The sequence below is a fragment of the Salvia hispanica genome, chromosome 2 (assembly GCF_029641045.1).
Source record: "Salvia hispanica isolate PSC_SH4W2 chromosome 2, Shi_PSC_v1, whole genome shotgun sequence".
In the NCBI taxonomy this organism is placed as follows: domain Eukaryota; kingdom Viridiplantae; phylum Streptophyta; class Magnoliopsida; order Lamiales; family Lamiaceae; genus Salvia; species Salvia hispanica.
The window spans coordinates 33169115-33297219 of record NC_142693.1 but is presented as its reverse complement, the minus strand read 5'-3'; the positions used below and the strand labels follow the sequence as shown (position 1 = coordinate 33297219).

Genomic DNA, 128105 nt, shown 5'->3' with positions numbered 1-128105 from the left:
TTGATGCTTAATCACATTGAGTAGAGGAGGGATTAGACTTTGAGCAAGCCTATGGTAAACTTTGCATGATGCATGATTTGAGTGATTTACACTTTACCTTTATACACTTTGAGAGTGAGAGAAAGAACACTTCCCATCTTTGGAAGTTTGCCACATGTGAGTGTTTGAATTCAAGGTGTTCCACGAGTTAGTAATGAAAGTGCACTATTAAGCCTTGCTTGATTTGATTGTGTTAATCCATGCTTAATCTATTCTTTCATCTTTTGAGGCAATAATGACGTCTAGTCCTTGTGCATTCCGTGCGTCTATTCTTGTGTCTTTAGTGTTTTATTCGAGGACAAACAAAAATGTAAGTTTGGGGGAGTTGATACGCCCGGATTTTGCACTGTTTTAAGGCCATTATTTGGTCCGTTTTTGTTATCAAAATCACTCTACATGTCCATTATTTGCATATTCTATACATTTTGGTATTTTGACGTGTTTTGTGAGAAATGTGCATATTTGAGCTGAAAAGGGGAGTAAAAACGCATAGTCTGGAAATCTGGAGTCAGACGGCGACCAGCGACCGCCGCGAAGTTGTACGGCGACCGCCGGCGCCCGGCGATCAGAGCTATGTGGCGGCCCGCCTCGGAAATTTACGCTAGGAGAAGAGTCTCGCCCGGCGACCGCCGGAGGACATGTGGCGGTCCGCCACCGAAGGGTCAGAGTCTCTGGACTCCAACGCGGCGACCGCCGGCCAAGGTGCGGCGGCCCGCCGGAGAAAGGCGGCGAATCCGACCAGCCCTAGATTTGCTCCAAGATTTACCAAACTTTGAAGATCTTTTCCTTCTATGATGAGGAATAATCTTCCCCTATAAATAGGACCTCAAGCTTCATCAAAAAGAGTTTTCACACAACAAGAACACATTCATAGAGAAAGAGAGTGACTACTTGCAACATTCATAGAGATCAAAAGCTAGAGTACTTCAATTGTGCAAGGAGTTGGAGAAGGATTTCAAGAACATCAAGAACGACAAGGATTCAACCTACGGGTTTTATTTGCTTTAGTTTTATGTTCAAATTGTTTTCCCTTCAATCTATGTTTTTAGTTTATTCAGTCATGTGTAACTAAACTCATAGGATTCTAGGGATGTGTTAGTAGCAACTTTGGTTATATAATTCCATTTTCTATTTAATATCCGTTTTGTTTTTACTTTGTTTCTTCCCTAAGTTAATCATGATGCTTCATAATTGAGTGACACAATTATGTATGATTCAATACAACTTGCTTCATAACTGTGACAAAGTTCTAGCGAGTTAGATCCACTTAGTAGACACTACAGTTAGCTTCCTTTAAAACGACACTGTTAATTGAGAGTGAGGACTTTTCAAGGGTCTTAGGAGCTTTTTGGAGTTACGTGTTAGGATTGACAACCCTAATGTTAGTAATCAACGTTTGTATCGCATGAGCATAAGCTAGGTGACTCGTCCTTTCAAAGTATTAACTGTGCTAGGGTATTGTAGTTTGGAATTTGTATAACCATAAAAGTGAAAGGTATAACCATAAAAGTGAAAGCACATCCCTGGAATTCCCCTTATCTCTATACTTTTCTCTCCGTGATTTGCTTGCATTTAGTTGTTTACTGTTTTTAATATTTACTGTTTTCAAAAGTCTCCAAAAATTCTTGTTTCTCCAGATAGTAATTGAGTTCTAGTAGAAGATAGACACTTTGTGTACATCTTCCCCGTGTTCGATACCCGGTACTAACCTTTTGCTATACTATACCTACTCTGTATACTTGCAGGTATTTATAGTGCAAATAAAAAGTGCATCATATTTACGTATATAAATATCTCATATTAAGAACAATTCTCAAGCCTAAAAAAATTGAAAAATTCCTGAACCGCACAAAGAAAACTAAAGAGCACATAAATCAGTCTGAAGTTTTAATAAATAAAAAGAATGGTTCTTTATATGAGCCTAAAAACAAAAATTGCCAATTTACACCACATGTATAAAGTAAAAAAAAAAATGGTTGGGATGAAGAGATTTGAACTAACGAAAAAGAATAGATTAATTAATGAAAAAAACAAATGGTTGGGATGAAGAGATTTGAACGAAAAAAAAGAAGAGATTAATAACTGAAAAATAAATGATTCTTAACACAAAAAGACATAACTACCTAAAAAAAATAATGCACAAAGTAGTATCTCACTTATATGTTAGTACTATCTTTCTAAATTTCTAATATAATAAAACAGATTGACTTGGAAAACTTTGTTTATCCAAATCACATATCATGCGATGTGACATTCAATGCATTGTAAAATTTAAACTCCTTTTTAAATATGTTTTTCCATGACAAAATTTTCAAGTTTCTATTATTTTCCTATAAATATTTTCAAGTGAAATGCGATAAATATTTTGGGACCGACGAAAATGGAAAAATGTGACAAATTTTCTGGGACGGAGGGATTACTAATTTTAGGCTCGTATGAGGAGCTATTCTTTTTGTTTATTAGCTATTTAAATTCATTACAATTAATGTGCTCTTCAGTTTTCTACGTTGGGTTTTTACTCATGTTGATGAATCTTTTGTATTTTGTTGGCAGTTTTGCATTGGATGGAAGATTATGTACATTCAATGGGATATTTTTACTATTGGACTATATCTTTATCGAGAATTGTTCTTGCTATCAGATATTTATATACGTGACTACAATCAAAATTAACAAATAAACTTAAAAACAATAAAAAGACTATTTCACCATTTAACGAGACTCCTATTAATGGACTTTGTGTGTGCATTGTTTGTGCAGTGTGCGTATAGTGTATGAAAGTGCCTAATTATATTAATTTTTTAATTATTAGAAACTTTTATCATCTACTTTTGATATGAAATTCAAATTGTGGAATTGGAATTGTAATTCAATTCCAAATCCAAATACTTCGTGGTACCAAACATTGGATTTTGAATTCATGACACCGATTCCGATTCCGCTTGCTCAATTTCATGATACGAAATAGAGCCTTACTTCCGTTCAGATACGACGCAAGTTTTAATTCAACTCCAAAAACTTGACTAAATCGCAAGGTTAACTATGAACTAATAATCAATAACAAAGAGAAAATTAAATTGCATTCATATTTTTATATCAAAAAGGCCAAAACCTTCCACATTTAATCAAAGGGTACAAGCTCAGACACAATGACAATTAGTTAATAATAATTGTTGAGAGCCATTTCCAAAAAAATGTGTTAGTTTTGCAGCTTCACTCGAAGATCAGTAGGGATTAGGAGGTCTGATGGAAAGATCCAAATTAATTTGGGAACTAGGTCTGATAGATAGATCCAAATTGATTTGGGGACGTGGTTTGATGGATACATCCAAATTGATTTGTGGAAGAGGTCTGATGGGAAGATCTGAATTGATTTGCGGACGAGGTCTGGTGGAAATATCCAAATTGATATTAGGACGACGATTCACAGCCGTAAAAGCATTAAAACCGGCGTCGTTTCTGACCATCAAGGGCGCGTCCCTATGTGTAGAGAAAATTCTAGGGTTTTGGTTTATCGATAGTGATGGATTGAGGTTTATGTGGGTTTGAGGGTCGATGCCACGGCCGATGAGCATCCGTTTGATATGAGTGTTCCAGAAGTTCTTGATGTCGTTGTCCGTTCTCCCGGGCAATTGGGAAGCTATAAGAGCCCATCTGCATAATTAATTAAGATAGTTAATGAATTGCTTAGTAATGATTAGCTCTATTAAAGTTCATATTAATTCCATGACAAACAAAAGGTATATATATATATCGATGCTAACTCACCATAAGAATGACTTAATTTTTTGAATTTGTAATACATTATAATAACCAAAACTTACTACTTCAATGAAATTCACTAATTATAAATGGTTTAGAAACCCTAAGAACTTTAAAAAATAAAACTTAAAAACAATAAAAAGACTATTTTTCCATTTAAATGATTCATCAGCTCGTTGTGCAAGCCCGGTACAAATTTCAAATAATTTTGACAGAATTGGTGTTTTCTGCATTGTTCGTTGAAACTGCATCATGTACTAATTAATTGTGCGCGCGCGAGAGAGAGATAGAGATAGAGAGAAGAACATATATACTTGTTTCCGAGCAAACGATGGAGGTCGATGATGGCTGCAGTTTCTTCCCTGCTGAAATTTCCTCTCTTGAGATCAGGCCTGAGGTAGTTGTTCCATCGAAGCCGACAGCTTTTGCCGCATCTCAACAGACCTGCCGCAGAAATCAAAATAAATACATACACACCAAGATTATAATGAGATGAGATGATAGAGATATATATACCTGCAGCTCTAGGAATATGTTGCCAGTTGCTTACACCATGCTCAGTGATATGCTTGATGAGAATCTCGTCTTCTTCTTTCGTCCATGCCCCTTTGTTAAGATGCTCCATCTCTAATTCTATATCTATTTTTTGTGTGTTACTGTGTTTATGTGTGTGTAAACAGAGTGAGTGAGTGTGTGAGGAGGGTGAAGAGGGGAGGGGGGGATTATAAATGAAGAAAAAGGGAGTGTGGGATGAGAAGAGATAGTGCTGTTTGACTTAGTTGGTGTGTGTGAGTCAAATACTACTTGAGTGGTTGGGAATGTGTTTCAGTTATGCTTTTATTTTTTGAGTTAGTAGGTCTGTCTTTATGCGTTAACTTTTTCCATTATTTAATCTTTTGTATTTCCTTTGTTCAAATCTCTTAATCCCTACATTTTGTTTTTCTATTCTTTTTGTTTATTAAATATTTGATTCAAAGTGCTTTTTAGTTTCTATGTGTTATTAGTGGTTTCGACCATGTTGAGGATTTTTTCAGTTTTACTGTTGGACTATATAGGTATGTATCGAGAATATATTGTTCTTACTATCGGACATTCATATGCGGGATTCGATCGAACGTTGCATACAAACAACAACACTTAACAATGAAACATTTTGTCCGTTGTGCTTTAACGATTCAACCCACAATCTTAATTATGGATGGAGATGTAATTATTGTTTGTATTTTTCAATGCGACAAGAATTACTAACAATTTATCCGTATTACTTATGAATCGAGATCTTATTATTGTTTGTATTATTCAACGCGACAAAAATTACTTAGTATAATTTAGCAATATATATCCTTTTTTCAACGCGACAAGAACTACTAACAATTTAGCCATAAATATCCATTTTCTTTTTTTACATTAATGAATATTGGCCATTTCTTTTATATTTCCAACTTTATGCTTCATAAATATTCTTATCAATTAATATTGTAAAGATAAAAAAGTAAAAAATAAAAAATACAAAAAATAGGATATTGTATAAGTAATACTCCATCCACTCACAAAAAATAGTCTCATTTGTGGACGACATATGTTTTAATATAAAATTGGTAAAGGAAAAGAGTACAAGAATAAGTAGGTGAAGTAAAAAAAATAAAGAGAAAAAATGGATATAGTATGAGAGATAAATTTTACATTTTCAAAAATGAGAGTAATTTTTTTGGACACCCCAAATAACATAATATCATAATATGACTATTTTTCATGATGAATGGAGTAAATAAAGTCACGAGACATATTTAATTAGCAAATAAGTAGTTGGATGGACCTCAAAACTCAAGACAAATACTAGGTGGTAATATCAACTCATCCCTCGTCTCGTTCCAATTTTCATTTTGTAAATTTTGTTAATAATTTTATATTATCTTGTACTTATCTGTCCAGCTTTTTTATTACTGCTACTTTTTTTTTTCTACTTTTTATCTTTACAATATTAATAGATAAGAATGTATATGAAACATATAAGGTTGGAAATATGCAAGAACTTGACAATATTCTATCGATGTAAACAAAGAAAATGAATATTTATGGATAAATTGTTAGTGATTCTTGTCGAGTCGAAAAATACAAACAATAATAAGATATTGATTCATAATTAACATAGATAAATTATAAGTAATTCTTGCCGCGTCGATAAATATACCATATTGGTGGTATTTACGTATATAAATATCTGATAGTAAGAACAATTCTCAAGCCTAACAAAATTGAAAAATTCTTGAACCGCACAAAGAAAACTAAAGAGCACATTGAAATCAGTCTGAAGTTTTAATAAATAAAAAGAATGGCTCTTTATATGAGCCTAAAAACAAAAATTGCCAATTTACACCACATATATAAAGTAAAAAAAAAATGGTTGGGATGAAGAGATTTGAACTAACGAAAAAGAATAGATTAATTAATGAATAAAACAAATGGTTGGGATGGAGAGATTTGAACGAAAGAAAAAGAAGAGATTAATAACTGGAAAATAAATGATTCTTAACAGAAAAAGACATAACTACCTAAAAAAAATAATGCACAAAGTAGTATCTCACTTATATGTTAGTACTATCTTTCTAAATTTCTAATATAATAAAACAGATTGACTTGGAAAACTTTGTTTATCCAAATCACATATCATGCGATGTGACATTCAATGCATCGTAAAATTTAAACTCCTTTTTTAATATGTTTTTCCATGACAAAATTTTCAAGTTTCTATTATTTTCCTATAAATATTTTCAAGTGAAATGCGATAAATATTTTGGGACCGACGGAAATGGAAAAATGTGACAAATTTTCTGGGACGGAGGGATTACTAAGAACGAAATAGTCACAATATGGTTGCCAAGTAAGGAGGTGTGCCATTCTCTGAGGAGAAATGTCAGAACAATAAGCAACTTAAGGGTTAAGTTACATCATGAGAGTTAAAGAAACCAGGATATTGATCTTATAAATGATGGGTCGTAGGAGACAACAACCAACAAAGATAATTGGGAACATATGAGTTCTTCTGAATTTAGGATTTGAATGTGAGTCACCACTTTCGTTGAAGAAAAATGATAGCGACTTATTACTTGTAAAAACATGAGTCAATCAAAAGTCTTAAATAGACGGCAATACACCCTTGTTAAGGATGTTCAAAATGAGATTATTTTGAAGGGCATGGTCGTAAGCAACTTTAGAATCGAAGGTTTATGACCGGAGCTTAAGAAGTCAACATTTTACATTTTCTGAATAATGAGCTCAACTACTATAGCCAACAAACTAAAAGAGAGTCACAACTTTCATAGGAAAGGAAAAAATGAGGCATTACTTGCATAAATGCGAGTCAATCTGGAGTCTAAAGTAGACGAGGGCATTTTCATTAAGGAGGTTCATAGAAAGATATCGATGGGAATCCAAGTAAGTACTGTTGACTATAATCATCTGTTCCAGTTATGTGACACTTTCTTGTTTGTTCTTTCGGAGCTCGAACATGATCAGAGCGTTCTAGGAAACCATACATTCCAAGCTAGGATTCTTGGTGTTATAACTAATAACTGCCGTTGAAGGTCATATTTTCATAATGTTCTCGATACGTCAGAACGGTCTTTCTCGTAAGACATTGCACTCTCCATTGTGCTTCACAGCGTGCTATAAGTATTGTTTCGAGATCTCGTAGCCTCTTTGACTTGCTACGCAAGACTGGATCACTTAATTAGATCGTAGGTACGATATCTTTTCGTGTAAGGACACATCTCCTTTACTGGATCGAGTGTACGCTCATTTTGGTTATGATTGAGATCATAATGACAAATGGAACTTCATGTTGTTCTCATCATTTAAAACGTTCAACAGACGCCCATGTGCCGTAGGTAGTTTCTCGTATCTCGTGTGATCGTTACCATCTAAGAATAGATGGGTTATTTATAAATTGTTAGGTTCATTATTGTACATTTGGAATTGTTCCAATTACAACATCATGGATTGTGGTCTCGTCAAGACATATGGTAGAGGAAAAGGTGTGGGTTCCACTTTTAGACCCATTCACCTATATTTCCTCATTTTAAAAAATTAGGATTTTGCCCTAACTTGCATATACTTGTTCGTTTTATCGCTTAGGAAAGCGGAAAGGAAGTCATCAACTTGTATCACTGTTCAAGAGCGTTCAGCCTAATGTACTTCTTAGGCATACTATGTTCGCATGCATTAGTCATTTCGTAACTTTCTAAAAATTCTTAATCTATCATCATACTTCACATAATCGAGCATGCGTAATTAATAATACTTTAGCATTTGTCTCAAGACATCCTTATGCTTAACATTTTAAACTTGAAATTCCATAGTTCATAGGAAAATTGAAATTTACATGCTTTTCCTTGAAAACCTTGAATGTTTTCACAACATCTTCAGAAAGAAATCATTTTTCCTCTTATCAAGTTCTTTCATGGATAACTGAAAATTTTCTGGTAAGAACTTCTTTCTTACCTCATTGCTGCAGTTGAACGTGACGAGTCGAGGTGTTGGGTCCCTTTAAGCTTTCCATTTTAGTACTATTCTAGTCTAGTACCATCATTCTAGACTAAGGCTTGAAAAGAAGGTTCTTGGGTCCAGAGCGAAAGAACGTTGCTCTGATACCACTCTGTCACGACCACATCTCCCTAGTACTAGTGAGCGTAGCTATTTCGTGACTAAAATAATCTCATCAATCATGAAATAAACATAAGAGCAATAATTCAACTCGAGGTGATAGTTTCAAAGGCGAATGGGTACATAGTCAAAAGAGAACCAGAGTATCAAGATTAAAAGCATAAGTTTATTGAACATAGTTCTACTGCAGCGGAAGAGGCCAAGACAAGGTAGTATGTATGGAGACACACTACCCTGGGCTACCTATCTACTTATTTAGGGATCGTTCCCAACACCTTCGCCTTCTCGTCCACGTTCAACCTGCACATTTGAAAATAACATGCAGGGCTGAGTATTTGATATACTCAGTGGGCATATTGCCAAAAACAGTTCTATTTTATTTGTCAAGCCACAGTTGAGTGATCACGGGGTTTTATTTAAAAGACCCGAGTCACTAAATACTTTTCCTTTAGTAAAGATTTTGATTGCGCAATCACATAACATGGGTATACCATATCTGAACTTTGTGTGAACCGGGAATGTGGCCACATTCCACGACGGTCACTGGACCGGCCAACTCCTTTGTTAGCTCACGATCCCCTTATGTGTACACTAGTCCGAGTAGGGTTTGTGGCCCTACTGGGACCCGAATTCGATTTAACTTAAATTGGCATAGCCAAGCAGATAGGTAATCATAAAACAAAACATGGCATGACAATATACTTGAGCAAAGATTTTCCATTTTCATACTGAAATCACGTTTGAAAGAAATGCCCACCTCAAAGCAAAATCTCTATCCGTAAGTTCTTTAACTTGGCCTTAGACGACGCGTGACGACGTCCCTTTAGGAAATAAAATGATACTTAATTAGATTTTGATAAATCAATTAAGCTTAAACATGGATGCATCCTAAGTGCGTGATTATTTTATTCCTTTTCCTTAATTCATAAAAAGAGTCCCTGAGTACTAAAATAGACTCGAGGTCTTTTCATCATTTCGCACCATAAATTACTCGAGCGCTAATACTAACGTCCGGGAATTAAATTTATCATCGTGGAAATAAATTAGCGGATCATTACTTAACCTCAATTATTTGATTTAGCAACGTAGGTGGGCTCATGATTTAATTAGGCTAGAGCAAACTCCCACTTTATTTTAATTATTAGCCCAACTCCTTAGATTATCTAAAGAATTGGTCCATTAATTAACAAAACCTTAGCCCATGCATTTAATTTATAGAGGCCCAAAAGAAGAAAAGGAGAGGCCCAAATGAAAGAGGCCCAATTTCTTCCTCCCTCAAAACTATCGGCCTCTCTCTCTCAAAACACAAAATCCCCAAATTGAAACACAAAAACCCTAACTCTTCTCCCTCCTTCCTCTCGGCGATATCGCCGCTTCACCTGGTCGCCGGAGCGCCATTCGCCGCGCCGGTCGTCGGGTCGCCGCGGTCTCGCCGTCAACGCCGCCAGCTATTGACCTGCGACGAGCCCTTGCCGCTGTCGTCGCGCGAGAATCTGGGGAAACAGCGCCTCTGTCCGACGTTGCCATCCGCCATCGCAGCTCGCCGCTGCTGCCTCCCGTCCTTTCACGGCGACTCAGCGCCGTCGCTGACATCTCCGGCGGAGGCAGGCGCTGCTCGGTCCGCATCGCAGACCAGCGCCGCCGCCGCCGCTGCTCGCCGGCCTTAAAGCTAAGTTCCTTTTTACTCCCTTACCTTACATAGTTTATTGTTGAGACTTGGGTAGCAGCTATATGAAATTAAAATCCTTGTATTTGTTCTTGGCGGTGAAGTTCATATTGTTGCTACTGAATTTGGCCTATGAGGCAGACTATGGTTTTTCTCAAACTAGTTTGTTATGATGTGAAGGTTCTGAAGCTCTAAGTTCTCGAGTCTAAACATGAGGTTCGAAAAAAAAACAGAGAGTGCCTGTGTCTCAGTGATTTCTTTTAGGATTTAGCATGCCATTTGAGATTTCTAAGCTGAGGTGCTTCTATACATGCTTGTGTTTGTTTTTCCTACTTTTTTTTTTTTGTTGTGGATTTTCAAAGTGACACCTTTGTGCTTAAGCATGGTTGTGTGGTGATTTTCTACATGGATGAAAAAGGGAGTCATAAGGAGAGTTGTGTGTTACTTCTTGTGATAGTGAAGGAATGGGGCTGTCCTTGTTGCTGCTTACTATTTCGTTCCACCCTCTAACTCTCTATACTGCTGGAAAATATTATGGTGTGTAGGAGAGTGTTCATAGGTGGTGTGGAGGGGAATTTATAGGCCAGAGTGTGTACTCGTGAAGCCTTAATTGAAGCTGTTGTATTTCTTGTTATTTTCCTGCAGCAAATATCCCTTTTCTTTGATCTTTTGCAGCAACTTTAACTGAAATTTGGTGGTATACTAAGGATATAAGGACTATGCATTTATGTTATTTGTTGGCTTCTTTTTTTTTTTTTTTGCAGGAGCTTGTTGGGAGATCAGGAGCTGCAGCTGCCCTTGCCCCTTTTTGGCAAGGTATTTTGGTCTATAAAAGAAAGGTTGCTGCTCCCTTTTCTTTACTTAGGAGACAACTAGCCTCAGTTCTTGCAAGGTTTTTACTTGATCTTGTTTTTCATGTTACAGTTACTCAAAAGAGATGCTGGCTCGTACTTGACTTATTTCAACCAAAAGGGCCGAGCAAAAAGGGCTTGGGCCTGAGGAGAAAGTCCAAAAGTGGAAGCTACACTATAAAGAAATATAGTTTCTCTTCTAAGCTCTAGGCCCATACTTGTATATCTTGTACTAGCATTCAAAAATTCCTTTTTCTTAAACTCATAAACTCACATGTACTTAATTATGTAGGCTAAAGTGTAGTTCGGAAAGTAGTTGAACTTTCTTAGTTAGGAAATGAACTCTTCAAATTCTTCCTCGTTAGTTATGTATCATAAAAAAAATATGGAATTGCTTTGGTTCGTTCCGACTCTCACTACTTTTTACTTCGCAACTAATCGACACTTAAGTAAACACAAAGCAACGAGTTCTTATTTATTTCAACGTAACAAGAGAGGACGTTACATTTCTAGTTCCACATTACTATATCGAAAACAAAATACTGGTGCGGGTATTACATTACTGCTACTTTTTTTTTTCTACTTTTTATCTTTACAATATTAATAGATAAGAATGTATATGAAACATATAAGGTTGGAAATATGCAAGAACTTGACAATATTCTATTGATGTAAACAAAGAAAATGAATATTTATGGATAAATTGTTAGTGATTCTTGTCGCGTCGAAAAATACAAACAATAATAAGATATTGATTCATAATTAACATAGATAAATTATAAGTAATTCTTGCCGCGTCGATAAATATACCATATTGATGGTATTTACGTATATAAAAATCTGATAGCAAGAACAATTCTCAAGCCTAAAAAAATTGAAAAATTCCTGAACCGCACAAAGAAAACTAAAGAGCACATTGAAATCAGTCTGAAGTTTTAATAAATAAAAAGAATGGCTCTTTATATGAGCCTAAAAACAAAAATTGCCAATTTACACCACATGTATAAAGTAAAAAAAAAAATGGTTGGGCTGAAGAGATTTGAACTAACGAAAAAGAATAGATTAATTAATGAAAAAAACAAATGGTTGGGATGAAGAGATTTGAACGAAAGAAAAAGAAGAGATTAATAACTGAAAAATAAATGATTCTTAACACAAAAAGACATAACTACCTAAAAATAATAATGCACAAAGTAGTATCTCACTTATATGTTAGTACTATCTTTCTAAATTTCTAATATAATAAAACAGATTGACTTGGAAAACTTTGTTTATCCAAATCACATATCATGCGATGTGACATTCAATGCATTGTAAAATTTAAACTCCTTTTTTAATATGTTTTTCCATGACAAAATTTTCAAGTTTCTATTATTTTCCTATAAATATTTTCAAGTGAAATGCGATAAATATTTTGGGACCGACGGAAATGGAAAAATGTGACAAATTTTTTGGGACGGAGGGATTACTAATTTTAGGCTCGTATGAGGAGCTATTCTTTTTGTTTATTAGCTATTTAAATTCATTACAATTAATGTGCTCTTCAGTTTTCTACGTGGGGTTTTTACTCATGTTGATGAATCTTTCAGTATTTTGTTGGCAGTTTTGCATTGGATGGAAGATTATGTACATTCAATGGGATATTTTTACTATTGGACTATATCTTTATCGAGAATTGTTCTTGCTATCAGATATTTATATACGTGACTACAATCAAAATTAACAAATAAACTTAAAAACAATAAAAAGACTATTTCACCATTTAACGAGACTCCTATTAATGGACTTTTTGTGTGCATTGTTTGTGCAGTGTGCGTATAGTGTATGAAAGTGCCTAATTATATTAATTTTTTAATTATTAGAAACTTTTATCATCTGCTTTTGATATGAAATTCAAATTGTGGAATTGGAATTGTAATTCAATTCCAAATCCAAATACTTCGTGGTACCAAACATTGGATTTGGAATTCATGACACCGATTCCGATTCCGCTTGCTCAAATTCATGATACGAAATAGAGCCTTACTTCCGTTCAGATACGACGCAAGTTTTAATTCAACTCCAAAAACTTGACTAAATCGCAAGGTTAACTATGAACTAATAATCAATAACAAAGAGAAAATTAAACTGCATTCATATTTTTATATCAAAAAGGCCAAAAGCTTCCACATTTAATCAAAGGGTACAAGCTCAGACACAATGACAATTAGTTAATAATAATTGTTGAGAGCCATTTCCAAAAAAATGTGTTAGTTTTGCAGCTTCACTCGAAGATCAGTAGGGATTAGGAGGTCTGATGGAAAGATCCAAATTAATTTGGGAACTAGGTCTGATAGATAGATCCAAATTGATTTGGGGACGTGGTTTGATGGATACATCCAAATTGATTTGTGGAAGAGGTCTGATGGGAAGATCTGAATTGATTTGCGGACGAGGTCTGGTGGAAATATCCAAATTGATATTAGGACGACGATTCACAGCCGTAAAAGCATTAAAACCGGCGTCGTTTCTAACCATCAAGGGCGCGTCCCTATGTGTAGAGAAAATTCTAGGGTTTTGGTTTATCGATAGTGATGGATTGAGGTTTATGTGGGTTTGAGGGTCGATGCCACGGCCGATGAGCATCCGTTTGATATAAGTATTCCAGAAGTTCTTGATGTCGTTGTCCGTTCTCCCGGGCAATTGGGAAGCTATAAGAGCGCATCTGCATAATTAATTAAGATAGTTAATGAATTGCTTAGTAATGATTAGCTCTATTAAAGTTCATATTAATTCCATGACAAACAAAAGGTATATATATATATATATATATATATATATATATATAGGGTTCTGTTAGGTTGAGATTTTTGGGCCTAATTGAGAATTGAGATGCAATCTCAGCCACCCATTCACAATCTTAGCGCGATGTCAACAACCTCTAGTTTATGTCAATAGGGGGGTGTTATTGTCATTTCAGCTCTAAAATGTTTCAGCTGTATTCAAAACACGCCGGCAAAACTCTCGAACATTTCTCTGAGTTCTCTCCCAAATTTCTTCTACAATTCTGCATCTTCTCTTCCCTTCGTCGCAATTCATCTCCTAATCTTAGACTTCGTTCAGTTTTCTACATCAATTAATTTCCAAAAATTAGGATCGAAGAAGTAGTTGAAGTTGAAGCACCGATTGTAGCCAGAAAAAGGCATTCCAAATCGGCGGTCGTTGAAGTGAATTCTTCAGGTTAAGAAATTGATTCAAATTTTAAGTATATTGCTTCGATTTTAGTGTATTAAAACAGATCTGGATTTGTTTTCTTCTGAATTCGATTTCTGCTGATTTTTTATTGTTGATTAGCGATGGTAGAATCGAAAGAGAGGAAAATCAACAAGGCTGCTGGAAAAAACGAAAGAGAACATGCATCTGTGCTTCCAGTTAAGGATTTGTTTAAATTTTTAAGATTATTGACATTTCATACAATAGCTATTGACATAGTTATGATAATAGACTTGTGTTTTCTATAAACAGCATATACTTGTCATTGAGATGATATTGTATACTGTTGACATAGTGTATGCTTGTTTGGATTGCTGTTGACATTATAAACTTTAACAATTAATATAAAAGTAATAAGATAATTATGTTTGCTTTAAACATGATATACTTGTTATTGACATAGTGTATACTTATTAGAATCGCTGTTGACATAGTCAAATTGACATAATAGTAACCAGATAATTATGTTTGCTATATATGAGATATACTTGTTATTGACATTGATTTATTATGTACTTTATCTATTGACATAATTTTAAGAATATACATGCACTTGCTGTCGATAGGGTATACTTGTTATTGACATAGATTTATTATGTACTTTATCTATTGACATAATCGTAAAAACATGCATGCACTTGTTGTCAACATGGTATACTTCTTATTGACATGATATCGTGTATAATTGATATTGATTTATTCTGCTTGATTTTAAAATTTTTAAAATTATTGACATTTTATATACTAGCTATTGACATAGCTATAATAATATATTGTTGACAGTAGTAGTGTATGTTTGTTTGAATATGTGTTGACATAATTATATTGACATAGTGTATGCTTGTTTGAATGGCTGTAGAAAACATACAAATGTTTCTAGGTCATGTTGTTGCTCATGGACCTTTTAGGGAGGAACGGCTCCCCTGTTTTGGTGTTGGTCTTGGATGGCTCTTGTAAGTTTATCTAGCAGTCATTGTCTACTTAATTATTTCAAAATTGCTTTTCTTAAGAGATAATGTATGCGGTGCAGCTGATAGTTTCATGATAGTTGAATGATTTACCATCTTGTTCAGTGAAATAGGAACTTCTCTGATTTTGCTGCTTTTTTGCTAGGTTTATTACCAGTTTCTTTCTGGGTGCAATCCCTTGGTATATAGGAGCTTTTCTACTGCTATGTGTCTGTATGGATGACAGGGAGAAGCCTGGACTCATTGCATGTGGCATAGTTGTAAGTCTTTTCAATCTCTACTAGAATCTCAAGTGTCAATTCATGGATGTTCCCAACAATTAGGGTCTTAGGGATGATGTGTAATCATATTTTGGTGTTTTATGCCTGTTTTTATCCAGTGGATTTTGTAATTTTATTGTCCCTGAATAAATATCTGAGGTTTCTCTTGTCAATCAATACCCCATCCCACCAGTCATCATATGTGTTTTGCTTCTTGATGCAACTGCTTGAGTTGATCTGCACTTGAAAGCCAAACGACTTCACTTGAATCTATGGCCGACAAGTTTCTTCATTTGTCCAAGACGTTCCTTCAAGACAAGTCTTATACTTTTGATCACTGGAAAACAATATCTGAATCAATAGTTATTGCTGAAAAAGAAAAGGAAGTTCTTGAAGATTTGACTGAATTTCCAACTTTTAAATTTGGACATTTCTTTGATGAAGTAAGTACATCATTTTGTTTACATATGTTTCTCTGAGTTGACATTAGATTACTCCTACAGTTTATATACTAACATTGTAGAACTAATTTACAAGCAGTATGCAGAAGAAAGAAACAGAGAAAATATCCCTACATCGCCAGGTAATGATCCTAAAGGGGTGAGCCAATGAATCAGCCTCTCCTATCTCACCACCAACCGCAAGCCCAATGGATGACGCACAAGTTGAAGCGAACAAAGAAATGCAACAGGAGAAAAGAAAATAGAAAGTAGAGAATATTGTTAAAATAAAATAACTAAAACTAAGATTAAATAGTATATTGTTTTTATAAAATGACTGAATTGTTGTTGACATGGCTTGAAAGTGTAGTTGACATTTGGTTATAATTGTTGTTGACATGATTTGTACGTGTTGTTGACATGACTTATAATTGTTGTTGACATGGTTTCTATGTGTAGTTGACATGGCTTATAATTGTTGTTGACATGATTCTATGTGTAGTTGACATGGCTTATAATCGTTGTTAACATGACTTATAATTGTTGTTAACATGGTTCTATGTGTAGTTGACATAGTATGTAACATAGTTGACGTGGCTTGTACGTGTAGTTGACACGATATGTTCCGTAGTTGACATGACTTGTATGTGTCGTTGACACGATATGCACATTATATTAGTTGTTGACATGACTAGTATATATAGTTGACATGATTTTTAATTGTAACTAACCTTAAAAACATGAATTATGATTGAGCATAATTAAATTATATGTTTAAGTAAGCTTAAATTATATGACTACATCTCCATGTGTAAGTAATCTTAAATTATATAGTTGGATGGGTTTTAAAACTATTATTGTGGATTCTGAAGTTTGAACTTAGTAGTTATATCAAATGTTAATCAGTTCAACAAATTGTATTGAAATGTCAACAACCTATAACCAAATGTCAACAGTTTGTATAAAGTGTCAACAACTCAGAAAACAAATATTATAATTAATAAAGAAAATTATAAGATCGATGTCATTAGAGAGCAGAATCAAATATCAACAACTAATAAGATAATGTCAATAACTTTGAGTATATGTTAACAACTAAGAAACAACTCTGATTGTTGTTGACATGGCTTGTATGTGTAGATGACATGACTTATAATTGTTGTTGACATGGTTTCTATGTATAGTTGACATGGCTTGTACGTGTAGTTGACATAGTATGTAACATAGTTGACATGGTTTGTACGTGTAGTAGACACGATATGTACCGTAGTTGACATGACTTGTATGTACCATTGACACGATATGCACCATAGTTGACATAATTATATTAGTTGTTGACATGGCTAGTATATATAGTTGACATAATTTTTAATTGTAATTAACCTTAAAAACATGAATTGTAATTGTAATTGAAATGTCAAGCCTGGACGCCCTCATCAGCGAGTAACACGGAGGCAAGTCTGACTCCAACTTGTATTGAAATGTCAACAACTTATAACCAAATGTCAACAGCTTGTATAAAGAGTGTACAACTCAGAAAACAAATCTTAAAATTAAAAAAAAACAAAATCATACAATAGATGTCAATAGAGAGCAAAATCAAATATCAACAACGGGTCTTGTTAGGTTGAGATTTTTTAGCTTAATTGAGAATTGAGATGCATTTTCAGCCACTCATTCACAATTTTCGCGCAATGTCAACTACTCAAACATTATGTCAACTAGGGGGCATAACTGTCATTTTCGCGATGTCAACTACGGAGACATTATGTCAACTACGATGTCAACAACAAATGTTATTTATGGGAACCACGATGTCAAAAGCAAATGTTATTTATGTCAACTATTATGTCAACAACAACATTTTACAAATAATTAATGTCAACAACGAATATTTTCATGTCAACGACCTATATTATTTATGTCAACAACAATGTTTTACATATAATTCATGTCAACAACAATGTTTTACATATAATTTATCTCAACAACATTTTTCATAAAATTTATGCCAACGTCCTATAAAATTCATGTCAACAACAAACGTTATTATGTCAACGAGCTATATAATTCATGTAAAAAATAAACATTTTCATCAATTTAGTCAGTTGCAACTTCAAAACTGCTGCATCTACTGATATAGTGTCTTACAAGATCCCAGACTTTCCATCGTTTGTGGAAGCAACAAAATCTATTCTAACAAAATCTATTCTAACAAAATTAGAAGAATATCTCAGTCGATTTTCAGTCAGATGCTAGTGAGTACTATTATTCCAAAATTTCACAAACACAGATACAAGAAGTCATTCCAAAAGTTCCATCCAATAATTCGGTAACTAAAAGTGAACAAAGATTCTAATGAATCAAACACCACATTAATCTGCATTTGTTAGAGCAAGACAACATTTTCAAAATTGCAGTATACATAAGTAAAACAAACAATTGCAACGCATTTCCACATCAATCTGAAAAATCCAAAGCATCACACAAACAATTCGATTCATCTCCAACAAACTATTCATGTTTCAACATCATTGAAGCAAGCCACGTTATCATAATAAATTAATACAAGAGTAAAATTGAAGCTTACGCAGTGGTCTCTTGTCCGCCCCCTTGAGTCCCGGTGCTGACAAAGAATCCGACAGGCTTGTGTAGTTGACATTATACGTGTGTAGTTGACATGAATTGTATATGTAGTTAGACATACATTATATATGTAGTTGACATGGATTGTACATATAGTTGACATTATATATATGTAGTTGACATAGATTATATATGCAGTTGACATTAAAAAAGGAAGATAGCTAAATCTTGAATCTATCTCTTAGCAACTAATTTGCATTTGGAGAATATCACCAAACACCTGGAGTGCATTATAATTAACCTTAAATTTGAAGAAATGCTCATAAACCACATTGCTCTAATCAAAACAAAGCATCACATTCAACTTCAAAAAGGAACAAATTCAACCACAAAACCTGTACCAAGTTAGCGATTTCCAACCATATTATATTACAGATCCAAATTAATAGAGTAAAGATAAATGTTGCTAATATTCCCACATAGAACATCCAAATACTCTCATCTGATAAACAAACCGAAACAAATAAAAGCAGGCATAATCAATCAATAATCAACACTGATTTAAATGTTAAATATCGAGATAAAAGTTCTGAGAATAAAAAGGAATTTCGGTGTATATAATTTATCAAAATAAAAATGCAGCAGCCGTTGCTGCGGTCAACCAAGACCATGAGATGTTATCTATCATCACTCTTGAATATCCTAATTTCCCCCAATTTTAATCGCCCTCTCCAAATTCTCAGCTCCAATTTTCTTTCTCACACATCTGTAAGCCAGGTAAGCATGTGCGGCTGTGTGGAAACAGATTTCTTCTCCTCAATTTTCGATCTCTGACTTCTTCTCACCAAATCTCCATCATTCTCGTTTCGACTGCGCTTCGATTAGGATACCGAGCCTTTGCGGATCGGCTGCATCAAGTAATTGGAGGGGATTCATTTCGAATCAACGTCGGAATTCAATTCGTTACCTCTCGAGGCCGATTTCGGTGAGACAGATCACTGAGACAGATCTGAAATTGAGAACAGTTGTTGCTCATGAAATTGAGATATAGTTAGATGGATTCAGTTGCTTCTAATCTCAATTAACAAATCCAGAGAGATCGAGATCGAGAAATCGGCTGTATTGAATAATTGGAGGAGCCTAGACAGCGGCGAGGGGAGGACGGCGCGGTGGGTGGAGTTCTGGAGCGAGGCAGCGGCGGAGGAGCTCGAATTCGTCGTCGCTGGAGAGGTGCATCAGATCGGATGCGCCAGAATTTGGTGGGAGAAGAATTGAAGAACGGAAGCGGCGAAGATGTTTGTTTTCATTTGTTTTCATTGAATTTACTATTATACCCTTTCATAATAAATTAATCTAAAAATATTTATTGTGTGGCAAAATCTGGACCACTCATTTAATAAAAATGAGTGGCTGTTATTGCATCTCATTTCTCAATTAGCCTAAATAATCACAATTGATCACAATCCTCTATATATATATATATATATATATATATATATATATATATATATATATATATATATATATATATATATATATATATATATATATATATATATATATATCGATGCTAACTCACCATAAGAATGACTTAATTTTTTGAATTTGTAATACATTATAATAACCAAAACTTACTACTCCAATGAAATTCACTAATTATAAATGGTTTAGAAACCCTAAGAACTTTAAAAAATAAAACTTAAAAACAATAAAAAGACTATTTTTCCATTTAAATGATTCATCAGCTCGTTGTGCAAGCCCGGTGCAAATTTCAAATAATTTTGACAGAATTGGTGTTTTCTGCATTGTTCGTTGAAACTGCATCATGTACTAATTAATTGTGTGCGCGCGCGAGAGAGAGATAGAGATAGAGAGAAGAACATATATACTTGTTTCCGAGCAAACGATGGAGGTCGATGATGGCTGCAGTTTCTTCCCTGCTGAAATTTCCTCTCTTGAGATCAGGCCTGAGGTAGTTGTTCCATCGAAGCCGACAGCTTTTGCCGCATCTCAACAGACCTGCCGCAGAAATCAAAATAAATACATACACACCAAGATTATAATGAGATGAGATGAAAGAGATATATATACCTGCAGCTCTAGGAATATGTTGCCAGTTGCTTACACCATGCCCAGTGATATGCTTGATGAGAATCTCGTCTTCTTCTTTCATCCATGCCCCTTTGTTAAGATGCTCCATCTCTAATTCTATATCTATTTTTTGTGTGTTACTGTGTTTATGTGTGTGTAAACAGAGTGAGTGAGTGTGTGAGGAGGGTGAAGAGGGGAGGGGGGGATTATAAATGAAGAAAAAGGGAGTGTGGGATGAGAGGAGATAGTGCTGTTTGACTTAGTTGGTGTGTGTGAGTCAAATACTACTTGAGTGGTTGGGAATGTGTTTCAGTTATGCTTTTATTTTTTGAGTTGGTAGGTCTGTCTTTATGTGTTAACTTTTTCCATTATTTAATCTTTTGTATTTCCTTTGTTCAAATCTCTTAATCCCTACATTTTGTTTTTCTATTCTTTTTGTTTATTAAATATTTGATTCAAAGTGCTTTTTAGTTTCTATGTGTTATTAGTGGTTTCGACCATGTTGAGGATTTTTTCAGTTTTACTGTTGGACTATATAGGTATGTATCGAGAATATATTGTTCTTACTATCGGACATTCATATGCGGGATTCGATCGAACGTTGCATACAAACAACAACACTTAACAATGAAACATTTTGTCCGTTGTACTTTAACGATTCAACCCACAATCTTAATTATGGATGGAGATGTAATTATTGTTTGTATTTTTCAATGCGACAAGAATTACTAAAAATTTATCCGTATTACTTATGAATCGAGATCTTATTATTGTTTGTATTATTCAACGCAACAAAAATTACTTAGTACTCCCTCTGTCCCGCTTTAGCAGTCCCATTGACTTTTCTGCACTCGTTTTGTAAAAATGATAATAAATAGTTAAAGTGGAAAAATAATAGAGTAAAAAAGAGAATAATATAGAGAAACGTCTTATCTACCTTATTCTCTTTTTTATTTTATTATTTCTCCACTTTAACTATTTATTATCATTTTTACAAAACGAGTGCAGAAAAGTCAATGGGACTGCTAAAGCGGGACGGAGGGAGTATAATTTAGCAATATATATCCTTTTTTCAACGCGACAAGATCAACTACTAACAATTTAGTCATAAATATCCATATTACTTTTTTACATTAATGAATATTGGCCATTTCTTTTATATTTCCAACTTTATGCTTCATAAATATTCTTATCAATTAATATTGTAAAGATAAAAAAGTAAAAAATAAAAAATACAAAAAATAGGATATTGTATAAGTAATACTCCATCCACTCACAAAAAATAGTGTCATTTGTGGACGACATATGTTTTAATATAAAATTGGTAAAGTAAAAGAGTACGAGAATAAGTAGGTGAAGTAAAAAAAAATAAAGAGAAAAAATGGATATAGTATGAGAGATAAATTTTACATTTTAAAAAATGAGAGTATTTTTTTTGGACTATCCCCAAATAACATAATATCATAATATGACTATTTTTTATGATGAATGGAGGAAATAAAGTCACGAGACATATTTAATTAGCAAATAAGTAGTTGGATGGACCTCAAAACTCAAGCCAAATACTAGCTGGTAATATCAACTCATCCCTCGTCTCATTCCAATTTTCAATTTGTAAATTTTGTTAATAATTTTATATTATCTTGTACTTATCTGTCCAGCTTTTTTATTACTACTACTTTTTTTTTTTTCTACTTTTTATCTTTACAATATTAATAGATAAGAATGTATATGAAACATATAAGGTTGGAAATATGCAAGAACTTGACAATATTCTATTGATGTAAACAAAGAAAATGAATATTTATGGATAAATTGTTAGTGATTCTTGTCGCGTCGAAAAATACAAACAATAATAAGATATTGATTCATAATTAACATAGATAAATTATAAGTAATTCTTGCCGCGTCGATAAATATACCATATTGGTGGTATTTACGTATATAAATATCTGATAGTAAGAACAATTCTCAAGCCTAAAAAATTGAAAAATTCCTGAACCGCACAAAAAAAACTAAAGAGCACACTGAAATGAGTCTAAAGTTTTAATGCATAAAAAGAATGGCTCTTTATATGAGCCTAAAAACAAAAATTGCCAATTTACACCACATAAAGAGCAAAAAAAAAAATGGTAGGGATGAAGAGATTTGAACGAAAGAAAAAGAAGAGATTAATTAATGAAAAATAATTGATTCTTAACAAAATAAAACATAACTACCTAACAAAAAATAATGAACCAAGTAGTATGATTCTCCCTTATTTTTCCAAATTTCAAATAGTATAAAACAGATTGACTTGGAAAACTTTGTTTTTCCAAATCACATATGATGGGATGTGATATTCTATCATAAATTATCAATTGGGTGGCCTATTTAAACAATACTTAAAAAGAACAATAGGAAAAAAATATGTCAAGAGGAAAATGTTGAAATTCAACAAAATAAAAACTGGAAAGAACCAAAATAGTAAATTATTTTTCTAAAATTTACAAAAAAGTATGTCATATAGACAAATTAACATATCCAAAAAAATTACAAACTTAGGAAATGACACAGAAAAGACTATTTTACCATTTAAATACGTGAATGCAATAAAAAATTATCAAATTGTCATTGTGTCTAATACAATCAAAATTAACAAATAAACTTAAAAACAATAAAAGACTATTTCACCATTTAAATGAGACTCCTATTAATGAACTTAGTGTGTGCAGTGTTTGTGCAGTGTGCGTATGTGTGAAAGTGCCTAATTATATTAATTTTTTAATTATTTGAAATTTTAATCATCTACTTTTGATATAAAATTCAAATAGTTGTAGAATTGGAATTGTAATTCAATCCCAAATCTAAATACTTTGAGGTACCAAACATTGAATTTGGAATTTAAAACACCGATTCCGATTCCACTTGCTCAATTCCATGATACGGAACAGAGCCTTATTTCAGTTTAGAAACAACACAAGTTATAAATGGAATCACAGTTCACAGCTGATAGCAAACTACGTAAAACTCTACTTAATTAACTCCAACTACGAAAACATGACTAAATCGCAAGGTTAACTATGAACTCATCATGATTGATGAATAACAAAGAGAAAACTGCATTCATATTTTTTTTTTCATAAAGGCCAAAAACTTCCACATTTAATCAAAGGGTAGAGACTCAGACACAATGACAATTAGTTAATGATGATTGTTGAGAGCCATTTCCAAAAAAATGTGTTAATTCTGCAGCTTCACTCGATGATTAGTAGGGATTAGGAGGTCTGATGGAAAGATCCAAATTAATTTGGGAATATAGATCCAAATTGATTTGTGGACGAGGTTGGATGGATAGATCCAAATTGGTTTGTGGAAGAGGTCTGGTGGAAAGATCCAAATTGATATTGGGACGACGATTCGCAGCTGTAAAAACATTAAAACCGGCGTCGTTTCTGACCATCAAGGGCGCGACCCTATGCGTAGAGAAAAATTTAGGGCTTTGGATTATCGATAGCGACGGATTGAGGTTTATGTGGGTTTGAGGGTCAATGCCACGGCCGAGGAGCATCCGTTTCACATGACTGTTCCAATAGTTTTTGATATCGTTGTCTGTTCTCCCGGGCAATTGGGCAGCGATAAGAGCCCATCTGCATGGTTAATTAAGATAGTTAATGAATTGCTTAGTAATGATTATCTCTATTAAAGTTCACATTAATTCTATGACAAACAAAGGGAGATAGATATATATCGATGCAAACTCACCACAAAAATGACTTAATTTAAACAAAAAAGACATTGAAATCCTGATTTTTTGAATTTGAAATGTATATTATAATAACCAAAACTTACTACTCCAATGAAATTCACTCATTATAAATGGTTTAGAAACCCTAATAAGAGTTTTAAAAAATAAAACTTAAAAACAATTAAAAGACTATTTATCCAGTTAAATGAATCATCAGCTCGTTGGGCAAGCACGGTGCGAATTTCAAATAATTTTGACACAAGTGTGCGCGAGAGAGAGAGATCGAGAGAAGAACAATAAATATACTTGTTTCCGAGCAAACGATGGAGGTCGATGATGGCTGCAGTTTCTTCCCCGGTGAAATTTCCTCTCTTGAGATCAGGCCTAAGGTAGTTGTTCCATCGAAGCCGGCAGCTTTTGCCGCATCTCAACAGACCTGCCGCATAAAATTAAATCAAAATAAATATATACAGACCATGATTATAATGAGATGAGATGAAAGAGATATACCAGCAGCTCCAGGAATAGATTGCCAGTTGATTACACCATGCTCATTGATATGCTTGGTGAGAATCTCGTCTTCTTCTTTGGTCCATGCCCCTTTCTTAAGACGGTCCATGTCTAATTCTATATCTATGTGTGTGTGTTTATGTGTGTGTTTCAGCTTCTAACATATACAGGCAATGCAGAGTGAGTGAATGTGTGAAGAGAGTGAAGAGGGAAGAGGGTTTATAAATGAGGGAAAAGGGAGTGTGGGATAAAAAGAGACAGAAGGGATAGTGATGGTTGACTTAGTTGGGGTTTGTGTGTGGTTGGGAGTGCGTTTTGAATTATGCTTTATTCATTACTTGGGTTGGTAGGTCTGTTTTTATGTCTTATCTTTCATTTATTTTCCAGTATTTAATCTTTTATTTTTCTTTCTTTATAATCTCTTGATCCCTACATTTTGTTTTTCTATGCTTTATGTGGTGTATTATTCTTTTTCTTTTTATTATTAAATATTTGATTCAATACATGATGCTTTTTAGTAATTTTTTCTGTGTGATGTGGGTGGTTTTGACCGATGTTAAGGATTTAAAACTGTTGAACATCTATATAGGTATGTATCGAGAATATATTGTTCTTGCTATTGGATATTTATATACGTGGATACAAACAATATAGTACATTTATATGCGGGATTTGATCGAACGTTGCAAACAAACAGTAAGACTTAACACGAAAGCATTTTGTCCGATGTGCTTTACCTATATATTCAACGCACAATCTTAATTATGAATGGAGATCTTATTATATAATGTTTGTATTTTTCGATGCGACAAGAATTACTAATAATTTATCCATATTAATTATGAATTGAGATCTTATTATTGTTTGTATTATTTGATGCGACAAGAATTAATAAGAATTTAGCAATAAATATCCATTTTTCAACGCGACAAGAACTACTAACAATTTAACCATAAATATCCATTTTCTTCTTTTACATCAATAAATGAGATCGTGTCCATATTCCATGAAATCGAACGGCTGCAAAACGCATGATTAATTGTGGCATATTAAGTACTAGTTGGTTGGATGGACCTCAAAACTCAATCGTAAGACTAGCTATAGCTGGTAATATCAACTCATCCCTCATCTCATTCCAATTTTCGTTTTGCAAAATTTGTTATTAATTTTATATAGTCTTGTACTTATTTGTACAGTTTTTTTTGTTCTCTTTACAATATTAATTCATAAGAATATTTCTGAAACATATAAAGTTGGAAATATGCAAGAACTGGCCAATATTCTATTGAAGTAAAAAAAGAAAATGAATATTTATGGATAAATTGTTAGCTATTCTAGTTGCGTTGAAAAATACAAACAATAATAAGATCTTGATTCATAATTAATATAGTCAAGTTATAAGTAATTCTCGTCGCGTCGAAAAATACAAATAATGATAAGATCTTCATTCATAATTAATATGGATAAATAGTTACTAATTCTGGTTGCATAAAAAAACGAACAATATATAATAAGATCTCGATTCATAATCAAGATTGTGCGTTGAATAGTTAAAACACAACGGACAAAAAATGTTTTAATGAACAAAAAGAAACAATAACTACCAATTTACACCACATAAAGTGCCAAAAATGTTTTTAATGAATAAAAAGAAACAATAACTACCAATTTACACTATATAAAGCGCAAAAATATAAAATGGTGGGGATGAAAGAGATTTGAGTGCAAGACAAAGAAGATATTAATTAATAGAAAATAAATGGTTCTTACCACATAAAAACATAACTACCTAACAAAAAATAATGCACCAAGTAGTATGATTCTCGCTTAATTTTCCAAATTTCTAATATAACAAAACAGATTGACTTGGAAAACTTTGTGTTTCCAAATCACATAGCATGGGATGTGATATTCTATCACAAATTATCAATTAGCTGGCCTATTTAAACAATAAATAAGAACAATAGGCAAAAAATATGTCAAGAGGATAATGTTGAAATTTACAAATAAAAACTGGAAAGAACCAAAATTGTAACTTATTTTTCTCAAATTTACAAAAAAAACTATGTCATATAGACAAATTAACATATCTAAAAAAATTACAATCTTGATAAAATTAAAAACTCCCTCCGATTCCTAAACTATTTTTTTTTGGTCTGTTTTCTAAAAATGGAAACTTTCTATTTTTAAGGAATAGACCCCATAATCCACCAATACACTGATGCCATTCCAAAGTTCTAAATTTGTCGCATTTCACTTTTTGCCATTTTTAGTAGTGGACCTCACGTTCCATTAACTTAATCCCACACACATTTTATTATAAAATTAATATTTAAAAGTAGGATCACATTTCAGTCACTTTTTCAACTCACTTTCTATTACATTTCTTAAAACTCATGCCCGGTCAAAATATGACAAAATTTAAGGGATGAAGAGAGTATTTGATGTTTACCCCCCCTTTGTGACTTATTATAATATGATGATATATTGATTAGTTTATTTTTTGTTTTCTCGTAAGTTTACAACAATTCAAATTTTACTAAATTAATTACTCTTACTCGATTAGTAAATTAAAAATTAAATAAGTTACGTTACTACAAAAACGGTGAAAATTGTAAGAAAATTAGGCAATTTTTTTTCCTTTTCTAACTTTAATAAAACAAATCCAAAAAATAGATTTTGCTAGAATAAAATCTCTTAGAGTTCGTTCGGTACACATAATTTAAATTGAATTGGAATTAGAATTTTACGGATTTGTAATTCAATTCCAAATCCTTCATTTGTTGAAATGATATACAAAATTGAATTTAAAGGAATTGATATGAATTGTGTGCAATGTTTGTGTAGTGTGTGTGCAATGTGTGCGCATTGTGTGAACTAGGGGTGTGCATTCGGGTTTCGGTTCGGTTTTTCGCCCAAACCGAACCGAACCAGAAAAACCGAATTTAGCCTAAAATTGAAAACGAACCGAAAAATCGAAAAACCAAAAACCGAAAAACCGAAATCCGAACTTAAAAAACCGATCCAAACCGAAAAAACCGAAATTTCAAAACAAAACCGAAAAACCGAAAAAAAATAGTATATTTTAATATATCTAATTTATTTTATTTTATATATACTAATAGAATATAAATATATATAATATAAAATTAATACAATATATATAATATTTATTATATAAAAATATATTAGAAGAATATATATTATATATATGATATAATATACTAAATTAATAGGATAAAAATATATAATAATATATTTAAAATATAATTCGGTTTTTTTTTCGCCCAAACCGAACTGAACCGAAAAACCGAAATTTTTGTATTTTTATTACCGAACCGAACCGAAAAACCGAAAAAACCGAACCGAATTTCAAAATTTCGGTTTGGTTCGGTTCGGATATTCGGTTTTCGGTTATTTTGCTCACCCCTAGTGTGAACAGACTTCCACATTTAAACCCTGGCTTCTTTGTAGTAGTTTGTATTTTTCGATGTGACAAGAATTACTAACATATTATCCATATTAATTATGAATCGAGATCTTATTATTGTTTGTATTATTCAACGCGACAAGAATTACTAACAATTTAGCTATATTAGTAATGAATCAAGACCTTATTATTGTTTGTATTTTTCAACACGACAAGAATGACTTGAAAATATATATCTATATTAATTATGAATCAAGATCTTATTACTCTTAGTATTTTTCAACGCGACAAGAATGACTTACAATTCCATGATACGGAACAGAGCCTTATTTCAGTTTAGAAACAACACAAGTTATAATTGGAATCACAGCTGATAGCAAACTACGTAAAACTCTACATAAATGCAACTCCAAAAGCTTGACTAAATCGCAAGGTTATCTATATATGAACTCATCATGAATAACAAAGAGAAAACTGCATTCATATTTTTATTTCAAAAAGGCCAAAAACTTCCACATTTAATCAAAGGGTACAGACTCAGACACAATGACAATAAGTTAATGATAATTGCTGAAGAGCCATTTCCAAAAAAATGTGTTAATTTTGAGGCTTCACTCGATGATCAGTAAGGATTTGAAGGTCTGATGGAAAGATCCAAATTAATTTGGGAACTAGGTCTGATAGATAGATCCAAATTGATTTGGGAACGAGGTTGGATGGATACATCCAAATTGGTTTGCGGACGAGGTCTGGTGGAAAGATCCAAATGGATATTGCGACGACGATTCGCAGCCGTAAAAACATTAAAACCGGCGTTGTATCTGACCATCAAGGGCACGTCCCTATGCGTATAGAAAATTCTAGGGTTTTGGTTTATCGATAGTGACAGATTGAGGTTTATGTGGGTTTGAGGGTCGATGCCACGACCGATGAGCATCCGTCTAACATGAGTGTTCCAGTAGTTCTTGATATCGTTGTCCGTTTTCCCGGGCAATTGGGCAGCAATAAGAGCCCATCTGCATAATTAATTAAGATAGTTAATGAATTGCTTAGTAATGATTAGCTCTATTAAAGTTCACATTAATTAATTCCATGTCTAACAAAGGGAGATATATATATCGATGCAAACTCACCACAAAAATGACTTAATTTAAAGAAAAAAGACATTGAAATCCTAATTTTTTGAATTTAAAATAGTATATTATAATAACCAAAACTTACTACTCCAATGAAATTCATTATAAATGGTTTAGAAACCCTAAAAATTTTAAAAACTAAAACTTAAAAACAATAAAAAGACTATTTTTCCATTTAAATGAATCATCAGCTCGTTGTGCAAGCCCAGTGCGAATTTCAAATAATTTTGACACAAGTGTGCGTGAGAGAGAGATCGAGAGAAGAACGATAAATATACTTGTTGCCGAGCAAACGATGGAGGTCGATGATGGCTGCAGTTTCTTCCCTGGTGAAACTTCCTCTCTTGATATCAGGCTTGAGGTAGTTGATCCATCTAAGCCGGAAGCTTTTGCCGCATCTCAACAAACCTGCGGCATAAAATTAAATCAAAATAAATAAATATACACAACAAGGATTAAAATGAGATGAGATGAAAGAGATATACCAGCAGCTCTAGGAAGATGCTCAGTGATATGCTTCGTGAGAATCTCGTCTTCTTCTTTGGTCCATGCCCCTTTGTTAAGATGCTCCATGTCTACTTGTATATCTATTTTGTGTGTGCGTTTTTGTGTTTATGTGTGTGTTTTAGTTTCTAACATACACAGGCAACGCAGAGTGAGTGAAGAGGGAAGAGGATTTATAAATGAGGGAAAAGGGAGTGTGGGATGAAAAGAGACAGAGGGGATAATGATGTTTGGCATACTTGTGTGTGTGTGGTAGGGAGTGTGTTTGAATTATGCTTTATTATTTGGGTTGGTAGGTCTGTTTTTATTTTTATGTGTTAATTTTCATTTATTTTCTATTATTTAATCTTTTATTTTTCTTTCATTCTAATCTCTTAATCCCTACATTTTGTTTTTTTGCTTTATGTGGTGTATTATTCTTTTTGTTTGTTATATTTGATTCATTACAAGGTGCTCTTTAGTTTTATGTGTGTTACGTGTGGTTTTGAATTTTGACCCATGTTGAAGATTTTTTTTCAATTTTACTGTTGAACTATATATGTATGTATCGAGAATATATTGTTCTTACTATCGGATATACATGAATACAGCCAATACAATACATTTATATGCGGGATTTGATCGAACGTTGAAAACAAACAGTAACACTTAACAAGGAAACATTTTGTCCGCTGTGCTTTTACTATTCAATGCACAATCTTAACTATGAATCGAGATCTTATTATTATTTGTATTTTTCGATGCAACGAGAATTACTAACATATTATCTATATTAATTATGAATTTAGATCTTATTATTGTTTGTATTATTCAACGTGACAAGAATTGCTAACAATTTAGCAACATTAATGATGAATCAAGACCTTATTATTGTTTGTATTTTTCAACGCGACAAGAATGACTTGAAAATATATATCTGTATTAATTATGAATCCGGATCTTATTACTCTTTGTATTTTTTAACGCGACAAGAATCACTGTCAATTTATCCATAAATATCCATTTTATTTTTTTACATCAATAGAATATTGGCAAGTTCTTCTATATTTCCAACTTTATGTTTCATAAATATTCTTATCAATTAATATTGTAAAGATAAAAAATAAACATTATATAATAAGATCTCAATTCATAATCAAGATTGTGTGTTGAATAGTTAAAACACAACGGACAAAATGTATCTTTATTAAGTGTTTCTAATTGTTTGCAACGTTCGATCCAATTACATAGATAAATATACCATATTGGTGGTATTCACCTATATAAATATATGATAGCAAGAACAATTCTTAAGCCTTAAAAAATTGAAAAATTCCTAAACCGTACATAGAAAACTAAAAAGCACATTGAAATAGTCTAAAGTTTTAATGAATAAAAAGAATGGCTCTTCATATGAGCCTAAAAACAATAAATGCCAATTTACACCACATAAAGCGAAAAAAACAAATGGTTGGAATGAAGAGATTTGAACGAAAGAAAAAGAAGAGATTAATTTATGTAAAAACAAATGGTTGGGATGAAGAGATTTGAACAAAAGAAAACGAAGAGATTAATTAATAAAAAATAAATGATTTTTAACACGATAAAACATAACTACTTAAACAAAAATAATGCACAAAGTAGTATCTCACTTATATGTTAATGTTAGTACTATCTTTCTAAATTTCTAATATAATCAAACAGATTGACTTGGAAAACTTTGTTTTGGAAAACTTTGTTTATCCAATCACATATCATGCGATGTGACATTCAATGCATTGTTAAATTTGAACTCCTTTTTTTAATATGTTTTGCCATGACAAAATTTTCAAATTTCTAGTATTACCCGATCGAAAACTTTGTATTGAGATATTTTAACATGTGAATTAAAAATAAATTGTTCGTCAATCCACTAATTACTAATTGATTTTAGAATGTCATTAGTGTTTTTGGTAGTCTCCGTTCACCTATCGGGCGTGTACACTTTAATAAATGAGACTGTATCTTTGCTTACCTTGGAATCTAAGAGCTGCAAAATGCATAATTATTTGAGGCTTATTGAATTAGATAATAATTAGTTGAATGGACTTCAAAGCCCAAGCCCAAGCCCAATACTAGCTAGTAATATCAAGTCAACCCTCATCTCATTCCAATTTTCGTTTTATAAATTTTATTACTCCAATTAATCTAATTCGTAAATTTTAGTTAGCTCTCAAGTCTAAAATCAATACCGAATGGACAACTTTATGTTGCTGCGATATTCACATGTGAACTGGTCATGTGAAATAAAAGTAGATCGCCAATCCTCTTATCTATAAATAGTTTTAGAATGATAGTGTTTGGTTGCGTCTGATTCACACATCTTGGATTCAGTTTATTAGTAATAGAAATTCAAAACATAAGTAAAAAAAGAAGTTTAAATTTAACATTGCATTCAATATCACATGATATGTAATTTGGACACACAAAGTTTTCCAATTCAATATTTCAACTCTAGACCTGATCATCAGCTACAAAATACATCATTGCGTATGCATGCAGCTTCAATTTTTTTTCTAACTAGGCATGATTATATGAAATAACAGGAAGTTAATTAGAACTTAAGACTAAAAAATTGAATTAAATTAAGGATGGCTAGCTAGTGTTGTTCTCCTATAAAAAAGGATTGATTCTCATTCTATATATGGTTTGTAGAAAAAAGAAAAAGAAATAAATCAGCTGCTAGTTGATTAGAAGGAAATATACGAATTGAATTGCATGAAAACATGCCCATTTTTTTTTACATAATTCCACCATAAATTATTAAAATTATAATATGCCTACTATATACCAAAAGATACATATTTTAATGAAAAATTGGTTAAGTTGTAGAGAGATAGGGAGAAAAAAACAGTTTGAAGTATTTTTTAGAAGAAAATGAGTTTCCTGGTATCAGAGAGTAACTTAACAAAAATAACAAGACTTTTCATTTTTGGACTATGATTATAATTGAATCGTTCTCATCATTTTTGCGCAAGATGATTGTGTGTTCGTAATTGTTTGTTGCAGCCTTGATTCTGCTAAAGGATAAAGGGTCATTTTCATATATTAGCGTCATAAGTCACTTCATATAGAAGATGTACTCCTTCCGTCCTAACTAAGTTGAGTCATATTTCTTTTTTGGATGTGCCAACTAAGTTGGATCATTTTCCTTTTTGACTAAAAACAAAACATTCAACCACTCTTACTAATACTTTATTATATCACCTACTATACTCTCACTTTATCTTTCATACTTTATTCATCTCTCCTTTTTAACATAATTTCTTAATCTCCGTGTCCAAAAGTTATATCTCAACTTAGTTGGGACCGAGGGAGTATAATTTTTTGGAAAAAAAAAAGAGAAAATATTCAAACTTTCATAACAGCAAACACTAGGTTCGCAAGTTTATTATTGCAACATCACATAATAGAATTTAGAAATACAAAACTACAGTTGTTATAATAAGTAAAGAATGCTAAATTTATTGGATTTAAAAAACACACCCATATATTGTTTGTCTATCTTGGTTATTGTTAGACCAGAATTGGGCCTGGAGGTAATCGATGATGTTCATCTCAACCCGGAATGCCTTGGCCAACACATCCGGGTTGTTTTGGGGTCCGACCCGAACACCGCATTGGCAATGGTAATGGTACCCGGATTTTGGCTGCCGAAGCCAGCAAATGCGACCGCATTGGTCTTTCCAACATTGAACTGGAAGTGGATGAGACCTTGTGGGAAGACGAACACATCTCCCGGGTGCAAATACTTGGTGAAGAGCTTGTTCTTCTGGGCGGGATCAGCCGGGTTGGATGTGACGAAGCCCACGTAGAGAGTGCCTTCCACCAAGAGGAAGGCTTCAGTGGCACGAGGGTGGGTGTGGGGTGGATTGATCCCATAAGGGGCGAAGTCGAGACGAGCCATGGAAACGCCGAGAGCGTTGAGGCCTTCGAGCTGGTTGACATTGACCGGAGTCACGAATGATCCGAGCTGATTCGATGTGTTTCCGGCCTTGTTTAGACCCTGGAAAAGGAAATCATCCGCGACCACCATGTTCGGGTTCTTGCAAAACTTCCCATTCACAATAAATAAATAATAATAATAATAATAATAATAATAATAATAATAATAATAATAATAATAATAATAATAATAATAATAATAATAATAATAATAATAATAATATAAGTGAAACAAGGTTTGGTAAGAAGCAAGTACTAGTAATTTTTATTGCAGAATATATATGTGGAGTTTGTAAATTGTAATATCCCATTATATATGTCATTCGATATAAAAAAAAATAAGGATCACAACAAGTTCTATTTTCATATTAGTCCGTCATCCAAAAATTCAGCCACACAAATATATCTGAAATTAATTACATAGCATGACTCCTTATTATAAAAAGGCTGAGAAAACTGAGGCATTTTATATCCTTTTCTAAAACTAATAAAACAATCCAAAAAATAGATTTTGCTAGAATAAAATTCCTTAGGGTCCGTTCGGTATACAGAATTGGATTTTACGGAACCAAATTTGAAGGAATTGCAATTCAATTCCATACTTTTGTTCGTTAAATGATATACCAAATTAAATTTGAAAGAATTGATACGAAGTGTGTGTGCAATACATGTATAGTGTGTGTTTTTGTGCAGTGTGTGTGCAATGCGCAATGTGTTTTTGTGTGTAGTGTGTATAGTTTTCTGTGTGATTGTTAACACTTAATTACCTCCACCATCTTCAATCATTTGAAATCACATAAAAAAAACAAAAAGAAAGTTAAGTAACAAGTTAACTAATTCAAAATCAAAGGATACAAACTCTATATATAGATGAGTGTGGGTTTGTGGGTCGATGCCGTGGCTGACGAATTTCATTTGATATGAGTGTTCCAACGGTTCTTGATCTCATTTGATATGAGTATTCCATCTGCACAGTTATTAAGATATTTAATGAATTGCTTATTAATGATTATCACTATTAAAATGCACATTAATTCATGATAAACAAAGTGCATGTATATTGATGCAAAACAATTTTAATTTTTTAAATTTGAAATATATTATAATAATCAAAACATATTTGAAAAACAATGTAGTTCATTATTTATAAATGATTTGAAACATAGAAATTATAATTTTTTAAAATTTGAAATATATTATACTAACAACCAAAACTTACTACCAAAGAAATTCACTAATTAATTATAAATAGTTTAGAAACCTATGAATTCAAAAAATTAAAAAATTACCAAAATTACCAAAATAAAAAATGAACTTAAAAACAATAAAAAAGACTATTTTTCGATTTAAATGAATCAACAGCTCGTTGTGCAAGCCCGGTGCAAATTTCAAATAATTTTGACAAAATTGGTGTTTTTTGCATTGTTCGTTGAAACTGCATCATGCACTAATTAAGTTTGTGTGCGCGAGAGAGAGATCGAGAGAAGAATAATAAATATACTTGTTGCCGAGCAAATGATGGAGGTCGATGATGGCTGCAGTTTCTTACCTGCTGAAATTTCCTCTCCTAGATCAGGCTTGAGGACTGAGGTAGTTGTTCCATCGAAGCCAGCAGCTTTTGCCTCATCTCGACAGACCTGCCGTAAAAAATTAAATCAAAATAAATAAATATGCAGACCAAGATTATAATGAGATGAGATGAAAGAGATATATATCTCAGCAGCTCTAGGTAGATATTGCCAGTTGCTTACACCATGCTCAGTGATATGCTTGATGAGAATCTCATCTTCTTCTTTGGTCCATGACCCTTTGTTAAGATGCTACATCTCTGATTCTATATCTATTTTGTGTGTGTTTCTGTGTTTATGTGTGTGTGTTTAGCTTCTAGGATACACACACAGCTTGAGTGAATGTGTGAGGAGAGTGAAGAGGGATTATAAATGAGAAAAAGGGTGTGTGGGATGAGAAGAGACAATGAGAGCATGAATAACACTACTGGGCCGGGCCGCAACTCGCGAGTCCCGGCCCGTGTTTAGCGTTGGACGACGATGCGGCTCGGCCCAGGCCGGTCCCGAGGACGCAGTTGCGTCCCGGGGCCTCTCCCTCCGTCACGTCCAGGCCGGTGATGTGCGTGCCCGGGCCGCATCGGTTGCGGCCCGTCCCGGCGTTATTTGCGTTCGGGCCGGGCCGCAAGTCCCCTCCGAATTTTATTTTTTTTTTTTAAATTCGAAAATTAATATATAAATATCACTCTTCCATCCATTTTCAAATCACTTCAACTTCATCCCCTCTCACTCACCATAAAATTCGAAAAATGAATCCTCGGCGTGAAGGCCAACGAGCAATCGAAGCTCAAATGGCTCGAATGTTAGAGACGGCGATGCCCGCAATCCAAGAAGAAATCAACAACGAGGTGGAACACTATCAAGCTGCTATCCAAGCGTGGAACGAGCAACACGACCGGTTACCGCATACTCGGATGTATATCCACCGAGACCGTGAACAAGCTGGTTTGCGGCTTTTCATGGATTATTTCTCTGCAGATCCTCGATGGAGTGATCAGATGTTCCGTCGCCGGTTCCGGATGCGGAGGAATGTGTTCTTGCGCATTGTCAACGGAGAAATTTGGAACCGCAATTGACTTATGTGTTAAATTTTTTTTTTTTCGAATTTTTAAATTTCAATGTTGTAATTTTCTATTTTCCGACTGAACAATGAATTTTCTCGGTTTTAATTGTTCAACGTATTCTATTTTACGATTAAAATATGTTGTGAATAGTGCAGATGAATAGTTGTGGCCTGAGTTGTGGCCCGAGTTGTGGCCTGCGGTGTTAGATGAGTTGTGGCCTGGAACCCCTAATTTGAGGGAATGATGACGTGGAGGGACTTGCGGCCCAAATCCGGGCCAGGGTTATTCATGCTCTGATGGAATAGTGGGGTTTAACTTAGTTGGTGAGTGTGTGATTGAGGAGAGTGGAGAGGGAAGGGGGATTATAAATGAGTAAAAGGGGAGTGTGGTGTTGGGTTAGGGCTCCCAACTTGTGGAAAAAAGACCTAAATATTATTGGCCCATTTATTTACTTAAATAGGTCAATGGAGAACTTATAAATACCTACCAAGTGTGTAGGTGTAACACCCCGACTTTTTGACATCTTCTAAGCTCTTCTAAAAGGGACGCCGAATGGCTAGACAAATTTTTATATTTTACAAATAATCGTTAAGACGATCAAAAGGAGCATTGGACATTTAAGATCGATCAAGAGAATTTTTGAATTTCATCTAGTACAAAAGAATTGAAGTCCAAATAAGCGATCAAGTCCATAATAATAAAGTACATGTGTTGGGCTATGTCTAATTTCTCTTGAGCCCAAATTCTTTTATTCTCGGCCTAATAACTAGAAGATCAGCCACTTCGAAGCCCAAACCATGGCCCGTGTCCGACCAGCCCGTCGAGCCCAGGGCAGCGAGCCCATGTCTCGGACAGCAACGTGGCAGCCAAGCCATACCCTCACCTACAAGATAAAAACAAGCTTTAATGGCTAAGGAACAAGAGAAATTAAAGAACTACTATTAGTTGGAAAGAACCAACCCTTCTTTAACAATAGGAGACCAAAGACTCACCAAAGAGAGCAAGTCAAAACCAGCAACTGCATCCTCCAACTCCCCTGCCAATATGGATCAGCGGTTAGGGGACAACTTGTTTGACTCCCTAAAGGACTGCCAGCCATGCCACATCCCCAAGGTCTCCAACCGATTGTCACCTCTTTAGCTAACAACACTTCTATGCATGCAAGATAAATCCAAATTCAGTTAAGGAAAGCACGTGAGGAGTTATTGAAGATGAGTACACCTTCACAAAGGCTGTCCTGATCAAAATCTTGACCAAATCCCAACAGAATGCACATCAATATATATATATATATATAGGGGTGCGTTAAAATGACAACACTCTTAAAATGACACTGTGACACCACGCTAGACTGCAATATTATATATGCTAGACTGTAATAGTATAAACGCTAGACTGCAATCTATAGATTGCAGTCTAGCGTATTGGATATTGCAGTCGGGAAAAATTGCAGTCTAGTGTATTGGATATTGCAGTCCGTGGAAATTTACCCTTGAGCAATTTTTATGATTGCCATATGGCAGCTTATTATTCGTCCACATGTACAAGTGATTGGCTAGGAATGGTGGTATGGCGTTACTTTAAGAGGAGTTGTCATTTTAACACAATCCTATATATATATATATATATATATATATATATATATATAGGGGTGCATTAAGGTCCTTACACCCCTTTAGTGTTATACACAAAACAAATCATAGCCATAGGATAGATGGATTGGATGGATGTGATTTAAATCACCCGAGCTACATTATTCGACCATTTTCGTACATTATCGGGGCAAAATTGGTATCACACAAAATCTGTAGCAGTTTCAAAACTGCATATTCCGAAAATTCAGCGGCACAATATCATTCCATATTTTGAGACAATCTACCTCCCTTCTCTCACCTTCTACTCATTTCTCCCTTCACCCTCAAATCCCTTCTCCAGAAAAACCCTAGCCACCGCACAAATCAACAACACGCACCCTTTTTTACGCTGTTTGACAACCGAAATTCTACATTATTTCATTTGCGAACTACTTCTCCATAGTAGACGGACGATTTTCGTTTCAGGAGCACATTTCTGGTAAATTTTCGCACTAAATTTTCTGCTTTTTAACAATTGGGGGGTTGTGTTAATCAGCGAATATCTGTTTTGCGTCATTATTGTGTCGTATTTTGTATGTTTCGGTTCAGTGGGCATATGTTTAGCTTTTAGTTCATCATTGATTTGATTATCTTAGTTCATCATTCCATTACTCTATGTTGTTGGTTTCGGTTTACTGGGTATTTTGGTTCATTGATTTTCCCTTGTAAATGTGGTCATTTGTAGTGAGCAAATGCGTATTCTTGTTTAATTGGACATCAATTACATACTGTACATTATTTGTCTACACATGCTACATTATGCTAACTAGTTTGTTACATTATTCTGTATATGTTAACTGAACATTATTGGCTGCAAATGCTACATTATGCTAACTAATTTGTTACATTATTATGCATATGTTAACTGTACATTATGCTAACTATCTTGTTACATTATGCTAACTAGTGAGCAATTGCGTATTCTTGTTTAATTGGGCCTCAATTTTACATTATTTGTCTGCAACTGTTACATTATGCTAACTAGTTTGTTACATTATTATGTATATGTACATGCATACTAAATGCCAAGAATTTAATGTTTGACAGGGGTGGAAACTATACTCATTACCAAGGGTAGGGAATTTGAATAATTCTCCTAGGATTTAGCAATCCATGGGGCTAGGGTATAGTACCACTACATGCATTGATTTTTTTTTTTTTTGGATTACATACAATACATAATGTACGAAAAATGATATTTAATGTACTGTGTGATACTGAGTGATGTACCTATGTTAGGATTACTTATGCATTGATACATTATTCAGTCTTATGTGTACATCAAGTCTTTTAATTTGAAGCATCATATTACATCGATTATTTCAATCAGTACAATCCTAATTCTGCATTGATACGTTGTTTTATTAGACATTCATTTTATATCTAAATTAATAAATGTACGCTTGTCTTATTAGAATCAAAGTGGACAGCGGCCGACTTAGATTCGATGATGACTTTGATGAAGACATTCTCATTTCATTTATACACCAATTTAGGGAGGAAATGGCTGCGGATAGGGAGGCTGAGCGTGATGTCATGCCAAAGCGCTTACATTGTTTATAAGATTTATGTTTTAATGTACAACTTGACTTTTGTACATTAATGATAGCATTGTATGTATTATTTACTGTATGCATAGTACATTAATTGTATAAAATTGAATACATTATTTATTAAGTATTTTGGTAATGTACATACAAGGAAATATATTGTAACACATCATGACATAGTAATATACCATTGTAATAGAATAATTGGGAGAGGTGTATACAAGTCACAACTTATGTAGTCATTCACTTATAAATAATGTATGAAAATTCATAAATAATGTAGGCATTCACTGCCTGGACGAATGATGTACATATAATACATTACTAATGTAGTCGTTCACTAGTGAATAATGTACGAAAACTCTACATTATAAGACTATATTCGTATATTAGTTCCTGTATAAAATCCAAAACACACATTAGAAAGCGAAATTTTATGCATGTGTTTGTAATATGTCCTAGCCCCATGGATTGCTAAACCCTAGGAGAATGATTCTAACTCTCTGCCATTGGTGATGGTTTTGTTTGTGAGTCGGTACTACAACCTAGCCCCATAGATTGCTAAACCCAAAATGTGTGAATTCAATTCCCGCTCAACATTAAATCCTTACACAGGTACATCATTTAGTATGATATGTGTACATTAAAGGCTTTCGTACATTATTTTATTTAAATCATTTATTATTAACAATGTACAGAAGTGAGAATTCGATGAAATATGTAAAAAAATGCCATAATGAAAAATCAATATAGTTGTAATCGATAATGTATAATATGATGAGATAAACATTCTTATTTATTTGATATTGAACACGATATAGGTAAATATACATTATTCAGAAATTAGATTAACTATGTTAATGTATCTAAAATTTGTCAAAGTATATCTTTAAAATACGAGCAATAAAATTAGGTAGATATATCATGGTATGGAAGTTAAGTTAATTATAGGGAAGTAATTAGTTGTCAAGGATTTAAATATATAAAGCGTGAATTAAGGAGTAGTGGATTGATATGCATGTATTTAGGAAATGAAATTAACCGATCAACATGCCAATTACCTTTTTTACCCTTTTCGAATTTTTAAATACTTTTTTATAATTCCACATGGCAAAATATTGTGTGTTAAATCTAAAAATCCAACGGATTGGAAGCGTTTTATGTTGTGCAAATATTTAGTGTTGGGATGTGAATACATCCCTATATATATATATATATATATATATATATATATCAAAGGGGTGTGATCAATTGCTAACTAATTAGCAATCACAAACTAAGACTAAATCTTAGCTGTTAGATTAGAAGATCTAGTGGTTGAAATAATGCCACATGGATTATATTTTTAATTAAGAAAATTAATAAATAAAATTAGTGGGTATTAATGTCAATGCCCCTTTGTTAAGATGCTCCATGTCTAATTCTATATCTATTTTGTGTGTGTATTTGTGTTTATGTGTGTGTGTTTAGCTTCTAGGATACACAGGAAACACAGAGCGAGTGAATGTGTGAGGAGAGTGAAGAGGGGAAGGGGGATTATAAATGAGAAAAAGGGAGTGTGGGATGAGAAGAGACAATGATGGAATAGCGATGTTTGACTTAGTTGGTGTGTGTGTGAGTGATGAGAGTGAAGAGGGAAGGGGGATTATAAATGAGTAAAAGGGGAGCGTGGGATGGAAGAGACAAAGATGGAATAGTGATGTTTGACTTAGTGTATGTGTGCGTGCGCGTATTCAAATCGTCTAACCCCAATCATTTTGTTTTTTTGCACTTTATGTGGTTTAAAGTGGTAGTTACTGTTTTTAGGCTCATATAAGGTGCTATTTTTTTTGTCAGTTAAAATTTTAGATTCATTACAATGTGCTCTTCAATTTTCTATTGTGCGGTTTTGAATCATATTTTAGGAATTTGCAATTTTTGTTGACAGTTTTGCCGTGGACGGAGGAGTATTCAATGAGAGATTTATTTTTATTTATAAATGTTCCTGTTACCAGATATTTTATTTGTATACATGAATACCAGTGAAGAGGGAAAAGGGAATTATAAATGAGTAAAATGGGAGAGACAAAGATGGAATAGTGATGTTTGACTTAGTGTGTGTGCGCGCGCGGAGAGAGACAAAGATGGAATAGTGATGTTTGACTTACTGTGTGCGCGCGCGCGGAGTGAGACAAATATGGAATAGTGATGTTTGGCTTAGTGTGTGTGTGCGCGCGCCGCGCGCGCGTATTCAAGTCGTCTAATCCCAATCATTTTGTTTTTGTGCACTTTATGCGGTGTAAAGTGGTAGTTACTGTTTTTAGGCTTGTATAAGGTGCTATTTTTTTTGTTAGTTAAAATTTTAGATTCATTACAATATGATCTTCAATTTTCTGTGTGCGGTTTTGACTCATATTTTAGGAATTTTCAATTGTTTATTGGCAGTTTTGCAGTGGACGGAGGAGTATTCAATTAGAGATTTTTACTATTGAACTATTTTTTATTTATAATTGTTCCTGCTACCAGATATTTTATTTATATACATGAATATCAGTGAAGAGGGAAGGGGGATTATAAATGAGTAAAAGGGGAGAGACAAAGATGGAATAGTGATGTTTGACTTAGTGTGTGTGAGCGAGCGCGGAGAGACAAAGATAGAATAGTGATGTTTGGCTTAATGTGTGTGTGTGCGCACGTATTCAAATCGCGTAATCCCAACCATTTTTTTGTGCACTTTATGTGGTGTAATAGTTCGTATAAGGTGCTATTTTTTTGTTAGTTAAAACTTTAGATTTATTATAATGTGCTCTTCAATTTTCTGTGTACGGTTCTGACTCATATTTAGAAATTTTTAATTTTTTATTGGCAGTTTTGCAGTGGGCGGCGGAGTATTCAATCAGAGAGATTTTTACTATTGAACTATTTTTATTTATAATTGTTCCTGCTACCAGATATTTTATTTATATACATGAATACCAATCAAGATCTTATTATTGTTTGTGTTTTTTGACCGACAAGAATTACTAACAATTTTTTCATAAATATTCATTTTCCTCATGAGCATCTACTTATTTTCTACTCCCTCCGTCCCACTCAAGTTGTACACAATCTTTGTACAATCTTGAGTAGCATGAGATTTGAAGAGAAAATTATTAGTTGAATATTTTAATAAGGAGAGAGAAAAGATGAATTTATTTCCTGATATAGAAAGTTGACATTTTATATGGAACAAACTAAAAGGAATAAATGGACATCTTGAGTGAAATGGATGGAATATTTTAATATGCCTCAAATAATTATGCATTTTGCAGCTGTTAAATTTCAAGCTAGCTACACATAGTGTCGTTTATTAAAGTGTACCCGCTATCCGGCTGGTTAACGCAGACGACCCAAAGCACTAATGAGGTATCATTCTAAAATCAATTGCAATAAGAGGATTGACGATCGATCTGTTTTTAATTCACATGGATGAATATCTGAACAGAAAGTTTTTGATCTAGTATTGGTTTAAGACTTGACAGCTAATTCATTAATCAAATTTCATTAGTCTCAAAATGGGCTGCAAAGGTGTTAGCATTAGTTTAGTTGATAATTGAGAATCATTGAAGAAGCTAACTACAACAAAAAGAAGAACATTTTTTAATATTAATTAAGATGTTAATTTGTGAGTAATTATATTAACAACACTTCAAAAAGTGTCCATATTGTTGATATCTCAATAAATTAGTTGTATCCACATAAAATTAAATGTGATGAGTATTGTTACTACAGTACTCGTTAAAATCATCAACTGTAAACTAGTTTGATATTTTCCATTTAGGCCAAGTCAGTATAGATTTATTTTTGTATCACTCCCAAAAGGCTTCTAACTAATTTGGGTTCTCCTCTGAAAAACTATTTTCGTGGACAATGATTATAAATGAAACACTAGGTTCACAAGTTTATTATTGGAACATCACATAATAGAATTTGGAAATACAAAACTACAGTTGCTATAACAAGTAAAGAATGCTAATTTATTGGATTAAAAACACACACCCATATATGTATAGTTTGTCTATCTTAGTTATAGTTGGACCAGAACTGGGCCTGGAGGTAATCGATGATGTTCTTCTCAACCTGGAAAGCCTTAGCCAACACATCCGGGTTGATTTTGGGGTCCGACCCGAACACCGCGTTGGCAATGGTGATGGTACCCGGATTCTGGCTCCCGAAGCTGGCAAATGCAACGGCATTGGTCTTTCCGACATTGAACTGGAAGTGGATGAGACCTTGTGGGAAGACGAACACATCTCCCGGGTGCAAGTACTTGGTGAAGAGCTTGTTCTTTTGGGCGGGATCGGCCGGGTTGGAAGTGACGAACCCGACATAGAGAGTGCCTTCCACCAAGAGGAAGGCTTCAGTGGCACGCGGGTGGGTGTGGGGCGGATTGATCCCATAAGGGGCGAAGTCGAGACGAGCCATGGAAACGCCGAGAGTGTTGAGGCCTTCGAGTTGGTTGACATTGACCGGAGTCACGAATGACCCGAGCTGATTGGATGTGTTTCCGGCCTTGTTTAGGCCCTGGAAAAGGAAATCATCCGCGACCACCATGTTCGGGTTCTTGCAAAACTTCCCATTCACAAAAACTACATTCAAACAAACAAACAAACCATTAGTATATATACAAGTATTTCCTCATTTATAAGTGACATTATATATAAAATACAAGTAATGTATAGTAGAATAATTAAGGTTTTAATGAAGTGATTTACCAGCATTTTTGGCATCAGGAACAGCAACGCAGAAATCTTGAAGTTGAGATGGATCTGATGCATATGCAATCGAAGCCAAACAAAAAGCAAGAAATATTGAGCACAATCCAAAACTCAACTTCATTTTAATTAGCTAATTACAGTATATATATGATGTTACTTCTATTTCTCTTCTTTTATCTGTGATATCAACTTAACATGAGAATTACTCCTTTTTATAGGAGTGAAAAACACTAATTAGCTATATTCATTTGTCATACTACTTAGAAAAAATACAATTGAACTTTTCTTGATGGAAATTGAAATTGTCAAGACACGTTTTAACATTTAACTTGTTAGTATTATCTTCCTCATATTACGTCATACCTAATCCCATCAGCGGCGGCCAATTTATTTCATCTACTATTTTTTATATTTGATCGATCTTATGTAGACTCATTCAATCTTCAATCGACTAATTATTCAAATGTTCCAATGGTATGGTACTATTATAGATCCTTTTGAGAGAAATGGCTTAGAAAGGGAAAGTTGGGATTTGGATTAGGTATTGACTCACCATCTCATTCTCAATTATCCAAGATACATACATGGACAATATATTTCAATTCATTAAATCAGATTTGAAATTAATTTCGTTCGCGCGCTACATATAATGTAGAAAAGTTTATATTTCTACTTTCTACGAAATATAATAAATGTAAGTGTAGTGATAAAATGCAAACTTACATATTGTACAAACTCAAAACTCCTCAACACAGCTTCAACACAGTTTCAATACAATATCAACACAGTGTAAAATTTCAAGATTTTAATGTCAACACAGTATCAACACAATATCAACACATTATCAATCATTGACTACTGTTGAAATTCTGTTGACATTTTCCTGTTGATGCATTTTTGTGATCTGTAATTATTTTTTAATGGTTCAGATTATAGTTTTGAGTTTGTACAATATTTAGAGTTTTCATTTGATCACATACCATGAATGTAATGCAAATATAAAAGGCAGTGGATGTTTAAATTGATATAAGAACACATTTTGTTCACATCTGACTGTTTCAATTAAGCAAGAATGAATCTCTAGCAAGTAAATGTTACCAAGTCTAATTAGAGTGTCGTAATTTGGTTACTAAGTCTAATTTGGTAACTAAACCAAAGTTGCTGAGTTGTCATTTTCACTCTATGCATAGAAAATGTTATGACGATGTCAAAATTTGTTCTTTTTATGTCTTACAGATTATAATTAATTTGCTCAAGATAATCCGAAAGGGATCAATTAACTATTGGCCAATCAAGTTAAGTTTGTTGAATTATTGACTTTCTTAATTCCAATCCATACTGCCATATATTCACTGTTCATTTTTCTGTTATTTTATCTTGTTTATGCTCCTAAGCGAGCATGGAAATTTCAATTTAACTGATTCAACTCTAACTTAACAACTCTTCATTTTAATTACACTTTGATACCCATTAAACATCTCATATTTGAGTAGTGCAAGTTTTAATAAATTGTATGTATGACTTTTTTTACAAATGGATGGAAAAAGGTAGTATGATGTAAGTCCGACTTTTATATATAGAAAGTTACCATAAAAATAATAAAAGCTAAAAGCGAATTAAGATATTTATTAGAAACTTTTCAAATAAGAAAATAATGAGATATTTAATAGAGACTGGGGATGGAGTATATTTAATTTTTCTACTAAATCTTTGCCTGGCATGAAAGGCTAAAATAACTGTAATCCTATTTCTTCATTTGATCGAATGTGGATTTTCATATTCTACTTTCTTGGCTAAGGTGAAAATGAAAGACCAACAGCGTTGACTTTCATATTCAAAGCAAAGGAAACCTAATTCAAAGCAGGTGAGTCAATTAACTTTATGTACCCCCCCAAAAAAAAGAAGATTATTTGGGAAATTTTTCGATTAATATGATGTAGGTGAAAATTATAGAAACACAACATGCAATTAGAAGAGAAGAAAATTCAAAAGAAGTCGTTAAAAGGCTACAAAAGAGTTTCTAAAACTAACTTATCTTATAGGACACAAAATTAAAGAGGCAATTATTTGAGTAAAAATAATCAAAGTTTAGGATGCAAAGAAAAATGTCTTTAATTTGTGGGCACAATTGTCAACTAATTAAACCTTAATCTTTTACTTTTATGAAAGGCTTTAGTTTGCTTTACTTAATTTTAGTTGGGATACCAAGATTGATACATTTTAAAACGTAGATGGTGTATTTAGAAACACAAAGTAGCATTCTTAATTGACTAAAAAAATGTCAATATGTTAAAAATATAAAATGTATTAGGTATATATGATGAAATTAATAAGAGGCTGCTAATAAGAAAGTTAATCAAATGTTAAATCGTGTTTTTTCTCCTATAAATAGAAGTGCTTCTGATGCTAAGTTTCCCAACACAAATAAAACAGAAGATAAATATACAAGTGTGAGTGAGAAGCTAAGTAAAATGAAGATAGGTTTTGCTTTCTGCGCCATTGTTCTTGTTTCGATTGCATATGCATCAGACCCAGGCCAGCTTCAGGATTTCTGCGTTGCTGTTCCCGATTCCGCCTCTGCAGGTAACTAATTCAAGACTAAAGTCTAAAATTGGTTCTGTACATTTGTTTAAAAAAATTTAATCCTATATGTTGATTGAGTTAGTTTTTTGTCATAAACAATATATTTTGGTTAAAAGTCCAAATTGTTTAAATGCAGTTTTTGTGAACGGCAAGTTTTGTAAGAACCCGAACATGGTGGTCGCGGATGATTTCCTTTTCCAGGGCCTAAACAAGGCCGGAAACACCTCCAATAACGTCGGATCAATCGTGACTCCGGTCAACGTCAACCAGCTTGAAGGCCTCAACACTCTCGGCGTTTCCATGGCTCGCCTCGATTTCGCCCCTTATGGGATCAACCCACCCCACACCCACCCGCGTGCCACTGAAGCCTTCCTCTTGGTGGAAGGCACTCTCTATGTCGGGTTCATCACTTCCAACCCGGCCGATCCCGCCCAAAAGAACAAGCTCTTCACCAAGTATTTGTACCCCGGAGATGTGTTCGTCTTCCCACAAGGTCTCATCCACTTCCAATTCAATGTCGGAAAGACCAACGCCGTTGCTTTTGCCAGCTTCGGGAGCCAGAATCCGGGTACCATCACCATTGCCAACGCGGTGTTCGGGTCGGATCCTAAGATTAACCCGGATGTGTTGGCCAAGGCTTTCCAGGTTGAGAAGAACATTATTGATCACCTTCAGGCTCAGTTTTGGTACAACAATAACTAAACCTTCTGCCTAAGATACACACATAATATATGTTACCTCCTTTTAATCCACTAAATTTAAAAAGAACACTTGTTACATTTGCTTGACTTGGAAATCTTTGTGTTTCCGAGTGTTATATCTCATGTAATATGGTGCAAGTGTCTGCCTTAAGTAATACTACTACCTTCTTTCATGTATAAGAGTCTTATTTTGCTATTTCCGTCCGTCTATGAATAAGTGTCCTATTTCACTTTTATCATAAATGGTAAGTAGGCTATGTTCCACCAATTTATTTCACTGATATTTTATTATAAAACTTATATATATAAGTGAGACTCATATTTCATTAATTTATTCAACTCATTTTTCTTTATATTTCTTAAATTCACGTCATAACCAAGTAGGACTTTTATTTAGGAACGGAGAGAGTAATAACTAAAACTTTGAATTTTTTTTTTTTTGAAACAATAGCATCCATATTCTCAAGATACCCAAAGGAATTAATAGAAGAAATGAAAACGAGTGAATGGTTTTTTTTCATGACAAGGATTGATAATTGTTTTCTATGTACACTTAGGAATGAACTTAATAATAATAATAATATAAGTGAAACAAGGTTTGGTAGCTAGGAAGCAAGTACTAGTAATATTTATTGCAGAATATATATTTGGAGTTTGTAAATTGTAATATCCCATTATATATGTCAATCGATATAAAAAAAAATAAGGATCACAACAAGTTCTATTTTCATATTAGTCCGTCACCCAAAATTTCAGCCACACAAATATATCTGAAATTAATTACATATACGCATGACTCATTATAAAAGGCTGAGAAAACTGAGGCATTTTATTTCATTTTCCAACACTAATAAAACAATCCAACAAACAGATTTTGATAGAATGAAATTCCTTAGGGTCCGTTCAGTACACGGAATTGGATTTTACGGAATTAAATTTGAAGGAATTGCAATTCAATTCCATACTTTTGTTCGTTAAATTATATACCAAATTAAATTTGAAGGAATTGATACTAAGTGTGTTTGCAATATATGTGTAGTGTATGATTTTGTGCAGTGTGTGAGCAATGTGCAATGTGCTTTTGTGTGCAGTGTGTATAGTTTTCTGTGTGGTTGTTAACACTTAATTACCTCCACCATCTTCAATCATTTGAAATCACATAAAAAACACAAAAAGAAAGTTAAGTAACAAACTAATTCAAAATCAAAGGGTACAAACTCTATATATAGAGATGCGTGTGGGTTTGTGGGTCGATGCCGCGGCTGACGAATTTCATTTGATATGAGTGTTCCAACGGTTCTTGATCTCATTATCTATTCTTCCCGGCAATGGGGTATCAATAAGAGACCATCTGCACAGTTATTAAGATATTTAATGAATTGCTTATTAAAGATTATCACTATTAAAATGCGCATTAATTCCTGATAAACAAAGTGCATGTATATTGATGCAAAACAATTTTAATTTTTTAAATTTGAAATATATTATAATAATCAAAACATATTTGAAAAACAATGTAGTTCATTATTTATAAATGATTTGAAACATAGAAATTATAATTTTTTAAAATTTGAAATATATTATACTAACAACCAAAACTTACTACCAAAGAAATTCACTAATTAATTATAAATAGTTTAGAAACCTATGAATTCAAAAAATTAAAAAATTACCAAAATTAAAAATGAACTTAAAAACAATAAAAAAGACTATTTTTCGATTTAAATGAATCATCAGCTCGTTGTGCAAGCCCGGTGCAAATTTCAAATAATTTTGACAGAATTGATGTTTTCTGCATTGTTCGTTAAAATTGCATCATGTACTAATTAAGTTTGTGTGCGCGAGAGAGAGAGATAGAGAGAATAAGAACAATAAATATACTTGTTGCAGAGCAAACGATGGAGGTCGATGATGGCTGCAGTTTCTACCCTGCTGAAATTTCCTCTCCTGAGATCAGGCCGCATCTCAACCGACCTGCCACATAAATCAAAATAAATACGTACACACAAAGATTATGATGAGATGAGATGAAAGAGATATACCAGCAACTCTAGGAAGATACTGCCAGTTGCTTACACCATGCTCAGTGATATGCTTGGTCAGAATCTCGTCTTCTTCTTTCGTCCATGCCCCTTTGTTAAGATGCTCCGTGTCTAATTCTATATCTATTTTGTGTGTGTTTTTGTGTTTATGTGTGTGTGTTTAGCTTCTAGGATACACAGGAGGAAACACAGAGCTGAGTGAATGTGTGAGGAGAGTGAAGAGGGGAAGGGGGATTATAAATGAGAAAAAGGGAGGGTGGGATGAGAAGAGACAATGATGGAACAGCGATGTTTGACTTAGTTGGTGTGTGTGTGAGTGATGAGAGTGAAGAGGGAAGGGGGATTATAAATGAGTAAAAGGGGAGCGTGGGATGGAAGAGACAAAGATGGAATAGTGAGTTTGACTTAGTGTATGTACGCGCGCCTGCAGAAGGGACAAAGATGGAATAGTGATGTTTGGCTTAGTGTATGTGTGCGTGCGCGTATTCAAATCGCCTAACCCCAATCATTTTGTTTTTGTGCACTTTATGCGGTGTAAAGTGGTAGTTACTGTTTTCAGGCTCGTATAAGGTGCTATTTTTTTGTCAGTTAAAATTTTAGATTCATTACAATGTGCTCTTCAATTTTCTATTGTGCGGTTTTGAATCATATTTTAGGAATTTTCAATTTTGTTGGCAGTTTTGCCGTGGACGGAGGAGTATTCAATCAGGGATTTATTTTTATTTATAAATGTTCCTGCTACCAGATATTTTATTTGTATACATGAATACAGTGAAGAGGGAAAAGGGGATTATAAATGAGTAAAATGGGAGAGACAAAGATGGAATAGAGATGTTTGACTTAGTGTGTGTGCGTGCGCGGAGAGAGACAAAGATGGAATATGATGTTTGACTTAGTGTGTGTGCGCGCGCGGAGAGACAAAGATGGAATAGTGATGTTTTGCTTAGTGTGTGTGTGCGCACGCCGTGCGCGTATTCAAATCGTCTAATCCCAATCATTTTGTTTTTGTGCACTTTATGCGGTGTAAAGTGGTAGTTACTGCTTTTAGGCTTGTATAAGGTGCGACTTTTTGTTAGTTAAAATTTTAGATTCATTACAATATGATCTTCAATTTTCTGTGTGCGGTTTTGACTCATATTTTAGGAATTTTCCGTTGTTTATTGGCAGTTTTGAAGTGGATGGAGGAGTATTCAATGAGAGATTTTTACTATTGAACTATTTTTATTTATAATTGTTCTTGCTACCAGATATTTTATTTATATACATGAATGCCAGTGAAGAGGGAAGGGAGATTATAAATGAGTAAAAGGGGAGTGTGGGATGGAAGAGACAAAGATGGAATAGTGATGTTTGACTTAGTAATGAGTAATGAGGTATCATTCTAAAATCAATTGCAATAAGATGATTAACGATCGATTTGTTTTTAATTCGCATGAATATCTGAACACAAAGTTTTTGATCTAGTATTGGTTAAAGACTTGACAGCTAATTCATTAATCAAATTTCATTAGTCTCAAAATGGGCTGCAAAGGTGTTAGCGTTAGTTTAGTTGATAATTGGGGATCATTGAAGAAGCTTAACTACAACAAAAAGAAAAACATTTTTTAATATTATTAAAGATGTTAATTTTTGAGTAATTATATTAACAACACTTCGTAAAGTCTTTATCGTTGATGTCTCAATAAAATTAGCTGTATCCACATAAAATTAAATGGGATGAGTATTGCAAATGGCTAGTTTTCCATTACAGCACAGCTTTAACTAAAAAGTAACATAGGCTTGTTTTATATACCAAACTAGTTTTAAACGCTAAATACCAAACACATCATTATAAAACAACATGGAGTTTATTACAACTTTATTTGTAGTTCATTATAGGGTCGTCGACTGCAAATTAATTTGATATTGTAATACCTCGCTCAAATTAACGTCCTTAAACGTGTGTAAAGTAAATAAATATATTAAAGCAAGTAGTATTTTGAACTCCTATGTTTCATTGTATTAAAATCCTTAATGGGTTTTAATTGATAGTTGAGTGCTAATGTGAAACTAATTTTGATCAATGATTTTGATGTGCAAGAAGATACTGAAGCAATAAAATAATTGTCCATGTATATTTAGATGGATATTAAATGTCCATTTATAGAATATACTCATTTCTCTTCAAATGAGAAATGTACTAATTGTATCTAATTTAGGATGTTACAAAAACGAGCTAAAGCTTCTTCGCAAAGCTAGTATCCTACCTTCAGGAAACCCCAACTTCCTAAAAATGATGTCATGAGTTAAATCTTTTCAAGTTTTTATAAGCATGTCATGTTAGCATGAATTCATATAGAACATAGAATCACAACTAAGCATGTTTCATAAACAACTTTCAACTCTTTTCAAATTCATGTATGAACCCACTTTATTTTTATGCTGAGCCTAAGTTACATATGACTCAACTTATTTTTAACACAAGTATACCCGCAAGTGTACGGGACTAATGTAGCGAATAGTATGCAAAGAGTATCATATCCATAGAGACAATCAGCCTAATTACCACGAACCAACCTCAACTACTATCTAGATTAATCAGAAAGTTTTGGTTTTTCTAAATCTATTTAAAAGCAAAATAACAGCAATTAAAAACAACTAGAGAACTAAAAACAAATAAGAGAAAATGGATGTAGATCAAGGATGAGAAGGATAGAATCCTACGGGATCAATAACAACTATTCTATGCTCAATTAACTTCCAAAGTATGCCAACGAAGGGTCTCAAGGTTTATTAAGCTATCACTAAGGTAAAACTATATATTCTCTCGAAGCATACAATTTGTAGATTGCTACCGAGAACCGAAGTGTCCTTCCTAAAACTAAGGTAACAACTCATAAAAGCTCCTAAGATACTTAGCTTCATTCAAAGGCTCAAATATGTCGATTATATTGGCAAAGACGTCAATTTCTTTTCTTTCGAATTAAACTACTCATCTCCCGAGTATTATAGTAAAATCCACATGCATTTATAAGGTGATCAATCAAATAAATGAATAAGCACAAGAGAAGTCAAAATTACCACATGATCCAAGACATAGAAAAAGGAACTCCACATGTTCACAAAAGTCAACGAAATATTCAAAGAAATATTCAAAAACATTGTTTGAACAAAAATAAAGCTAAAGGTAGGAACTCCTAGAATTGGATTGGGCGGATTGGAGGCCTCTTCAATCTTGCGATGAATACTTGTCCTCTGCTCGCTCTTAATGTGAATCCTCTATATTGAAGACTCATGAATTTGCCCCGGACTTATTCTTGTAAATAAACCCAACAAATAAACAAGATAAACCAAGAAATGGAACAAGAAAAAATAGATAAAAGGATAGATGATGGATTAGTGTTATGATTTAGGTGAAGAACAAGAAAGAAATCTCAAAGGCACTTTCACATACAAACACCTAATGGCTCCACAAACTAGCAACACAAGAACTAGCAAGCATACCTTTACAATCAACCTTAGCCCGGCAAAAGATAGAATGCAACCCGAAGGAATTTGATAAGTCTTCAAAAGATGAAGAAGGTGAGCTCTCAAATATGGAGAAATAGTCTCTTACAAATATTCAAAAGCTGCTTGAAATGAACCCTAGCAAGAGTATTTATACTAGGAGAAAGAAGCAAAACAAAACAAGTCTTGGTCAAAAAGTCACATTTGGGACAAAACACCCGACCGGGTGATTCTCACGGCTCATTTCACCTACCCGGGTGAAGTTTCTAGACAAAAACTGATTTCTCGGCAAAAAAACCCGACCGGGTGTTTTTGGGTTGGCAAAACACCCGCCCGCGTGTTTCTTTCTACATTACGCGGTTTTCTTAAAACGATCATAACTCTCTCATCCGAACTCCGTTTGGGGCGTGTGAGGTACCCACGTGAAGGTATTTCGACGATGAAGACGATGGTGGTCTTGGATCAGAGTTTGGACACCGTCTAAGTAGGCAGATTGACGTTTGAAACGGACCCCAGCTCCGGTGTGGTTCATTGGATGCCTTCGTTCCTTCTATTGGTTTGGCGCTTCCCGGATTTACATCAGCTCTTCTCTTCTTCCTAGGTGAAAAAGTGGTATTTTTGGGGTAGGAAGCGTGTAAATTGTGTTTGTAGGCGTTTCCTAGGCATATATATATACCTAGGGTTGACTTTGGGCGCGAAATAAACTGTCGGACAAAGCTGGCGGGTCACCAGGTTGGATGTGCGTCGAAGTTGGCGAGTCGCCAGCTACCTACGGCGTTTTTCTCGGGTTTTGCTGGCGGGTCGCCGTTCGTTTGCTTGCGAACCCGGCGGGTCACCAGCTATGTCACTGCTCCGCGCAGTCTTGGTAAAACGGCCATAACTTCTTCTACCGAACTTCGATTGAGACGTTTAAGATATCCACGTGAAGATCTTTCGAATACGAAGAGAATGGTATGCATTATGTGCGAATCAGACTTCAAAATCTCCAGAAAAACTGTCTCGAACCAAAGCTGCTGCACATCCACATATTTTGTATAATTTTCTACACATTCCTCACAAGATGGTCAAAATACCAATATCATAGAGAAATAGCTCTAACCATGTCTCAAAGTACACAATATATGATCAAAACTAAGTAAAACTACCCTCTAAAACCATGTAAAATACAAGTGAATCAGCGTACTACATATGCAAAGTTTTAGAATCACATAAAAAGTAGGAAAAACTCCTAAATGTTTTCTCTTGAAAGATAAGCACCTTCATAAATTTATAACAGAAAATCTAACCGTTCAAATGTAATTTCCTTCGGCCAAAGTGAATATCGGAGAGTTGTTTACCTTCCTTTAAAAGTTTAAGATAATCGGACAATGTTTGAACCTCCGATCGTGTAGAAAACCAATGCCGCTACTGTAGAAACTGACAGTCACTTCCGAAATTAATTCTGGAAGATCTAACCATTAACATTGGATCTCCTTCGGTAAGAATGATCCTTTATGAGTCTTCTACCTTTGGTTAAAATTTCATGACGATCTGATATTATTTGAACCTCCGATCGTGAAGAAATCCGGGGATATATCTTGTTTGGCGAAAAAGAGAAAAAAAAGAAAAGAAAGAGATGAGAGAGAACTAGGAAGAGATCTTAGAGAGAAGTCACGAATAGAGTCTGAGGATAGGAGCCTAGTTGACTCATTTATGTACTTGAACTAACAATTTGACTCTTTTGTCTTTGGGCCTTTTCAAGTATATAATTGTTTGGGCCAATTATAGTAATTAAAGTAACAAAGCCCAAATCTTTTAATGTGCTTGTGGGCTAGTATAATTTAATTGGGCCAAGATAATAACTATAGCTACAATTAAGTTAGCTAATGAATTGATTGAATTACTTGAGCTAAAGTTCCCTTGAATTAATATTAGAAAGATCTTGCAAATTTTATTCAAGTTAAAATACTTGAATTTATCGAGTTAATTAATCTCTTGATTAATTAATGTCAATAATTAAATCTCCGGGTTTAATTAATGTGAATGAATTATGAAGGAGAGAAGGAAAATAGGATGCATATCCTAAGACCATATATATCATCCGCTTATTGTTATTTCCTTGAAGCTAAATAGTTTATTATCTTTTATTGGATAAGGTCCATCGCAAGGAATTTAACTCCAAACGAGTTAATATTGTTTAACTTTTTTAGCTTACATACAAATGTGGATAAAAATATGAAGTATATTTGAGATAATATTTATTTATGCAAATGATGTTGTCTTGCCATAAATGATTTATTTTATGTATGATGCCTATCTGTTTGGGTATAACCGAATGTGCTAGAAATCCTTTATTTCTCTAAAGACTCTGATAACTAGCCAGTATATTGTATGGTCCCCGACTCGAGTAATTGTGATCGAGCCATTCTATTCATGTATTCAACGTTTATACTCCACAGACAGAAAATTCAACCATTAAATCCTCTTTTCGTACTCAACCCACATTCTTAATATCCACCACAGTTATGGTATATCGAACCTTGTTATAATTAGCAAAGTTGAGTCGTGACAGATATTTTCCATTTAGGCCAAGTTAGTATAGATTTATTTTTGGATCACTCCCAAAAGGCCTCTAACTAATTTGGGGTAGCATCAGAAAGACTATTTTCGTGGACAATGATTATAAACACTAGGTTCACAAGTTTATTATTGCAACTTCACATAGTAATAGAATTTGGAAATACAAAGCTACAGTTGTTATAATAAGTAAAGAATGCTAAATTTATTGGATTAAAAACACACACCCATATATGTATTGTTTGTCTATCTTAGTTATAGTTGGACCAGAACTGGGCCTGGAGGTAATCGATGATGTTCTTCTCAACCTGGAAAGCCTTAGCCAACACATCCGGGTTGATTTTGGGGTCCGACCCGAACACCGCATTGGCAATGGTGATGGTACCCGGATTCTGGCTCCCGAATCCAGCAAATGCAACGGCATTGGTCTTTCCGACATTGAACTGGAAGTGGATGAGACCTTGTGGGAAGACGAACACATCTCCGGGGTGCAAGTACTTGGTGAAGAGCTTGTTCTTCTGGGTGGGATCGGCCGGGTTGGATGTGACGAAGCCCACATAGAGAGTGCCTTCCACCAAGAGGAAGGCCTCGGTGGCACGTGGGTGGGTGTGGGGTGGGTTGATCCCGTAGGGGGCGAAGTCGAGGCGAGCCATGGAAACGCTGAGAGTGTTGAGGCCTTCAAGCTGGTTGACATTGACCGGAGTCACGAATGATCCGAGCTGACTGGATGTGTTTCCGGCCTTGTTTAGGCCCTGGAAAAGGAAATCATCCACGACCACCATGTTCGGGTTCTTGCAAAACTTCCCATTCACAAAAACTACAATCAAACAAACAAGCCATTAGTATACAAGTATTTCCTCATTTATAACTTAAGTGTGACATTGTAGATAATAATGTATAGTAGTATAAGGTTTTAATGAAGTGATTTACCAGCATTTTTGGCATCAGGAACAGCAACACAGAAATCCTGAAGTTGGGATGGATCTGATGCATATGCAATCGAAGCCAACCAGAAAACAAGAAATATGGAGCACAATCCAAAACTCATCTTCATTTTAATTCGCTGATAAAGTATATATATGATGTTAATTACTTGTATTTCTCTTCTTTTATCTATGATGGAAACTTAGCATGAGAACTCTCCTTTTATAGGAGTGAAAAATACTAACTAGCTATATTCATTTCTCATACTTAGCAAAAAATAAAATTGAACTTTTCTTGATTGAATGTGAAACTGTCAAGACACGTTTTAACATTTAACTTGTTAGTATTATCTTCCTCATATTACATCATACCTTATCCCATCAGCGGCGGCCAATTTATTTCATCTACTACTATTTTTTCATATTTGATCGATCATATGAAGACTCCTTCAATCTTCAATAGACTAATTATTCAAATGTTCCAATGTTACTTATTAGTACTATTATAGATCCTTTTTTAGAGAAATGGCTTAGAAAGGGAAAAGTTGGGATTTGGATTAGGTATTGACTCACCATCTCAATCAATTAACCAAGATAAATAAAATACATCATGGACAATATACTTCAATTCATTAAATCAGATTTGAAATTCATTTTGTTCGCTCTATATAATATAGAAAAGTTTATATTTCTACTTTCTACGAAATATAATAAATGTAATGCAAATATAAAATTAGTGGATGTTTAAATTGATAAGTATAAGGAACACATTTTGTACACGCATGACTGTTTCAATATATGCAAGAATATAATGAATCTCTAGCAAGTAAAGTTTACCAAGTCTAATTAGAGTGTGGTAATTTGGTTACTGAGTCTAATTTGGTTACTAAGCCAAGTTGCTGAATTGTCACTTTCAGTCTATGCATAGAAAATGTTGTGACGATGTCAAAATTTGATCTTTTTATGTCTGATATAATTGATGCGCCGTAGAATATACAAAATGGATCAAATTAACTATTGGCCCAATCTAATTAAATTTGTTGAATTGCTTGACTTTCTTATTAAAATTTCAATGCATATTACTATATATTCACTGTTCATTTTTCTGTTATTTTATCTTGTTTATGCACATAAGCGTGCGTGGCAATTTCAATGTAACTGATTCAACTCTAACTTAACAATTCTTCATTTTAATTACACTCAGGTATCCATTAAATGTCTCATACCATTTGACTGGTATGAGTTTTAATAAATCGTTATGCATGACTTTTTTTAAAAAATGGGTTGAAAAAGTTAATAGGATGTGATAGTTTTCTAATAGTTGTAGATAGAAAGTTATAAAAAAAATAAAATAAAAATGAAATAAGATATTTATCGAAGACTTGTTCAAATAAGAAAATAATGAGACACTTAATAGGGACTAGGATGGAGTATATTTTATAATTTTCTACTAAATTATTGTCTAGCATGAAAGGCTAAAATAATCCAATCCTATTTCTTCATTTAATCCACTGTGGATTTTCATATACTAACTTTCTTGGCTAAGGTGAAAATGAAAGATCAACAGCCTTGACTTTCATATTCAAAGCAAAGGAAACCTAATTCAAAGCAGGTGAGTCAATCAACTTTATATACACCCCCTAAAAAGATTGTGTGGGGAACTTTTCGATTAATATGATGCAGCTGAAAATTATAGTTAGACAACAATAAATAGAAGAGAAGAAAATTCCAAAGAAGTTGTTTATTGGATACAAAAGAGTTTCTACAATAACCTTATATTATAGGGAGCAATAATTTGAGTTGGAAATTAAATTTTGAAAAATAATCAAAATTTAGGATGCACAAGTAAAACGTCTTTATTTCGTGGACACAATTGTCAATTAAACCTTAATATTTTGCTTTTCTGGAAGGCTTTCGTTTATTTTCTTTAATATTAGTTGGGACACCAAGATTGGGATACTTTTTAAAACATAGATATGCATTCAGAAGAAACACAAAATAGCATTCTTAATTGTCTAAAAAAATACACAATATGTCCAAAGATGATTAGCTAGATATTAAAAATATAAAATGTATTAGGTATGCATGATGAAACTAACAAGAGGAAGCTAATAAGAAGCTAATCAAACAGAAGATAAATATCAATGTATTAGAACTGCTTCTGATGCTAAGTTTCCCATCACAAATAAAACAGAAGATAAATATACAAAATACAAGTGTGAGTGAGAGACTAAGTAAATGAAGATAGGGTTTGCTTTCTGCGCCATTTTTCTTGTTTCGATTGCATATGCATCAGATCCAGGCCAGCTTCAGGATTTCTGTGTTGCTGTTCCCGATTCCGCCTCTGCAGGTAATTCAATCAAGACTAAAGTCTAAAGAATTGGTCGCGTACATTTGCTAAAAAAAATGGTCTTATACAGTAAGTATAGTAGCTTTTAATCCTAAACGCAATGTTTTGATTCATAAGTATTTACTGTCAAAAGTTAACGGTCAACCGCGTTACATTGCAGTTTTTGTGAATGGAACATTTTGCAAGAACCCGAACATGGTGGTTGCGGAGGATTTCCTTTTCCAGGGTCTAAACAATGCCGGAAACACATCCAATGACCTCGGATCATTCGTGACTCCGGTCAATGTCAACCAGCTTGAAGGCCTCAACACTCTCGGCGTCTCCATGGCTCGCCTCGACTTCGCCCCTTATGGTATCAACCCACCCCACACCCACCCTCGTGCCACCGAGGCCTTCTTCTTGGTGGAAGGCACTCTCTATGTCGGGTTCGTCACTTCCAACCCGGCCGATCCCACCCAAAAGAACAAGCTATTCACCAAGTATTTGTACCCCGGAGATGTGTTCGTCTTCCCACAAGGTCTCATCCACTTCCAGTTCAATGTCGGAAAGACCAACGCCGTTGCTTTTGCCAGCTTTGGGAGCCAGAATCCGGGTACCATCACCATTGCTAACGCGGTGTTCGGGTCAGATCCTAAGATTAACCCGGATGTGTTGGCCAAGGCTTTCCAGGTTGAGAAGAACATTATTGATCACCTTCAGGCTCAGTTTTGGTACAACAATAAATAAACCTTCTACCTAAGATACACACATAATATATGTTGCCTCCTTTTAATCCAATAATAATAATAATAATAATAATAATAATAATAATAATAATAATAATAATAATAATAATAATAATAATAATAATAATAATAATAATAATAATCATAATCATGATGATGATGATGATGATGATGATGATGATGATGATGATGATGATGATGATGATGATGATGATGACGATGATGATGATGATGATCAAATATATCTTATGAAAACTCTAAATATTGTACAAACTCAAAACTTATGATCTGAACCATTGAAAAATGTCAACGGATCAAAAAAAAACATCAACAAGAAAATGTCAACAGAATTTCAACGGTAGTCAATGATTGATGCCGTGTTGATATTGTATTGATACTGTGTTGACATTAAAATCTTGAAATTTTACACTGTGTTGATATTGTATTAAAACAGTGTTGAAGCTGTGTTGAGGAGTTTTGAGTTTGTACAATATATAAGTTTGCATTTTATCACTACCCTCTGAAATTAATTACATAGCATGACTTCTTATTATAAAGGGATATTGGCATCTAATATCACGAAACTTTCAAAAAGTTGGGTTTTTCCCACAAACTTTAAAATTGGCAAATAATATCACGAACTTTACCCCGGGTTTGTTTTTTCCCACGAATGAAAAAATTCATGTTATTTTAATAGATTGAAGAACAGTTTTGGAGGATGTGCTTTAAGAAAAACTATCTTCAGATATTGAAAAACTTAGAACTTTCAAAATTGTTGTTGAGAAATTACGAAAAAAAATCGGTATCATAATATTATTTGTGGAACTTTTTCATTCGTGGAAAAAAAACAAACACAGGGTAAAGTTCGTGATATTGTTTGCCAATTTTAAAGTTCGTGGGAAAAATCCAACTTTTTGAAAGTTTCGTGATATTAGATGCCAATATCCCTATTATAAAAGGCTGAGAAAACTGAGGCATTTTATTTCCTTTTCTAACACTAATAAAACAATCCAAAAAATAGATTTTGCTAGAATAAAATTCCTCAGGGTCCGTTCAGTACATGGAATTGGATTTTATGGAATTAAATTTGAAGGAATTGAAATGCAATTCCATACTTTTGTTCGTTAAATGGTATATCAAATTAAATTTGAAGGAATTGATACGAAAGTGTGTGTGCAATACATGTGTAGTGTGTGTTTTTGTCTAGTGTGTGTGTGCAGTGCCAGTGTGTATAGTTTTTTGTGTAATTGGTAACACTTAATTACCTCCACCGTCTTCAATCATTTGAAATCACGTAAAAACTGTCTTGATGATCAGTAGAGATTAGGAGGTTTGATGGAAAGTTCCGAATTGATTTGGGGACGAGGTCTGATGGATAGATCCAAATTGATCTGGGGATCCGAATTGATATTGGGACGATGATCCGCAGCACATTGGTTTCTGATCATCATTGACTCGTCTCTCTGCATGGAGACAATTCCAGGGTTTTAGTTGTTCGATGGCTGGGGATTGTAGTGTGTGTGGGTTTGTGATGCCGCGGCAGAGGAGTTTCATTTGATATGAGCATTCCAAGTTCCAATGGTTCTTGATCTCGTTATCCGATCTCCTGGGCAATGAGTAGCAATAAGAGACCATCTGCACAATTATTAAGATATTTAATGAATTGCTTATTAATGATTATAACTATTAAAATGCACATTAATTCATGTTAAACAAAGTGCATGTATATCGATGCAAACAATTTTAATTTTTTAAATTTGAAATATATTATAATAATCAAAACATATTTGTAAAACAATGAAGTTCATTATTTATAAATGATTTGAAACATAGAAATTATAATTTTTTTAAATTTGAAATATATTATACTAACAACCAAAACTTACTACCAAAGAAATTCACTAATTATTTATAAATAGTTTTAAAACCCCTATGAATTCAAAAAATAAAAAATTACCAAAATTAAAAATGAACTTAAAAACAATAAAAAAGACTATTTTTCGATTTAAATGAATCATCAGCTCGTTGTGCAAGCCCGGTGCAAATTTCAAATAATTTTCACAGAATTGGTGTGTTCTGCATTGTTCGTTGAAACTGCATCATGTACTAATTAAGTTTGTGTGCGTGAGAGAGAGATCGAGAGAAGAACAATAAATATATACTTGTGGCCGAGCAAACAATGGAGGTCGATGATGGCTGCAATTTCGTCCATGCCCCTTTGTTAAGATGCTCCATGTCTAATTCTATATCTATTTGTGTGTGTTTCTGTGTTATGTGTGTGTTTTTAGCTTCTAGGATACACAGGAAACACAGCGGAGAGTGAGTGAATGTGTGAGAAGAGTGAAGAGGGGAAGGGGGATTATAAATGAGAAAAAGGGAATGTGGGATGAGAAGAGACAATGATGGGATAGTGATGTTTGACTTAGTTGGTGTGTGTGTGACTGAGGAGAGTGAGTGTGGGATAGAAGAGACAAAGATGGAATAGTGATGTTTGACTTAGTGTGCGCGCGCGGAGAGACAAAGATGGAATAGTGATGTTTGGCTTAGTGTGTGTGCGAGCGCGTATTCAAATCGTCTAATCCCAATCATTTTGTTTTTGTGCACTTTATATGGTGTAAAGTGGTAGTTACTGTTTTTAGGCTCGTATAAGGTGCTATATTTTATGTTAGTTAAAACTTTAGATTCATTACAATGTGCTCTTCAATTTTCTGTGTGCGGTTTTGACTCATATTTTATGAATTTTCAATTTTTTGTTGGCAGTTTTGCAGTGGACGGAGGAGTATTCAATCAGAGATTTTTACTATTGAACTATTTTTATTTATAATTGTTCCTGCTACCAGATATTTTATTTATATACATGAATACTAGTGAAGAGGGAAGGGGGATTGTAAATGAGTAAAAGGGAAGTGTGGGATGGAAGAGACAAAGATGGAATAGTGATGTTTGACTTAGTACGTGTGTGCGCGCGCGGAGAGACAAAGATTGAATAGTGATGTTTGGCTTAGTGTGTGTGTGCGCGCGCATACAAATCGCCTAATCACAATAATTTTTTTTGTGCACATTATGTGGTGTAAAGTGGTAGTTACTGTTTTTAGGCTCATATAAGGTGCTATACTGCTATTTTTTTTGTTAGTTAAAACTTTAGATTCATTACAATGTGCTCTTGAATTTTCTGTGTGCGGTTTTGACTCATATTTAGGAATTTTCAATTTTTTATTGGTTGTTTTGCAGTGGATGGAGGAGTATTCAATCAAAGAGATTTTTACTATTGAACTATTTTTATTTATAATTGTTCCTTTATATACATGAATAGCAGTGAAGAGGGAAGAGGGATTATAAATGAGTAAAAGGGGAGTGTGGGATGGAAGAGAAAAAGATGGAATAGTGATGTTGACTTAGTGCGTGTGTGCGCGCGCGGAGAGACAAAGATTGAATAGTGATGTTTGGCTTAGTGTGTGTGAGCGCGCGTATACAAATCGCCTAATCCCAATCGATTTTTTTGTGCACTTTATGTGGTGTAAAGTGGTAGTTACTGTTTTTAGCCTCGTATAAGGTGCTATATTTTTTGTTAGTTAAAACTTTAGATTCTTTACAATGTGCTCTTCAATTTTCTGTGTGCGGTTTTGACTCATATTTAGGAATTTTCATTTTTTTATTGGTTGTTTTGCAGTGAACGGAGGAGCATTCAATCAGAGAGATTTTTATTGTTGAACTATTTTAATTTATAATTGTTCCTGCTACCAAATATTTTATTTATATACATGAATACCAGTGAAGATGGAAGGGGATTATAAATAAGTAAAAGGGGAGGGTGGGATGGAAGAGACAAAGATGGAATAGTGTTGTTTGGCTTAGTGTGTGTGGTTGCGCGTATTCAAATCGCCTAATCCCAATCATTTTTTTGTGCACTTTATGTGGTGTTAAGTGGTACTTACTGTTTTTAGGCTCGTATAAGGTGCTATAATTTTTGTTAATTAAAACTTTAGATTCATTACAATGTGCTCTTCAAATTTATGTGTACGGTTTTAACTCATATTTAGGAATTTTCAATTTTTTATTGGCAGTTTTGCAGTGGACGGAGGAGTATTTAATCAAAGAGATTTTTACTATTGAACTATTTTTATTTATAATTTTTCCCAGATATTTTATTTATATACGTGAATACCAATGAAGAGGGAAGGGGATTATAAATGAGTAAAAGGGAAGTGTGGGATGGAAGAGACAAAGATGGAATAGTGATGTTTGACTTAGTGTGTGTGCGCGCCCGGAAGAGACAAAGATGGAATAGTGATGTTTGGCTTAGGCGTTATTTTATGTGTTAAAGAATCATTTATTTTCTACTCCCTCCGTCCACGAAAATTCGTCCCGGTTTGACCGAACATGGGTTTTAAGAAATGTAATGGAAAGTGAGTTGAAAAAGTTAGTGGATTGTGGGTCCTACTTTTATATATTAGTTTTATAATAAAATGTGAGTAGGAATGAGTTAGTAGAATGTGGGGTCCACTACCAAAAATGGTAAAAGTGAAATGGGACAAATTTTGGGGGACGGACGGAAATGGAAAACTGGGACAAATTTTCGTGGACGGAGGGAGTATTAATTAATCTCTTCCTTTTTTCCACTCAAATCTCTAATTAATCCCACCATTTTATTTTTGTGCATTTTATATGGTGTAAATTGGTAGTTTTTGTTTTTTAGGCTAGTATATAAAGAGCTATTCTTTTTGTTTAATAAAACTTTAGATTTATTACAATGTGCTCTTCAATTTTTTATGTGCGGTTTTGACTCATTGAGGAATTTTTAGTTTTTTTGTTGGCGGTTTTGCAGAGGACGAAGGAGTATTCAATCAAAGCTTTTTACAGTCAGAACTATTTATATTTAAAATTGTTCTTGCTATTGGATATTTTTATACGTGAATATCACCAATATGGTACATTTATTGCGGGAGTTAGTCGAATGTTGAAAACAAATAACGCTTAACAAGGAAACATTTTTGTCGTTACAAGAATTACTTAACTAAAGTATGTTTGTATGATTATGTATCAAGATTTTATTACTGTTTATATTTTTTGACATGACAAGAATCACGTATAATTTATCTATATTTTTATGAATCAAGATCTTATTATTATTTGTGTTTTTTGACCGGCAAGAATTACTAACAATTGTTTCATAAATATTCATTTTCCTCATGAGGTGCTTCCAACTACTTATATTCTACTCCCTCCGTCCCATTCAAGATGTACATAATCTTGAGTAGCATGAGATTTAATTTGAAGGGAAATTGTTAGTTGAATATTTTAATAAGGAGAGAGAAGAGATGAATTTATTTTCTAATATAGAAAGTTGACGTTTTATATGGAACAAACTAAAAGGAATAGATGGACATCTTGAGTAGGGGTCTCTTGTGCACGAAAGTATTGCCGTGCCCGATCCAGCCAAACCCGCGGGTCCTCGCATCCATTATATTTTGGGAAATCCATTCGAATGGGATTCCTCCATCGTCGATCCTTCTGACTACTATCCTGTGAGCTATCAGAATCAGATGCTTCATCTTCCTCATCCTCTTCTTCATAATCATCCTTGGTGGTAGCGAACGGGTTTTTATGGTTTCCCCTAGTCTCCTTTTTATTCTCATTCCGAGGTACCGATAATATGGAGCGCATCTCCTCCATGTTCTGGCACATCATCTGCACAGATTGCTGGAGCTCATTTATAGTTAATTCAAGTGACTCAAATCTAGCTTTTGTCGCCATTATCTATAGAAGTGAATCAATATTCTTGCCCAAATAATGAACGTAAACCGAGGCTCTGAATACCAATTGTTGGAACCGAAGCAATTCAGTTTGATCAATTGAAGTAAACAGGTAAATAGAGCAGACTTGCTGCTAATTAAACAAATATTTCTTATCCTTTACAAGAGAAACTACAATGGTTTAAATAGTAATAAAAAAGAAGAGACACAATGGTTCAAACGAAAAGATGCATTGCTTAAAAGAAAGAGACTCTTCATTTTGATTGATGACTCTTCGTTTGATTGGTGACTCTTGGACCAACTTAGGCATATTCTCATACAGCCTCCCTTAACTTCCATGATGGTTTCCTCACCCTAGTGCCTCGACGGAGGACTTCCTTGTTCGGTGTTGGCCTATGTTCGGTAGAGAGCGTTTGAGACTCATCATCAGTATAGATTTATTTTTGTATCACTCCCAAAAGCCTTCTAACTAATTTGGGTTCTCCTCTGAAAAACTATTTTCGTGGACAATGATTATAAATGAAACACTAGGTTCACAAGTTTATTATTGCAACATCACATAATAGCTTTTTGGAAATACAAAACTACAGTTGCTATAATAAGTAAAGAATGCTAAATTTATAGGATTAAAAACACACACCCATATATGTATTGTTTGTCTATCTTAGCTATTGTTGAACCAGAATTGGGCCTGGAGGTAATCGATGATGTTCTTCTCAACCTGGAATGCCTTGGCCAACACATCCGGATTGATCTTTGGGTCCGACCCGAACACCGCGTTGGCAATGGTGATGGTACCCGGATTCTGGCTCCCGAAGCCGGCATATGCAACGGCGTTGGTTTTTCCGACATTGAACTGGAAGTGGATGAGACCTTGTGGGAAGACGAACACATCTCCTGGGTGCAAGTACTTGGTGAATAGATTGTTCTTCTGGGCGGGATCGGCCGGGTTGGATGTAACGAAGCCTACATAGAGAGTGCCTTCCACCAAGAGGAAGGCTTCAGTGGCACGAGGGTGGGTGTGGGGTGGGTTGATCCCATAAGGGGCGAAGTCGAGGCGAGCCATGGAAACGCCGAGAGTGTTGAGGCCTTCGAGCTGGTTGACATTGACCGGAGTCACGAATGATCCGAGCTGATTGGATGTGTTTCCGGCCTTGTTTAGGCCCTGGAAAAGGAAATCATCCGCGACCACCATGTTCGGGTTTTTGCAAAACTTACCATTCACAAAAACTACATTCAAACAAACAAACCAACCATTAGTATGTATATATTTCCTCATTTATAACTTAAGTGTGACATTATAGATAATAATGTACAGTAGAATAAGGTTTTAATGAAGTTATTTACCAGCATTTTTGGCATCAGGAACAGCAACGCAGAAATCCTGAAGTTGGGATGGATCAGATGCATATGCAATCGAAGCCAACCAAAAAACAAGAAATACGGAGCACAATCCAAAACTCATCTTCATTTTAATTAGCTAGTTAAAGTATATATATGATGTTACTTGTATTTCTCTTCTTTTATCTGTGATGGAAACTTAGCATGAGAAGTACACCTTTTCATAGGAGTGAAAACAGCAAGCTATCTTTAATTTTCATCCTTTGAAAAAATAGAATTGAACTTTTCTTGATTGAATTTAAAACTGTCAAGACACGCGCGTTTTACTAACATTTAACTTGTTAGTATTATCTTCCTCATATTTCATCATACCTTATCCCATCAGCGGCGGCCAATTTATTTCATCTACTATTTTTTTATATTTGGTCGATGATATGAAGACTCCTTCAATCTTCAATCAACTGATTCAAATGTTCCAATGTTATTATATTACTATATTACTATAGTACTCCTTCCGCCCCAGATAATTCGACCCAGTATTCCATTTCAGACCGTCCCACATAATTTGTCCCACTTCACTTTTACCATTTTTGGTAGTGGACCCCATATTCCACTAACTCATTCCTACTCACATTTTATTATAAAACTAATACTTTAAAAGTAGGACTCACATCCCACCAACTTTTTCAACTCACTTTCCATTACATTTCTTAAAACCCGTGCCGGGTCAAAGTGTCCCGAATTATCTGGGACGGAGGGAGTAGATCCTTTTGAGAGAAATGGCTTAGAAATTAAGTGAAAGTTGGGATTTGGATTGGATATTGTCTCAACATCTCAATCTAACACTTAAAAACTACTTTATTAGTTTTGTTAACCAAGATATATATACATCCAGCCGGACAATATATCAATTCATTAAATCAGATTTCAAGTTAATTTCGTTCAATTCATGCAAATATAAATTTAGTGGAAATTTGAATATATACGGAACACATTTTGCAAATGTCTGACTGTTTCAATTAAGCAAGTATTAATCTCTAGCTAGCAAGTAAGGTTACCAAGTCTAATTAGGGGTGTATTACTAGGTAATTAATTTGATTACTGAGTCTAATTTTTACTTATCCAAAGTTGCTTAATTGTCGCTTTCACTCTATGCATAGAAAATGTTGTGACGATGTCAAAATATGATGATGTTTTTGTTGCTGAAAATTCAAATGCCCAAGAATATTCGAAGGGGGTCAAGTTAACAATTGGCCAATCTAATTAAGTTTGTTGAATCACTTGACTTTCTTCTTTAAATTTCAATCCATATTTCCCCACAATTATAATTATTAACTGTTCATTTTTCTGTTATTATATCTTGTTTATACACATAAGAGTTTATGACAATTAATTTCGATTTATAAGAAAATATTTTAATTTAATTACTATTTTAATGAATCGATTAAAAGGGGTGGAGTTTATAAGAAAATATTTATGTTTTAGGCTGATGCAAGTATAAGTTAATTCGGTTAACTACACAAATAATTCATCCAACATTCATAATTAACCAGAAATATGCTAGTCATGTTTTAAATTTTTTTTATTAAATCTTTGTCTAGCATGGTAGGATGGTAGCAATCATATCCAGAAAAGGCAAAAATAATTGCATGCCTATCTATTTATTCATTTGATCCACTAAGGATTTTCATATTACTTTCTTGGCAGATTAAGATGAAAATGAAACATCAATAGTCCTTGACTTACATATATACAAAGCAAAGGAAACCTAATTCAAAGCAGGTGAGTCAATTAACTTTATATACTTCCCCTAAGGAGATGTGGGGAAAATTTTCGATTAATATCAGTATAAAATAATGGCTTAGGATATTCTTAATGTAATTAAGGATATTAGTGTGTATTTTTTAAATATATCACCAACGTTCTAAAGAGCATTTTCCATTATCGGTGTCTCGACTAAAATTAAGGGTTGCAAATGGAAGCATCTAAACAAGTAAAAGGTGAAGATAATTCATCTTCAACTCAGAGATATTTGCTTTTGCGTTAGCTATATTTCAAAATTTTCAATTGCACCTCTATTTTTGTGTTTTTTGTGTCCTTAAAAGATAGTAGTGGTAGCTAGTATAAGTTGTTTAGTGTATGATGAAGGCTAAAATTATCAAAATATTTCCCCTTGTTGAACATTAATTATAGATACAGATAACATGTAATTAGAAGAGAAGAAAATTGTGTACGTGTGTTAACAAGTGGTAGAGTGGTTAATGTCTGGACCAAAAGGTCATGAGTTCGAGTTCACTGTGGTGCGACATTTAAAAATTTAAGTTTACTTTGCCTTTAAAAAAAAAATCGAAAGAAGTTGTTTACAGGGTTCAAGAGTGTAATTTAGCCGCCGTGTATATAAATTGATTAATGGAGATTGAATAAGTCCAAAGATGATTACATATTAAAAATATAAAATGTATTAGGTATATGATGAAATAAGAGGAAGCTAATAAGAAGTTAATTAAAAGTTAAATCATGCATGTTTTTCTCCTATAAAAGGAGTGATTCTGATGCCAAAGTATTCCATCACAGAAAAGAAATATATATAAGTGTGAGTGTGAAGCTAACTAAAATGAAGATAGCTTTTGGTTTGTGCTTCACTCTTCTTGTTTCGATCGCATATGCATCAGATCCAGGCCAGCTTCAGGATTTCTGCGTTGCTGTTCCCGATTCCGCCTCTGTAGGTAATTCAATCAAGACTAAAGTCTAAAATTGGTCGCGTACATTTGTTTTAAAAAATGTAGTCCTATATTACTCCAAACTCCAATTGTATTAATTTTAGTCTTAAACAATAAGTTTTGGTCAAATGCGTTTTAAAGTCCAAAATTGTTTGTACGCAGTTTTTGTGAATGGAAAGTTTTGCAAGAACCCGAACATGGTGGTCGCGGATGATTTCCTTTTCCAGGGCCTAAACAAGGCCGGAAACACATCCAACAACCTCGGATCATTTGTGACTCCAGTCAACGTCAACCAGCTTGAAGGCCTCAACACTCTCGGCGTTTCCATGGCTCGCCTCGACTTCGCCCCTTATGGTATCAACCCACCCCACACCCACCCTCGTGCCACCGAGGCCTTCTTCTTGATGGAAGGCACTCTCTACGTGGGCTTCGTCACTTCCAACCCGGCCGATCCGGCCCAGAAGAACAAGCTCTTCACCAAGTACTTGTACCCGGGAGATGTGTTTGTCTTCCCACAAGGTCTCATCCACTTCCAGTTTAATGTTGGAAAGACCAACGCGGTCGCATTTGCTGGCTTCGGGAGCCAGAATCCGGGTACCATCACCATTGCCAACGCGGTGTTCGGGTCAGACCCTAAGATCAAACCGGACGTGTTGGCCAAGGCTTTCCAGGTTGAGAAGAACATTATTGATCACCTTCAGGCTCAGTTTTGGTACAACAATAACTAAACCTTCTGCCTAAGATACACACATAATATATGTTACCTCCTTTTAATCCACTAAATTTAAAAAGAACACTTTGTTACATTTGCTTGAGTGGGAAAACTTTGTGTTTCCGAGTGTTATATCTCATGTTATAGGTGTAAGTGATAAATAAATCTGTCTTTGTATTCTATTTCTGTGTTTTCCATAATTTTGCCTCTCATCCTTTTATTAGAGGAATATATACATTGAATTGTGATTGCATGACGAATCGAGAAGATATTTATAACACATCAATGTTTATATAGTTACTTACTACACTATAATACAAACAATTAATATTCTCCCCATTCACAAAAATACTCTCATTTTTAGATGATGCACAAGTTTTAATATGCTATTGGTAAATTAGGAGATAGAAAGAGAAAGATGGGTACAATAAAAGAGAGAGAAATAAAGAGTGAAAATTTTTCATAAATCGAAATGGTGCATAATGAAATGAGAAAATGAGACTTTTTTTATTGTGAATGTAGAGACTAGAGAGTACAACGAATGAGGGTTAATTGGGGTAAGAATAAGGAAAACTGGGGGACGTGCGATTGAACTAATTGTTATATAGTTTGTTTTTTCATTCTTTGTGTTAGTTTGTACGTTTCGTTTTAGTAGGTAATACGAATTCATTAAACTGTTGGACTTGGTTCAATGTTTCAAATATGCCGGGCCCGTATTAAATTTCGAGGCCTACACTATTCATGTTGTTTTGTCCGGGAATCTGACACGCGAGATCTTTGACCGTCAAGTCTAACATGCATTGGGATTTGAACCCGAACGCGGCGGCAGTTTAAGAGCGAAGGCGGTCGCGGTCGCGATGCGTTACTTGGTCAATGACGACATTGACTAGACAACGCGTTACTTGGTCAATGATGACATTGATGAGACAACACGGTGAAACGATTATTTCCAATTTTTTCCATGAGTGTGAAATAGATCTTGACAACACATTTGGAATAATCATTTTGGTTTTTACTGTATTGTTCCGTACTTTACTCTCTCTTTGTTCTCTCTTTTACTTTACTATCTCATTTAACTTTTAACACATTTATTTTCTAAATCTCGTGCCTAAAAGAAATGCCCTAATTACCTTGAAATAGAGAAGTATTAAAAAGAAACCATTTATAAGTGGGATGGTTATCCAATTAATTTATAAAAGAGTCGGGATCATCAATTTGTCAATGTGGGACAAAAAAGGAGCAATACACCCCCGTAATGTGTAGGCCAGAATGATCACTGGACTTCCACACTTGCAACAAAGAAACTCATTATTAATTTGGGCCCGCTCTAATACCATACTCCCTCCGTCCACACAAAAATAGATCACTTTGTGTATGGCACGGGTTTTAATGTAGAATATGTAAAGTAAGAGAAAGGGGGAGAAAAAGTAGGTAAAGTAAGAGAGATAGAGAGAAAAAGTGAAAAAGTATGAGAGAGGGAAGAAAAAGTGGGAAAAGTATGAGAGATAAACTTTTCATTTTAATAAAGTGGTCTATTTTTTGTGGACGTCCCGAAATGGTAAAAGTGATCTATTATTTGTGGACGGAGGGAGTATTAGAAATGGATCTCTGGCTCTTTGAAAAACTTATAAAAAGAAAGGATTGTCATCAATTTAGTGATATGGGATAAGAATGTGTTTCAATAATAACCAATAAAACAAACACGTCTCATGATAAAAAGTTAAAACCAAGATATTAACCAAACAACCAATAAATCATCTACACGAGTTTTTCCATCCGCAATTTTTTGACTATATTTATCCAAATACTAGTTAAGTTAATGTGCCATAACCTTTTTTTCCCATGTTCCATCTATATACTAAATATAAAGCTGTTTGATAATTTCTTGATTTTGTGGCATAGCATTCATATTTTAAGGTTTTTAATTTTTTCATAGTACTTCATAAATGAATCTGAGCCATTTCTTTTGTGAACGAGAAACACAAAAGGATGAGTGATAGCCGTTCGAGACAACATCACAATCAAATACGCTAAGGTTAATAAACGGTTGATCATACGTTATTTCATTTTTCAACATTAAAAAAAAATTCAACCATAAATTCCACGTTTTTATCCAAACAACTCAAACTAATTTTTCCGTAATACTCCTATATAAGTTACCTACCTCAAAGTTCTGTTTCTCACACTTGAAACATTACAAATTAAATCTCATACTCAACTATTAAAATTTCTCACAACTCTTTTTAACCAAAAAAAATGTGCACTTTGCAGAGAAACGACGACGTTTTCATCCTCACCATCACCGACATTGGAAATACAAAATTACAGTAAAAAGATCAATGCTAAATTGGAATTAAAACAGTACACAACATATATGTATTTTTGTCAATCTTAGTTATTGTTGTACCAAAACTGAGCTTGGAGGTAATCGATAATGTTCTTCTCAACTTGGAATGCCTTGGCCAACACATCCGGGTTGATCTTAGGGTCTGACCCGAACACCGCATTGGCAATGGTGATTGTACCCGGATTTTGGCATCCGAAGCTGGCAAATGCAACGGCGTTGGTCTTTCCGACATTGAACTGGAAGTGGATGAGACCTTGTGGGAAGACGAACACATCTCCGGGGTACAAATACTTGGTGAATAGCTTGTTCTTTTGGGTGGGATCGGCCGGGTTGGAAGTGACGAACCCGACATAGAGAGTGCCTTCCACCAAGAGGAAGGCTTCAGTGGCACGCGGGTGGGTGTGGGGTGGGTTGATCCCATAAGGGGCGAAGTCGAGGCGAGCCATGGAAACGCCGAGAGTGTTGAGGCCTTCAAGCTGGTTGACATTGACCGGAGTCACGAATGATCCGAGCTGATTGGATGTGTTTCCAGCCTTGTTTAGGCCCTGGAAAAGGAAATCATCCGCGACCACCATGTTCGGGTTCTTGCAAAACTTTCCATTCACAAAAACTGCATTCAAACAAACAAACAAGACCATTAGTATGTATATGTTTCCTCATTTATAACTAAGTGTGATATTATAGTAGAATAAGGTAATGAAGTGATTTACCAGCATTTTTGGCATCAGGAACAGCAACGCAGAAATCCTGAAGTTGGGATGGATCAGATGCATATGCAATCGAAGCCAACCAAAAAACAAGAAATATGGAGCACAATCCAAAACTCATCTTCATTTTAATTTGCTGATTAACTATATATATGATGTTATTTGTATTTCTCTTCTTTTATCTGTGATGGAAACTTAGCATGATAAGCACTCCTTTTTATAGAAGTGAAAAAACAACTAGCTATCTTTAATTCTCATCATTTTAAAAATGAAATTGAACTTTTTTTTTTATTGAATTTGAAGTTGTCAGGACACGTTTTAACATTTAACTTGTGAATATTACATCTTCCTTAAATTTCATAATACCTAATCCCATCAGCGGCGGCCAAGTTATTTCTTGTATTTACTTTTTTAATATTTGATCATATCTATGAAGACTCCTTCAATAATCAATCAACTAATTAAATGTTGCAATATTAGTATTATAGATCCTTCTGATAGAAATGGCTCGGAAAGTGAAAATTGGGACATGGATTAGATATTGACTCACCATCTCAATCTAACACTATTCTCTTTTATTAGTTTTGTTAACCAAGATTTATATATATACATAAAACCGGACAGTATTTCAATTCATTAAATCAGATTTAGAGTTATTTTACAGTCTATTCTTTACGAAATAGTATAATAATTAAATATGTCATGCAAATAAATTAAGTGGGTATTTAAATTGATATAAGGAACATATTTTGTACATGTCATGACTATTTCAATTAATTAAGCAAGAGTAAGTAAAGGTTACCGAGTCTAATTAGGGAGTATTAGGTAATTAATTTGGTTACTGAGTCTAATTTGGTTACCAAGACAAAGTTTCTGAATCGTCATTTTCACTCTATACATAGAAAATGTTGTGACGATGTCAAAATTTGGAGAGTGAATCCCCTGCTGTGGTGAAAAACACAGCAGAGATGTTGTGCCATAATACGCCACCGTTTTGATTCAATTGTTACGGCTCTTAAAACTTTTCAATTAGCTGACTTTTTCAATGTAGTATCTTAATTTATTTGGCCTATGATTTAAGTTAATATTGCACTAATATATAGCCACACGTCCACACCGCTAGAAATAAATTCAGAATTATTTGATTTTTATTGAATAGTGTCTTTTTTATAATACTTTGTTGAGCATAATATTTAGTGAAATTTTATCATTTAAAGTTATAACTAATAGTATTATCATAAATTAATGTAATATCAATAGTTTATTTAAGATCATAATTAGAGTTCGTTGATAATTTGTTTTGGACTAAAAATTATTGATAATTTTTATTACTCCCTTCGTCCGCCATTAGGAGTTTCATTCCTTGGCGGCACGGGTTTTAAGAAATGTTAAGAAAAGTGGGTGGAAAAATGAAATTTGAGTGGAATGAGTTAGGTGAAGGTGAGACCCTATTACCATTTATGGTAAAAGTGAACCGGGACTCTTACTTGCGGACGGACTAAAATGAAAAAACGGAACTCCTATTCACGGATGGAGGGAGTAAATCATAACTTTTGGTTAAATTTTGAGTTTTAATTTATGGTATTAGACAAAATTAATGAATTCTTCATTCGTACATGAATAAGAATACCTATAACTTTTTTCTTCCCACTTTTCTTAACATTTCTTAAAATTCGTGTCGAAGAAATGAGACTCCTATAAGCAGACGAAGTGAGTATTAAAATAATAATCACTAAATTTGAATATAAAATGAGTTTTCAAATTTGATAAATTTTTAGTGTAAAAAATGTTGCACTTGTAGGATGATACGGGATATTAGAAGCTTTTGTTTTGTGTGTTAAGTGGAGAGAGAAAATATATTTTTTTATATTAATACGAGAGGTAACTGTTTCCAAAATTAGAAATGTCATTAGTAGGACAAACTAAAAAAGAAAGTGAGCCTATTTTTTATGGACGGATGGAGTATATTAATTTATAGTAATACTATTAGTTAATATAATTTAAACGATATAATTTATATTCAACAAAGTTATTATACTATAATTAAATAAGAAAAGGTACTATTCAATAAATAATCAAATTAATTCCGAATTCATTTCTAGCGGTGTGGACGTGTGGTTATAGATTAGTGCAATATTAACTTAAATCATAGGCCAAATAAATTAAGGATACTACTTTGAAAAAGTCAGCTAATTAAAAAAGTTTTAAGAGCCATAACAATTGAAACGGTGGCGTATTATGGCACACCATCCCCTGTTGCTGTGTTTTTCATCACAGCAGGGGATCCAATTCCCAAAATTTGATCTTTTTCTGTCTGATTCTGATATAATTAATGTGCCCAAGAATACCCTAAGGGGATCAAATTAACAATTGGCCAATCTAATTAAGTTTGTTGATTACTTGACTTTCTTCTAAATTCAATCCATTTGTTATTAATTTTTTCTTGTTATGCTCATCAGCGTGCATGCAATTTCGATTTAACTGATTCAACTCCTATAACATAACAACTCTTCGTTTTAATTAATATATACGATTATATTTTAATGAATTGAACAAAAGGACTAGAGTTGACAAGAAAACATTACGTTTTAGATAGCTATCAAATGCATGATTTTTACTCCAGGATATATATATATATATATATACCTAGATTTGTGTTAAAATGACACCACATCTTAAAGTGACCCTGTGACACCACGTATTCAGTAATATTATAAACGCTACACAACAATAGTATAAACGCTAGACAGCAATAGTGTATTGGATATTGCTGACCGAGAAAAAATTGCTATAAATTGTCGTCTAGTGTATTAGATATTGCTGGCCGAGAAAATTTACCCTTGAGCTTTTATATGATTGTCACATGGCAGCCAGTGACGGAACTACATAGAGCCAAGCCCCCGAACCTCGATTCCCCCTTATACTGCCGCTCTCCGACCGGCCTCCGCCCCAGAACGAGCTCTGCACACCAACCATTCATAGTCAGAGAGTTCCACTGCAAGCGCCGTTGATTCTGTAAATTGAATTAGGTTGCCGAAGAAAAGACTTGGGCTTATTAGTTTTGGGCCATATATTGTTGGGCTGCTTTTACTTTCAGATTATAAAAACTAATGATGCCTTTTAGATAATTACCCCTAATCTGTTTTCACACCTGCTAAGACTTGCAGCCGCGCCGTCACCAATAATTTAGGTAAGAATTTGATGTGTATGAAAATGTTTATAATGTATCAACTAAAATAGTCTTATTTGAATCAATAGTGCAATACGTCTCATGTTTTTTTATAAAAAATTTTGGCCCCAACACGTCTTAATTTAATTGGGACCACTTTTGTAGAACTAGATTACTAGAATTTGTGCAAAATTATTTGTATTAGTGCGATTATTAGACTATTAGTAACTCAATTTATTAATATGTGTGTAGGGATCAGATCAGTCTAGGTTCACTAATTACCGAGACCTCTTTGTTCTTGTACAAGAGAGCTCAGCCAAACTCTCACCCACGCGGCTGATTTTAACAAGTAATACAAACTAAGATCACTAGAATCTAGTTCTAACTATTACAAGACCTTGAAGCTATCGCTCCTGCTTCAATCGCACTCAATTGTACCTGCACACTCAAGAAACGAGTCAGCACAACAAAGAGAGATCCTCTCGGATCTAACCACAAGATATTGACTAAGAACACTAAAGAGTAAGAGCAAGATATCAAATGATCTTGGCTCAGAACCCGCCACACAAACACAGATCTATTCGTCCAGAACTTAGACCCAAGGGAGCACAACTGGATTGGATAGAGTTAACCCTCAGACCACCAATACCTCCACCGTGAAAGCCCCTCACACCAGATCAAGATCCACCGGACAAAACCTCCACTCACAAAACCCTAGAACTTCTCCAGAACTTAAGCAATCGAAGAGATTGCTTCACACCAGCACTCACACAAGATCTAACTCTCAAAGAACCGAGAAAGATCACCAAGAGACAGCCAGAAGATCACTGGGGAAGAGAGGAGAGAAGAGAGAGAGTTCTCAGATACGCAGAAAAGAGAGAGAGAGGAATGTGAGATATGAAACGGCTCAACAAAGCCAACACACACATAAACCGTCTCAACCCTACATCCAACGGTTAGGACACAACCATCCAAGGAGAGGACACGTGGCAGCATCTGGAGAGAGGGACTAAGAAATTGGGCTCAACCCAATTGATAACATCTGGGCTCAACAAAATAATCACAGCCCAATAAGAGTCCATCAAATATCCAACATACTCCACCTTGGACTTTTATTCTGGGAAACCAATCAAGTGTTGTGGGCTAAGGTATTCTCATCATAGCCTACAAGGCAGATCCCTCAGCACCAAAGGACTAAGTCCACAAGCATCTTGGGAACTACCAGGTTGCCTTTAGACACCAGAGGGGCTGACACCCATTAGTCTAAAGGACTTCATGCCTCCAGTCACCTACCACCCTTACCACAGCTGATAAGGTGACTGAGGTCTTTCCCCCGGGACATGCAACCTATCCTAGATCAAAGTGCAAGAACTTTATGCAGAAAAGAAGTTTTTCTAAAGGTAAGGGCTTAGTTCCCATGTCAGCTGGGTTTTTATCAGTATGCACTTTATGAAGAAACACTTCACCTTTTTCTACAATATCCCTAATGTAATGAAACCTTACATCTATATGCTTTGTTCTATCATGGAAAACAGGATTTTTACACAACTGTATAGCAGATTGAGAATCAGAGAACAACACAGGAGAGGATTTCACAAACTTAAGTTCAGAAAGTACTCCCTTTAACCATACAGCCTCTTTCATTGCCTCAGTGATGGCAATATACTCTGACTCAGTTGTGGACAGGGCCACAATGTGCTGCAACTGTGATTTCCAACTTATGCAAGACCTACACACTGAAAAAACATAGGAGGTTGTTGACTTCCTCTTATCTCTGTCATTAGCATAATTGGAATCCACAAAACCAGTTAGCAAAACACCATCATCACATTTAGAATAGCATAAACCATACTTAGCAGTTTGCTTCAAGTATCTAAGAAGCCATTTCATAGCTTCCCAATGAACAGGACCTGGATTAGACATGTATCTACTAAGGCATGACACAGCATAGGCAATATCAGGCCTAGTGCTAACCATTAAGTACATAACAGATCCAATAGCATTAGCATAGGGAATTCTCTTCATAGCATCAATATCAGATTGGGACTTAGGGCACAGATCTTTACTCAACATAAAATGAGCAGCTAAGGGCACAGAAGCAGGCTTAGCATCAAACATGTTGAATTTTTTCAGAATTTTGTACACATAAGGTTCTTGATGCAACACAAGGGTGGAAGTATCTCTATCTCTATGGATATTAATCCCTAAGATTTTCTGAGCATCACCTAGATCCTTCATATCAAAATTCTCACTCAAGGCAGCTTGCACACCCTTAATGGTTTTCAAACAGGGACCCATTATAAGCATATCATCAACATATAACAGAAGAAACACAGGCACAGAGTCAAGGTTCTTCACATACAAGCAAGCATCAAAGGTACTTCTAACAAAACCTAATTTCTGCATACATGTATTAAACTTGATGTTCCACTGCCTAGGAGACTGTTTCAAACCATAAAGAGCCTTTTTCAACAAGCACACATGATTGGGAAACTTGGGATCAACAAAGCCCTCAGGCTGTTTCATGTAAATGGGCTTATCAAGATCACCATGTAAGAAAGCAGTTTTAACATCCATCTGTTTCAATTCCCAATTAAAATGAGCACACAAAGCCAACATCATTCTAACAGTTGTAAATTTAACAACAGGGGCAAAGATTTCTGTGTAATCCACCCCCTCTTGTTGAGTAAAACCCTTTGCAACCAATCTGGCCTTGTACCTAAGGCCCTCCACCTCATTTTTCAGTTTATAAAGCCACCTGCAATCAACCACAGATGCACCAGGAGGCAAAGGTACAAGAATCCAAGTAAGATTAATTTTCAGAGAATGCATCTCCTCCATCATGGCTTTATGCCACTGATTCCAGAATTTAGACTTAACAGCCTGCTTATAGGTTTGAGGCTCATCACCATCAGATTCATAAACATTGAAAGCCAAATTTATAAGAGCAACCAAACCAACAAAGCCATCATATCTAGAGGGTTTACTAACATTGACCCTTCTAGTTCTATCTCTGGATAACACATAATCCTGCAAGTTAGTATTATCAATAGCATTTTGGATGCCACTAGGGCTATTAATCACATTCTGAGCAGGGACAGGAGGAGATCTTCTAACAGGACTATCATGCAAGTTATGCATATTGTCAGCAACATTTTGGGCAGGATTGTGATGCAGCACATTTGGTGTTCCTTCATCAAGTGTCTCATTAGGAGTATAGACTGGATAGGTGTTCCAGAATGGCTGCTCCACCTCACTTGGAGCACCAGAAGGCTGCTCCACACCAGTGAGTGTATCTGTGGACTCCACCTCAGTGAGAGGTTCATTGTCCACATCTATAGGATCTGGGCTCAATGTCAGTCTTAAGCAGGGGAATTCATCTTCATTGAAGACAACATCCCTACTTATTATGACTTTGAACCCAGGTTCATCCCTCAGCCAGACTCTATACCCTTTGACACCCTCAGGGTAACCTAGAAAAACACCTTTTCTAGATCTAGGCTCAAGTTTGTCAGACTTATTATGCACAAAGGCAGTACAGCCAAAAACCCTTAGGTGAGAAAAATCAAGAGGCTTGCCATAGAAAACATATTCAGGACACTGACCAACTAAAGGCACAGAAGGAGACCTATTTACCAAATAAGTAGCAGTTAACAAAGCCTCACCCCAAAACTTTTTTGACAATCCAGATTTAGAAAGCATGCATCTCACTTTTTCAAGTAAAGTTCTGTTCATTCTCTCAGCAACCCCATTTTGCTGTGGTGTATAAGGCACAGTTCTATGTCTTTTAATTCCAAAGCTATCACATAAATCATCCATCTGATTATTGCAAAATTCCAGGCCATTATCAGTCCTAATAGCCTTAATCTTCTTACCAGTTTGAGTTTCAATCAAGATTTTCCAAGTTTTAAGTCTATCAAAAACATCAGACTTGTGCTTCATCAAAAAACACCACACTTTTCTTGAGAAATCATCAATCACAGATAAGAAGTAAACACATCCAGAGTGAGAGGATACAGAGGCAGGACCCCAAACATCCATATGCAAATATTCAAGAATACATTTACTCACATTAGCAGGTGCAGGGGTATTAGGGAAAGAAACTCTGTGTTGTTTACCCAGCACACAAGAATCACAGAAGGGCAACTCACTTTGGACATCATTATCAGAAAGAAAAGCATGTTTTTTCAGGATACTCAAACCTTTTGCACTCATATGACCTAGCCTATTATGCCACAACATGGTTCTGTCAGTTTTAACTACATTAGCATAAGCTTTGTCACAAGCAAGAGGGACAGCATTACACACATACAAGCCACACTTCTTCTGAGCTTTGAAAAGACACATAGAACCTCTGCAAATTTTCATGCAACCTTCCCCCCACTTCCCTCCCATACCCTCATTTTCAAGAGCAGTACATGACATCAAATTATAGCATAGATCAGGAACATATCTGACATCCTTTAGGCTGAGCACATAACCATTTTCAAACTTCAAGCACACAGTGCCAATACCAAGAATTTCACACTTCTTGTCATCAGCCATTGACACAAAAGTCTTAGTTACAGGTTTTAGCTCAGAAAACACCTCCTTAAAAGGACTCACATGATAAGTACATCCAGAATCACACAGCCAATCATTTGAAGTAAAAGGACATGCAGGGGAGGCATTGACAAATTGCAGATCATGCACCATAAAAACAGAATCATTTACATTATCATAAGCAGCAACATTGACAAGGGTTTCAACCTGGGGATTGTTGTTAGGGAACTTATTCTTTTTAGGTTTAGTGCACTCTCTCTTATAGTGCCCAACATCACCACAGTTGAAACACTTCCTATAGGTTTTAGGGTCCTTGCTTCTAGATCTAGACCTAAACTTTTTCCTAGGGTTTGAAGAATTTCCAGAACCACTACTGGGTTCATTACCCCCTCTTGATTTAGATCTACCTCTAACATTCAACACCTTATTAAAAGCATTCTTATCAGCAGCCCTTTCCCTAAGCTCAAGTTCTTTGGATTTCAGGGAGCTAATAATCAGGTCTAGAGGAGCAGAGTCTCTACCATACTTAATGGCAGCCTTAACATCACTATAGGAGTCAGGTATGGCATTCATCAGGGCTATACTTGTGTATTCATCTATAGTTTTATCACCTGACCTCTTAATGTCCTGAACTAACTTCTGAAACCTATCCACATTGTCATCAATATCTTTAGCAAGATCAAGCTTAAATTTAAACAATTTTTCAAGCAAGTACATTCTGGAAGACATGGAGGTTTCAGTGTACAGAGTATCAAGCAATTTCCACATATCAGCAGCAGATTCCTCATGATCAACTTTCCTAATCACAGAATCAGATAGATTTAACACAATAGTAGCCCTTGCCAATTCATTCATCTCATCAATTTTATCCTGAGCAGTACCATCAGGCAAAGTACCATCAACAACTTTAAACACTTTTTGTTGAATCAAAACACATTTCATTTTCTGTTTCCAAATAGCAAAATCATTTTTACCATTGTAAGGAACCACACCAACAGGTTGAGCCATTTTAACAAGAAAATTTGCAAGAACACAGGAAGCAAGACAGAAACACACAGCCTTACACACCTGAGAGCACAGAGACATACACCAACAAAGCAGGAACAGACCAAAGGCTTTCACACAACAGAAAGGGACTCAAATCCTTTGACTGTCACGAGCAAGGCTGGCCAAGGCTATCCCAGCTCGCAATCACTCACTTCTGGAGGGCGCAGGGGGTCACTTGGGCAGCACAAGATGCTAGGTGGTCAAGTGACTTGAGATAACAGAGCACAAGAACCAGCGGAAGCAACACAGAGAAAAGAAAAACACAGAGGTCCTAAGTCCTTGCCACAGACTGTCTACCAGAAACAAAAGCCCAAACCTATAGTTGGCACTAAACAGAAATTAAGACAAGAAAGAGATTAAGCCAATTTACCAGAGTGAATCCCCTCTCGAAGGAGGATTCCACTTGCCCACCTCCTTAAGCGACTCGGCGTGCTAGACTAATCCCCCCGTGGCTCTGATACCACTGTAGGGATCAGATCAGTCTAGGTTCACTAATTACCGAGACCTCTTTGTTCTTGTACAAGAGAGCTCAGCCAAACTCTCACCCACGCGGCTGATTTTAACAAGTAATACAAACTAAGATCACTAGAATCTAGTTCTAACTATTACAAGACCTTGAAGCTATCGCTCCTGCTTCAATCGCACTCAATTGTACCTGCACACTCAAGAAACGAGTCAGCACAACAAAGAGAGATCCTCTCGGATCTAACCACAAGATATTGACTAAGAACACTAAAGAGTAAGAGCAAGATATCAAATGATCTTGGCTCAGAACCCGCCACACAAACACAGATCTATTCGTCCAGAACTTAGACCCAAGGGAGCACAACTGGATTGGATAGAGTTAACCCTCAGACCACCAATACCTCCACCGTGAAAGCCCCTCACACCAGATCAAGATCCACCGGACAAAACCTCCACTCACAAAACCCTAGAACTTCTCCAGAACTTAAGCAATCGAAGAGATTGCTTCACACCAGCACTCACACAAGATCTAACTCTCAAAGAACCGAGAAAGATCACCAAGAGACAGCCAGAAGATCACTGGGGAAGAGAGGAGAGAAGAGAGAGAGTTCTCAGATACGCAGAAAAGAGAGAGAGAGGAATGTGAGATATGAAACGGCTCAACAAAGCCAACACACACATAAACCGTCTCAACCCTACATCCAACGGTTAGGACACAACCATCCAAGGAGAGGACACGTGGCAGCATCTGGAGAGAGGGACTAAGAAATTGGGCTCAACCCAATTGATAACATCTGGGCTCAACAAAATAATCACAGCCCAATAAGAGTCCATCAAATATCCAACAATGTGAATATATTATTTCATCTTACTCTGTCTAAATAAAATAAAATATTTTTCTTTTTGAATTATTTCAATAAAAAGAAAATCTTTTTTAAAATGGAAACAACACTTATTCTACTTTTAATATCTTTTACTTTACTCTTTCTTTATTAACTCACAAAACAACACTATAAAAAATCATGTATCGAAAACCAAATATTTCAATATAATTGGATAGAGAGATTATTATCTAATAATTTTACTGTTATTGTTATATTCAACTGCAAGTGCTCCAACTAATAGTATTATTTCAAATCCGAATTCAATTGCGAACCAACAAATAACTAATGTTGCAAGTGTTGAATCGAATGCGAAAAACATAATTAGTGACCAGGGCTACGAAAACAGTTATCATCTTGTGTGTCGTAAAAGTTGTGCAGACATTACATTTATAGTTAAATATTTTAATATTAATAATAGTACGGTTAATTGTTTTTAAAAATTTCAGCCCCGGCTTGTTTGATTTTCTGGTTCCGTCATTGATGGCAGCTGATTATTCGTCCATGTGTACAAATGATTGACTAGGAATAGTGGTATAATGTTATTTTAAGAGATGTAATTTTAACATTACCATATATACATGTTATCAAATAATTCATCCAATATTTTAGATAATGAACCAGACATATGCTTGTGTTTTTAATTTTTCTACTAAATCTTTGTCCAGCATATGGTAGCAATCATATCCTGAAAAGGCAAAAAATAATTACAAAGCCCATCTATTTCTTCATTTTATCCACTAAGGATTTTCGTATATAGGAATATTACTATCTTGGCTAAGGTGAAAATGAAACATCAACAGCCTTGACTTACATATTCAAAGCAAAGGAAACTTAATTTAAAGCAGGAGCGTCAGTTAACATTCTATATATATATATATATACTCCTATATACTTTCACTAAGGAAATGTGGGGAAAATTTTCGATTAATATCAATATAAAAAATAGCTAAAAATATTTTTTTATGCGATTAAGGATACTAATTTGTGTTAATAAATATACCACCAACGTTTTAAATACCATCTTCATTATTGGTGTCCCAACTAAAATTACGGAATGCAAATGGAAGCTTCATAGAAAAGTAAAAGTTTAAGATAATTTGACCTCAACTTAGATATGCTTTCTTTTGCATCTTATTTTTAAATAAAAGTTCAATTACGCGTTTCTATTTTTATGTCCTTAAAAGATATCAGTATAATGTCTTTTGTAGTGTATGATGTAGGCTAAAATTATCAAAATATTTCCCCTTGTCCTTAATTATATATATAAGCTTAACAAAATATGCTTTGCTCTTTACTGCACATTTATTATAGGTATAACATGCAATTAGAAGAGAAGAAAATTCCGAAGAAGTTGCATCAAGTGTGTAATTTAGCCGCCGTATATAAAAATTGATTAATGGAGATTGAAATTGATCAATGCAGATTGAATAAGTCCAAAGATGATTACATATTAAAAATATAAAATGCATGCAGTAGGTATATGATGAAATAAGAGGCTGCTAATAAGGAGTTAATCAAATGTTAACTCGTGTTTTTTCTCCTATAAATAGAAGTGCTTCAGATGCTAAGTTTCCCATCACAAATAAAACAGAATAAATATACAAGTGTGAGTGAGAAGCTAAGTAAAATGAAGATAGGTTTTGCTTTCTGCGCCATTGTTCTTGTTTCGATTGCATATGCATCAGACCCAGGCCAGCTTCAGGATTTCTGCGTTGCTGTTCCCGATTCCGCCTCTGCAGGTAACTAATTCAAGACTAAAGTCTAAAATTGGTTCTATACATTTGTTTAAAAAAATTTAATCCTATATGTTAATTGAGTTAGTTTTTTGTCATAAACAATATATTTTGGTTAAAAGTCCAAATTGTTTAAATGCAGTTTTTGTGAACGGCAAGTTTTGTAAGAACCCGAACATGGTGGTCGCGGATGATTTCCTTTTCCAGGGCCTAAACAAGGCCGGAAACACCTCCAATAACGTCGGATCAATCGTGACTCCGGTCAACGTCAACCAGCTTGAAGGCCTCAACACTCTTGGCGTTTCCATGGCTCGCCTCGATTTCGCCCCTTATGGGATCAACCCACCCCACACCCACCCCCGTGCCACTGAAGCCTTCCTCTTGGTGGAAGGCACTCTCTATGTCGGGTTCGTCACTTCCAACCCGGCCGATCCCGCCCAAAAGAACAAGCTCTTCACCAAGTATTTGTACCCCGGAGATGTGTTCGTCTTCCCACAAGGTCTCATCCACTTCCAGTTCAATGTCGGAAAGACCAACGCGGTCGCATTTGCTGGCTTCGGGAGCCAGAATCCGGGTACCATCACCATTGCAAATGCGGTGTTCGGGTCGGACCCTAAGATTAACCCGGATGTGTTGGCCAAGGCTTTCCAAGTTGAGAAGAACATCATCGACTACCTCCAAGCTCAATTTTGGTACAACAATAACTAAAAGTTTCACCTAAGATACGCACAAGATAAGTTGCCTCCTTTTTAATCCAATAAATTATATACTATAGCCTTTACTTGGTACATTTCTTGAGTGGGAAAACTTTGTGTTTCCGAGTGTTATATCTCATGTGATATGTTGTAAAATAATAAATAAATCTGTCTTTGTATTCTATTTTTGTGTTTTCCATAATTTTGCCTCTCATCCTTTTATTAGAGGAATATATACATTGAATAGTGATTGCATGACGAATCGAGAAGATATTATAACCCATCTCATGTTTATATAGTTACTTACTACACTATAATACAAAATTTTAATACTTGGTCAATGATGACATTGACGAGACAACTCGGCGAAACGATTATTTTCGATTTTTTTTAGTGTGAATAGATCTTGACTGCGCATTTGAAATAGGAGTGGATTTTGTTCTTAGTTAGGCCAGGGTGGTAATATAAGACACAAACCACATGGATAAATGTCATTTTCGACCTTAATGCATACTACTCGTATTAGAAATAAGCTATTTAAGGATGGTTATCCACTTATTTTATAGAAGAGCCATGATCATCAATTTGTCAATGTGGGACAAAAAGGGTATTAATACGACCCCATGATGTTATGCCGGAATGATCATCAGACTTCCACACTTGCAACAAAAGAAACTCTTTACTGTCGACTTGGATCCGTTCTAATACCATGTTAAAAATGGTCATTCACCTCTTAAAAAAACTTATAAAAAGTATTCACTTATTTTGTAGAGGAGTTATGATCATTAATTTATTGATATGGGATAAGAAGGTGTTCCATAATCACCAATAAAACAAGCACGGTTCATGATAAAAAAATAAAATAAAATAAAATAAAAAGTAAAAAAACAAGAATACAAGATACTATTAACCAAACAACAAATAAATTAGCTACACTCGAGTTTTTCCATCCGCAATTTTTTGACTAAATTTATCCAAATATTAGTTAAAGTAAAGGCGCCATAACTTGTTTTTCCCTTGGTTCCATATTAAATACTATAAAGCTGTTTGATATTTTTTAGATTTTGTGGCCTAGCATTCATGTTTTAGGATTTTTAATATTTGTAGTACTTCATAAATGAATCTCTGCCATTTCTTTTCTAAACGTGGAAAACAAAAGGATGAGTGATAGCCGTTTGAGACAACATCGCAATCAAATAAGCTAAGGTTATTCGTTTGAACATACAAAAACACGCTTATTTCATTTTGCAAAATTAAAAAAAAATTCAACCATAATTTCCACGTTTTATTCCGAATAAACCAAACCAATTTTTCCGTAATACTCCTATATAAGTACCTACCTCAAAGTTCTGTATCTCACACTTGAAACATTACAAATCTCACCCTCAACTATTAAAAAAATCTCACAATTTTTTTCACCTAAAATAATGTGCACTTTGCAGAGAAACGGCGACGTTTTCATCCTCATCATCACCGGCGGCGGCGAACACCGCCTCAACCCGACCCTGATCGACTCCATCCGGGCCGCACTCGCCCGGGTCAAGTCCGACCCGGCCCGCTCCGCCGCCCTCATCACCACCGGGGAGGGCGAATTCTACTCCACCGGGTATGACCTGGCATGGGCCCGGTCCGACCCAGACCCGGCTCAGGCCTTGGCCCGGGCCCGGGTCATGTCGGAGAAACTCCGCCTTTTGGTGAAGGATCTCATCTCCCTCCCCATGCCCACAATTGCGGCCGTGAACGGGTACGCGTCCGCGGCCGGGTTCATCCTGGCCCTGAGCCACGACTACGTTCTGATGCGGGAGGACGTAGGGCGGCTCTCGATGGGCGAGCTGGAGATTAATTATAGGCTCTCTATGTGGTTTGTGAGGGTGCTGAGGAGCAAGATTGGGTCCCCTCAGATTCTGAGGGATGTCGTGTTGCGGGCCGAGAAGATCGATGCCCGGAGAGGGGTCGAGTGGGGGATCGTTGACTCGGCCCACGCCACTGCGGCCGCAACTGTTGCGGCCGCAGTGGACCTGGGGGCGGATATGGCGGCGAGGAGGTGGGACGGGAAGCTGTACGCGGCGAACCGGAGGACTGTGTTCGCTGAGGTGCTGGCGGCCATGGCCTCCGACGAGACGGTGGGGGAGGACACTTCCGCGGATAAGGGACACTCAAAGATGTAACCGTGTTACGGACTTTAGTGCCTCTCATAACTTATTATCTCTAGATAGGTTCGTTTTTTGGGATGAGTTTTTCTCTTTAGTCATATAATAGAATGTCGGCCTTTTAGGTCGACTAATTGTATCGTATTACTCGATTTAATCCATTTTAATCATATTGATAATAATTTGATTATTTGGAAGTTAAATAAGGACTTCTAAAGATGACCTACAACTTTCGGTTACTGGTTCAATAGCAATGTGAGAAAGTTGAATTGTATTTAGTCACACTTGCAATGGAGTAAAATTTGGTGGAGTATATTTGTTTGAAACAATTTGAAAGTGTTTCAAATGTAGTGACATATGAGTTCAAATGTTGTGATTTAAACTCAACCAAGTATACTTCCCTTACTCTATTCGAAAAATACACAAATAAGTAGGGTTGTATATAGTAAAATTTTTCAGAAATTGAAAACCATTTTTGCGATTGCTACAGTTCAATACCATATATGAGTCGTTAGTTCGTTACTGTGTAAAATTGCAAAAAAAATGACTTTTGTAATACTATGATTAGAGTTGCTCTAAGCTGTTTACTTTGATTAATTAAGCCCTTATATTATCGGGAAAAAGGCACGAATATTTAAAATAAATAATGAAAACTACCCCACATACCCTACAAAGATTGGTAAATAGAAAATACTACTATAAATTATAACATATGAAGTTAATGAAAAAAAATAGATTATGCAAGAATGGAAACTCAAATATGCTATTCCAATAATGGTCCCCCTTCCCCTAACATTATTTGTGGACGGCAAAAGTCGTCGTTGGTACTTAAACTAAAGTCAATAGGTGTTAACAAATCTACTTTGCTTCATAAATTATATACTAGAAAATATATTTACTAGCTTGTAGTTACTTTTAATAAAAACCTCACTAATATGTAGTGTATATAATGGTCAAATTTCATAAATACTTATAAAATAAGTTAGAAGAGTTGATACATAAAATAGTATAGATAGATTGGCTAGGAAGTTAATTTGGGGGCAGATTCAAAGATTCTTTTTGTGTTTACTAACTTTCATTTATTTATATACCTATTTTTGTCTGAAAAATTTATAGCAAAAAAACACTATTAAAGTAAAAAAAAAAAAAAAAAGCTTCTCTTAAATAATCACACTGAAGTTACAATAATGTTTCATATGACAATTTTGGCAGCGGCAAGTGTGAGAGTTTCGTCCAATGTGATGGCCTCTTGTGCGCATACAGTCCGGAATCACTTTTTTGAGGAGCAGCCGAGCAGACTGAGATCAAATCGTGATTGTCCCCCTCGCTATTCTACTAAGACCGGGATGTGGGTGGGAATGGATCCCCAGTTGTACTCCCACCACAGCAGAGTGTGTTGTGCACTCACAGCACAATATTATATTTATAAAAGTATTTTAATATTTGATTTTATAAATATAATATTGTGTTGTGAGTGCACAGCACACTCTGCTGTGGTGAGAGTGCAGCAGGGGATCCATTCCCGGTGTGGGTGGCCTAGGGGGTGCATTTTTTAAGTATAAGATTAACCATTTTCCATGTTCATTATCGACTCATCGTTGTTGAATAAATTATCTGTAGTATTTGGATGCTTTGGTATTACCTATTAATATTATAAATTGCTCCTTATTAATAAGTGATAGTTGTTGTGCATTCAAGCGGGTCACAAATCGTGTTTGGTTCGGCAACAATTTTGAAAGAAAAAGGATATGAAACTTGTCCACGTAAGGACCGTAGCAAAATAAACATGTTTCTTATTAAAAGGTGAATAATCACGTCTATTCTTCGTACTATGCGACGACATTTTTTTTAGTGTGAAATGTGGAAATAAAAGAAAATTGCATAAGAAAAGAGTTGGGAAATATCTCACTTAAAAAAATAGTTCTCTATTTTGATCATAGCTTATTAATCACATTAATAAAACTAATATTAGATGCACACGGCACATCAAAGAGGTGTAGGCTCAGAGGCTGGCGTGGATCGTCCAATTCCTGAGTGCCACATGGCACACTGCTCTTAAATTTTTGTAGTATTTCGATTTCATTTAACCGTTTATAGTAACTGTTGTTTTGACTTACGATTTTTTTTATTTGACCTAGGTTGTGGCATATGGTATATGGGCTGTGGATTGACCGATTCCATCCGTCATGCAGTCATAATTCATTTTATATTTTATTCCAATAAAAAGGATGAGAAGCATATATATTATGGAAACAAAAAACACATGAAGAATTTTATTTATTTATTACTAAAAGGAAACACATAGACCTCATATAAGGTACACAAAAAACGTATAAACTATAAAGACTATTTAATTTATTGGATTAAAATGAGGCAACATATATAGTGCGTCAGTCGTAGGTAGAAATTTTAGTTATTGTTGTACCAAAACTGAGCTTGAAGGTAATCAATAATGTTTTCTCATTACAGCGGCGGACGCAGAAATTTGTTAGAGTAGGGGCTATATATTCAAATTTTGTATGGGATAATAATTTTCTTATACTTTTCTATTTTGATAGGGGCTTTTACACATTAATTCACACAAATTATTAACAAAATTATAAGATTTTATAACTAAAACAGTTTTTAAAAAAAATTGGGGAAGGACTTAAGCCCTCCCCCACCATAATGTGTGTCCGCCAGTGCTTCTCAACCTGGAAAGCCTTGGCCAATACATCCGGGTTGATCTTAGGGTCCGACCCGAACACTGTGTTGGCAATGGTGATGGTACCCGGATTCTGGCTACCGAAGCCAGCAAATGCGACCGCGTTGGTCTTTCCAACATTGAATTGGAAGTGGATGAGACCTTGTGGGAAGACGAACACATCTCCCGGGTGCAAGTATTTGGTGAATAGCTTGTTCTTCTGGGTGGGATCGGCAGGGTTGGAAGTGACGAACCCGACATAGAGAGTTCCTTCCACCAAGAGGAAGGCTTCCGTGGCACGAGGGTGGGTGTGGGGTGGGTTGATCCCGTAGGGGGCGAAGTCGAGGCGAGCCATGGAAACGCCGAGAGTGTTGAGGCCTTCAAGCTGGTTCACGTTGACCGGAGTCACGAATGACCCGAGCTGATTGGATGTGTTTCCGGCCTTGTTTAGGCCCTGGAAAAGGAAATCATCCGCGACCACCATGTTCGGGTTCTTGCAAAACTTCCCATTCACAAAAACTACATTCAAACAAACAAACAAACAAACCATTAGTACATTATAGTAAGTAGATAATGTATTTATTGAAGAAATTTACCTGCATTTTTCGAATCAGGAACAGCAACACAGAAGTCCTGAAGTTGGCTTGGATCTGATGCATATGCAATCAAAGCCAGATGAAACAAGAACAATGGCGCACAAACCAAAACCCATCTTCATTTTTAATATATATGCTGAAGATATATTATTGCTGTGATGAAAAACTTAGCATGAGAAGAGCACTCCATTTTATAGGAGAAAAGTCATCAATTTTCAAACTTATTTTAATTAATCTTATCATCTTTCTCTTATTTCATCATATACCTAAACAATTTATATATCATATTAGGACTTCTTCAATTCCATCAATCAACTAACATATTCGACGGCTAAACTACATTTTCGAAGCCATAACTGTTGCTAGAAAATTGCTTCTATTCTAATTGCTTGTTGTCTCTCTAGCATTATTGTGTAACATATAGTGGGTTTAGTTTATATATACTACTAGTAATTATTAGAATTATAAGAAAATAGTGGATTGAAGTTTTAAGAAAATAAAGTCAAGTAATTCAGTGAACTTAATTATATCGGCCAATTATATGTTAATAAGATCCATTTTGGATATTCTTTGGCACATTATATCAACTTGGTCGAACACAACATAAAATTTTGGCATCGTCACAACATTTTCTATGCATACAGTGAAATAGACAAATTCAACTTTGGCTTAGTAACATTACCTAATAGTATATATAAATAGCGGTTTAACTAGACTTAGTAACCTTTACTTGCTAGAGATTCATTATATTCTTGCTGAATTGAAACTGTCAAACGTGTACAAAATGGGTTCCTTGTATCAATTCAAACATCCACTAATTCATTTTTATTTTGCATGACATTTTTGTGATAGTAGTATTTCATAAAGAATGAAATGTAGAAATATCAACTTCTCTACTCCATAGAGCTCACGAAATTAATTCCGAATCTGATTTAATGAATTGAAATACTGTCCGGCTTGATGTATATATCTTGGTTGATAAAAGTACTAATAAAAGAGAGATTAGTACTGTTAGAATGAGATGGTGCGTCAATATCTAAAATCCAAATCCCAACTTTCACTTTCTAAGACATTTCTCGCCAAAGGATCTATAATACTACTAATTAAATTGGAACATTTGAATAGATAGTTGATTGAAGATTGAAGGAGTCTTCATATGATCAATCAAATATAAAAAAATACTATGAAATAAGTTGGGCGCCACTGATGGGATTAGGTATGATGAAATATTAGGAAGATAATACTAACAAGTTACTGTTAAAACGTGTTTTGACAGTTTCAATTAAGAAAATTTCAATTCATTTTTAAAATTATGAGAATTGAAGATAGCTAGTTGTTTTTCACTTCTATAAAAAGGAGTACTCATCATGCTAAGTTTCCAACACAGATAAAAGAAGAGAAATACAAGTAACATCCTATACAGTATATAGTTAATCAGCTATAAAAATAATGAAGATGAGTTTTGGATTGTGCTCCATATTTCTTGTTTTTTGGTTGGCTTCGATTGCATATGCATCTGATCCATCCCAACTTCAGGATTTCTGCGTTGCTGTTCCTGATGCCAAAAATGCTGGTAAATCACTTCAATAAAACCTTATATTACTCTACATTATTATCTATAGTTGGAAGTCTAAAACCTTATATTACTATACATTATTATCTATAGTTTTGCTTATACTAACTGTTTGTTTGCTTGAATGTAGTCTTTGTGAATGGGAAATTTTGCAAGAACCCGAACATGGTGGTTGCGGATGATTTCCTTTTCCAGGGCCTAAACAAGGCCGGAAACACATCCAATCAGCTCGGATCAGTCGTGACACCAGTCAACGTGAACCAGCTTGGAGGCCTCAACACTCTCGGTGTTTCCATGGCTCGCCTCGACTTCGCCCCTTATGGGATCAACCCACCCCACACCCACCCTCGTGCCACTGAAACCTTCCTCTTGGTGGAAGGCACTCTCTATGTCGGGTTCGTCACTTCCAACCCGGCCGATCCCGCCCAAAAGAACAAGCTCTTCACCAAGTACTTGCACCCGGGAGATGTGTTCGTCTTCCCACAAGGTCTCATCCACTTCCAGTTCAATGTCGGAAAGACCAATGCCGTTGCATTTGCCAGCTTCGGGAGCCAGAATCCGGGTACCATCACCATTGCCAACGCGGTGTTCGGGTCGGACCCCAAAATCAACCCGGATGTGTTGGCTAAGGCTTTCCAGGTTGAGAAGAACATCATCGATTACCTCCAGGCCCAGTTCTGGTCCAACTATAACTAAGATAGACAAACAATACATATATGTTGGCTAAGGCATTCTTTACTTATTACAAATACTGTAATTTTATATTTCCAAATTATATTATGTGATTTGAAATAATAAACTTGTGAGCCTAGTGTTTGCTGTAATCGAAGTTTGGTGTATTCTCTGTTTTTTTCCCCCAAAATTAGTACTCGATCTTATAATTAGTGTCTCGAGCTGAGACATAATATGAATCTCCTTGTCAAACTGTAGAACAACATTTTATTACTAAAACTGGAAACTTGCAATTTTTGTCTTAAATATGATTAAAATTGTAGTAACATCTATCACTGGGTGTACATATATAACAGGGCATCAAAGCACTTCACAAACATGACAGTACGTCGCGGAACATAAATAGGAATATAATTTTTTTTCCATTATAAATCAAATAAGATTCATTAGTGTAGTGATTAAATATTAAACTAAAAGATCCATTGTACAATTTTTAATGGCAACTTTTTTTATTAATTCATGTTACATCTTATTATCAAAATAAACTACTTTATGAATACGTAAACGATTACTGAATGTAAACTATTATTATAGTATATTGTTTTAAAATTAGTAGGTAGTTAAAAAGGTTTTATATATTTGTTTTATTTATTCTAAAATATTTATTTTAATGATCTATATTATATCTTATTTTATAAGTACCAAAATAAATACTACTACTTAGTATTTTAAATATAATTAATTATTTAACATTTTTTAATGTTATTATTTTATATTTATTTTTAATTAAACTTAATTTTGTTAATTATAGGTATTGTTTCGTCTAAAACACCTAATTATTTATAACAGCAAATATAATTGTATGATATTTATAATATTTTAGATTTATTTAAAGTAAGGTGTTCTCTTATTTATTGGAGTATCTTTTACTAACCACATTAATGAATTAAAACACGTATAAAACATAGATTTATATATATACTCCCTTCGTCCCACTTTAGGAGTCCCGGTTGGAATATTTCATAATTGATAATAGGCCTCACATTCCACTCACTTTTTTCCACTCACATTTTATTATAAAACTAATATATAAAAGTAGGACCCACATTCCACTATTTTTTTTCACCAATTTTCCTTTATATTTCTTAAAACTCGTGTCGAACTCAACCGGGACTCCTAAAATGGGACGGAGGGAGTACTATTTAGAAGAATAATTTGAATTTACAGCATAATGTATATTTATATTGTATTTAGGGCATGTGCAAGTGTCCAAAATATTATTGTATACATATTACTGTGTCCACGAAAAATAGTCTCATTTTGTCATTCTGTATTGTCAACAAAAAATAGTACTATCATTTCTTAAAATGAAAAGTTTTTCTCTTGTATTTTTCTCATCTTTTCACCTCTCTCATACTTTATCTCTTTTACATTATCTACTTTTTCTCCTCCTCTGTCTTACTTTACTAATTTCTTAATAAAATCTTTATCATCCATAAATGAGACTATTTTTTGTAGACGGAGAATATGTTACATTCAAATTCTATACATAGTTAGTCATTTAGATGAAAGTGTGCGCATTTTAACTCGATTCACACTCAACATGTTCATAATTGATATGATATTGATATACTTCATTCGTTCAATAAAAATATGGACATTTGAGATGACACAAAAATTAAAACACGATTAGTAAAGTAAGAGAGATAAAAAGAAGACGTAATTATAATATTATTAATAAAGAATAAGGTACACTTTATTAAAGAGAATTAAGTTACCAAAAATAAAGTTAAATATTTTTATAGCACATCCTAAAATAATAAATTTCCTTATTTTTATGGGATCAAGGAAGTAATAGTATTTAATTTATGACAATGCAAAATATAACAAATTCCACAATATATCACCAATTAATTCTACTCCATTATTCTATCACTCAATAATGGGGATGGATCCCCTGCCATTCCAAAAAAACACAGCAAATTGTGTTGTGGTATAAAACGCAGCTATAGACAAATGAAACGCAGGACTTAAGTGTAAGGGTTTTTAATTCTTTTTCTTCTCACTACTTTATTGATTATATATATATTTAATTATATAGGAGGCTTTCATAAAACTACGAAACTTACATTTGTAAATTATACATCTACCATTTACTACAAAATATCTGTATTGAAATTTATATACTTCGACGCAGTTTCTTTTTAAAATAAAAGGAATTTGCCCCAAATTTGCTACTTATATTTTTTTGTTTTTAAATGATAGTATTTGATTTTTTCTAGGATTTTTTTATTTTCGTTTTTTTGTGCCATACATATTTATTTTCATTGTGGAACACTTTTTTAATGTAAACACTCAAAAACACTAAAAAAATTAATTAGAATGATAAATTAAAATATTTATTAATTATTATGATGATATCAAATAGTATATGTATGTCTTATTTTTGGTTTAATATTTAATTTTATTTTACACTTTTCTTATAAGTAGAATACATAAATATTTCATTAAAAAGAGTACTTTATCTTTTAGTGTTTAAATAAAATATAAAAAAGCTATAAAAGAGGAAGAAAGACAGATAGCAAATTTGCAAATGTTAATTATAAAAAAACCATACTACATAATTTGAAAATAAGTTTCGTAGTGTTGTGAGAGCCTTCTATAATAGTTAAATATATTTAATCAATAAAGTAAAGGCAAGAAAGAAAATTAAACTCCTTTACACTTTAATTCATGCGTTTCATTTGTCTATTGCTGCGTTTTATACCACAGCACAATTTGCTGTGTTTTTTGGAACAGCAGGGGATCCATCCGAGTACGGGGGATGGATCCCCTGCCGTTCCAAAAAACACAGCAAATTGTGCTGTGGTATAAAACGCAGCTATAGACAAATGAAACGCAGGACTTAAGTGTAAGGGTTTTAAATTCTTTTTCTTCTCACTGCTTTATTGATTATATATACATATAGTATATATTTAATTATATAGGAGGCTTTCATAAAACTACGAAACTTACATTTGTAAATTATACATCTACCATTTACTACAAAATATCCATATTGAAATTTATATACTTCGACGCAGTTTTTTTTAAAATAAAAGGAATTTGCCCCAAATTTGCTACTTATATTTTTTTTGTTTTTAAATGATAGAGTATTTGATTTTTTCTAGGATTTTTTTATTTTCGTTTTTTTTTGTGCAATACATATTTATTTTCATTGTGGAACACTTTTTTAATGTAAACACTCAAAAACACTAAAAAAAATTAATTAGATTGATAAATTAAAATATTTATTAATTATTATGATGATATCAAATAGTATATGTATGTCTTATTTTTGGTTTAATATTTAATTTTATTTTACACTTTTCTTATAAGTAGAATACATAAATATTTCATTAAAAAGAGTACTTTATCTTTTAGTGTTTAAATAAAATATAAAAAAGCTATAAAAGAGGAAGAAAGACAGATAGCAAATTTGCAAATGTTAATTATAAAAAAACCATACTACATAATTTGAAAATAAGTTTCGTAGTGTTGTGAGAGCCTTCTATAATAGTTAAATATATTTAATCAATAAAGTAAAGGCAAGAAAGAAAATTAAACTCCTTTACACTTTAATTCATGCGTTTCATTTGTCTATTGCTGCGTTTTATACCACAGCACAATTTGCTGTGTTTTTTGGAACAGCAGGGGATCCATCCGAGTACGGGGGATGGATCCCCTGCCGTTCCAAAAAACACAGCAAATTGTGTTGTGGTATAAAACGCAGCTATAGACAAATGAAACGCAGGACTTAAGTGTAAGGGTTTTAAATTCTTTTTCTTCTCACTGCTTTATTGATTATATATACATATAGTATATATTTAATTATATAGGAGGCTTTCATAAAACTACGAAACTTACATTTGTAAATTATACATCTACCATTTACTACAAAATATCCATATTGAAATTTATATACTTCGACGCAGTTTTTTTTAAAATAAAAGGAATTTGCCCCAAATTTGCTACTTATATTTTTTTTGTTTTTAAATGATAGAGTATTTGATTTTTTCTAGGATTTTTTTATTTTCGTTTTTTTTTGTGCAATACATATTTATTTTCATTGTGGAACACTTTTTTAATGTAAACACTCAAAAACACTAAAAAAAATTAATTAGATTGATAAATTAAAATATTTATTAATTATTATGATGATATCAAATAGTATATGTATGTCTTATTTTTGGTTTAATATTTAATTTTATTTTACACTTTTCTTATAAGTAGAATACATAAATATTTCATTAAAAAGAGTACTTTATCTTTTAGTGTTTAAATAAAATATAAAAAAGCTATAAAAGAGGAAGAAAGACAGATAGCAAATTTGCAAATGTTAATTATAAAAAAACCATACTACATAATTTGAAAATAAGTTTCGTAGTGTTGTGAGAGCCTTCTATAATAGTTAAATATATTTAATCAATAAAGTAAAGGCAAGAAAGAAAATTAAACTCCTTTACACTTTAATTCATGCGTTTCATTTGTCTATTGCTGCGTTTTATACCACAGCACAATTTGCTGTGTTTTTTGGAACAGCAGGGGATCCATCCGAGTACGGGGGATGGATCCCCTGCCGTTCCAAAAAACACAGCAAATTGTGTTGTGGTATAAAACGCAGCTATAGACAAATGAAACGCAGGACTTAAGTGTAAGGGTTTTAAATTCTTTTTCTTCTCACTGCTTTATTGATTATATATACATATAGTATATATTTAATTATATAGGAGGCTTTCATAAAACTACGAAACTTACATTTGTAAATTATACATCTACCATTTACTACAAAATATCCGTATTGAAATTTATATACTTCGACGCAGTTTTTTTTAAAATAAAAGGAATTTGCCCCAAATTTGCTACTTATAATTTTTTTGTTTTTAAATGATAGAGTATTTGATTTTTTCTAGGATTTTTTTATTTTCGTTTTTTTTTGTGCAATACATATTTATTTTCATTGTGGAACACTTTTTTAATGTAAACACTCAAAAACACTAAAAAAAATTAATTAGATTGATAAATTAAAATATTTATTAATTATTATGATGATATCAAATAGTATATGTATGTCTTATTTTTGGTTTAATATTTAATTTTATTTTACACTTTTCTTATAAGTAGAATACATAAATATTTCATTAAAAAGAGTACTTTATCTTTTAGTGTTTAAATAAAATATAAAAAAGCTATAAAAGAGGAAGAAAGACAGATAGCAAATTTGCAAATGTTAATTATAAAAAAACCATACTACATAATTTGAAAATAAGTTTCGTAGTGTTGTGACAGCCTTCTATAATAGTTAAATATATTTAATCAATAAAGTAAAGGCAAGAAAGAAAATTAAACTCCTTTACACTTTAATTCATGCGTTTCATTTGTCTATTGCTGCGTTTTATACCACAGCACAATTTGCTGTGTTTTTTGGAACAGCAGGGGATCCATCCGAGTACGGGGGATGGATCCCCTGCCGTTCCAAAAAACACAGCAAATTGTGCTGTGGTATAAAACGCAGCTATAGACAAATGAAACGCAGGACTTAAGTGTAAGGGTTTTAAATTCTTTTTCTTCTCACTGCTTTATTGATTATATATACATATAGTATATATTTAATTATATAGGAGGCTTTCATAAAACTACGAAACTTACATTTGTAAATTATACATCTACCATTTACTACAAAATATCCGTATTGAAATTTATATACTTCGACGCAGTTTTTTTTAAAATAAAAGGAATTTGCCCCAAATTTGCTACTTATATTTTTTTTGTTTTTAAATGATAGAGTATTTGATTTTTTCTAGGATTTTTTTATTTTCGTTTTTTTTTGTGCAATACATATTTATTTTCATTGTGGAACACTTTTTTAATGTAAACACTCAAAAACACTAAAAAAAATTAATTAGATTGATAAATTAAAATATTTATTAATTATTATGATGATATCAAATAGTATATGTATGTCTTATTTTTGGTTTAATATTTAATTTTATTTTACACTTTTCTTATAAGTAGAATACATAAATATTTCATTAAAAAGAGTACTTTATCTTTTAGTGTTTAAATAAAATATAAAAAAGCTATAAAAGAGGAAGAAAGACAGATAGCAAATTTGCAAATGTTAATTATAAAAAAACCATACTACATAATTTGAAAATAAGTTTCGTAGTGTTGTGAGAGCCTTCTATAATAGTTAAATATATTTAATCAATAAAGTAAAGGCAAGAAAGAAAATTAAACTCCTTTACACTTTAATTCATGCGTTTCATTTGTCTATTGCTGCGTTTTATACCACAGCACAATTTGCTGTGTTTTTTGGAACAGCAGGGGATCCATCCGAGTACGGGGGATGGATCCCCTGCCGTTCCAAAAAACACAGCAAATTGTGCTGTGGTATAAAACGCAGCTATAGACAAATGAAACGCAGGACTTAAGTGTAAGGGTTTTAAATTCTTTTTCTTCTCACTGCTTTATTGATTATATATACATATAGTATATATTTAATTATATAGGAGGCTTTCATAAAACTACGAAACTTACATTTGTAAATTATACATCTACCATTTACTACAAAATATCCGTATTGAAATTTATATACTTCGACGCAGTTTTTTTTAAAATAAAAGGAATTTGCCCCAAATTTGCTACTTATATTTTTTTTTGTTTTTAAATGATAGAGTATTTGATTTTTTCTAGGATTTTTTTATTTTCATTTTTTTTTGTGCAATACATATTTATTTTCATTGTGGAACACTTTTTTAATGTAAACACTCAAAAACACTAAAAAAAATTAATTAGATTGATAAATTAAAATATTTATTAATTATTATGATGATATCAAATAGTATATGTATGTCTTATTTTTGGTTTAATATTTAATTTTATTTTACACTTTTCTTATAAGTAGAATACATAAATATTTCATTAAAAAGAGTACTTTATCTTTTAGTGTTTAAATAAAATATAAAAAAGCTATAAAAGAGGAAGAAAGACAGATAGCAAATTTGCAAATGTTAATTATAAAAAAACCATACTACATAATTTGAAAATAAGTTTCGTAGTGTTGTGAGAGCCTTCTATAATAGTTAAATATATTTAATCAATAAAGTAAAGGCAAGAAAGAAAATTAAACTCCTTTACACTTTAATTCATGCGTTTCATTTGTCTATTGCTGCGTTTTATACCACAGCACAATTTGCTGTGTTTTTTGGAACAGCAGGGGATCCATCCGAGTACGGGGGATGGATCCCCTGCCGCTCCAAAAAACACAGCAAATTGTGCTGTGGTATAAAACGCAGCTATAGACAAATGAAACGCAGGACTTAAGTGTAAGGGTTTTAAATTCTTTTTCTTCTCACTACTTTATTGATTATATATACATATAGTATATATTTAATTATATAGGAGGCTTTCATAAAACTACGAAACTTACATTTGTAAATTATACATCTACCATTTACTACAAAATATCCGTATTGAAATTTATATACTTCGACGCAGTTTTTTTTAAAATAAAAGGAATTTGCCCCAAATTTGCTACTTATATTTTTTTTGTTTTTAAATGATAGAGTATTTGATTTTTTCTAGGATTTTTTTATTTTCATTTTTTTTTGTGCAATACATATTTATTTTCATTGTGGAACACTTTTTTAATGTAAACACTCAAAAACACTAAAAAAAATTAATTAGATTGATAAATTAAAATATTTATTAATTATTATGATGATATCAAATAGTATATGTATGTCTTATTTTTGGTTTAATATTTAATTTTATTTTACACTTTTCTTATAAGTAGAATACATAAATATTTCATTAAAAAGAGTACTTTATCTTTTAGTGTTTAAATAAAATATAAAAAAGCTATAAAAGAGGAAGAAAGACAGATAGCAAATTTGCAAATGTTAATTATAAAAAAACCATACTACATAATTTGAAAATAAGTTTCGTAGTGTTGTGAGAGCCTTCTATAATAGTTTAATATATTTAATCAATAAAGTAAAGGCAAGAAAGAAAATTAAACTCCTTTACACTTTAATTCATGCGTTTCATTTGTCTATTGCTGCGTTTTATACCACAGCACAATTTGCTGTGTTTTTTGGAACAGCAGGGGATCCATCCGAGTACGGGGGATGGATCCCCTGCCGTTCCAAAAAACACAGCAAATTGTGCTGTGGTATAAAACGCAGCTATAGACAAATGAAACGCAGGACTTAAGTGTAAGGGTTTTAAATTCTTTTTCTTCTCACTACTTTATTGATTATATATACATATAGTATATATTTAATTATATAGGAGGCTTTCATAAAACTACGAAACTTACATTTGTAAATTATACATCTACCATTTACTACAAAATATCCGTATTGAAATTTATATACTTCGACGTAGTTTTTTTTAAAATAAAAGGAATTTGCCCCAAATTTGCTACTTATATTTTTTTTGTTTTTAAATGATAGAGTATTTGATTTTTTCTAGGATTTTTTTATTTTCATTTTTTTTTGTGCAATACATATTTATTTTCATTGGAACACTTTTTTAATGTAAACACTCAAAAACACCAAAAAAAATTAATTAGATTGATAAATTAAAATATTTATTAATTATTATGATGATATCAAATAGTATATGTATGTCTTATTTTTGGTTTAATATTTAATTTTATTTTACACTTTTCTTATAAGTAGAATACATAAATATTTCATTAAAAAGAGTACTTTATCTTTTAGTGTTTAAATAAAATATAAAAAAGCTATAAAAGAGGAAGAAAGACAGATAGCAAATTTGCAAATGTTAATTATAAAAAAATCATACTACATAATTTGAAAATAAGTTTAGTAGTGTTGTGAGAGCCTTCTATAATAGTTAAATATATTTAATCAATAAATTAATGGCAAGAAAGAAAATTAAACTCCTTTACACTTTAATTCATGCGTTTCATTTGTCTATTGCTGCGTTTTATACCACAGCACAATTTGCCGTGTTTTTTTTGGAACAGCAGGGGGTTATTTCTTTTTTAGTTCTGGGCTAAAACTTAAGTTCCATAAGTCTTCTGGGCATTTTTTAAATTCCGGTTTTGGGAGAGACGCATGAGGGTCGTGCGTCACCAAATTAATGAAACGAACTACAGTCATGCGTTTTATTGAAAAACGCATGACCTTCATGCGTCTTTCAATGTACAACCTCATTTAATAAAATAATGCAAAATTTGAAAGACGCATGAAGGTCATGCGTCTTTCAATAAAACGCACGACTGTGGTGCGTTTCATTAATTTGGTGACGCATGAGGGTCATGCGTCTCTCCTAAAATCGGAATTTAAAAAATGGCCTAGAAGACTTATGGAACTTAAGTTTTAGCCCGGAACTAGAAAAGAAATACCCCAACAGCAGGGGATCCATCCGAGTACGTAGCCAAAACCCTACACTCAAATCCGCCGCTGCCTTTTATCTTCAGCCGCCAATCAACAGCAGTGGCGTCTCATTTGATACGAGTTGCTCTTCGTCCCTCTAAATCCCTCTCTTCTGTTTATTCTCCAATTTCACACTTCATTCCTAGAAAGTCGAGGTTTGTCTTCTTTTCTTTACAATGCTGCGGTTTTGATTTTTATGTTTCGATTGAAATTGAGTTAAATTTTGCAATTCTAATCGTAGTGTGTCGATTTTGGTTGTTAAACTGTAAAATCGGTGTAAATTTGTTGCTGGTTTGATGTGGTTTGACTTGATCTTATCTTGTTTGGGGCGTTATGTATTGGTTTGTTAGTATTTACATGTGAAATTTGCTGCTCTTGTCATTTTCCGCTGAGATGATTAGTATTTGGTCTTTGCAATTTTGTTAATCAGATCAAATATCTTGGGTTGAGTTTCTCATTACGGCCTTGAATTGCAGTTTTTGTGTGGTAGCCGGAAAGGATATGGCGGAAGAAACTGGAAAAAGCTTTGCTCGAAGGGACCGTCTGTTGGAGATCGAGTCACAGGTCCAGAAATGGTGGTCCGAGGGTGATGTGTTTCGTGCTGATGCGAAGGAATCCCCACCCGAACCCGGGGAGAAGTTCTATGGCAACTTTCCATTCCCTTACATGAATGGGCATCTCCATTTGGGGCATGTCTTTTCCCTCTCGAAGCTTGAATTTGCTGCAGCCTATCATAGATTGAGGGGTGCAAATGTGCTGTTGCCGTTTGCTTTCCATTGTACTGGGATGCCGATTAAGGCTTCTGCCGATAAGCTCACTAGGGAGATTGAGAAGTTCGGATACCCGCCTGCGTTTCCAGTCCTCAAAGATGAGGAAATTGCTGTGCCAGAGGCAAAGCCCGAGGGTGAGAACGAAGGAGGGCAAAATCAAGCAGGTGGTAAGTTTAAGGGTAAGAAATCAAAGACTGTTGCTAAGACTGGTATTGTGAAGTACCAATGGGAGATTATGCAGAGCTATGGTCTGACTGATGAGGAGATAGCCAAGTTCACAGAACCAAAGCATTGGCTGGCCTTTTTCCCCCCTCTGGCTGTAGATGATTTGAAGGCTTTTGGGTTGGGATGTGATTGGAGGCGCACATTTATCACCACGGATATAAATCCGTATTTTGATTCTTTTGTTAGGTGGCAGATGAGGAAGTTGAAAGAAAGGGGTAAGATTGTGAAGGACTTGAGATATACTATATATTCACCAATGGATGGTCAGCCCTGTGCTGATCACGATCGAGCTTCTGGGGAAGGTGTTATCCCGCAGGAGTATACTCTCATAAAGATGGAGGTTGTTTCACCTTTTCCACCTAAGATGAGTGTTCTGGAGGGGAAGAAGGTGTACCTTGCAGCTGCAACTTTGAGACCAGAGACGATGTACGGGCAAACAAATTGTTGGGTGTTGCCGGATGGAAAGTATGGGGCCTATGAGATTAATGACACTGATGTGTTTATTTTGACAGAGAGAGCAGCTCTGAATTTAGCTTACCAGAAGCTGTCTCGTGTTCCTGAGAAGAAACCTATTTCCTTGGTTGAATTGACTGGTCAGGATCTTATCGGCTTGCCTCTGAGATCCCCGTTAGCTTATAATGATGTTATATACACTCTACCCATGTTATCAGTGCTTACGGACAAGGGTACCGGAATTGTCACCAGTGTTCCGAGTGACTCTCCTGACGATTACATGGCTCTCCATGATTTGAAGGCAAAACCGGCATTCAGAGCCAAATATGGTGTGAAGGATGAGTGGGTTGTGCCGTTTGAGATCATACCCATCATCCACCATCCTGATTTTGGTGACAAGTCTGCTGAGAAGATATGCATTGAGAAAAAGATAAAAAGCCAGAACGAGAGAGAGAAGCTCGATGAGGCCAAGAAAATAATCTACAAGGGAGGGTTCTATGAGGGAACCATGATTGCTGGAGAGTATGCTGGAATGAAAGTTCAGGAGGCTAAAAGTTTGATTAGGGCGAAGCTTCTCGAGCTCGGGCAAGCTGTGGTCTACAGCGAGCCTGAAAAGAAAGTCATGTCAAGATCTGGGGATGAGTGCGTTGTTGCGTTGACTGATCAGTGGTACATCACATATGGAGAAGAAGAATGGAAGAAGGCTGCAGAGGAATGCTTGGCTGGGATGAATCTATACTCAGAGGAGGCACGCCATGCCTTTGAGCACACCTTGAGCTGGCTGACTCAATGGGCTTGCTCACGAAATTTTGGGCTTGGAACTCGTATCCCTTGGGATGAGGACTTCCTGGTTGAGTCTCTGTCCGATTCAACTCTTTACATGGCATACTACACGGTAGCTCATATTCTGCAGGGAGGCGATATGTATGGAGACAACAAGTCTTTAGTGAAGCCAGAGCAGCTGACTGATGAGGTGTGGGATTTCGTGTTTCTTAGCGGTCCCTATCCTAAATCCTCAGATCTTTCTTCAGCTCTTCTTAATAAGATGAAGCAAGAATTCGAGTATTGGTATCCGTTTGATCTTAGAGTTTCAGGGAAGGATCTGATTCAGAATCACTTGACCTTCTGTATTTATAATCACACTGCAATCATGCCCAAGCATCATTGGCCTAAGGGGTTCAGATGCAATGGCCACATTATGTTGAATGCTGAGAAAATGTCAAAGTCGACCGGGAACTTCAGGACAGTTCGTGAAGCTATTCAAGAGTTTTCAGCTGATGCCACGAGATTCTCACTTGCAGATGCAGGTGATGGAATGGATGACGCTAATTTTGTTTTTGAGACCGCAAATGCTGCAATTCTGCGTCTGACAAAAGAGATTGCGTGGATGGAGGAAGTCATTGCTGCAGAGTCATCCCTGAGAAGTGGCCCGCCTGCTGTGTATGCTGATCATGTCTTTGCTAATGAGATAAACATAGCAGCCCAGGTGACGGATAAGAACTACAATGAGTGCTTGTTCCGGGAAGCTCTGAAGACTGGCTTCTACGATCTTCAGGCAGCAAGGGATGAGTATAGGCTTTCTTGTGGGGCAGGAGGAATGAATCGTGACTTATTATGGCGATTTATGGATGTCCAGACACGCCTTATCGCCCCAATTTGCCCACATTATGCTGAATATGTCTGGAAGGAGCTTCTGAAGAAGGATGGATATGTGGTGAAAGCTGGGTGGCCTAAGGCCGATGCACCTGATCTCACCCTAAAGAAAGCCAACAAATATTTGCAGGATTCCATTGTCTCCATGAGGAAGCTTATGCAGAAGCAGGCTTCTGGTTCAAAGAAGGGTAAAGCTAGCGCGCCCGCTGTCCAGAATAAGCCCACAGTCTGCTTGCTATTTGTAAACGAGCAGTATGACGGATGGAAGAAGGAGTGCTTGAACATACTCCAGAGGAAATATGATGCTGCAACTGGCACCTTTGCACCGGACCAAGAGATCCTTGCTGAGCTTCAGAAGAGTGAAGTTGGCCAGTCGGGCAATTTCAAGCAAATACAGAAGCTCTGTATGCCGTTCTTGAGGTTCAAGAAGGATGAAGTGAAGGCTGTTGGTGTCCACGCGTTGGATCTGAAGCTACCCTTTGGCGAGATTGAGGTTCTGAGGGAGAATCTTGAACTGATTCAGCGGCAGTTGGGGCTTGAGCGCGTAGAGGTCTTGTCTGCAGCGGATGTCGATGCAGTTGCTCGTGCTGGGAACCATGCGGCTGTTTTGAAATCCAACCCGCCATCACCGGGAGTCCCTACCTCAGTCTTCTTGAGCGAGGAGTAGAGAAGAGGTTGCTATATGTTTTTGTAGTATGGTTTTTGATTTTAAACATTCTGTTTGTGTTTCTTGACAATCGATTTTGTATGACATGTTAACTTTTGTTGCTTTATTTAATTTTCCTAAACTTTTTTTCACCATAAAAGCATTGCTTCTCATAATTTAATGAATGTCAATTTATTCACTCAGTTCAATTGGATTTAGTTCTGCACACAAAGGGATTTTCAGTTAAGTTTTTCATTAATTGAGTTAAGTTTTGCGCTACTCGGCCCCAATTCATTGTTTGGCTGATTAATTGAGGAGGCGCCATGGATGGCCAAGAAACAATTCGCAAGGTATGTCTACTCTGATTTGCACACATCTGTACAAGTTGAACGGTCTTCAAGCTTCCTCCTGGGAAGTGCAATTGGGATTTAATTATGACTTTTACAACCTCTGAATTTACTGTGAAACAAATAAATTTTCGTGTTTACATTAAGCATACGTCTTTGCGATGGAATTGGACGAGTTTATTTATCTGAAATTGAGAATGGTATTGACCTTGTCGTGTGTTTTGAGCGGAGAAATTGCAAACAAATGCTTCACAGTTATATCTTCAATGTTGTTGTTTACTTATATAGAATGTAGACATCAATATTCATGTAAATATTAGTGCTCATCCTTGGCGACTTGTTTATGGGGAAAAGGAGAATGAGGTGCTTATTTGAGATATATGCAAATTTTGGTAACTAAACATTTGATCTAGTTTTATATTGTTAAACTCCAGTTTTCCTCATTGTCAATCATGATAATCTGCATAATGGTAGTCTGGCAGATGCAGACCTTTATTTGACTATAGTTGATTGGGAACATATATATACAAAGTGAGGTAAATCAAATTGAGTGCATGATACTGAGGGTTGTTGTTTGGTTGTTAGGTGGTCCGGTGATAATCTATAATGGTTCTCTTCTGTAAAAAAAAGTTAATGGTTATGCTGATTTGCATTGATTTAATTTATGAAAGAATTAATATAGAAAAAGATGTGGGCAACCTACCAGCGGTACAAGTTAAATGAATTTGATCAGCTTGAGCTAAAGCTTTGTGTGGTGTTTATTATGTACATGTCACTGCACTTAATTTTTGTAAAATTAGTTTGAGAAATTTCAAAGTACTAGTACATGATAACTCATATGTACAACAATTGTAGATATGATAATTAAGACTTCTCTTGGCTCATAAACCTCTTCTTCGTATATTATTTCTCAGTTTCATTGTCTGATTTCATCTTTCGATAGCGTTAATTTGCAGTCCGAAATCCAATAAATTCTCTCGTTGTTCAGTAGGTGATCTGTGAGGGCGGGATCCAAGTGTAATATATGCGCCAAAATAGGATTCAATGAGGAGAAAAATGTCTTACCAAAACTAATAGAGGTTATTTTCGACAGAACATATTTGTATCCAATGTTTAAGGTAGCTCAATCAAACAAAAGTTAAGCTAAACTAAGATTTTTGACATAGCAACCGAACACTAAATAACTATCTAAAACTCAATCATACAAAATTGGACTCCACCAATGCTATCATATCATATACTAATATAGGAATCAAACTGCCGTAATCTTATTCATGAATATAACGGTCCATCATAATCAATTTAAACCAATAGAGATGGAAAAAAATTGTTTTCAAAATTTTCCCAAGAAAGGTGAGGGAAGATGGGAAGGTTAAAAAATGAAAACCAAATTTTTGCGGCAAGACAAGAATATCATAGGAGAAAATATTCAGATTTTTCAGTTGCCTTAAAAATCGTGATAGCAGCGGGTGTATAGGGATGAAATAAAAGGGAGAATTTTTTTTGAAAATTAACTTGATACATCATCACATCATCAGTATCTCATACAATGCTCACATTTAGTCCCTTAGTATATCATCTCTCTTTACATTCATCCTAGTTCAACTTCCAAAAGTGTAACACACCAAAATAGTATATAACTTTTTAGGCTAAAACATAGGTTCTTGTGTCATAAAATAACACATTTCATTCACTAAGACTAACATGCGTACCAAACACACCCACTGCTCTTAGCTTAGCTTGCCACTTTTATTTCTACAATATCAAACACCATTTTGAGATTGCTGTCCATACCTATTTTTCATGAAAAAGCCTTTTCACAATCCTATCTAGTTGTTTCATATCCCACAAACCAACCAACCGTGCTCTTATAGTGAAATCGTTCTAAACAAGGCCGGAAACACATCTAATCAGCTAGATCAGCGTGACTCCGGTGAACGTCAACCAACATGAAGGCCACAACACTCCCGGTGTTTCCATGACTTCACGTTGTTTGACGTCTTCTTTTCTCCTTTAGGCATTTTTTACCGCTCATTCTAAGACCATCTCCAATCATACACCAAAACTCATTTTTTATGTAGACAATTTCTCCAATTATACACCAAACTCAAACTCATTTTTGGGTTTTTCAATAGAATAACACCTATTTGGTGTTACTGCAAATTTTTTGTGAGACAAATACCCAAAAATGATATAAATTAAATATGATGTAAATGGTTGGAGTAAAACTACTTTTTAATACTTACATATACTCAAAAATGAATTTGAATTTGGGGTAAATGGTTGGAGATGACCTAAGTTAACAATCCGAGGGCTAAGTCCAATTGAGAAATGAAGAACTAAGATTGGAATATAGGATTACTAAAATTAGAACTATCAACAACTATATCAACTGATACAATTTCAGCAGCAGATATATTACAGCAGCAAATATAGGATTACTGTCCACGATTTAAATAAGTTTGCAATTTTATGTCATTTGACTCATTTTACACACATCAATCTGATTTCTGAACAGAAAAAATAGGGGATAGTTAAGTGGGGTCCACTTAAAAAATCACAACCTTGAAACCACCTCGAAATCGCCGGAATCTCCAACAGTCTCATCGGAGCCGAGCACCGCCAACACCTCAGCAAACACAATCCTCCGATTAGCGGCGTACACCTCCCCATCCCACTTCCTCCTCACCAAATCCCTCCCCAGCCTCACCGCGGCCTCCACCGTCGCCTCAGCACCGTCGTGAGCCGAATCCACAATCCCCCACTCCACCCCCATCTCCGCCGTGATCTTCACCGCCGCCATCACCACTCCCCTCCAAATCCTCGGGGATTCCGTCTTGCTTTTAACAACCTGCACGAACCACCGGGGAATCGTGTAGCCGATGTCGAGCTCGCTCATGTAGAGGAACCCTCGGTCCCTCCGCATGAGGAGGTAGTCGTGGCTGAGGGCGAGGACGAACCCGGCGGCGGAGGCGTGTCCGTTGACCGCCGCGATTGTTGGCATCGGGAGAGAAGTTAGGTCCTCCACCAGGAGACGGAGCTTCTTCGACATGATTTTTGGCCGGATTCGGGCCGGGTCGGATAGCGCCCAATCGAGATCGTAGCCGTTGGAGAAGAACTTTCCCTGAGCTGTGGTGATGAGCGCCGTGGCGGAGAGAGACGATTCTGATTTGACCCGGGCGAGCGCCGCCCGGATTGAGTCGATTAGATTGGGGTTGAGGCGGTGCTGATCGTCGCCGGTGATTGTGAGGATGAAAACATCGCCGCGTCTCTCCAAACTGCACATCGCTCTCACTGTGTCAACCTGAGTTCCCTCTTTTTATTTTATACAATCTTTTATTATAAAAAATAAATAAAATACTATTTATATTCAACAAAACCCCAATCCACTGTTCATTCTATTTCGATGAACATAGGCCACTAATATTTGCTGACTACTCGATCGATCGAGGAGTAATTCGTTGAACAATTGATTTGTTTGATTGGTGTATTGAGTGGACGGATCGATCGATCGGATCGGCTGTTGGATCTGTTTATTTGGCGGGGCGAAGAAGGTGATTTTGGTGAAGGATGGAGCAGAGCAGGAGGGCGGTGGAGTCGTACTGGAGGTCGAAAGTGATCGACGTTGCGACTTCGGACGAGGATAAGGTCACTCCGGTTTACAAATTGGAGGAAATTTGCGATTTGCTGAGGTCTTCACACATCTCTATTGTTAAAGAGGTGTCGCAATTCATCCTTAAACGGCTCGATCACAAATCGCCGATTGTTAAACAGAAGGTTATTAGATTATGCTATTCGTTGCTCATTTTTTTTATCTGTATGCTATTGTGAGCTGTTTTGTTGATTAAAATGGTTTATTTTGCGGTTATGTTTGTGCGTAAGCATAGTTCAATTTACCGATCTTTTACATGGTTAGGGTTCTGTAATGGGAGTTTTATTTCCTTCAAGTTATCTGGTACTGTTTCTGTGTCTTGAGCTGCATGATTATCTCCACAGGCTTGTGTGTTTATGTTATTTTCGAAACATCTCGCAGCATTTGAATTACTTGAGTGAGGATGCAACTAGATCTTTAACAAAACATTGACATGATTAAGTGTTTGAGCAAATAGTTATCTTGGCCTATGGATGGATTGGCAGCATTACTAAGAACTGTTATAATTAATCTCGATGTCAGCTGTCTCTGGCGAAGAACTGCCACCAGATTTAAGTACTTCAATCCTTGTTATGCAAACAGAATCTGATTTTGTTATTAATTTGTTTTCAGGCATTAAGGGTTATAAAATATGCTGTGGGAAAGTCAGGTGCAGAGTTCAAAAGGGAGATGCAAAAGAATTCTGTTTCAGTACGACAGTTAATCCACTACAGGGGCCAGCCAGATCCTCTGAAGGGTGATGCGTTGAACAAGGCTGTCCGAGAAACAGCCCAAGAAACATTATCTACTTTGTTTTCATCAGATGATAGCGTAGCTGCGCCTACAGAAAGTAGTCTTCGCAGCCGGATACAAGGTTTTGGAAATACCAACTATGAAATGCCATCAGATGATAGAAAGTCGTTCATCAGTGAGGTTGTTGACATCGGAAGTGCTACAATTAGACAGGGATTTAGTAATTTGAAACAATCTCCTTCCATGAGGAAAAGTAATGATACTGGAAGTTACAGAAGCCCAAATCTTGAACGATCCTTGGCGAAAGAAAATGATTATTCTGATAGGTATGAAGGGGTTGGGTCTCGTGCCGAATATAACAGCTCTTCTCGCTTTTCAAAAAATGCTGGTACTGGAAGCTGGGGTGAAGAGAGTTCTACGAGCCAGTCAGAAACTAGTAATGGAGGCCCTGCTTTGACTTATAGTCAAAAAAATCGTGAAGAGAAGTTGTTGGAGACCATAGTGACATCAACAGGTGTGCGCCTACAGCCTACACGAGATGCACTTCATGTTTTCCTGGTGGAGGCCTCAAAATTAGATTCCGAATCATTAGCGCATGCCATTGAAATGAAACTGAGGTCTCCTATGTGGCAGGTTTGTGCTTTGTGCCATTATTTGTGGTTAACATTTTAACAATAATTTGATGATCATCAATGTTGCAGATGCTTCGTATAAATTTTTCTACTAGTTATAAGAACCAATCTAGTGAAATATACTGCTCTAAATTATTATGTCTAATATTTTCACTTACTGGATTTTGACAAAAATACCCATTTATTTAGGTCCGCATGAAAGCCCTATGTGTCCTTGAGGCACTATTGAGGAAGAAGAATGACGGGCATTTTTCAGTTATTTCTTTGTACTTCAGTGACAACAAAGATGTTGTGGTGCAATGCTCTGAATCTCCCCAAGCATCTTTGAGGGAGAAAGCAACTAAGGTGAGATTTACTTTAGACCCATTTAGGGATCCTCTAGTTCTATATTTCGTCATTAAACTTAAGTGAGTGGAGTTTGAGTGAGAGAAGTAACCGGAGATATCTTTAGCACCCTTTCTTCAGAATTTCTTTGAATTTTTATTTCACGAAATATCAGTGTGGTTTGAAACATGGAACAATGATCACATAGAATTATTGGTGCACTGAAAACTACTAAAGTGAAGTTGCAAAGATACAAGGTACCTATATCTAGGATACACCTGTGTGTCTGTATCTAGGAACTGGATCAAGTATGTAACTGGTGAACTATCCACATAAGAATTACTCTATTACTATTTCCCATAAGAATTACATACTGTAGCTACAGCAGAATTAATACTTTTGGCTTCTTCCATTTCAGAATAACAAATTTGTAATTTGTGGTGGCTTCAGGTATTGAGTCTTCTGGGTGGTGAACAAAATGGCAGTGGAACCAACCATTTCAAGCAATCGACTAAGATTCATCAGCCTTCAATGATACCGGATATGATAAACACTGATGACCCAGATGATCTTCTTGGCATGGAAGATCCACAAAAAGCAGCAAGTGAGCCAAAAGTAACAAATGCACCTCCATCTGTTGCTCCGCTGATCAATGACTTACTTGGTGACAATTTCGACAATCGTGAGAGCACCAACAATCTGAACTTTGACGATGACCCTTTCGCAGATGTCTCCTTCCATACAAGTCAAGATAATGACCGTGTTACTGATTTATTTTCTGGGATGGCTCTTGATATGTCAGGAGCCTCAGAGGCCCGCATAGCAGCTCATAAAAATGAATCTGAACCATTCAACCTATTAAATTCTAGTTCCGAGGTCCTCATGGAGCAAGGAACTTCTAGTGAATATGCTACCAACTTGATGGATGGTATGCCCGTGAATGGAAATGACTCCTCTGCAAAGAAAAATGCAAGTAGTGATGACACTGGTAGCAACATTTTGGGTTCGGTTTCCAGTGCAGATAATAAAAGTCCTAATGTTGCTTTAAATAATGCATTCCCTTTGCAAGCTTCTGAGATGAATGTAAATGCCATGTTCCCCATGGGTGCTATGGCATATAATATCCCTTCTGGTTTTGGGTTCAATCCCGCATTTGCTTCTCAGCCGATGAACTATAGTGCCATGGGGAGTCACTTTGCTCAACAGCAGTTTCTAGCTGCAATGTCCAACTTACATCAACTAGGGAATCTACAATCCAGTACTACTATTAATTCTCCTGGATCTGTAGGAGGGAATGCAGCGCCCCTTCCAGATATTTTTAATCCCGGCATAGCTACCCAACCTCCAACTTCATTGATGAATGGGTCAAAAAGAGAGGATACAAAAGCATTTGATTTTATTTCGGTAAGTTTTTATTGTTTCCATCTCTCTGTATACCATTATTGTTACAGTACTTTCCATTGGGATGCTTCAGTACCCGACAACTCCTTCAGTTAGTCTTATAAGTTATCATGACATCTTGATCTTGTGGAAATCATGTATTTTGTGGTGATGGGCTTTCCGGGCCTATTAGCTGTAGAATGAAGAATATTCTTTCGCTTCTAGCATTATCTAAGTGTCAGCTAGTATGGATAATAAGACCTTTGAGAGTATGATACAAATGAATACATTGAAACTTTTAGAATCTAGTATTTGTCTGGAATCTCATAGTACTTTCGTATCCCTTTTTTTCCAAACTGAACCGGTCTCTCCTGTTCGAGCAGTTGTAACTTGTAACCTATGCTCCTGACCTCTACATATTGCATGATGGTGATAGTTGTGGAAGTGTTTTGCTTACTTGTGTTGGTTTTGTAGGATCATGTGGCCTCAGCTCGTGACACCAAGCGCATGACTTGATTCATTTGATGTGTGTGGATTTCTTGCTTCATGACATGGGTGCTACCTTTCTTGAATTGAATGTGAGTAAGTGTTGTTATTGAGACTTCAAAAAACAGGGTAAAATCGAAAGGATTTCACCCAAAGGCAACTGCGCGACCGATGTTGTGTGAATGAATGTTGCTGAACTACACTTGTTCTGATCCTAAAATAGTGCAGTCATCAAATGATTGTTCATTGTTGTTGTCTATTTTTATTTTTAATTTTTGTACTTTTATTTGTAATAGCCCATTGAGCTTATTGCCTGATAGACTTTTTGCAGTAAAAATATTCATCTCTTGTCGATAAAATAAAACTTGATAAATACAATACTACTAAAATTAAAAGTGAAAATTGATAGCAATAACCTAAAGGAGGCTCTTAGTCTGAAAATCTTTGTAACATGAACAATATCAGTCAAACTAAAGAAAGTTACATAAAAAAGTGATTAAAATGCTAAACAAATAAACTAATAGATCTAAAGCGTTGTCTTACTAGCTTGGTATTATGGTATACAACGAGATACAGCCTACAAATTTCGAAAATGAGACTTAACGTCCCTAAATTGATGAAATAAAATACGAAATTGAAAACCTTATCGACGTCCTAATTCGAATGATACAGACCTTTCCTCTCTATCAAAGCTACAAATGAGATATCAACATCTATCCCTCATTGGGAAAATAAAATAAAATCAGAATTTGAAATCTTGGGGCAACAGACAAGAACAGTTGCCTTCTTGAATTTCCATTAAAAATTTAAATTCCAATAGATGAATCATGAATTAGAATATGCGATATTCCCTTGACATAGGGGACTGGAAAGATGCTGAGTAGTGTCTGTACGCGTGAAATGAAATGAAATGAAATGAAATGAAATTAGTAGTAGTAATATTAAGAGAAGGATGATAAATGTTGTTCACGCAATTTTTTTTTATTATTATTTAAAGATTTTATATTATAAAATAAATTTAAATTGTTAATACTGAGTAATTAAATGATATTTTAGAAATTGAAATTAGTAATTTATGTATACCTACTAAAAAAATTCGTGTGTTTTAGTTGCATAATTTTATTAAATTAAAAGCACAGTATTATTTTGTAATTTTGGCCAGCATCAAAGGTGGATAAGCCTATGCAATAATTAATGTTAGTTGGAATATAATACTCCTAAGAATTAATAAAAAAATACAACCATAACTCTATCCATAACCTTGTCCTTGTCGAAAGAGACACTACATGCACTGTGCTTGCTTCAACAAGGACTTCAATTTTATTGTGTTTGCAAGTCATGACATTGCTATTACATTTTGTCAAAAAGTAACATAAAATAGAAGAGTTTTTTGGTGAAGAAGTCCTTTTAGTTATATAGTACTATTGGAGAAGTCGATGATGGGAAAGTGTAGATTAGTTTCTTTGGTCAAAAATGGTTGTCCAGGGTGTAATTATTTTGATAGCAAAGTTTATTACTAGTATATTAAATGTATTGTGCAAACATGTTTAATTTTGTAATTGTCCTCTTCAGATCATGTAATTTATGATCTGTTCAACTTTGAGTGGAAGAAGCAATTTAAAAAGTGCATACCGTTAATATTTTTCTTTAATATAAATATATAAATAGAGTTTGCAGCTTTACCGTTTTGGATGAACTGATAATATACTTTATAGTTTCTCTTTCTACTCCTTTCAACCTCCAAGTTGAATGAATCATTGCATGCGTCGAACAACTTTGCTCTCAAGACTGCAAAATAAAACACGTTTTCTCAATGCATTTAATTACACTTTGCCATCAAAATAATTATTACTATCACCGCTTACCACTATGGACAACCATCTTTGACCAATAAATTCTTCTATGGAATATCTTTTGGACCCATAATCATGTCTTTCCATAAAAGATAAGTAATTGAAAAAAAAGTTTTATAAAAACAAATGAACTTGCAAATTGGTATTGGTATAATAATAAAACCTCTCTCCTCTTGTTTACAGTGAAGTCATTCTTAAATCATGAATCTAGAGAAATGTATTAAGAACTTCGTTTAATGGTAGTACTAATTGACCCTTTTTTGTAAAGAGATACACTCATATGCGCTACTAATGGGACCCAAAGATAATTAACGAAATTAATATTATATTTAATATTTAAATAGTATAATTAATGTCATAATTAACCTCGTTAATGGTTGCGGTTAAGGGCTTGTTCACCTAAGCTTTGTAATTAGATAAAATATCGGTATATACCGATCCATAACCATATCAAAAGGTCCAGTAAAATATTTATATAGAATTTCTTATACTGAAGATTTTGGTATTTGAAAGACTGGAAACACGTTGGTAAACACGCTGTGCGCACAGAAAGAATATAACAGGTTTTCTTGGTCCAGCAAATCCACTAGATCACGCGGTCTAGGAACTCGTTGGTCGTCGGAAAATCCTGGTCATCGGACACACAGAGCACTCTTTCAAAAACCCTCAACCACTTTACTAAACCTAGCATAGGGAAGTAGGGATCGATCCCACAGAGATGGATGCGTAATAATCATGTTCAAGGATTTGGACTTGTTTTTGGGGTTGGCTGCTGCCACGCATTTTTCTTGGGTTGAGGAAACTAAACTTAACTTGGGAATTTAAACTGCTACGCTAAATAGACCTAGACGAAACAGTAAAAGCATGCACAAAAATTAACCGAACAATCACTAGATCTAAGAAACTACTCTAATTACCTAGACCTGGGAAACAAACTGACTGTGGGGACCATGACTGAAAAAGCAGAGTACGGACGAAAAGCTGGCAAAACAACTAACTCTGGTACTAACTAACAGCGACATCATCTTCTTCAACCAATTTGCGTAAAAACTCAGAAGACAAACAACATGGACGAAATCAGAACAGAGCAAACTGAATCTAAACCATTTTAAAGAGTAATAACAAAGAACTAAACAGATCTACAGATGCTAGACGAAGCAAAACAGAAAGCAAGCGGAAAACTCAAATCCATGCACAACTCAACCTCCTCACTTCGGATCCAACCTCAGACGCTAAATCCACTCCGGATGCAAGCGTCCGACACAAACTCCAACTAAAAGAAACATTTCACAACTTCAGATTTAAAAAAATAAACCCCCAATCAATCAACAAACCACAGATCTATAACCAAATTCCCAGATCAAGTACCACAGCAGCAAAAACAGAGATTGACATATAACTTATCAAAATAAACTCTCAACGACAGGATCTACGTAAATCAACTTGAAAAATCACAGATAAACGCAAACTAACAGAAGTGAATAGATAATCAGTAGCATCAACAACCGCATCGACTCCCAAAAGTGAAGTTCGACCATAAAAGTGCAAAACAAACTGAAAATTAAAGAGATTGTATCTTCGCCCTCACGCGGACGGTGTTGCGACTGAAATTTCTGGAGAAAAACCCCTTCGGAACCGAAACTACCCCAGATCTCCCATTCCCAAGTGTGTGTTGTGTGTGTGAGCTAAGAGTGAGCGAAAAAGAGTGATGATTTGTGTGTTGCATGCTCCTCTATTTATAGGCGTTGGAGTGGGGCCCAGCGAGGTATAGATAGACTTTGTTGCCCTCAGCTACTGACTCCCTCCTTCACGCCTTCTTTTTCCTTAGATTCTGCTCATTTTTTACTTCATTCCTTCGCTAGATTGTTTCCTTCAGCACCTCCTTGATCTAGCGATTCTGTCACACACCTGACTTATAAACCGTGTTAGACACAGCAAAATATAACGTTTTTCACCATATAACCGATGCATGAAATTAGCTTTATCAGTATTATAAGCTATATCATGGTTATATTATCTGTAAAAGTATTAATTTAGTTAGATGTACATTCCATAAGTAGTTCTTGCACTGTTACAATTTTACATGTATACGCAAAAATTCAATTAATACTGTCTCAATCTATAATAATTATACCAATAGTTATAGTTCATGAATCTTATAGTACCAGTAGTTATTTTACTGCCCAAGAAATATTATCTACAGAAAGAATCTGGCATTCGTTGCAATGCTAAAAAAATGCAAAAATAAAAAAAATCAAGCAACACTTATACACTAATGATGGATTTGCACTTTTGAGATATTGTGTAGTGGTCCAACAATTTAATTCTGGAAAGACATAAAATCCAAAAGGGTAAACTGCTTCTAAAATCGTGAACTTTCACAATAGTTTGGTATTTCCCGTAAACTTTAAAAATTGCATAAAAAATCATGAACTTTGCTCGCGTGTGCCGATTTCCCGAGTCGGGTTTTCCGGCTAAGTAGAGTGTTGACGTGTATAAGTGTCTGACGTGGATGATGTTGTGGGCGCTGATCTATACAATTACATGGATTTAAATTTTAAATTTTAAATTTTTTAAATCATCACATACCATAAAAAAACCCCAAACCCCAAACCTAACCAAACATCAGAAATTAAACATCAAATTTCTTCCGCTCAGCGAACATCTTAAGATTAATTTGAGAGCTTCCACCGTCGTCAACAGCCTCCCTCGCCAAATCCCTCCATTTCTTAGCGTTTTTCCTCATCTCCCTACTCTCATCTCCACCGTCCATCACCATCTCTAAGCACTGCACGGTCTCATCTGCCTCCACAATCTCCCCCTTCACAACCCTCACTCCACACCTCCACGAATCCTCCACCAGCTTCGCAATCGCCACCACCGGCACCCCCAACCGCCACGCTCTCCAGCGTCGAATTCCACCCACAGTAGCTCACGAAAGAGCCGACGCACATCAGGGAGGATGGTGATGATCTCCAAGCGATGATTTTCTCCCCTGAGCTGAATTGGCATCCGCCTGAGATCTCCCCGTCGTTTTACGTTTGCAAATTTTAGACATAATTAAGGGATATTTATTTAATTTAAGGGATGCAGCGAAAATTAATTTTTTTTAATTTTTTTATTTACAAAACACAAAACGACGTAGTTTTGTGTTCCGGCTGCCTAGTCACGCTTTCGGCTGCCACATAAGATAAGTTTATGCCAGAAAAGTATCGGGTCGGGTCGTTTGGGAAATTTGCACAACCCAACAAAGTTCATGATTTTTTATGCAACTTTTAAAGTTTACGGGAAATACCAAACTATCGTGAAAGTTCATGATTTTAGAAGCAATTTACCCAATCCAAAATACCAAGAGGGCTAAATTGAGTTGAAATATGTTTTCTATAATAACAAGCCGTACCAATGATTGATTCACAAATAATATATTACGATGTTTTTAAAGTCATAAAAATATTGTAAAAAGTGAGTAGAATGGGTAAAGATGGAGTACACAAATACTTATATATGGAATGCACGCTTGATCTTCAGCTTAAGCATTTTTCTGTAATATTCCCAAGTTAGATTGGTGCAAAAAATATATTTAAATTCATAGAGAGTGACTTATGTCACAATCTAGAATTTTTGTACTAGTATAATACTCCTAATTGTTTATATATGTGAGTTTCATGATTTTTTTTTCTATTTAGATTCCTTGATAAATTATGTTATTTATTATGAGCGTTGTATAGATATGTTGTGTGTAGTGAGTATGTGAGTTCGATGCCTTTACTACATGGATACACAGATTTAGCATTATTGTAATAGAATTTTAAACAAGTATTGTCTCTAATGATATTCAAAACAAAGAATTTCACTAAAATAAATATTTTCTTTTATTTTTTTATTATATTGCAACATTGTTGATTTTAACATTATCCAAAGACAGCCAATTTATTTATGAATAGGACAAAATGGAAAAAATTGAAACATTATAATTTAATATTTAAATTTAAAAAATTATGAATTTGACTAAAGTTTCTTATTCAAAATTGCTATTATCCCTTGTATTGTATCCCCATCCGAAAGTTTTTTGTGTTTTTCATGAAATATTTTATTGTTGTAGTAATATTTTTTTTCAAAAATCGAATTTTGATTACTTTCACAATAGAATGCACTTTCGATTGAAGATTGCCATCATTTTTAAATCACCAAAAGCTCACTGTCAAATGATGTTTAATTATTTCTTCAAATTCTTTCCCATGTGAATAACAAATTTTCAATTTTTTACCTTGAAAGCCTTTCTCATTTGAATAACCAATTCATCAATCCATCGTGAATTATCGACAAAAAGTAATCTTCCATTTCAATTCAGTTAAACACCTTTGTCCTATTCTCAGAAATTGAAAAATTCATAGATTTACCAGTTCAATTCAAAACTTGTTTAAATAGCAATACATAACTGTAAAACATAGCACACAGTATGTATTAGTGGTAGTATAACATTTCTAGAGAGAGAGAGAGAGAGGGCCACAGATTTATGAAAACAGCTGTTATGTTCTGAGCTCGTGATCACAGTTTGATCTTATTTCTTGTCAAGGCAGCGGAGACGGCGGCGATTTCAGCTAGGTATAGGTTAAATCTGAGAAATTAGGGAAGATGATTAGGTTTATGTGTTTGCATTTCTATGGATCTGAATCTGATTTCTTCCGATTTATGTGTTTCTTAACAATTTTTCTCTCTTCGATTTTATTTTTAGCTTATTTGTGTGGATGCTTCAATTTATCTTCTGGAATTTCCAGAAAATTTGAATCTTTTTGCACTGTGATTTTAGTTCATGATTTTCTTAGTTTTCTATAGAAACTTCAACATTGGTGTTTGGATTTGAATAAATTTTTGCGTGGGCATTCGTGAATCTGAAGAATTTGGATATTAAATGTTTAAATTTTCCATCTTGTAGCTTAATGAATGCAAAATATTAGTTTAATTGGAATTTTCACTGATTCTTAAGGTAGATCAAATATGATTTCTTGCGTTTGTGCATCTCTCTTTTCAATAAGGATTTGAGCTTGCAATAATTGTCTCAGATCTGTAAGTATGGAACTGAATTGTGATTCTGTTTGTGCTAAGAAAGTATAGTTTCTCAGGAGATTTCTCGAATCGGAGAAGTTACTTATTGTTTTCTGATTGCCTGACTTTTGATATATACTTGAAGATAACGTTTGTGGAAATTGCTCACGATGTCGTTCAAGAGCATTTTAAGGGAGATGAGAGATGGGTTTGGTAGCATGTCAAGGCGAGGGGTCGAGGTGAAGCACTGGCGCAGCCATAATAGGTCTTTTGTAGCCCCTGATGTAACTCTTTCGGAGCCAGTAGAGGAGCAAGGGCAGTGGGCAAATTTACCTCCGGAATTGCTCTTGGATATCATCAGAAGGGTTGAGGAGAGTGAGACTGCTTGGCCTGCAAGGGCGGTTGTTGTTTCTTGTGCATCGGTCTGTAGATCATGGAGGGAAGTTTCCAAGGAAATCGTTAAAACCCCTGAGGAATGTGGGAGATTGACATTCCCCATTTCGTTAAAGCAGGTATCTTATGCATTCTGTCTTAGTAGTAGACCTGGTTATGAGGATACTTTTTATCAGCCTAAACTTTTGTGGTTTGTTTATTGCTTCAAGCCGGGACCTCGAGATGCTCCAGTCCAATGCTTTATCAAGAGGGATAGGGCAACTTCTACATATCGCCTGTGTTTTGGTCTGACCCCTTGTAAGTTGTTTTATTCACTTCGATAATATGATTCTGCAATGCTTTTATGATTTCCCAAACCTACCTACTTATATCTCCGAAGGCTTAATTGTTTATGCAGCGCGATTTATGGATGGTGATTACAGATTTTGAACAAACTACATATTTGTACATCGATGCATTTTACATGCTCAGTCTGCAAATTAACATTATTGGCTTGCGTTTGTAATTAGTTCTTAATGCAATCTCCTGTGAAATGTGTCCAACATCTATATATACGAACGAATTGTCTCATCCATGAAGCAATCTCTTGTTTCATTGGTGTATCTTTAATCTTCTGTCCAGAATTGAACATTTTTTTTTATCAGCATGAGGATGGAATATCTGCTTGTTTTGAACTTTCTGTGTAAACTGTAAAGAGCTTTTCTTTTTGATAATCTACTTGGCATTTTTGTAGACCATCGTGTAAAGAGCTGATTCATAAATCTATATTTGCAGCTGAAGATGAGAGTGATAAATTATTGCTGACAGCCAGAAAGATGAGAAGGGCGACGAGCACGGATTTCTTAATTTCTCTGGTTGCTGATGATTTTTCTCGAGCCAGCAATACTTATGTTGGAAAACTTAGGTACGCAGGCCATTTCTCATGCACCATTTTTGTCAGAATCTAAAATGATCGTTTAATCATACTAGTTTGCATTTCTGTGATCAGATCCAATTTCCTGGGTACCAAGTTTACCATATATGACAGCCAGTCTCCAACTGATGCTGCAATTCAGCATAAGAGTCGACACAGTCGAAGATTTAGTACTAAGCAAGTTTCTCCAAAATTACCTGCTTATAACTACAGTGTGGCCACCATTTCATATGAACTCAATGTTCTCCGTACGAGAGGTCCTAGAAGGATGCACTCCACAATGCTCTCGATCCCAGTCTCTTCTATTCAGGAGGGTGGCGTTGCCCCAACCCCGACCTCATTTCCCCAGTATAGTGATGACAACAAGTCTTCAACCCTAAGGGATTCGAAAGAAAAGGAGCCAGCTATATCTTTCAGCTCCCCGAACCTCACAACTTTGCCTGTCCCAACGCCACATTGTGGGGATGCGCTCGTTCTGAAAAACAAGGCCCCAAGGTGGCACGAGCATTTACAATGCTGGTGTCTGAATTTCAAAGGCCGTGTAACAGTAGCGTCTGTTAAAAACTTCCAGCTTGTGGCTGCTGTCGACCCTTCGCTGAATATTCCTGCTGAAGAACAGGACAAGGTGATTCTGCAGTTCGGAAAGATTGGGAAAGACATTTTCACCATGGATTATCGCTACCCTCTATCTGCATTTCAAGCTTTCGCAATCTGCTTGAGCAGCTTCGACACCAAACCGGCCTGTGAATGATGAGCCGCGAATGTATTACGTACATTAAGATCATTGTCTAGCTTGCAGAGGGCACCATGACCGGAGATGCACGATGCTGCTTTCGAGTTGAGAACCTTTTACTGTGCAGGTAGTATTAGTAACTTGCTAGTTTAGAAGCTCAGATGGAAAGAAACACTTGTTCTGAATCAATGGATATTCATTTGGGATTATAAAATTTGTTATGAATGTTGCCATCAATGTGTATATATACATGAACTATCTTGAATCCAATTTTAAAAATAATACTAAATAAATAAGTACTAAGTACATACCTAAAATCAAAACTTAAATTGATTATTTAGCTATATAAGAATTCAAGGAAATAAAAAATAATTAATCGCTAGAAGAAGGGGTTGGACGTTCGACCTTGTGGTTAACAGCCACACGCTCTAACCAACTGACCTATTCCAGCTTTTTCTTAATAATACAAATGTAAATAATTTTATTTAATTAAACTTATACTATGAGATAGGATAACAAAATAAAAAATCCCATGCAAAAATAAAGGGAGGGATATACCAACAAGGTACAAGTGTAAACAATAAATAAGACAAAAATAGTAATCTAAAATAAGATGATGAAATTAAGTCAGTGCTAATTTCATATGGATTAACATCAAATCAACATAACCAGAAAATGCTATACAAACCTAGTATAAGGCATCAAAAACCTTCTACAAAATAGTATACTCCATATACACCTAACTATATATCTATATATTCCCAAACAGCTACATATAATGAACAAGCTATATTCCCAAGCACTACCTCATTACTTCTTTCTTCTTCTTCCCATTTGATTTAGAGAAAAATTTGCCCAAAAATCCTGATGCTTTAGGAGTGTTTCTGTCATACCTCTGTGGGGTAGACTCTATTACACTAGCAGCATCTGCTCCCGAGTTTTCTCCGGCTGTATCCTCTTTCAGAATCCGTAGCATTTCCATCGCCATCGCGGCTGCTCTCTTGCTCCCGTTGACAGAGATGCTAACGAGACCGGGGATGACGCCCTCCTCCATCACCAACTCACTGAACTCGGCGCGCTGAGAGCACATGTTGAGTAGTATTGAAACCGCGTGCTCTTGGTCCTCCCGATTCTCTCTCTCGAGTAGTTTGGCGATTGCAGCAATACAACCATCTGTGTTAGCAACTGCAAGCCTAGCCTCTTCGCTGTCGCATAAGTTCTTCAGAATGGCTATGCAGTGACTTGCCAGGATGTCGTCTTCAAAAAAAGGGATTAGTTTGGGAATCAGTTTTGAAGGGATTATGAAGGAACCGACATGGTCGTTTGAGGAAAGGTTTCTCAGTATCTTTAAGGCTGGTTCCAGCAGTTCCAGAATCTGGCTATCGAGTATGTTAAAGATGCCAGCGAGAGCACCCGATGCAGCGATTTTCTGACCACATTGTTGGTTGGAAAGCTCACTCAATATGGAGAGAGCTTGCTTGGAGACCTCTGTGTCAAGAAGCGATGCTAACAGACCATACTCGTCTTCCTTCAAATACGAAACACTGTTTCTGTATGCCACAAAACAACATTAGATTAGCAGAAGTAATCATCTCAACTAATTAGTACTTTTACTACTAATGATAAGGAAAAAGTTCAGCTTTAAAGCCATCTAATAAAAGTTGAAGAAACAGAGGAGATATAATTACCCCTGCTTCTGCACCACCTCGTACAATAGCAGACATCCCGTTATCTGCGCTTCCATGTCATGGCGGTCATGGGCCTCCTTCAAAAATCCGATGATTGTTCGGACAAACTTTCTTGACGGGATACTAGACCAAGATTGATCATTGTGCATCAGTCGCTTCTTGACATCCTCGATTGCGTTGCACTGAGAATTCCAAGGCAGTGTACTGAGTTTTGACAGAAACACCCAATCAATTTCATGTGTAGTAGGTCTCGTTTCGTTACTGATCTTGGTGCTCGAGTAATCTGAACCGTGACTAGATCCAATCGACACATTGCTGTAATCTAGTGGAAGATTCAGATCATTCATGGAATTGGTCAGGCTAGCAATGGAGTTGATGGAGTTGATGGAATCCCAAGACCTAAGATGTCCCTCCTGCATCTTCGGGTTGGGAACGGACACACTATGCATGGCAGACCACTTGATGATTAGATCCTTCATACCAGTATTTGATGTGAAAGACATATTAGGAAGCTTCACATGAGTCTTGGGGCAAGTATTCTGACCTTCGTCGAACCACTTTTGGATCCACATCCTTTCATACGTTTGCCCCGATGCAATGACAACCGGATCATACATTAGCCTCGATGACAAAGGGCATATGAATTCCTCAGGTGGCACGGGCCTGCTCAAGATGTTGATCTGAGCTTCATTAGATCGATAATCTGCACGGAGCTCCACGTCATATGTTAAAAGATACGGGTTTGGAGCTGGGAAATGGTTGCCATGCTCCGATGAAGGGTTGTCCTTTTGCGTTTCTGCAATAACCTTTCCGTATTTATTCAGAAGATTCAGGAAGAATATCAATATCTTCCTCTTGCTTGGTTCAGTTTCTCCAAACTTCTCAAGCAACTTTTTGAGAGATCTTTTCTCCGTCAGTAGAGCCTTTTTTGATGAAATACGAAGACGGGATGATACAGTGTGAATAGCAGCAAGTGCAGCTTCCTCTGTCGAATCAACTGTTGAGCCATATCTGTGAAGCAATTCCCGAAGAATCCTTCCAGCCTCCTCTTCGGATGGATCCAGATAGAATGCAGCACTACTTAGATCAGCAATAATTCCAGAAATCTGATGGTAAATAATGGAGAGAACAAATGACTTTCATCAGCATTACTAATGTAAAATTACGATAACAAAACATTGTGTGCCGTATCAGTCTTCACAAGGAAAACGAAAAGAGGGTTATTTTAAGCATAGGTTCCTCACCTTGGCAGCCAGCGCCACCGGGACCATAGATTGAATTTGGCAGAGACTTTGCTCCAATAAATTTCTCGATTTTTTGCATCTGGACAATATTGCATCACCAGTAAGTGCCTGTAAGATTTAAATGAGTATCGAACGTTAAAACAATATAGCAATCAGATACAGAAAAACAAGAAGTTCATATAACGAGACTGAAGCACAGTGAGACACATACCAGATAAAGTACACTTGACTCACTACAGTACTGCAGCAGAGACTTGGCTTTTGCAATACCATTGTTTAACAAGCAAAGAGCCTCTATTCCTGAAGAGCATCGAGGTCGGGCTGCTTCTATTTCTGGAAAGTTCTTCGAAACTCGAACGACCACCTTAAATAGTTCTGAACACATTTGAGCGTGCACCTACAATCATATTTATATCTAGAGTCCTTAAGAAAACAAAATTTGAACAAACTCGTATATGATTGCAGATAATAACATAGATGATTTTGATGTAGAAACACTTGACAAATGGACCATTTGAAATTTGATCGAAGCATAAAAGTTAAAATGCTTTACTTAGATCGATATAGTGACAAAACTCGGAATGCAACACTTCATTGGATCACAGAAAAGTTCTTGTTGAAAAATCGAAGATTCCTTTCAATACCAAAATAAAGAAAGAAACAGTAGAATACAAATTAAAATTTGAAAAACACCAAGATATTCCGAAGTTCTAACCAAAATATTTATAAAACAAACTTTGTAGAAAAATAGAAATGTATAAGAGGGTAGTAGTTTATACCTTGAAGGTCTGAGTTGGCAGCAGTCCTTCAACAATTTCGGCATGATTTCCCATAGAAGAAACAGGTTTCCCAGATTAGAAACCTTCAAATGCCAAAAAAAGGACATAGCTATATTAGTTTGTTGATCCAAGTTATGTCTACCAACCAATTAACCTCTCAACATATAGTACTAATATGATTACATAGACATTCAGGTACGTCATAACATCAAAATTCCATTTATGAACCAGAATACAAAATTTCTACAAAGCAGAATCAATGACCAAATGTAAATATACATAATTAGTAAGGTTTAACACAAGCATGCCAAATAATGCATTTTTATGCATCAAGAACTCTTCAAACTTCCCCATATTACAGCTAACAATCAAGAAATGCAGTCTATATCTTAAGAATCAATATACTCAAACGTGCTTGCTCCTCGTTCCACTTGAAACACGTTTGTTTCAAATTTTCAACATCCTACATTAATAACTAATTGCATAAGAAACTATTTTGAACTTATACAGCCACAAGATTCCCATAAACGTGTAGATAAACTATAATTACAACAAACCATTACTACATTAAAAAAATGATTCAAAAAAAAACATTTTCTTCCAACCTAACACATTGAAGATCATTGTTCTTTCCCCCCAATCCATGAAAATTCATCAGATATAAATAAAATGGCACTGAAGCTGCCATCTACAAACTAGAAATTCCATTTAAAACACAGAAAACAGAGCAATCACATACCAAATTCGAAAAGAATGAAACCCAAATATCAAATACTACAGTAATAAAGATAAAAGGGTTGGAAACCTTACCCCCTTTGACATTCATGTCACACACAAAAAAAGGAATCTCTTTGCAACACAATTTTGCTGAAAATCTTTGATGATCAAAACCAGAGCCAATTCTATCCCTATCCGAAATCGTCCCAGAAGAGCAAAAACAGTGGCAACTAAAAACTAGATGAGTGTTTCTTTATTCCTAAATGGTAAAAAGATGCCAACTTTATCTCAAATTGAAAAGGAACACCTAAACCCTTTTGGCTGAGGTGCTTGCACCACAATTAAAGCACCCACCAAACAAATTCTCATGCCAAATCAATATGACCCTTCAAATCAGAACCAATCCAAAAGCCAGAACCGAACATGATGATGTGGGTCA

General features: G+C 34.9%; 17 protein-coding genes, 2 long non-coding RNA genes and 4 pseudogenes across 21 annotated transcripts in view; 10 read left to right on the top strand and 13 right to left on the bottom strand.

Annotated features, from left to right (window-relative positions):
* Positions 1–3224: 3224 nt before the first annotated feature.
* Positions 3225–4426, bottom strand: LOC148932221 (transcription factor MYB7-like). The gene is made up of 3 exons (XM_089063692.1): positions 4318–4426; positions 4116–4245; positions 3225–3693 (listed from the first exon to the last, which is right to left on the bottom strand). Exons 1-3 carry the CDS (start codon positions 4424–4426, stop codon positions 3264–3266), a joined length of 669 nt encoding a protein of 222 aa, XP_088919818.1. The 3' UTR covers positions 3225–3263.
* Positions 4427–9743: 5317 nt separating this feature from the next.
* On the top strand, positions 9744–11383 carry LOC148932220 (uncharacterized). Its single transcript, XR_016135096.1, has 2 exons — positions 9744–10968; positions 11054–11383. It is a non-coding gene; the product is annotated as an uncharacterized LOC148932220 (long non-coding RNA).
* A 1832-nt stretch (positions 11384–13215) lies between these two features.
* Positions 13216–20686, bottom strand: LOC148932219 (transcription factor MYB7-like). Its single transcript, XM_089063700.1, has 3 exons — positions 20578–20686; positions 20376–20505; positions 13216–13684 (listed from the first exon to the last, which is right to left on the bottom strand). Exons 1-3 carry the CDS (start codon positions 20684–20686, stop codon positions 13255–13257), a joined length of 669 nt encoding a protein of 222 aa, XP_088919826.1. The 3' UTR covers positions 13216–13254.
* Positions 20687–23824: 3138 nt separating this feature from the next.
* Positions 23825–24923, bottom strand: LOC148932218 (myb-related protein 308-like). Its single transcript, XM_089065035.1, has 4 exons — positions 24815–24923; positions 24611–24740; positions 23968–24206; positions 23825–23886 (listed from the first exon to the last, which is right to left on the bottom strand). Exons 1-4 carry the CDS (start codon positions 24921–24923, stop codon positions 23825–23827), a joined length of 540 nt encoding a protein of 179 aa, XP_088921161.1.
* A 3943-nt stretch (positions 24924–28866) lies between these two features.
* On the bottom strand, positions 28867–29953 carry LOC125193208 (transcription factor MYB7 pseudogene; annotated as a pseudogene).
* A 3374-nt stretch (positions 29954–33327) lies between these two features.
* Positions 33328–34011, bottom strand: LOC148932217 (germin-like protein subfamily 1 member 7; annotated as a pseudogene).
* Positions 34012–43551: 9540 nt separating this feature from the next.
* Positions 43552–44560, bottom strand: LOC125202461 (germin-like protein subfamily 1 member 13). Its single transcript, XM_048100855.2, has 2 exons — positions 44394–44560; positions 43552–44267 (listed from the first exon to the last, which is right to left on the bottom strand). The coding sequence occupies exons 1-2, from the start codon at positions 44515–44517 to the stop codon at positions 43702–43704; spliced, it is 690 nt and encodes a 229-aa protein (XP_047956812.2). The 5' UTR covers positions 44518–44560; the 3' UTR covers positions 43552–43701.
* A 2275-nt stretch (positions 44561–46835) lies between these two features.
* On the top strand, positions 46836–47853 carry LOC125202463 (putative germin-like protein 2-1). Its single transcript, XM_048100856.2, has 2 exons — positions 46836–46979; positions 47116–47853. Exons 1-2 carry the CDS (start codon positions 46868–46870, stop codon positions 47679–47681), a joined length of 678 nt encoding a protein of 225 aa, XP_047956813.2. The 5' UTR covers positions 46836–46867; the 3' UTR covers positions 47682–47853.
* A 4917-nt stretch (positions 47854–52770) lies between these two features.
* Positions 52771–54863, bottom strand: LOC125215512 (uncharacterized). Its single transcript, XR_007175280.2, has 2 exons — positions 54546–54863; positions 52771–54221 (listed from the first exon to the last, which is right to left on the bottom strand). It is a non-coding gene; the product is annotated as an uncharacterized LOC125215512 (long non-coding RNA).
* A 1074-nt stretch (positions 54864–55937) lies between these two features.
* On the bottom strand, positions 55938–56857 carry LOC125193174 (putative germin-like protein 2-1). The gene is made up of 2 exons (XM_048090928.2): positions 56695–56857; positions 55938–56581 (listed from the first exon to the last, which is right to left on the bottom strand). The coding sequence occupies exons 1-2, from the start codon at positions 56816–56818 to the stop codon at positions 56016–56018; spliced, it is 690 nt and encodes a 229-aa protein (XP_047946885.2). The 5' UTR covers positions 56819–56857; the 3' UTR covers positions 55938–56015.
* A 2068-nt stretch (positions 56858–58925) lies between these two features.
* On the top strand, positions 58926–59811 carry LOC125193164 (putative germin-like protein 2-1). Its single transcript, XM_048090918.2, has 2 exons — positions 58926–59037; positions 59198–59811. Exons 1-2 carry the CDS (start codon positions 58926–58928, stop codon positions 59761–59763), a joined length of 678 nt encoding a protein of 225 aa, XP_047946875.2. The 3' UTR covers positions 59764–59811.
* A 6255-nt stretch (positions 59812–66066) lies between these two features.
* LOC125201907 (germin-like protein subfamily 1 member 13) lies at positions 66067–67023 on the bottom strand. The gene is made up of 2 exons (XM_048100202.2): positions 66863–67023; positions 66067–66745 (listed from the first exon to the last, which is right to left on the bottom strand). The coding sequence occupies exons 1-2, from the start codon at positions 66984–66986 to the stop codon at positions 66180–66182; spliced, it is 690 nt and encodes a 229-aa protein (XP_047956159.2). The 5' UTR covers positions 66987–67023; the 3' UTR covers positions 66067–66179.
* A 2419-nt stretch (positions 67024–69442) lies between these two features.
* On the top strand, positions 69443–70470 carry LOC125215470 (putative germin-like protein 2-1). The gene is made up of 2 exons (XM_048116894.2): positions 69443–69582; positions 69739–70470. The coding sequence occupies exons 1-2, from the start codon at positions 69471–69473 to the stop codon at positions 70302–70304; spliced, it is 678 nt and encodes a 225-aa protein (XP_047972851.2). The 5' UTR covers positions 69443–69470; the 3' UTR covers positions 70305–70470.
* Positions 70471–72482: 2012 nt separating this feature from the next.
* On the bottom strand, positions 72483–73542 carry LOC125193156 (germin-like protein subfamily 1 member 13). Its single transcript, XM_048090907.2, has 2 exons — positions 73346–73542; positions 72483–73245 (listed from the first exon to the last, which is right to left on the bottom strand). The coding sequence occupies exons 1-2, from the start codon at positions 73467–73469 to the stop codon at positions 72680–72682; spliced, it is 690 nt and encodes a 229-aa protein (XP_047946864.2). The 5' UTR covers positions 73470–73542; the 3' UTR covers positions 72483–72679.
* An 11479-nt stretch (positions 73543–85021) lies between these two features.
* Positions 85022–86061, top strand: LOC125215937 (putative germin-like protein 2-1). The gene is made up of 2 exons (XM_048117525.2): positions 85022–85188; positions 85325–86061. Exons 1-2 carry the CDS (start codon positions 85077–85079, stop codon positions 85888–85890), a joined length of 678 nt encoding a protein of 225 aa, XP_047973482.1. The 5' UTR covers positions 85022–85076; the 3' UTR covers positions 85891–86061.
* A 1165-nt stretch (positions 86062–87226) lies between these two features.
* On the top strand, positions 87227–88233 carry LOC125201303 (enoyl-CoA delta isomerase 1, peroxisomal pseudogene; annotated as a pseudogene).
* Positions 88234–90436: 2203 nt separating this feature from the next.
* Positions 90437–91428, bottom strand: LOC125201305 (germin-like protein subfamily 1 member 17; annotated as a pseudogene).
* Positions 91429–92708: 1280 nt separating this feature from the next.
* Positions 92709–93790, top strand: LOC125201304 (putative germin-like protein 2-1). Its single transcript, XM_048099364.1, has 2 exons — positions 92709–92879; positions 93010–93790. The coding sequence occupies exons 1-2, from the start codon at positions 92756–92758 to the stop codon at positions 93573–93575; spliced, it is 690 nt and encodes a 229-aa protein (XP_047955321.1). The 5' UTR covers positions 92709–92755; the 3' UTR covers positions 93576–93790.
* A 9169-nt stretch (positions 93791–102959) lies between these two features.
* On the top strand, positions 102960–106874 carry LOC125193149 (leucine--tRNA ligase, cytoplasmic-like). Its single transcript, XM_048090895.2, has 2 exons — positions 102960–103155; positions 103477–106874. The coding sequence occupies exon 2, from the start codon at positions 103502–103504 to the stop codon at positions 106766–106768; it is 3267 nt and encodes a 1088-aa protein (XP_047946852.2). The 5' UTR covers positions 102960–103155; positions 103477–103501; the 3' UTR covers positions 106769–106874.
* Positions 106875–109487: 2613 nt separating this feature from the next.
* On the bottom strand, positions 109488–110380 carry LOC125208388 (enoyl-CoA delta isomerase 1, peroxisomal-like). Its single transcript, XM_048107996.2, has one exon. The coding sequence runs from the start codon at positions 110378–110380 to the stop codon at positions 109652–109654; it is 729 nt and encodes a 242-aa protein (XP_047963953.1). The 3' UTR covers positions 109488–109651.
* Positions 110381–110664: 284 nt separating this feature from the next.
* LOC125208359 (protein MODIFIED TRANSPORT TO THE VACUOLE 1-like) lies at positions 110665–114637 on the top strand. Its single transcript, XM_048107956.2, has 5 exons — positions 110665–110871; positions 111359–112111; positions 112300–112455; positions 112885–113838; positions 114289–114637. The coding sequence occupies exons 1-5, from the start codon at positions 110665–110667 to the stop codon at positions 114328–114330; spliced, it is 2112 nt and encodes a 703-aa protein (XP_047963913.1). The 3' UTR covers positions 114331–114637.
* A 5763-nt stretch (positions 114638–120400) lies between these two features.
* Positions 120401–123475, top strand: LOC148932216 (tubby-like F-box protein 5). Its single transcript, XM_089065819.1, has 5 exons — positions 120401–120758; positions 121345–121711; positions 121802–121889; positions 122367–122496; positions 122581–123475. The coding sequence occupies exons 2-5, from the start codon at positions 121370–121372 to the stop codon at positions 123254–123256; spliced, it is 1236 nt and encodes a 411-aa protein (XP_088921945.1). The 5' UTR covers positions 120401–120758; positions 121345–121369; the 3' UTR covers positions 123257–123475.
* A 348-nt stretch (positions 123476–123823) lies between these two features.
* LOC125208367 (U-box domain-containing protein 5-like) overlaps positions 123824–128105 on the bottom strand; it is a 4506-nt gene continuing 224 nt past the window's right edge. Inside the window, exons 1-6 of one of the 3 annotated variants that reach the window (XM_048107968.2) lie at positions 127760–128105; positions 126950–127032; positions 126382–126567; positions 126171–126278; positions 124927–126032; positions 123824–124788 (exon numbers count right to left, since the gene is read on the bottom strand). The exon at positions 127760–128105 is cut by the window's right edge and continues 223 nt beyond it. In XM_048107968.2, coding sequence (XP_047963925.2) covers positions 124041–124788; positions 124927–126032; positions 126171–126278; positions 126382–126567; positions 126950–127003 — 2202 coding nt within the window. In that variant the 5' untranslated portion in view covers positions 127004–127032; positions 127760–128105 and the 3' untranslated portion in view covers positions 123824–124040. Of the gene's footprint in view, positions 124789–124926; positions 126033–126170; positions 126279–126381; positions 126568–126949; positions 127033–127759 lie in introns of those variants that run through there. The other 2 variants (XM_048107977.2, XM_089065850.1) reach the window with 2 other exon arrangements.

What these genes read in the sequence shown, in the direction of transcription:
- LOC148932221 (XM_089063692.1), bottom strand. Translation starts at nt 4,426, where the DNA reads ATGGAGCATCTTAACAAAGGGGCATGGACGAAAGAAGAAGACGAGATT. An exon ending in ACATATTCCTAGAGCTGCAG is followed by an intron (nt 4,246 to 4,317) that starts GTATATATATCT and finishes TTTCTGCGGCAG; the next exon opens with GTCTGTTGAGATGCGGCAAA. An exon ending in CATCGTTTGCTCGGAAACAA is followed by an intron (nt 3,694 to 4,115) that starts GTATATATGTTC and finishes TTAATTATGCAG; the next exon opens with ATGGGCTCTTATAGCTTCCC.
- LOC148932219 (XM_089063700.1), bottom strand. Translation starts at nt 20,686, where the DNA reads ATGGAGCATCTTAACAAAGGGGCATGGATGAAAGAAGAAGACGAGATT. An exon ending in ACATATTCCTAGAGCTGCAG is followed by an intron (nt 20,506 to 20,577) that starts GTATATATATCT and finishes TTTCTGCGGCAG; the next exon opens with GTCTGTTGAGATGCGGCAAA. An exon ending in CATCGTTTGCTCGGAAACAA is followed by an intron (nt 13,685 to 20,375) that starts GTATATATGTTC and finishes TTAATTATGCAG; the next exon opens with ATGCGCTCTTATAGCTTCCC.
- LOC148932218 (XM_089065035.1), bottom strand. Translation starts at nt 24,923, where the DNA reads ATGGACCGTCTTAAGAAAGGGGCATGGACCAAAGAAGAAGACGAGATT. An exon ending in ATCTATTCCTGGAGCTGCTG is followed by an intron (nt 24,741 to 24,814) that starts GTATATCTCTTT and finishes TTTATGCGGCAG; the next exon opens with GTCTGTTGAGATGCGGCAAA. An exon ending in CATCGTTTGCTCGGAAACAA is followed by an intron (nt 24,207 to 24,610) that starts GTATATTTATTG and finishes TTAACCATGCAG; the next exon opens with ATGGGCTCTTATCGCTGCCC.
- LOC125202461 (XM_048100855.2), bottom strand. Translation starts at nt 44,517, where the DNA reads ATGAAGTTGAGTTTTGGATTGTGCTCAATATTTCTTGCTTTTTGTTTG. An exon ending in TCCTGATGCCAAAAATGCTG is followed by an intron (nt 44,268 to 44,393) that starts GTAAATCACTTC and finishes GTTTGAATGTAG; the next exon opens with TTTTTGTGAATGGGAAGTTT.
- LOC125202463 (XM_048100856.2), top strand. Translation starts at nt 46,868, where the DNA reads ATGAAGATAGGTTTTGCTTTCTGCGCCATTGTTCTTGTTTCGATTGCA. An exon ending in TCCCGATTCCGCCTCTGCAG is followed by an intron (nt 46,980 to 47,115) that starts GTAACTAATTCA and finishes GTTTAAATGCAG; the next exon opens with TTTTTGTGAACGGCAAGTTT.
- LOC125193174 (XM_048090928.2), bottom strand. Translation starts at nt 56,818, where the DNA reads ATGAAGATGAGTTTTGGATTGTGCTCCATATTTCTTGTTTTCTGGTTG. An exon ending in TCCTGATGCCAAAAATGCTG is followed by an intron (nt 56,582 to 56,694) that starts GTAAATCACTTC and finishes GTTTGATTGTAG; the next exon opens with TTTTTGTGAATGGGAAGTTT.
- LOC125193164 (XM_048090918.2), top strand. Translation starts at nt 58,926, where the DNA reads ATGAAGATAGGGTTTGCTTTCTGCGCCATTTTTCTTGTTTCGATTGCA. An exon ending in TCCCGATTCCGCCTCTGCAG is followed by an intron (nt 59,038 to 59,197) that starts GTAATTCAATCA and finishes GTTACATTGCAG; the next exon opens with TTTTTGTGAATGGAACATTT.
- LOC125201907 (XM_048100202.2), bottom strand. Translation starts at nt 66,986, where the DNA reads ATGAAGATGAGTTTTGGATTGTGCTCCGTATTTCTTGTTTTTTGGTTG. An exon ending in TCCTGATGCCAAAAATGCTG is followed by an intron (nt 66,746 to 66,862) that starts GTAAATAACTTC and finishes GTTTGAATGTAG; the next exon opens with TTTTTGTGAATGGTAAGTTT.
- LOC125215470 (XM_048116894.2), top strand. Translation starts at nt 69,471, where the DNA reads ATGAAGATAGCTTTTGGTTTGTGCTTCACTCTTCTTGTTTCGATCGCA. An exon ending in TCCCGATTCCGCCTCTGTAG is followed by an intron (nt 69,583 to 69,738) that starts GTAATTCAATCA and finishes GTTTGTACGCAG; the next exon opens with TTTTTGTGAATGGAAAGTTT.
- LOC125193156 (XM_048090907.2), bottom strand. Translation starts at nt 73,469, where the DNA reads ATGAAGATGAGTTTTGGATTGTGCTCCATATTTCTTGTTTTTTGGTTG. An exon ending in TCCTGATGCCAAAAATGCTG is followed by an intron (nt 73,246 to 73,345) that starts GTAAATCACTTC and finishes GTTTGAATGCAG; the next exon opens with TTTTTGTGAATGGAAAGTTT.
- LOC125215937 (XM_048117525.2), top strand. Translation starts at nt 85,077, where the DNA reads ATGAAGATAGGTTTTGCTTTCTGCGCCATTGTTCTTGTTTCGATTGCA. An exon ending in TCCCGATTCCGCCTCTGCAG is followed by an intron (nt 85,189 to 85,324) that starts GTAACTAATTCA and finishes GTTTAAATGCAG; the next exon opens with TTTTTGTGAACGGCAAGTTT.
- LOC125201304 (XM_048099364.1), top strand. Translation starts at nt 92,756, where the DNA reads ATGAAGATGAGTTTTGGATTGTGCTCCATATTTCTTGTTTTTTGGTTG. An exon ending in TCCTGATGCCAAAAATGCTG is followed by an intron (nt 92,880 to 93,009) that starts GTAAATCACTTC and finishes GCTTGAATGTAG; the next exon opens with TCTTTGTGAATGGGAAATTT.
- LOC125193149 (XM_048090895.2), top strand. Translation starts at nt 103,502, where the DNA reads ATGGCGGAAGAAACTGGAAAAAGCTTTGCTCGAAGGGACCGTCTGTTG.
- LOC125208388 (XM_048107996.2), bottom strand. Translation starts at nt 110,380, where the DNA reads ATGTGCAGTTTGGAGAGACGCGGCGATGTTTTCATCCTCACAATCACC.
- LOC125208359 (XM_048107956.2), top strand. Translation starts at nt 110,665, where the DNA reads ATGGAGCAGAGCAGGAGGGCGGTGGAGTCGTACTGGAGGTCGAAAGTG. An exon ending in CGCCGATTGTTAAACAGAAG is followed by an intron (nt 110,872 to 111,358) that starts GTTATTAGATTA and finishes ATTTGTTTTCAG; the next exon opens with GCATTAAGGGTTATAAAATA. An exon ending in TGAGGGAGAAAGCAACTAAG is followed by an intron (nt 112,456 to 112,884) that starts GTGAGATTTACT and finishes TGGTGGCTTCAG; the next exon opens with GTATTGAGTCTTCTGGGTGG.
- LOC148932216 (XM_089065819.1), top strand. Translation starts at nt 121,370, where the DNA reads ATGTCGTTCAAGAGCATTTTAAGGGAGATGAGAGATGGGTTTGGTAGC. An exon ending in TCCCCATTTCGTTAAAGCAG is followed by an intron (nt 121,712 to 121,801) that starts GTATCTTATGCA and finishes TATTGCTTCAAG; the next exon opens with CCGGGACCTCGAGATGCTCC. An exon ending in ACTTATGTTGGAAAACTTAG is followed by an intron (nt 122,497 to 122,580) that starts GTACGCAGGCCA and finishes TTCTGTGATCAG; the next exon opens with ATCCAATTTCCTGGGTACCA.